The sequence below is a fragment of the Oryza sativa genome, chromosome 8, assembly GCF_034140825.1.
Source record: "Oryza sativa Japonica Group chromosome 8, ASM3414082v1".
Taxonomy (NCBI): Eukaryota; Viridiplantae; Streptophyta; class Magnoliopsida; order Poales; family Poaceae; genus Oryza; species Oryza sativa.
In genome coordinates, this window is record NC_089042.1 from 25,922,396 (window position 1) to 26,025,618 (window position 103,223).

Below are 103,223 nucleotides of genomic sequence, written 5' to 3' on the forward strand. Positions count from 1 at the left end.
TACTTGCCCATCCCTACGCGTTCAATAAAATTAAAAACTCAGAAGACCCTTTTGTACTTGACAATAAGTTTTATAAAGCGCCTCATAAGTCATAAAGGATCTTAAAACTGCAGGATGTCCTGGTTTAGAACGAATCACACTTTCCGAGTAATGAAAACTGAAGAAGCAATCTGAAAAGAACATAACCCTACAGGTCGTTTCAAAGCAGATTTCTCCTCAATTCCCATAGAAAAATTGTTGTTCCTGATCAATTGTTGTTCCTGATCTACTTGCTTAGCTTGTTCAATTAAGGATCCACCAAGCGGTATGCATGTTAATACTATAGAGGAACGCTTCGGTACTCCCTACTGGTAATATTATACTGCCAGTAGAAATAATATAAATCGTTCATTTGAAAGGACATATTAGTCATTTACTGATCTGCTTCATGAAACAATAAAACAATAGAAGGCACCGGATCCGATCGACTTCATTCCATCGAAATGAACGGTGGATCGTTCGGTTGCGATTCAGCGTTGGTACCGACGGTGGAGGCGCATTGGCCACGATTCCGGTGGGGGCATCACTTAGATAGAGATGCAAATTTACAATTCTACCCTCCACGGCCTTTTTTTCTCCTTAGATGATCGAACCCTCCAAATTTCTACTGAAAAAAGTTTATAAATCTAACGGTTCATATTGTTTTATACTGCCAGTAAGGAGCACCGAGCGAAGCTCAATACTCTATTACTTGTCACATATGTCGTGAAGAAAAAAAAAATAGAACAGAGGAAGCAGAGTATGCCTAGTATCATGTGAAGATAGATAAAACCAGTGCCATGGATGCAGTGTTCGCAAAATCGATTGGGCACCGAATATGGGATGTTTGGTTCGCTGCCGTTGGTAGCCAGCCAGGTTGTGGCGCTGCCACAGTTTTGTGGCGAAGGAAAAGCTCACCGCACTTATGGCATAAACTATCACAGAAATGACTGTAAAGTTGTGTGGCTGCCTCAACTTATGTGGAAACCAAACAATAGCCTGTTTTGCGTGGCTGCCGCATCCAAGGCGTGGCGAAGTCTGGCGGGGAACCAAACAGCCTTGTTCCCCAGCGGTTTCGCCAAAAAGGGAATAATTTTCAGAATGATTTTGTCAACCACGTCATCCTGTAATTTGAGCCGTTAAATGAGAAGGCAACACGCTAAACCTAAAAACAATCAATCAACGTTACTTGCCTATCCCTACGTGTTTAAGAAAATTGAAAAGTCAAAAGACTTTTTTGTACTTGACCAGGAGTAATGTAAGGTACCTCAAAAAGGACCTTAAAACTGTAGGTTGGCCGCGTTTAGAACGAATCAGAATTTCAAATCAATCAAAGCTGAAGGACCAATCTGAATGGAACATAAGTTACAGGTAGCCGATTTCTCCTCGATGCCCATAGAAAACTTGTTGTTCCTGATCTACTACTTGCTTAGCTTGTTCAATTAAGGATCAGTCTCTTGTCCACTTTTCTCGCCGCATTCTAGCAGAATTTCTCTTTGCTGTAAATACTTTTACTCCTTTACTCAATGAAACAGGGTATACTGTTTACGTAAAAAAAATAATTTCTCTTTGCAGTGCCATTCTATCCCAAACAAGAATCTAGCAAACAAATGATGGTCAGCATTAATTTGACAAGTTGCATATATAAACACTTATTCCATTGATGTTGATGACCAACAAACAAACAACTTGAGATCTCGTTACACAGGGATCTCATTTTATTCATACAATACATAAAGAACCGACACAACCATTTTTATTCTGAAACATGCATGCACTCACAGGTAGCTGACTTCTCCTCGATTAAAGCTGACGGACCAATCTGAATGGAACATAACTTACAGGTAGCTGACTTCTCCTCAATTCCCATAGAAAACTTATTGTTCCTGATCTACTTGCTTAGCTTGTTCAATTAAGGATCAGTCTCTTGTCTTGCAGAATTTCTTTCCTGTAAATACTTTTATCTCCTCCTTTATTCAATGAAACAGGGTATACTGTTTACTTAAAAAACAAATTCTCTTTGCAGTGCCATTCTGTCCCAAACAAAAAGTATCAAACAATTGATGGTCAACATTAATTTGACAAGTTGCATATATAAACACTTAATTATTCCATTGATGACCAACAAACAACTTGAGATCTCGTTACACAGTGATCCCATTTTATTCATACAATACGTAAAGAACCGACACAACCATTTTTATTCTGAAACATGCTTGCACTCACACCGTCACACGCACAAATCAACACATATAGTATTTAGTACCGAAATTAAGCAGGTAATTAACTGATCATTAAGCCCAGTACTTGACGGTTTTGCCGTAACCAGTCTGCTTGTCAAAGAACCTGTCCCAAAGCATAATCCCACCATAATTCTTCGCCTTCTGCACATTGGGAAGCAGATAGTAGTAGAGCTGCTTGACAAACACATTGTCATTCTTCCCCGGCAAGTTCACCGCCGCGAGACCAAGATAAACCTCGCTGTTCGGGTACCTCGCCGTCCATTTGCTCCACTGCGCCATCACGCCGGCGAGGCCCCCATGGTTGTAGGAGCACTTGGCGTCGTCGTAGAACCTGACATGGATTCGCTCGAAAAGCTTCGTGTCCAATGCCTTCGTCATCCTCATGTCCGGGAACATACACCTGACCGTCGCCGTCAGCCTCACCGGCGTCCGAGCACGGTACAATTTGTTGTATGCGTAGAGCTTGACGGCGAGCTCGTCTTAGTGGTCGGGCGATCCGTTGTCGATGAAGAAATCGATGCCGTCGACGGCGGCGTCGCCGAATGGGCGGAACACGCCGGGGCGGCGGCCGTCCATGTGCGCGTTCCAGATGTTGTCGGCGACGTCGGCGGCGGATTGGGAGGATGGGAGGGAGTAATCATTGCCGGCGCCGCCGATGGAGAGGAAGACGGAGATGTGTTTGGATTGGCAGTGCTTGTTGTCGGCGCCGATTGGGCGGAGGTCGTGGCCGGAGAGGTCGCCCCAGTAGCGGCCATGGCCGAACACGCTGTAGAAGGAGATGATGACGATGTTGTAGAGTCCCGTGTCGCAGGTCTCGCGAAGGGTGCCCTCGTTCTTGTTGCGTCCCCAGAAGACGGTGAGTTGGCCGGTCTTCTTCGCCGTCGCAACGCCGGCGAGGAAGGTGACGGCGAGGAGAAGGGACAGAATTGGGAGGAGCCGGCGTCGGATCAGCGCCATTATTAGCTCACTAATCACTATGAATAATGTATGTTCAGTTACTGGCTAGCTAGCTAGCTAAGCACGTACTTGAGAGCTTGGTTGATTGGGATTTACGTTTGGTGTGAAGATTGGAGGCAGGGGTGACGTCTTTATATATACTCCAGATCGATGGATCGATCGATGGCATGAATTAACAGAAAATTAAGATGTGTAGCTAGCTAGGCTAGTCTGTCCTTGTGTGCCGTGGATATGTTACATCCATGAGCGATGAATGGGAATTGTGTGAAACAGGGTGCAGATGGGTAGCAAGGTTAGGTAGGTGCAAGCTGTTCTTGGAAAACAGTGGAATGCTTGAGCTAGAGCGTGCACGTATGGAATGATGGAACAATTGAGCTTTCTGTTGAAACAGAGGGTACCAGCTAGCAAAACTTTAGTTGATAGTACTATCCATGGTATCAACGCCCAACAATGCATGGATATTGATCCCATTTGTTAATTAATTAAGCTCGTCGATCGTCGTTGATGCCATGGCTACCAGTGACCAGGTTAGATAGCTAACCTCGAAGAGATGGACGACAGCTAGATCACGTCTTCAGTCGCAAAGGGTAGGATTCTAGATTTCTAGGCCATTCGACCAAAAAAATGCAGGCATGTAGCTATGAGGAGGCTTCCATAAAGTACTGAAACAAAATGTGCATTGAGCAACCACTGCCTGCGGCCTGCGGGTCAATCGGATTCTATAACTGCACAAGAAGACAAATTGATGGTACATGCCATTCAGTAATAACTCGGCCCTAAAGACTCGACATTTTTGGGCTTTACTTGTAGGATCGTTCTATGGCCTTTCCTTCGGTTCAAAGTGGGCTTTGTGATGACTTCTCTTGTTGCTTCATCGGCTGACTCTTTTTGTGCTTTGTGGACAACTAGGAGGGAAGCCCGCGCACACGCGCGGGCATCTTATTGATGGTGCTTTAAGTTATTATCATATATGTGTGAACGCTTATATGTATAAGGCTTTTTTAAAAATGTTCTTTGGTTCTGTTTTAGACGTTTTATTTTTTTAAGCTGGTAAGTATGATCCAAAGCACATAATTCTAAACTAAAATTCTTGAAATTGTGTTGTCTTAAATCTCTAAGAAAGTAATATGTTCCAAAAATGAAGTTGGCCTTCATATGTTCTTTTTTAATGAGAGAATTGCTAATTTGACATTGTATTTGTTGCCACTTTGATAATGTTGACACTCGTGATGATGGGATATAGGACAAGCTGAGTTAATGATATTGGGCCACAATGTCAAATAATTGAAGCCTCAATTTCAGGGTGTGAAAGTATTGAATTTTTTTTCAGACTATATTCTTTTAAGCGCGAGATATGTGGAAAAATAGACATGTCCCGGTCATTACGTTTCCGCAGTTAAGTACATATTATATTTCAATGAAGATGCAGTGTCCAGTGGCGGTTTGCCAGAATATTTTGGTGTAGTACAACAAAACAAAAAATTTGGAGTGTCAATTTGTAAGGAGCACAATTTTAGAGTATCTGGACTGACGCAAAGCCTTCTTATTTGTGTCAAGGCTATGGATACCACATACCTAATAGTAATTGACTAAATCTCGGCAGGACCCACCACGTACCATGTCCTATACGGAAACAACCTGCGGATATAGGAGGAGTTCTGGATAAGGAAAGACAACCAGAGTTCTATATGGAAACGACAAGGACTACTCGGATTGTATCCATATTGGTTTCCCTAGTTCTACTTGGACAATGGGACATTTATGAGTATAAATACAAGACCCCCTAGGAGGAGAGGAGGGACAATCAACACACCCACCAGAGTCTACGGAACAATAGATCTAGATAGAAGATCAACATAGAAGATTAACAATAGATCTAGATAGAAGGCCAAAGAAGGGACAATCAACACACCCACCAGAGTCATCGCATACAGTGATCCATCTGTTGGCACTGGTACACTGCATGGAGCTTGAAATATTCTTTGGCCTTCTCCAGACTTTATAAAAATATGCAAATCACCGACTGATATTACTTGAGTAGTCTGGGACATATCACTTCCTGAGCAGAAAACAACACAAAACGGACATCAGGCAACAATTTGCATAGGCCATCTTCTGTCTTCATCATCCTGCGATCCTGTGTACTCCTCACCAGCCATGTCTTGAGTTGTAGACTTCATGTGCTACTTGTTTTAACAACCTGGCTCCCAGCTGCAAACTTCTTCGGCTTGCTTCCAGCTTCTGCAAAATTGACCATGCATCCACCCAATTGCAGGCCATGTGAATTAAAACAGTGGGATCATTTGGAAGTTTTTTTTCTCAAAGCAAGCTTTATTTCTACATTTCCATATAGACCATATCACAGCAGCTATCCCAACCAGAATGAGATTTTTTGTGAATTTGTCAGCATTCTTAATCCAGGAACCAAACAGTTCCTGCATGTTCAAAAAAGGATTCAAATTTAGAGCACAAGCAATTATATTCCAAATCAATCTAGCCATGGGACAAACAAAGAAAAGGTGTTGAATTGTTTCTTCCTTATCACAAAACTGACATTTATTATCACCTTTCCTCCAGCCCCTCTTGAAAAGATTGTCTTTTGTCAAAATTTTATTATTGGTAAAGAGCCAAAGAAACACTTTGATTTTCAAAGGTATTTTGAACTTCCAGATTTTTTCTATGAGGATAATTCACCTGCTTCATTTTAAGTGCATTATAGAAAGACTTCACAGTGAATTTCCCATCTTTGGACAAGGTCCACCAAAGTTTGTCTTTACAATTTTCTTTCAAATCCAACTCTTCCTAGCTGTGTGTAATTTTTCTCCAATCTCTTAGTTTGGCTCCATACAAATCCCTTCTGAATTTTATAGAACCAATGCCCTTTTTGTTCAAGTATGCAATGGTGATCTTTTTTGTCAAGGCTATGTTATAAATCTCAGGGAATTGCAAGGCCAAAAGGTCTACCACCTATCCAACTATCTTCCCAAAAAAGAGTATTTTCTCCATTTCCCACTTTTTTATATGCACGAACTAAAGAAAACATCTTTCACCTCCATAATCCCTTGCCAAAAATGTGAATTACCAGGTTTGAGTTTCAGAATTGATAGTGGTTTGTTTTTGTAATATTTATCAATAATGATCTCTTGCCACCAACCCTCTTCATTCTCTAATTTCCATATCCACTTTCCCAGCAAAGCTTTGTTCATTGCTTCTAAATCAATCACCCCAAGACCTCCTTGGTCTCTGAGTGAACAAATTAGGGGCCAATTAACTAGATGGTACTTTCTAATACTTTGATCTTCTTGCCATAGAAATCTTTTCCTGAAGTAATCCATCCTATCTTCCACCCCTTTTGGTAGTTCATAAAAAGAGAGCATGTACATAAGAACACCGCTTAAACTTGAATTAAGGAGCACCAGCCTTCCTCCAATAGATTGCAGCTTACCTTGCCAACAACCCAATTTATGCTCCATTTTGTTCTCAACCACCTTCCAATCCTTGTTTAGTATTCTTTTTTGGTCAATGGGAATACCCAAATATTTCAGAGGTAAATCACCCACATTGCAGGTGAAAATATTGCTATATACGTGTTTTTCCTTAGCTTCCCCAAAGCAAAAAAACTCACTTTTGTTAAAATTTTAAGTCCATAAAGTTGCTCAAACAGACACAAGATGTACTTCAAATTTTTTTGCATGCTCCAGATTATCATCAATAAGGAAAATTGTGTCATCTGCATATTGCAAGACAGCAATTTTGTTATCTCCACTAGTCCCCAAACCTTCAATCAGACTATTCTCCTCAGCTCTCTAAATTAACAAAGTCAAAGCTTCTGCTGCCAAATTGAAAAGCAGGGGGGAGAGGGGGTCTCCCTGCCTTAACCCTTTGTGAGTTTTGAAATAAGGATCAATTTGCTCATTCACTTTGACGGCCACATTCCCTCCCATAATCACTTTCATGCTCCAATCACACCATTGATCTGGGAATCCCTTTGCTTTCGGCATTCGATAGATAAAGACCCAGTCCACCTTATCATATGCTTTTTCGAAATCAGCTTTAAACAAGATCCCACTCTGCTTTTTTTGATGTACTGAATTCAGCACTTCATGTAATATCTCCACTCCTTCCATGATGAAACGATTTTTCAGAAAAGTTGTCTGCTATTTAGAGATAATGTATGCCATGATTGTGTTGAGTCTATTCATGAGGACTTTAGTTATTATCTTAAAGCTTACATTCAACAGACATATGGGACGAAATTTTTGTATTTGATAGGCATCTTTTGTTTTAGGAATCAAAGTAATCACTACAAAGTTCAATCTATAAATATTTATCAAACCCTTGAGAAAATCATTTATCAAGTCAATCATGTCCTGTTTGACCAAGTCCCAAAAACACATGTAAAATTCTCCTGTTAATCCATCTGGACATAGGGCTTTGTTCTTTTTTAGTTCAAAAATCATTGTTTTGAGTTCCTCTAAAGTGACAGGAGTGGTTAACTTCTTCATATCTTCCTCTGCCACCTTAGATACATTTGCCATATCAATTGAAAACCTATTTTCCTTTGAATGTCCAAAGAGATCTTTGTAAAAATTTGTAATATAAAGCAATAACTTATCTTGTCCTTCAATCACCTCTCCTTCATGCACCAAACTATGAATCTGACTCTTCCTCTTCCTCCCATTTGCCTTAGCATGGAAGAACTTAGTATTACAATTCCCTTCTAATACTTCCTTCTCTTTACTTCTTTGAATCCACCTCAGTTTCTCTTCCCTAATAACAAATTTGAGTCTCTTTTCAAGCTCCCTTCTCTCCTCTCTATCAGAACCACTCATACCCATGCTTTCTACTACTCTAATGTCAATGGCATCAATTCTTTCCAGAATGACATGCTTTTCTCTCCTATATAAGCCTTCCCAGTTTTTGTTTGTCACACCCTAAAGTTTTCCTCCCAAGCCTAAAATTTAATTTATAAATAACCCTAAGAAAATGCCGGTGCAAATCAAGAGAAAACCCTAAGAAAGTAATACAAATAATAATCGAATCTGGCATGTGGAATTTTCCTTGAGTTCTACATGTCGAAATTCACTAACAGGATTTTTAGTGGAATTTTCAGAGCCCTAGAAATAATTTTAACCAATTAAAATTGAGCAAGCAATATTTTAATTCCAGGGAAAATCCTTTTCTCCCTTTTTTTCTTTTTTTTTCTTTTTCCCCCTTTTCTTTTCGAGTGGGCCGCCGGCCCATTCTCTTTCCTCCTCTCCCCTCCGCTGGGCCGGCCGAAGGCCAAGGCCCAGCTAGGCCGGCCGCCTCCCTCCTCCCACCCGGGATGCCGACAGGTGGGCCCCACCCGCGCCGCCGCGCCCACGCCTCCGCCTCCTCCGGGCCACGTCGGTCACGCCCGCGCATGCACCGCACCTCCCGCGCCCACTCCCCTCTCTCTCCCGCCCGCGCCCGCGCCCGAGATGGCCGGGATTCGATTTTCGAATCCCGCCTCTCTCTCTCCTCTCCCACTCCCCCACGTTGGCCGGCGGAATCTCGCCCCTACCGGCCACGTCCGAGACTCCCCTCCCCTATTTAAGCTCCGCCGTCGCCCCCTCTCTCTTTTTCCCCATTTCGCCGAACTCCCTCGTGCTCCCCATCGCTCTCGCGCTGTGCACCCACCCGCCGCCGCCTTTCCCGCCGCTCCGGCCGCCGCTAGGCTCGCCGCCGCACCGCGCCGTCGCCGCCGTTGGGTTCGCAAGGTCAAGGGCCACCCCGTCCACCCCTCCTCCGTCGAGGTTCGCCGCTGGAGCGCCGTTCCCACCGTGCGACGGTGAGAGCCGCCATGTCCGCCGCCTTCGGCCATGGTTTCCGATCGCCGTGGTTCATCTCTCTCCCTCTAACCTCTCTCTTTTCCTCCCTTAGGGCATTCCGGACCTCGTCCGCCCGTCGCCGCCGTTTGCCCGTGGTCACCGTCGCCGTTCGCCGTCGTCTTCCTCCGCGCCGGCCACTCTCGGTGAGGCATCCCTCTCCCCTCTATTCCCCTCCCTCTCCTTCCTAGCCGCCGCTTAGCGCCACCGCCTTCGCGCCGCCGCCTCCGCCGCCGGTTGCTGTTGCCGGCAACGCGTGCGCGCGTGCGCGCCGTCGCCATCGCCGTGGCCGGTCGGCCGGCCTTGAGCCAAGCTGAGCCGGGTCGCCGCCGCCCGTCCGATCAGCCCCGGGGGCGATCTGGGCCGTCGGTCCCGTGGACCGGCGGTGTACCACCCGCGTGGTCCCGGTCCACGGTGGACCGCCCCCCCTCTTGAGCCGCTGCCGAGTGGGGCCCGCGTGCCGGCGCCCCTTTTCCCTCTCTCCCGAGCCGCTGACCGGTGGGCCCCGCATGTCGGCGCCGCGCCCCCCTTTGATGACGTCAGCCCTAGGAATTATTGCGCAATAAATTATTTAAGGACTTTTTGTTATAGTAATAAACACAGTGAATCTTCTAAAATTCATAGCTAATTCATCCGAGCTCCGTTTAAGCCCATTCAAGTCTCAGTAAATCAAGAAAAATGCGTAGAATCCATTAAAAATGGTTTGTTCTCTGTTTCAGTAGTCTTATAGCCTGTTTGTATTGTTTGCTTTGTATGTCGCCTAGATTCCGGTTCTTCCGACGCTCCAGTGTACTTCGAGATAGTCGCCGAGGTTCCTCCAGCTGCAGAGCAAGGCAAGTCATGCCTGTCACTTGAACATGTTGATCCTATATTGCAAATGCTCTATTGTTTTTCTTCAAATACTGCATCGTTTTATAATGTTACTATGGGATGTTTACCTATTGTCATAGCCATGCTATTGTTGTACCATGTTCCTTTGTCAGCTTGGGTTATAACATGACTAGAGATTGGACTAGGGATTGCTTAGCCATGCTTAGTTCAACTAGTACACAATGGGGAAAATCCTATTAATGTTTAGACTATTGGTTCTAATGGTATTGTTGGATTAGTGCCACCGCTTTAGTGTTGGTTAATTAAAATAAATCACATGGTGGGCTGTGGGTGCATGGTTTTGCTGGTCGCACCCATGGCAGTTAAGGACCGGTTCGCAGGATGCCCTGGAAGAACTTATCGTACTTACCACAAGCCAGCGTGGGCAACGGCTGGGCTTGTAGTGTAGCTTTTCTCTAGCTGACGCATCCAGGCAAGGGTGGGCGTGATGGAGTTTGGATGGGCCCTGCGACGGCCTATGCGGCTTCCGGATTCACCTAGGCACGAGAGGGGACTGCCCGTCGCCCACTGGGGACGGGGGTGAAACCTGAGGTGTGGTGTGCTTGGCTAGAGGGGGTTATGCGAAGAGTCCTGTCACGGCCTCTTTCCGGTATGTCGTGGTGGCATGTCGGCGCACGGAAACGTGTCGTGGGGCTATGTCTTGTGGGTACAGTTGTACATCTCTGATCAGAGTAAAACTATTCGAATAGCCATGCCCGCGGTTATGGGCGGTCAACCAGATTCACCGTAATTAGTCTCACCTAGTTTAGTCTTTTGAAATTGGATAGTATAGGTGGATGGTTGGGCCTGTCGCAACGTGGTATAGCGTTGGACAGTAGATGATTAATATTGATTAATTATTATGACCGTTTTCTTCTTTAAACTTCTGTTTATAAATGCTCGCTTTATGCAAATGAACCACTCTAGCTCTCCTTTGATAATTCCCTGCATCATACCCCTATTCCGGTATGACTTGCTGAGTACAGTGGGTAGTACTCAGTCTTGCTCTATTTTTTCCCAACCCCAGAGTACGAGTATGTGTCAGATGTAGGTTTCTCCGAGGAGTAGGCTTCGTCCGTGCCGTCGAGGATGCCTGTGGAGTGCTGTTCCCGCTGCAGATCTAGTCAAGGCTTAGCTCCTGTTGTCTTTCGTTTTTTCGCTGCATTTATGTAAGACTTTTATGATGTTTGTAAGACGTGGATCTGAATGTCAACATTGTCGTTTGTGTACCCCGGCCGGTCCTGGACGGGAATTTTAACGCACATTCTGCTTGGAATTCTATTCGGAAATTTCTGGGCGTGACAAGTTGGTATCAGAGCCGACCTTGACCGTAGGACAAGCCAAATGGAAAAACCTAAGAGCCCTCTGAATCCTTTTCATTGCATATGTTCTTTACAATTGGATTTGTTCCGGGAAAATTGGGATCTGTTCTTGTGGTTCAAGGGAAAAATCTTGGTCGCTCGTTTAAGTGAGATTTGTCAAAACAAGTCAGTCTAGGGTTTTAGTAAAATTACTTGAGTTTTATTCGTCAATCAGTTGGGATTTGATGGGTGAAATGCATTAGGTCCTAGCTCAGGAATATGTGTTGCAAGGTACTTCTGCTTTTATTGTTATTATTAGTATGTATCTAATTTCCCCATTATTGTATCGTTATGTAAGTCTGTCTTATTTATTCGCCCTCATGCAAAATGATCTATGCATAAAATCTTGCTCTTATTCGATTCTCTTATTTGAGTCCTTTATTGCTTTATTTAAATTTGGATTTGAGCATGCATTGATCCTACTCCTTTGTCTTCTCTAGATAGCCGGCCACCCACCCAACCACCACGGAGAAGGCATGATTGACTTTGTGGCAGAGTTAGCACGTATGACGCTGGTGGTGGGCTACCCCAACGCGCCAGAGTACACAACTGTTCCACCACTCAGTGGCGAGCTTCCTCACCGTGTCCGCCTAGAGGTCCATGGCTATGTGGGCACCTGCCTCGCTAACATGGTGGTTGAGGCGTCCGGAGACACAGCAGATCACGCTTGTCAGGAGGCAGCATACCTGATGATGGCCAAACTACGGGAGCGCCACAACTACATCTTCCACGACACGGCGTACCGATTTCACCCTCGTCGAGCCAGCGGTGATGATGTCAGTACTTTCCGTCCGACAGCCGGCGATAACGACACCACCTTTGGTCACATGTGTGCTGTGATGAGGGGATTGGATAGGATGCACTCGGATCTGCACAAGGCGTCCAAGGCCTTGAATGATGGGAAGCTCATGAGGATCGTCACTCTGAAGGACAAGATAGCGCGCCTGAAGAGGGAGAATGCTCAGTTAAAGGGTCTTCCCGCGCCAGGAGGAGTCCGGATCCGCACTACGCCCCGCAAGTCGACAACGACACCCGTGTGCATCCAGCTTGCGCCCAGGAACCCACCTCCATCAGCAGCTCCCGCAGCACCTCCAGTTCCGCCCACAGCTCCAGCAGTTCCTGCAGCTCCAGCACCAGCTCCAGCTCTCGTTCCCGTGTCAGCTCCTGCATCCGCTCTCTCCTTCGCGCCTGCATTAGCCGTCAGGGTCCCCGCCAGTGGCAATGGAGGTTGGTTGCCAGCTACTCCCAGTGGCAGTCGCGACCTCAGCAGCAGCAGCTCCAGTGGCTCAGAGCCGGGCAGCGGCGAGACTTATCTGCCAGGCTCTAGGAGTCGCTCAGAGGGACCTGGTGACGAGCAGGAGGACGCCTTCGACTCCACCGACCGTAGGAGCCGTTCCGAGCATTAGGCTCGTTTTCCATTAGCTTATCGACTGTCTAGCTTCTGCTTGTTAGTTTGTGTGTTTAAGTTGCTTGCTTGGGGTCAGTCGACGGTCGATATCATGTGCCTATGATATGGCTGTCTTAATAAGGATTTTGCTTGCTGTTTAAGTGTTTTAATTCAGATCAGAACAATTGCAGTTTAAATTCCTATATAATAAAGCTTAGTTCTTGAGCATCTGTTTTTCTTCTTCCCCCCCCCCCCGTCTGCTTTTCCTCCAGATGGTCTACACCAGGAATGGTAGCCGCACAACCGGCGAGGGCAGCAACGGCGAAGAGCGCGCTGATGGTGTGCATCCCAACAGTGATTCTGGCAATGGTCCGCCACCACTTCCTGAGAATCCGACGCTAGCCCAAGTGATGGCACATCAGACGCAGATGATGGCAGCCATGATGCAGCAGATGCAGCACCAGCACCAGCAGATGCACCAAAGGATGCTGCAGCACGCCGAACAGCAGCACCAGCAGTTTGGTCCCCCTCCCTCTCAGTCCAAGTTGCCAGAGTTTCTACGCGTTAGACCACCCACTTTCTCCAGCACCACCAACCCCATGGAGGCGAATGACTGGCTCCATGCCATAGAGAAGAAGCTAAATCTCCTGCAGTGCAATGATCAGGAGAAGGTCGCTTTCGCCACACACCAGCTTCAAGGTCCTGCGTCAGCTTGGTGGGACAATCACATGGCCACCCGCCCGCCAGGCACTGAAGTCACTTGGGCGGAGTTCTGTCGTAGCTTCAGGAAGGCGTAGGTGCCAGACGGGGTCGTGGCACAAAAGAAGAGGGAATTCCAGGCACTCCATCAGGGCAACAGGACAGTGACCGAGTACCTCCATGAGTTCCATCGCCTCGCGCGATATGCACCGGAGGATGTCCGCACTGACGCCGAGAAGCAGGAAAAGTTCATGGCAGGTCTGGATGACGAGCTGACCAACCAACTGATATCTGGGGACTACGCGGATTTTGAAAGGCTGGTGGACAAGGCAATCCGTCAGGAGGATCAGCAAAACAAGATGGACGGGAAGAGAAAGGCGGCACAGTTCCGGTCCAACCAAGGAAACCATCAGCGACTGCGCTTCGCTCCCGGGCAGCAGGGTGGACCTACCACCATGATCATCTGCCAGTACCGCCCGTTCAACTCTAGCAACTTCCACCAGGGCGCCAGTGGCAGTCAAAACCACCATGGAGGTCAGCCCAACCGCGGTGCAGCTCCACGCCCACCAGTGGCACCGGCACAGTCAGGCCCGTCCGCGCAAGCCAAGAAGGAGACTGGAACAAAACCAGGGTCCTGCTTCAACTGTGGCGAGCTTGGCCACTTCGCTGACAAATGCCCGAAGCCTAGGCGTGCCGGGCCAAGGATTGTCCAGGCTCGTGTCAACCACGCATCTGCGGAGGAGGCACAAGCAGCACCAGAGGTCGTACTGGGTACATTTCTTGTTAGCTCAATCCCTGCAACAGTACTTTTTGATTCCGGTGCAACGCATTCTTTCATTTCAAAGAAATTTGTGGGGATGCATGGGTTAAGGAAAGAAGAGCTTAATACACCAATGAGGGTTCATACCCTGGGAAATAGTTCAACCTCGGTCAGTTTTAGCCCTTCAGTGCTAATAGAAATCCAAAGATCACCATTTCTAGCCAACCTCATTCTTCTTGAATCCAAAGACCTAGATGTCATTCTTGGGATGGATTGGCTGACCAAGTTCAAGGGAGTCATTGATTGTGCGAATCGCACAGTCACCTTGACCAACAAGAAGGGAGAAACCGTAGTGTACAAATCACTAGTCTCACCAAAGCAACGGGTCTCCTTGAATCAGATTGAGGCGGAAATCCCAGTGGTCACCGAGGAGAAGAATCCGAGGAAATTGGAAGAGATTCCCATAGTTTGCGAGTACCCAGAAGTCTTTCCCGAAGACCTCACTACCATGCCACCCAAGCGAGAGATTGAATTCCGAATTGATTTGGCACCGGGAACCGCGCCAATTTACAAGAGACCGTACAGGATGGCGGCCAACGAACTAGCAGAGGTCAAGAAGCAGGTTGATGAGCAGCTGCAGAAAGGGTACATTCGACCAAGTACTTTACCTTAGGGTGCTCCGGTCATTTTTGTGGAGAAGAAGGATAAGACGAAGAGGAGGCGTTGATTATCGCGCACTCAACGAGGTCACAATCAAGAACAAATATCCTTTGCCGCGAATTGATGATTTGTTTGATCAACTGAAAGGAGCTAAAGTGTTTTCTAAGATAGACCTGCGATCAGGCTACCACCAGTTGAGAATTCGGGAAGAGGATATTCCAAAGACGGCCTTCACCACTCGGTACGGGCTGTATGAGTGCACGGTCATGTCTTTCGGACTTACCAACGCACCCGCATTCTTCATGAATCTGATAAACAAAGTGTTCATGGAATTTCTGGACAAGTTTGTTGTCGTTTTCATCGACGACATACTTATCTATTCAAAGTCTGAAGAAGAACATGAGCAACATCTCCGTCTGGTACTCGAGGAGTTGAAGGAGCACCAGTTATACGCCAAGTTCAGCAAGTGTGACTTTTGGTTGTCTGAAGTCAAATTTCTGGGTCACGTCATTACAGCTCAGGGCGTGGCAGTTGATCCATCGAACGTGGAGTCAGTTACCAAATGGACCCCACCTAAGACCTGTCGCAGATTCGAAGTTTTCTTGAACTTGCAGGTTATTAACGCCGATTCATCGAAAACTTCTCCAGGATCGCTCGACCCATGACTCAGTTGCTTAAGAAAGATGAGAAGTTTAAATGGACAGCTGAGTGCGATAAGAGTTTTGAGGAGCTCAAAAAGAAATTAGTATCCGCACCAGTTTTGATTCTGCCCGACCAGATGAAAGACTTCCAAGTCTACTGCGATGCATCCCGCCACGGACTTGGATGTGTCCTAATGCAAGAGGGAAGAGTGGTTGCGTATGCCTCGCGGCAGTTGTGTCCACACGAAGGGAATTATCCAACTCATGACCTAGAATTGGCAGCAGTGGTTCATGCTTTGAAGATCTGGAGGCACTATCTGATTGGCAACCGCTGTGAAGTATATACGGATCACAAGAGTCTGAAATACATCTTCACCCAACCGGACCTAAATCTCCGACAACAAAAATGGTTGGAATTAATCAAAGACTATGATATGAGCATTCACTACCACCAGGGGAAAGCCAATGTGGTGGCAGACGCATTAAGCAGGAAGAGTTACTACACTGCCCTATGCATCGAGGGCATGTGTGAGGAATTGCGGCAGGAGTTTGAGCATCTCAACGTGGCAATTGTTGAACACGGGTTCGTAGCCGTTCTGGAGGCACGGCCTACGCTCGTGGATCAAGTCAGAGCAGCTCAAGTAAATGATCCTGAAATAGCAGAGCTGAAAAAGAACATGAGAGTCGGAAAAGCCCGGGATTTCCATGAAGATGAACACGGCACAATCTGGTTGGGCCTGTCGCAACGTGGTATAGCGTTGGACAGTGGATGATTAATATTGATTAATTATTACGACCGTTTTCTTCTTTAAACTTCTGTTTATAAATACTCGCTTTATGCAAATGAACCACTCTAGCTCTCCTTTGATAATTCCCTACATCATACCCCTATTCCGGTATGACTTGCTGAGTACAGTGGGTAGTACTCAGTCTTGCTCTATTTTTTTCCAACCCCAGAGTACGAGTATGTGTCAGATGGAGGTTTCTCCGAGGAGTAGGCTTCGTCCGTGCCGTCGATGATGCCTGTGGAGTGCTGTTCCCGCTGCAGATCTAGTCAAGGCTTAGCTCCTGTTGTCTTTCGTTTTTCCGCTGCATTTATGTAAGACTTTTATGATGGTTGTAAGACGTGGATCTGAATGTCAACATTGTCGTTTGTGTACCCCGGCCGGTCCTGGACAGGAATTTTTATGCACATTCTGCTTGCAATTCTATTCGGGAATTTCTGGGCGTGACATTGTTCCACCCATTTAGTTTTTTTCCTAAGGGCTTTAAGCCTCAATTGCCATTTTTCTATACTGGTCCAAGAATAACTCTTGTTCCAGACCTCCTCCACTACTTTATTCAAGTCTTCCCTAAGGAACCAGCACTGTTCAAATTTAAAAATGGAATGACTGATTGTGTTTTCTCCAGTGGTAACTATCAGAGGGTTATGATCAGACAAGCCCATTGGCAAAGATCTAACAACAGTGAGTGGGAATTGAACCTCCCATTCATTGCTTATAAAAACTCTGTTCAATTTTTCTAGGGTTGGGCTGTCCTGGTTATTACTCCAATTAAATTGCCTTCCTCTCAAACAAAGTTCTCTTAGACTAGTTTGTTCAATAATCGCATTGAAAATGAAACTCCCTCTCAAACAAAGTTCTCTTAGACTAGCTTGTTCAATAATCGCATTGAAAATGAAACTCTATTTGTTATAACCACCAGCTTTTTTTTCACTTTATTTTCTTAAGATATTAAAATCACCTCCCATCACCAAAGGATATTTTTTGTTGATGTAAAAGATTTGCATGAGTTAAGAAACTACTATTTTCCTCTTTCTAGGTTGCTCCATAAATTACCATCAAGTCCCATTGATCATCAGGTTCACTTGGACACAGAATTTGTTTTTAGTAACTTCCAAGATATCAAATTTTTCAGTATTAATGCTAATTAGAGTATCCCTAGATTTTCCAGAAGGAGGCATCCAGTTCCAGCACAAAGATTTATGACCACTAATCCCCTCAGCATTCTAGAGGAAAAGTCTTGTTTTACTGTTTTGATACAAAATCTACATTAATTCTACATTATTTTCTCTAACAAGATCTTGTAACATTCTAACCTTTTCTATAGCACTCATTTCTCTAATATTACCTTTCATCTCTTTTTTTTTCCTATTCCCCCACTTCTTAACAACTTTAGAAGTAACCTTACAATTTCAAGGTTTCCTCTTTTTTTTTCTTTCTATTGCCAGAAATGTTCAGAGTTTTCATCAAAACATCAATATCATCTAAATCTGAGTCATTATCTTCAGAAAGGCAATGTTCAGATGAAAATCATCCTCTGATTTGTTTTCACATCTATATCTCTGTAAACTTCCTACTCTTTTAAGAAGAAATTAATTCTAGCACATGCAAGATCTTTTACCATTGGAATAATGAACAAAGGATGGAATATGATTCTGACATTTATTAATAAAAGCATATTGGGCTTAGCTTCCTCTTAATAGCCACCTCCTCTAGATTTATGTCTTCTTTTTCCTTAGCCTCTTGCTGCTTCTTTTCTTTTCTTCTTGACTCCAGTGTTTTCCTCTGCTATTACTACATCCACTTCACTTATTTACAAAATTATCTACTATCACTACACTCGTTTACAAAATCATCTTCAGACACTTTTGAATAAGAAACTCATTACTCTCCCCCAAAATCTACCTTCTCTAGAAACTCATTACTCTCCCCCAAAATCTACCTTCTCTCTGTCTTCCTTATTCGCAACAGAGTCAGCAACCTCAATATTTATATTGTGTGTCTCCTGCATCTTCAGAACCTTTTCTGAGCTTAAAACCCTCACCATGTCCTGTGACATTGTGTGTCTCCTGCATCTTCAGAACCTTTTCTGAGCTTAAAACCCTCATCATGTCCTGTGACTGAATTCCTTGCTCAACATGCATCTGCCCCTGTGTTTCCATTTTATCTTGCATATAGATATGTATATTTTCAGTTATTTTCTGCTTATTCAAAGCTTCCTAGCTGCTCCATCATGTTTCTGCCTTTTGCAATCTTATAGCCAACCACCTGTCTTGAGATATATTACTCTTATCTCAGACTTACTGCATCCATGTCACAATCCTCATTGACTGGTTGCTTGCCTTCTCTCTGATTCTGCCTTATGTTTGAAGTAACTTACTCTCCCTTACTCTAACCCTCCTCAAAACATTCATTCCTGAACCATCCTAAACATTCATTCCTGAACCATCCTTGTTCCTGAAGTTCTAGCACTTCATCCAGAGTAAAAACAGCTTCAATGATAAGTTGGATCTTCAGGAACAATCGGCAGCGGATTGCCATCCTCATCGTGATAGGTCAAGATGAATGCTGATATTGTGTAAGAGTGGATATATTTTCACAAACCTTCCGTGAGTCTTTCGGAAACCTGATTCCTGAAACACTAAGAAATGAACCTACACAATAATACATGATTCCTGAAACAATTAGGAATGAACCTACACAATAGAAATAGATGTGTTAGTCAAACTATATATTGATATCATTAGTTTTTTCATAGACAGGCGCGGATTTATATTCTTCTGGCTTAGCTAGGAAACGGCTACTTTACTCCAGTGATAACAGAAGTTACTGCTAGTAATACTGTATAGTCTTGCTAGTTTATTTTGTCAAAAACTTTGAAGTCATGTTCCTTGTATGCTTATATCCTGATTATAATAGCAGTTTTTATGTATATATTCTTAGGCACACAAAAAGTAATACATATTGAGTTGCAAACCTCTTTACTGGTCTAAGCCGTCTTCTTTACAGAAAGTACCACTCATTGGGGCCAAAGCAATATCTAATTGTTCATCACCGTAGTACCCAAAGCCAAAGTACCACTCATTGGGGCCAAAGCAATATCTAATTGTTCATCATTGTAGTACCCAAAGCCGCATCATTATTATAGCTCAAAATGCAGCGGAAGTAATGTCGCAATGGCTTAGGGCCTGTATGAAAACAGTGACTTGAACATGTTTACGACGAAACAAAAGTTAGTACAATGAAACATCATATATACTGTATAAAATGGATAGCCATGAGTAGAGTATAGAGAGTATTAATGAGCGAATAATGTAACTTCATACCTTCCACTGGGAATCAATTTATGATAACTTGCTTCGATTTTTGTTTCCTCTGAAGACTGAACAATAAAATCTAGCAGGGTTTCACCCTTAAAATGGAACCAGGAATGATCCCCTCTCTAGAATGATATCATATATCCATTCCTTTCCTGGATAAGTAGCCGGATAGAATGATCTCCTTCCACCAAACGGATGATAAAGTAACCATTGTCGGGCATGGTGGGGCAAAAACGGATGATAAATAACCATCGACGGGTGTGGTGGGGCAATTTCTACAAGTAAATGGTGCCCTCTCAACAGAGTATTGGCGCAACTCGGATACAAAATCAGTGTAAGTTGTTCTTTGTCCACGTCCGCAAGGTTGAGAGTAAACGTTATGATACCCTGTAATAAGAGATCAGAGCACAAACGAATTACATGCATGTAAGACAAAGATGATTTACAAATAATTTGATTATGTTCCACACAAGAATAACATATTTCAAGGATAATGACAGTTAGTGAGAATTAAATGTCCAATCTAGTTCATAAAACTATAAAAGAACTTGATCTTAGTTTAGATCATCCTCTAGGCTCTAGCTGCTCATGTCTCCATTTCTTCCCGATTGTAATCTTCCATGGACATTGGGAGTACTACATAACACACCCCTAATCCTCCTGGATCCCCCTAGTGTAGACTCTAGATTCTCCAATTAATGCCTATCCTTGTTCATCCGTACATGCAACATGTATGTATGCATGCCATAATTGGTTTGCACCAATGTGTTCTATAAATTCTTAGCCAGCATATGTGAACTAACTGCGCAGATGCCTAGAACAAATTAGCATATAATCGAGAAATTCAGAAACAACATTAATTTGGGGCAGGTTGCAACTAAACTAACATCGATCTCATGACTCGGCACAAAATCAGTCTCTTAATACCAGCAATCAACACATCGCAACGCAACAGTGCGAACCTAGTACTCCGATCCAGTTGCAAAGCTACTAGTAGCAATTAGCTATGTCGTCGAACGATTTCACTTCACCTCGAGGGGGTCGGCCTCGGGAGGGCCTGGCACCTCTCCGGCTGCGGCGGCCATGATGCATCTGTCCTGCAAGCGCAAGGGAGGAGAGATCGATCACGGCGCAAACAAGGTAGAGAGAGAGAGATCGCGATCGATCGAGGCGAAGAGAGAGACCACACCTGGGTGAGCGGCGGTGTCGATCGACCTCGACGACGATGGCGGCGCGGCGCGGCGCGGGGAGACAGCCTGATGCGGCGCGGGATAGGGTTAGGGCTTGTCATGTGCGTGCGTGCGGAGCGGCGAGGAATGGAGGCTGGGGGAACCATACCTCTTACCTCGCGGCGCGCGGAAGTCGGGGGAGATCGCGCGCGTGGCCGCCGGAGACGGAGGAGGAGGAGGACGTACGGCTCGCCTCCGGGGAGCTCTTCCGATCGATTCCTCGGCGGCGGAGGAGGAGATCGATCGCGAATTCGGCGATGGGAAATGCGCGTGGAAGAGGTTAGGGGGAAGGCGAGGAAGAAGCACACGGCGACGAGGAGGAGGAGGGGTTTTGAGGGGGGTTTGGTGCCCGCGCGCGCGGGACGAAGAGAGGAAGGATATATCCTTCCGTGACCCCCCTGATTTTACGTAATTACATTCCAGTCCTTCGTTTGGCACAATAGATGGTCTTTTTTGGAAGTTATATAAGTTTATTGATTGTTTTTCACTTTTTAACTCTGTTGAATTTATTAAGCTAGTGCTGGTGGTCAGTTGTATTAATCGTTCTACTGGTGCATGCATGCATAATTTATTTTACTGTTGCATGAAGTGCATATATATAACCAGAGGTTAAATCAACATGGAAATGCCTAATAAGCTTTTTTGTTAGAGAATTGTTTGCCGGGAATTTATTTGTCAGTGTTGGGACGGGCAGAACAATTTACAGTTAGCAGCAGTGTTTGCGTAAACCGTTCGGTGATTGTAAATCGCTCATAAGTTTTTTTTTTTGTGAAAACTGTTGAAAACATGTGAAATTTGATCAGTTCTGTCAAAAAATTGAAACTCACTTTGATTTAATATCTTTTCATCATTAGACCAGTTTACGAAATGGTTTGTCAAGTTGATCCAGCTCGAAGCACCAAATTTTCACAAAACCGAGCGCCTTTTTTTTTGTCAAATACTGGGAACGCTGGTTATCCGTTACTCCAACCCCAAATTTGGGCACATGATCCTTCTTTAAAAGAAGGCTTCGGGTAAGTTTGATATAGCTGTTGGGCTTAGCTAGTTAGTGGCACGTAAAGCAAGACACATTGTTAGCGTATAAATAATTACTACATGCGTCCTAAAATAAAAACATTTTTAGCTATGAATCTAGACAACTATATATGTTCAGATTCTGCTTTATTTTAGGACGGAGGTAGTAAACATTAACTATTATAATTTTGAAAATATATTTACATTTTTTTGTTATAGAAAATTTTATTTAAAAAATTTTCGCACAAAATAAACCATTTAACTGTTTTAAAAACACGTTCACGGTAAATGAAGTATTAGCTCAATACAACCATAGATGGTCAAATCTGAATTAATCCTAAAGACAAATTGAACAATCTCTTATTCAAATTCTCTCCGGGATTAGATTTTTTTTAAGAGTAACCATTGGAGTAAGATGCAATAAATGAAGCTCTGCAATTTTTGGGGTTTGTGAGTACTTCTTAGCCCTTTTTTAGAGAGATTTTCGAGCAGAACTCTATGGGCTTTGGCTTAGTTGGGCTTGGGCCGGTTTAAAGAGCAGAGAACTAGCGACAGCCTACCCAAAGCTTTTCTGTACAACGCATATATACGGATACCGTTATACACACCCCATAAGGCTAGTCCTAACCCATGACACTAGACAGTTTCCATAAACTCCACATCATCAAAAAAAAAAAAAACTAGTACTAGATACTACTCTTTCAATACAAATATCATTCTTTCACACTTAAATTTAATGCTATTTATGTCACATGATGTCTTGGATGTTGTGTAGAAACCATATCTTATGCAAGACCTGGTTTTATTTTCTTTCCTTATTGATTCACTTGTCATATCATTTTTTATCATAGGTGGCAGCTTATTTAATGCTATGGACACCATCCTAGTCATTGGGTTAGAAATGATCTAAGATAAAACTACACGAGCATTAACATAAGCTCGTAGAAGTAGGAGACCAGACTATCAGAATAATCTCCTACGAAAATGAGGTCGTGTTGTAAAATTTCAGGATCAATTTCATTGCGCACGAAATCTCATCTTAAAATTTGGTATTCCCTATGTAGGTATTTTTCGACTTGATAGAAACTTTTATGAAGGCATTTTCAACGTGTAGGCAGTTTTGTAGTAACGTGAGAAAACATAACGTAGCATTTGTAGTTTTTCGTTAGCTGTACAGCAGCACAGCAGATAGACCACACGCGGTTGCTGGACGGAAACTATATATTAGTATAGCCCCAAGTGTATCTATGTTCACGAACAAAAAACCAGATATCATGCACGCATTAACAAAGTTACAGGAAACAATAACAAATAAAATACCAACAAAACAAACGCTGAAATGCAGAGGTTTCCCCGTAAACCTCAGCAAAATGCAGATATAAAAGGCCGCTGCGACACAAGTTCATAGCAAAGATACACCGGGGGAGAAATAAGAAAACTAAAAAAGAGAAGAAAACTATGGTGGTATACAGCACTTTTCAGGGTTGCCCATGACCCAAATATATCCTTCCACCATTGCTGATTCTGCTCCAAGATCTGCACAAGCATCAGTACCCACAAATACATTAACAGAAAATTCACGTAATTAAGTGATCAGTCAAATTGCTTGGTTAAAAGAAGTTTGAAGGTTGACAATCTCAGCAAGAGAGTGTGAAGGGTCTGATTTCCATACCTGCAACCCTAAATAGCGGGTGAGTCCCAATGTATCCCACAAGTGCCTACTTATCAGCATGCCGGCGCTTGTGTCTCCTATGGCCGTGGTTACCGCCATGAGGTGGTCTCTTCGGCTTCTTACTGCTGCATGAACAGAAGGTTTTTCAAACAAGTGACAGACAACACCAGTTCATCGTTGAGGTTACATCAGTAATGGTTTGAATTAGAAATATTTCAACACTAACCAGAATGCTTCCATTAGAAGCCTGTATATAATATAGACAGGGATAGCCAGCAAAGCAGAAGCCTGCAAAGAAAATAATTTTGTTATATGGGCATATATCTACAGCTGGTTAAATTTTCCAAGGGTGCTTACCAGGAACCAAACCAACTCCTTCGTCGCAAGTGATTTGGATACCTCATGTTGGTGTAGGTAATCTAAGATGGTTGATTGCGCCTAGAAAAACCGATAAACAAATGTTGAGATTTTTCTCGCGGATGAAATACTTCTAGTATAGGAGTAAAGTGAACATCAATAAATGTCGTATATCCAAATGGTGTAAATGTAACTATATGTTGGTGCAGTAATCACAATCTAGTTTGAAATGTGACTCTGACTAACATAATAATATCTGGTGGTCAAGGGGATTAAGAACAGAGATGATAATAGAATACTGGTGGAGTACTGACATGAAACACATACTAGAATATCTAGACATTTTAATATAAGGAGATGCAGACCTGCCGATGGTATGTGGTTGCTGATTCAAGAAATGACCCATACACACGAACTGCTCTTTTAGTATACGGCTTAAGAGTAGTTCTAACTTTCTCAACATGTGGCTTTGTAACCTCAGCAACTTGATCAATGTAGGGTTTGGAGAACTTCTTGGCTTCCTATTGCAACATAGTCAAATGACCATCAATTGATCATATATACCATATACCAGTGCAGCCATCAGAGGAAGATATTCTAGATTCATGAAAGTACTAGTGCGAAGTACCTGGAAGTAGGGATCAGCAAACTCTTTAACCTTTGCAACATGAGGTTTAACAGCATCCCTTGATGCCTCATAGACCTCCACGGATTTTGATGAGACCTTTTGTACATAAGGTTCTGTGTTTTTCTTGAGGACAACCAATTTTTCCTTCACTGGAACCCATTTCTTCAATAATTTAAAGTTATATTGTTAGTTGAAGATAAATAAAAAAGTAATAAAAACATAGTCATCGTAAGCTACCATTTTAGCAGTCTCCACATGTGGCTCAGCCCATTTTTTTGCCTGTGCTGATTTTTCTGATGCCTGATGCAGGTATACATGGACGTATGTTAACAGTGGATATATTTAAGGTATGCATTTTGAAATAAAAATAAAAACTGTGTAATTAGGATGCACCTTCTGCAGAAAACTGTTGATAGCAGGTTTTCCATGTTCATTCCAGTGACCAGAGATCACCTCCTACACAGCACGACAATGACAATGATAAGGGACAGGGAATACAAATTACTAGAATGTCAGGTGCATTGTTTGCTGGTTCTGCTTTGTTACCATATAATGAGCAGAGTGCGCAGCTAACCAAGGTGGCAACCATGCTCCATGAACCTGTAAAACGAAAGGCGGTATAAAATCACGCAGCCATATTTTGTTCGCATAAACCCAAGAGGATAACATCAAAGCAACATTAGAATAAACTTCAGGATACTTTAGAATGATAGACACATATTGTAATTTGAAATGCAGCAAATGCTGGGAGACAAAGAAAAGGACTGTGCATCTACAAGGCATGTATCTCTTGGTCATGTTATGTTATCACTGATCAGCTCCACCAGCTGATCATTTAACTTGGAAGTTTAGTTTAGCCCAATAAGATCATAACTGTAATGTAGGATCATTGTCTTCACATTATTGATACTAATATGCATCAAGTTTAGATGACTGAAAGGATTATACTAGCAGCTCTACTATCGTACTATCAAGGTATCTTTACCTCTGTCAGCTGTTTTGACTTAGTTGTTGCTTCCAAATGCAGCCTCATCAGTTCCTCCTACAAACATGAAAAATCATGTATGGAATCAAATTCATCATAGAATCATCATATGTAAATGCATTAATAGTCATCAAACATATCTCACCTCGGCAACTTTCAGAGCACGTTCTGTGCTTTGAAGCTTGCGCTTTTGCTCATCATTTGTCTTTTGGAGCTAGGTAGGACCAAAAACAGAACAGAAAAAAGATAAGTCCATATGACATGTAGAATGTTATATCTGTTTAGATTTAGTTAACTTTTGAGTGTAGGATCATATCAATCAGAAGACTCTCCAGTTATTATTGATAGACTCAGCTTCTAAGAAAAGAGAACATTGTAATAAAATTTAGTGCGCAGCTGTTACATATTCATGAACAAAATGGAGAGAAATCAGCTAGTCCCTTGGAAATAGGATTGTTAACCTACTACAGAAGTGCATTTAGTTTCTTTGGGGGGTTTGACTATTTATTTTTGGGTAGGTGAGGTGGCAAGATGTGCTGCCTGCCGTTGGAGGGTCTTGTAGTAACTAAGGAACGGAGTGGGATAAGATCATAAGTTTGCTGCATAACATATTTACGTAGTTACAAAAGGCAAACAACCCTGACGAAAATAACTAATACAGACCTGAAATAGAATAGTCTAATAGTACAAAAGGCCAGAGTCATCAGTCATGTACTCACTGCGTCAATCTTTGCATTCAACTCTTGCACCCTCTTCTCTGCATCATTAGCTCTGTTCTCCAAAGTAGCTTTCTTGACACTTTGTGCTTCAACATCCTTCTTGAGCTTGTCAATCTAGAATAGAAAATATTAGAAACCACAACCTAATAAGTGGTAAATTTTAATTTATCATGAACATTCTATGTTTTGCACCTGCTTCTCAAGCTCAACAGCCCGAGCGTTGGCCTTGCCAGCCTGCTCCTCAGCAGCCACAGACCCCTTTGCCTGTAAATGGATCAGATAGTGATACAATAAATTTTAGCCCATAAAGTAATGTTTCAGAGGCAATTCCTTCAGCATATAGTACTTCATACCTGGAGGGAAGTAATCTCGCTCTGCAGAGAAGCAATCTTCTGTGACTTCTCCTCGATGAGCTTCTCCAACTTTGCTATGCTATCATCCTTAGCCTTCAGTTCCTTGGATCGTTCTGAGATTCCTGATTCTATAAGATGATCCTTGGGTTATTGGAAGAAACATTATGTGCAGCATGCATTTTGGTTAAATCAAATACTAACCCACTATGCAAAAGTTATGAAGTTTGTTTTGCTTGATTCAGAAACAGTACTACCAGTCTACCACAAAAAGATATTATTCCCAATTCGGGCACAGCTTTAACTCTAGACAGTACAAGCTTTTTAAGGCCATTTATAACCCTATTATTACACAAATTATTCCAACTAAAGCATGAAAATTCATGATAGGCTTAAAGTTGTTGTGGTATAAATAATTACAACCATTGAATGCTGAACCACGAAAAGGTAACTTTAAGCAAAGTAAAAAAGAGTAAAACGCAGTTTCAAAAAGGAAAACACAGTTTCAAACGAGTACGCAATTTTTTTTAGAAAAAAACAAAAGGATCAAAATGCTCGCAAGTGGAGTATCTATCATATCGATAAAGAAAAAGTTCAAATGAATAGCAAGTAGAGTATATATCATATGGCGGATAAAAAGAAAAAAAATGAAACAACTAGGAAAATCTCACAAACAACAAGCCACTTGATCAAATTAGGCGCTTGTCACCAAGCAATCCAACACCGCCCATCAATTGATCACGCAAATACTAAACCCCTTATAACATGGATCCCGCAAAGCTCGACAAATCTAACATCATCTCGCGATTCACGTCGAATTGGCCCCCTAAACCCCTCGCTTCGCTCATCGCGGAGCCACCAAATCCAGCGAAAGAAGATCAAATTACCCTACCTCACGAGCACCAAATCCAATCCAACCCACCCAAATCCCCCCACCGGAAACCCCAACGAGCCACCCCCACCTCCGACTCAACCCGATGAGATACACCAGCACGGCACGCCACGGCACTTACCTAGGCCGGAGATCTTATCCCTCAGCTGCTGCAGCTCCGCCCTGAGCGCCACCGCCTCCGCCTCCTCCTTGGCCCTCTCCACGATCCCCTCCTCCACCTCCACCACCGCCTCCGCCGCCTCCTCCTGCGCCGCCACTCCCGTCGCGATCACCAGCACCACCGCCGCCGCCAGCAGCAGGAGCAGCCTCGAGATCCTCCCCATCGCCGAACCCCCTCCTCCTCCTCCCAACCCCAACCCGCCGCCTCCGGTTCGCCGCCGAGCCCGCGAAGACGACGACGACGACGAAGGCGAGTAGTGGCGGAGAGTGCCCCGGTGCGCGTCGCGTCGCGTTCGTTAGGACTTAGGCGCTGCGAGGCTGCAGATTTTTTTTTCCCTTTTTCTCCTCTATTTTTCCCCTTTTTTTTCTCTTTTTAACCCGCGACGAAGACGAAGCCACGGGAGCACGTGACCTGGCACGTGGAGCGGGGGGGCGGCACACGTGGCGGGTCGCGGTTCGTGCTGCCGCGTGGGTCCACGTCACTGGCTGGGTCACTGTGAGATGGGTCCCACCGAGCCTATCCTGAAGGACAGGTGGCTGGCGGCGACGACCCGGCACGCATCGAAGGGGGAAAAGATGTTTTTCTCTCTTTTTTTTTGTTTTTGAGAAGAAAAGGAAATTGATTTCGAGTGTCCGTACAAATGTCCGTGTTCTAGAAGGCGTTGGGTGGTAGGCTTCCTAATTCTAACCATCGCTTTTATGGTTGGGTTGGGATTAAGCTTAAATAATCACCTGCAATACCTAAAAAATGAGGTACTAGTTTAATCACTGTGATTTGGATTAGGGGATTCGAAGTTGATCATGCAAAGGTTTCTCCGGTCTTTGAGGGCAATGCAAAGATCCATTTCCTTAATTTCCCATTCTGCACACCAGACTGATGTCCATATTATGTTAGGGAGTATCTGATTTCTTTTCTAATTTTAGATTTCACACTTCCCAATCTAGGAGTACTAGGCTGTGCGTTTTCTGAAAAGCAATTTTTTTTACCTTGTAGCATTAATTTATCCACTTATACCTTCAAATAACTATAAAAAAAAGAAATTCCATCAGTTCGTAAATTTCAGCTGTCTCAAACTGCACAAATACGCTGAATAATTCCCAAAGCCACTAGCTACTGATGAAGGAGTAGCTGAATCTTTGACATAACTGATGAATCTTCTCTAAACTGATGAGAAAACATAACTGCAAAAAAAAAAACGGTGGAATGACTGACAGTCTGACGGCAACCATAAATGGGATCTTGATCATCTGATGAAAATCGGACCGTGGTGGGGTTACGTTGGAATTAAAGGTGAGATCAGGGTTGTTGCAGCAGTTACTACAGTCTTACTGTTACAGAGGGGTTAGTTGGCGAGTAGCTCAATCGTCAGCCATTCTTTTCTTCTTGTGATGAAGAAATTAAGGTGAGAGTTCAATTTTCAGTGGCAGGAAAAGATTAAGCACTTTGCTTACCACTCAGTGGTTGCAATCTTTTAGACTTTGAGACGATTTATCTGATGGTGGGTTATCTATCCGTGTTCTTTGTCGACTTCTTTTTGCTGCCGGATTAATTTGACCTGTGTTTCCATGCTTTTGGGTGGAGAAAATGGACAAGAACAAACTTGGCACTTGACAGATGAGAAAAATGAGACGTTTACATGTGTACGAATGGGCGGAGGTGCGGAGAAGATGCACACGCACGGCTACAGGGTGTTTTCCGAGTGTAGTTTTTTTTTTCTTTTCTAGCCACGTGAGCTGGAAGGCAAGGAATTCCGGTGCAAATACTGCAAATCTTCATGAATCATGAATTCACCGGTAAAACAACAGCGAGAGTCTACGGCTTGCTTGGCGAGTCCGTCTTGTGGCATCACAATTGTCACACCATTAAGTGTTAACACGGCGTGAGGGAAGAAATTCTGAGAGGTACCGAAGACTATTAGTGGTTGAGCGTTTTATAGCTAGGAGGCGTTCCAGCATGGTGTTGAGAGAGAGGGAGAAGGACATATGCTGTGTTTGGAAAATTGGTTTGGGATATGATTTCCCACCTCTTAAAAGGTAAGCTTCAATATTAGCCATCCATTCATCTCACTCCATTTTATCATATCCCTCCATTCATTTCTATTTCCCATCCCACCTCTCCTAACCTATTTTCCAAACACACCCCTAGGTGTTGGAATTTACACTCTCATCCAAAGTCATTATATATCTGCTCCTGTTCACAATAATATACTCCCTCTGTCCTAAAATAAATCCAATACTAAATATGAAATACGGGTAAGAAAGAAGGGGTAAAAGATCTTATGATCCTCTTTAGGGAGCTTCTAGCCACCACAATTTCTTCCAGAATTTTCAGGTCCCTTTCAAATTCTCAACTAGATTAAGAGATTTATAAAATCCATAAAATAAACTAGAAGTGGAAACCCAACCTTTTTATATTCTAAAAAACTAGCTACCAATTATTTATTTAGAATCATTAAGCTTTCCCAAACAGATTAGGCTGTCTTTGTTGCTTGAAAGGGTTTACAAGGATGCACAATAAACTCACAATGGGCCATCATGTGCGCGTCCTAAGCACACGCTTGGTAGAGGCTGCAGGCCCAGCAAGCCGCATCCCACGTGGAGTACCCACACAATGCCCACTTTTCTGGGCCCCCAATGTAATAAACCGCGTCAGCCTCGCTGGGCCTTAACTGGGCCGGATCCACTCAAACTGGCTAGAAGAGTAGGAGTACTTAATTTCAGCCCCATACTAGCCCATTCCAAAGCGAGGACGAGTCGGTGGGCCCCACGTTCTGACCGGGAGGAGACGCCGACGCCGACGACATGGGTCCGTACGCACTCGCACGATCTCCCACGCACCTCCCCTCCAGCTTTGACCACACAGGTAAGGGTAAGGCTGAGAATACAACTTTCTCTCAGCCCACCCGTATACTCTCTCCATTACTTTTGAATGACATATTTTTAAATCTAAAAAATTTATTTTTATAGATATATTTCTATCCAACAATTTATCCTCTTAATGACTTTCTCAGTGTCAGTGACATGGGACCGGGAGTATCATGACTTAGAGACTTGAGGCAGACACGATCACCCACGTGGCCTAACCCCCTCGGGGGGGTCGGGCCCGAGGGTGATACGGCCGCCCTTCTCTTTGTCTCCCCGAGGGGTCGGACCGCTCCCGTCTCGGCCCCGAGGGCCGAGGCGCCCCGACCCCTTGTGGGTTTTGCGCCGCGTATATGGGGTAGGTGAGCATAGCGGGGCTCACCTAACCACATTTATTGCGGTTTGGACGAGCGCGTCACGCCGCATGTAACGCAGTGCAGCGCGCTCGTTTATCCGGTCTGTGACCGGTCACAGACCGATCAGATCGTGGGTTAGGTGGCGACAGGCGGTCTGACGCACGCCTCGCCCCGTCAGGATGAGAGCCTCCAAGCACTCGTCCCTAGCCGGAGCCGGCGTGTTAGCTCCTGGAGATGGCACGTTGGTCCCGGTCAGATATATACCAGGCTTCATCCTAACCATTACAAGCAAGACATTGTATGAAGAGGGACGAACATGCAGATTGATAAACTGACACGTGGTGGACAAGAATGACCGATTTGTGACCGGTCTGACACTGGTCATGTCGTCAGCAGACAGCCATGTTCCCACGTCGCGCTTGCTTCCGGCGGAAGTGGAGGTAGGTATGGGCCGTCCCATCAGAAGGTCATTCGGACGGCAACCATACAAGTCTCCGTCTGTTTATGAAAAGATAGGATAAGTCCCCACAAAAAGAGAGATGGTGCATGTGGTATCCCCTTGAGGTATAAAAGGAGGACCTTGCCCACTTAGAAGGGGATTTTTTCGGATCCAGAACGATCAGAGAGGGAGAGAGTAAGAGCTCTCTGGTTCTCCAGCTCTCTTGTAGCTTCTTCATACATAGATCCACCAAAACATAGGAGTAGGGTATTACGCTTCTCAGCGGCCCGAACCTGTATACATCGCCCGTGTCTTGTGTGTTTCCATTCTCGCGAACCTTCCACACACAGACTAGGAGCTTAGAATCTCACCCAGGGCCCCCGGCCGAACCGGCAAAGGGGGGCCTGCGCGGTCTCCCGGTGAGGAGCCCCACGCTCCGTCATCTGGCGCGCCAGGTAGGGGGTTCTGCGTGTGTTCTTCTAAGCTCTCGCACTCTTTCGTGTGCGCCAAGCTTTTCCTGTTCAGCCCAATGGCTGAACAAGCAAAGGCGCACAACCTCTCTCCGAGTGTTAGCGGTGACGACGGGGAGCCAAACCCACGCCGTCGAGCTCGTACTCCACCGCCCCCTCCACGCCAAAGTCCTAGGCGGGAGGAGGCGCTCGAGAGGGTCGAAGGATCCGCGACTTCGACATCCACGGGTGATGGGGAAGGGCGGCGAGATGGGGAGCGTCGCCTCCTCGTCTACGGCGACGACAGCATGCCCCAGGGCGCGCTCCAAGCTGCGGGCGCGCTCCTACGTCACCCGCCCATTGTCCTTGACCCGGAGTCTCCAGCCCAACGTTGGCTGGACGACGTGGCCAACTTGGTCATGACGGCACGGCAGCGCCTAGGTGCTGGTGGGCGGTCCTCCGCCACCAAGACCTCTGGCGCTGCTACCACCGGCTCCGTATCGTCAAGGCGGAGGGCGCGGCGAGTGGCGGCTGTTGCTCGCCATTCGGCCGCCACTCCTTCGTCAGCGCCTCCGACCCAGGAAGATCTGCGTGGGGGGCCGGATGCCCGCATCAGTATCGAGCGCCGGCGTAATGGCCGACGTGCTGCCCACGCAACGGAGGGCGCCTCCTCGTCCGGAGTGTCACATCAACACGGACGCGGGGATCAGCCCTCCGTGCCCCCGGTTGGTGGTGTCGGCTGTAGAGCCTTTGTGGCGAGCCTTCGGAACGTCCGTTGGCCCCCAAGGTTCCGGCCCACCATCGCCGAAAAATATGACGGGAGCGTCAACCCCGCCGAGTTTCTCCAGGTCTACACGACCGGGATCAAGGCCGCCGGGGGTGACGACAGGGTCATGGCGAATTTCTTTCCCATGGCCCTGAAGGGACAGGCACGGGGTTGGCTAATGAACTTGCCACCCGCGTCCGTCCACTCTTGGGAGGATTTGTGCCAACAGTTCACCATGAACTTTCAAGGCACATATCCGCGCCCAGGTGAAGAAGCGGACTTACATGCAGTCCAGCGAAGGGATGATGAGTCACTTCGCTCATACATTCAGCGGTTCTGTCAAGTCCGCAACACCATACCATGCATCCCTGCACACGCGGTGATCTACGCGTTCAGGGGGGGTGTGCGGCACAACCGCATGCTCGAAAAGATTGCCTCCAAAGAGCCCCAGACTACCGCGGAGCTTTTTCAGCTCGCGGACCGAGTGGCTCGTAAGGAAGAGGCATGGACCTGGAACCCCTCCGGTTCCGGTGTGGCAGCTTCGGCCGCCCCCGGATCTGCTGCTCGGACAGGGCGGCGTGACAGGAGGAGGAAGAAGAGGTCAGCCCATTCCGACGACAAGGGTCATGTCCTCGCCGTCGAGGGCGCTTCGCGGGCCACCCGAAAGGGGAGGCCTGCGAGCGACAAAAAGAAGGAGGCCGGCGCTCCCAGTAGGGAGCGCCCAACCGGCAAGTGGTGCATCATCCACAACACCTCCCTTCACGACCTCGCGGACTGCCGCGCAGTCAAAAGTTTGGCTGAGCGGACGAGGAAGTGGGAGGAGGAGAGGAGGCAGGAGCGCCGAGAGGGCAAGTCTCCGGCGGTTCCTTCCGGCAATCGGCGAAGTGAGGCCAAGCAGAAGGCCCCCGCCGAGGACATCGATGACGGCGATGATGACCTAGGTTTCCAAGAGCCTGGGGGCACCATTGCCACTGTCGATGGGGGAGCGTGTGCTCACGTTTCTCGCCGGAGCCTCAAGGCCATGAAGCGAGAGCTTCTGGCCGCGGCCCCTACTCATGAGGCGACGCGCCGGGCGTGGTGGTCGGAGGTTGCCCTCACCTTCGACCAGATCGACCACCCACCGTGCGTTGCCCGGGGAGGACAGATCGCAATGGTGGTTTCCCCCACTGTTTGCAACGTGAAGCTGGGGCGTGTCCTGATTGATGGGGGAGCAGCCCTCAACATCCTTTCCCCCGCAGTCTTTGACGCTATCAAGGCCCCGGGGATGGTGCTCCGGCCGTCCCAGCCGATTATCGGTGTGACGCCGGGTCACACTTGGCCGCTAGGTCATATCGACCTCCCGGTCACCTTCGGTGGATCCGCCAACTTCCGCATGGAGCGGGTGAACTTTGATGTGGCGGACCTCAGTCTGCCCTACAACGCGGTCCTAGGGAGGCCCGCGTTGGTGAAGTTCATGGCGGCAGTCCACTACGCCTACCTCCAGATGAAGATGCCGGGCCCCGGTGGCCCCATCTCTGTCCATGGCGACCTCAAAGTCGCGCTTGCTTGTATGGAGCAGCGCGCGGACCACCTCACCGCCGCGTCCAAGCCCGAGGGAGGCGACGAGAGGCTTGGCACCTCCGCCCCCGCCGCCCCGAGGCAGCGGATAGTCACATGCGACGAGGTCCCGGTCAAGGAGGTTGCCCTGGGCGACGGCCCGTCCAAGACCACACGGATCGGTGGTCTTCTGGACGGCAAATAGGAAGACGCGCTCGTCTCTTTCCTGCGGGCAAACGCTGACGTCTTCGCATGGAGACCGGCGGATATGCCCGGGGTCCCCAGGGAGGTGATTGAGCACCGTCTCGCCGTGCGGTCGGGCGCAAGACCGGTCCGGCAGAAAGTACGGTGGCAGGCCCCGGAACGTCAAGCCTTCATCCGCGAGGAGGTGGCGCGACTTCTGGAGGCCGGATTCATCCGCGAGGTCATCCATCCGGAGTGGCTGGCGAACCCGGTGGTCGTTCCCAAGGCGAACGGCAAGCTTCGGATGTGCATCGACTACACCGACCTTAACAAGGCATGTCCTAAGGACCCTTACCCCCTGCCTCGCATAGATCAGATTGTCGACTCCACAGCGGGGTGCGACCTTTTGTGTTTTCTAGATGCATACTCTGGTTACCATCAGATTCGCATGGCTAGGGAGGATGAGGAAAAAACTGCATTCATTACCCCCATAGGAACTTATTGTTATACGACAATGCCCTTCGGGTTAAAGAATGCAGGTCCTACTTTTCAACGTACTAACGTACTAGTCGAATTTCTTTGGGTAGCCAAATAGGACGTAATGTTGAGGCTTATGTCGATGACTTGGTTGTAAAGACGCGCAACCAAGAGACCTTACTCTCGGATCTAGCGGAAACTTTTGAGAGTCTCCGCTCCGCCCGCATAAAACTGAACCCCGATAAGTGCGTGTTCGGTGTACCTGCGGGCAAGCTTCTCGGGTTTTTGGTCTCTGCCCGAGGCATCGAGGCCAACCCCGAGAAGATACGAGCTATAGAGCGGATGCGCCCCCCCCAGCAAGCTTAGGGATGTGCAATGCGTCACCGGTTGCATGGCCGCCCTAAGTCGGTTCATATCGAGGCTGGGAGAGAAGGCGCTACCCTTATTTAAGCTCCTCAAACGCTCCGGGCCGTTTACTTGGATGGAGGAAGCTGAACGTGCCCTCACTCAGTTGAAGGCGTATCTCAGCTCTCCCCCAGTTCTGGTCGCCCCGGAGCCAAATGAACCCTTGCTACTCTACTTAGCGGCGACCCCGCAAGTGGTTAGTGCGGCGTTGGTTGTGGAGCGCGATAAGGACAATCCTCATTCCGCGCACCCCCACCCTGTGCTGGCTTGGCCCGGGAGAGAGCAGGGAGGAGAGGCCCCCGAGCCGAACGGTGGCCCAAGGCCCCCGACGACCGGAGCAGGCCCTCTGCCCGCTTGTCAGACGGTGCCAGGTGCCCCCGACCCCCAGGATGGCCCGAGGGCCACTGCGGGAAGGCCGCACCTATCGCCCTCTGACCCCGAGGCTAACCCTGTGCCGACTCGACCCGGGAGAGAGCAGGGAGAAGAGGCCCCCGAGCCGAACGGTGGCCTAAGGCCCCTGACGACCGGAGTTGGCCCTTTGCCCGCTTGTCCGACGACGCCAGGAGCCCCCGACCCCCAGGACGGCCCCGAGGCCACTGTGGGAAGGCCGCCCCTGTCGTCCTCCGACCCCGAGGTCGTCGGCACAGAAGACGAGTGCACCCCGCGAGGCCGCTTGGACAAAGAGCGCCCCAGGGATGTGGCCCCTAGCGAAGAGGATCGGCCCCACCGAAAGGTGCAGCGGCCCGTCTACTTTGTTAGTGAGGCCCTCCGGGACGCCAAGACCCGATACCCTCAGGCCCAGAAGATGCTTTACGCTATTCTGATGGCTTCGAGGAAACTGCGCCATTATTTCCAGGCGCATCGGGTCACGGTGGTTACGTCTTACCCCCTCGGCCAAATCTTGCATAATCGAGAGGGTACTGGACGGGTGGTGAAATGGGCAATCGAACTTTCTGAGTTTGATTTGCACTTTGAACCACGCCACGCTATCAAGAGCCAGGCCCTCGCCGATTTTGTGGCAGAGTGGACCCCAGCTCCCGAGCCCGTCTCAGTCCCCGAGGCCAGCTCGGGCCCCTCGCAGCTGCCTCACACCGCCCACTGGGTGATGCAGTTCGACGGCTCCCTGTCTCTTCAGGGCGCCGGTGCGGGGGTCACGTTGACCTCGCCGAGCGGAGACGTCCTCAGATATTTGGTTCGCCTTGACTTTCGGGCGACCAATAATATGGCAGAGTACGAGGGACTCCTTGCGGGACTCAGGGTGGTAGCTGGACTGGGGATCCGCCGCCTCCTGGTGTTAGGCGACTCCCAGCTGGTCGTTAACCAGGTCTACAAGGAGTACCGGTGCTCTGACCCGCAGATGGACGCTTACGTGCGCCAAGTACGGCGTATGGAGCGCCATTTTGACGGGATAGAGCTTCGGCACGTGCCCAGACGGGATAACACGGTTGCCGACGAACTCTCACGGCTCGCTTCCTCGCGAGCCCAGACCCCACCGGGCGCCTTTGAAGAAAGGCTTGCCCAGCCGTCGGCGCGACCCGACCCCTTAGGGGAGACGGACGCGCCTGACAGGCCCCCGATGCCCGTCGGAGTCCAGGCCTCGGGACCCGAGGGGAGCGCTCCCAGCTCCCTTAGATTGATTGCTTGGATCGCTGAGATACAAGCATACCTCACAGATAAGACTCTACCCGAGGACCGCGAAGGGAGTGAACGCGTCCAGCGCATCTCCAAACGCTACGTGCTGGTAGAAGGGACCCTCTATCGGCGCGCGGCTAACGGAATCCTCCTGAAGTGCATTCCTCGGGAACAAGGCGTCGAGCTTCTTGCCGATATCCATGAAGGCGAATGCGGAGCCCACTCCGCCTCGCGCACCTTGGTTGGCAAAGCCTTTCAACAAGGTTTCTATTGGCCGACAGCTCTCAATGATGCGGTCGACCTGGTCCGGCGATGCAGAGCGTGTCAATTCCACGCCAAGCAAATCCATCAGCCGGCCCAGGCCCTGCAGATCATACCACTTTCATGGCCATTTGCTGTCTGGAGGCTCGATATCCTGGGACCGTTTAGGCGGGCCCCGGGCGGGTTTGAGTATCTGTATGTCGCGATCGACAAGTTCACTAAGTGGCCCGAGGCTTATCCGGTCGTCAAGATCGATAAGCACTCCGCACTTAAATTCATTAAGGGCATCACAGCCCGGTTTGGAGTGCCTAACTGTATTATTACGGATAACGGCACCCAATTCACTAGTGAACTTTTCGGCGATTACTGCGAAGACATGGGCATCAAGCTCTGCTTCGCCTCACCTGCCCACCCCAGAAGCAACGGCCAAGTGGAGCGCGCCAATGCGGAAATCCTCAGAGGCCTTAAAACCAAGACCTTCAACATCCTCAAGAAGCACGGCGATTCGTGGATCGAGGAGTTGCCAGCGGTGCTCTGGGCGAACCGAACCACGCCAAGCCGAGCAACCGGGGAAACGCCTTTCTTCCTCGTCTACGGCGCGGAAGCGGTTCTCCCATCCGAGCTCACCCTGAGGTCCCCTCGGGCCACCATGTACTGCGAGGCTGATCAAGATCAGCTTCGCAGAGATGACCTCGACTACTTGGAAGAGCGAAGGCGGCGCGCGGCCCTCCGAGCCGCGCGCTACCAGCAGAGCCTGCGGCGCTACCATCAGCGCCACGTCCGGGCCCGATCACTCTGCGTCGACGACCTCGTCCTACGCCGCGTCCAAACGCGTGCTGGATTGAGCAAGATCTCACCAATGTGGGAGGGTCCATATCGAGTGATCGGCGTCCCCTGGCCGGGCTCCGTTCGGCTGGCCACGGGCGACGGCACAGAGCTGCCTAACCCGTGGAACATCGAACACCTTCGTCGCTTCTACCCCTAAAGGGGGATCGGGTGTCAGGTTTCGGGCTCGGGCCAACCCCGCACCCCCCTCGGGCGTGCAGGGTTGGCCGGGGGCTACCACATATGCATATTCTTATTTCTTTTATATCTGTATTTCAATAAAAGCATTTTCGATTTCCTAAAGGCTGTATCTGTGCTGTTGTTTCCTTTTGAAGGATCTTGACTTGAAATAGGTCACTCGTGTTCAATCCTGCCCTCGGGGGCTCGGGTCGGCTAAAATCGCCAAACGGGGCCCAGAACCGAGCCGTGCCCCGGGGCGTAGTGAACTCCGGGGGGGAATCGGCAAAAACCCACAATCGGGTCACCCATAACCCTCGGTCACCACGCTCCCGGCCTGGCCAGTCTCGACATGTGGATCTCCCCAGGCACTAGCCCCGACCCGAGCCATTTGAGGACTAGGACCTGGGCACGAGCCCTTGTTCAAGCCAAGACACAAAAGGACCGCGGCACAGACATCCTCGTCTCATACACACAACAAATAGAATTGACACAAAAAATTTCCTCTTTATTTGATTGCAGATTAAATTAGTCTATACAAGAAGGGGGCCCGAAGGCCTCGGAAGAAGAAAAGAAGAAACTATTTAAAGATTGGCGGGGGCCTGGGGGCTCACTCCGATGCACCCGGGTCGCCAGCCTCGTCGCCACTGTCGCCCACTCCGCCGTCATCGTCCTCCTCGTCGGAGTTGAGGGCGAACGCGAGCCGAGGGGCCGAACCCTCGAAGCTGTGGACGATATGGTCGGCGGCATCCCGGACCTGCGCGCGCGCGCCGTCCTCGGTCCCGGGAGGGAACTCGTCCAGCGCCGTCCATGGGGAGAAGTCGGGGTCCCTGGCCTGGTAACTCGCCAGTACGAGCTCCACCGCTCCTCGGGCGAGGTCCCTTGAGGATGACTTAATCGTCCCCTCGAGCTCCTCGGGGAGCCGCTGGAGAGTCCCGGCCATCTCCGAGAGGCGCTGGGCGAGGCCCCCCTGGTTGGCGGCGTACTTCGTAGTCCGCCCGCCCCAGAGGCCCGCCTGCCGGCCGGCGCGGTCTAGACGGGAGACGGCGTCCCGAAGCATGCCGGGCCCTACCTCGCCTGCCAAGCGGAGGGCCTCGACCTCCCCGGCGGACGAGTCTAGCGCGCCCTGCAGATCGGCGATGGTGTGTTCGGCAACTGCGAGGCGGACGGTTAAGTCGCTTTCGCCCGCGGCCGCCCCGCCGCTGCGCGCCCTCGCGTCCAGCCCCTTCTCCCGCGCCTCGAGCTCAGCGGCCCGCTGGTTCAGCGCGGCCCTCTCGGCGCGGGCACCTTCCAGATTACGGCGCGCCTGCTCCTCCCGCGCTGCCTCACGGAGGAACAGGCTGTCCGCCAGCCGTTGCGCCGCGGCCTCGGCCTCCTCGAGAGCTCGCTCCCGCTTGGTGAGCGCGTCCTCGCGGAGGCGGAGCGCGGACTCCTCTTCGGCGCAGGCGGCCTCATGCGCCGCCAGCGTTGCCTCCCGGATGGCAACGGCGGCCTCGCGGTCCGCCAGGTCCCTCTCCACGACGCAGGCACGCTCTTCCAGCGCCATGGCACGGGCCTCAAGGGTTTCTTCGCGCCGCCGGGATGCCACCTCGGTCTCCGCCGCCCGCCGTTCTCGGGCAGCGGCATGCGGCTGTGGCAGTCGAGATGGAACATCTCGTGCGCGCGTTAATTACGCTCGCCGACCGAAGCGCCATCACCATATCTCCAGGAAAAACGAACCGGCTTGTCCCGATTTTTAGACCGGCCCCACCTGTCACTAGGCCTTAGGAAGTGGCGTCACGCCCGACCGCTTCCCTCGAGGAGGGCGATCGCCCTAGCATAACGCCGGGGGCTACTGTCGGTGACATGGGACCGGGAGTATCATGACTTAGAGACTTGAGGCAGACACGATCACCCACGTGGCCTAACCCCCTCGGGGGGGTCGGGCCCGAGGGTGATACGGCCGCCCTTCTCTTTGTCTCCCCGAGGGGTCGGACCGCTCCCGTCTCGGCCCCGAGGGCCGAGGCGCCCCGACCCCTTGTGGGTTTTGCGCCGCGTATATGGGGTAGGTGAGCATAGCGGGGCTCACCTAACCACATTTATTGCGGTTTGGACGAGCGCGTCACGCCGCATGTAACGCAGTGCAGCGCGCTCGTTTATCCGGTCTGTGACCGGTCACAGACCGATCAGATCGTGGGTTAGGTGGCGACAGGCGGTCTGACGCACGCCTCGCCCCGTCAGGATGAGAGCCTCCAAGCACTCGTCCCTAGCCGGAGCCGGCGTGTTAGCTCCTAGAGATGGCACGTTGGTCCCGGTCAGATATATACCAGGCTTCATCCTAACCATTACAAGCAAGACATTGTATGAAAAGGGGCGAACATGCAGATTGATAAACTGACGCGTGGTGGACAAGATTGACCGATTTGTGACCGGTCTGACACTGGTCATGTCGTCAGCAGACAGCCATGTTCCCACGTCGCGCCTGCTTCCGGCGGAAGTGGAGGTAGGTATGGGCCGTCCCATCAGAAGGTCATTCGGACGGCAACCATACAAGTCTCCGTCTGTTTATGAAAAGATAGGATAAGTCCCCACAAAAAGAGAGAGATGGTGCATGTGGTATCCCCTTGAGGTATAAAAGGAGGACCTTGCCCACTTAGAAGGGGATTTTTTCGGATCCAGAACGATCAGAGAGGGAGAGAGTAAGAGCTCTCTGGTTCTCCAGCTCTTTTGTAGCTTTTTCATACATAGATCCACCAAAACACAGGAGTAGGGTATTACGCTTCTCAGCGGCCCGAACCTGTATACATCGCCCGTGTCTTGTGTGTTTCCATTCTCGCGAACCTTCCACACACAGACTAGGAGCTTAGAATCTCACCCAGGGCCCCCGGCCGAACCGGCAAAGGGGGGCCTGCGCGGTCTCCCGGTGAGGAGCCCCACGCTCCGTCACTCAGATTTAATACATGACTCTCTATTATTCCACACAAGATTGACTACATGTGTATCGAGAAATGTAAATATTAATAGATCACTTGTTTACGAGGAATGACTAGTAGCATATTTAAATGAATGATAAGTATAATTACTTATCCTTAGTCTATGTGCCAAGATGAAATATGACTATCAAAAGTAGATGGAATGAGTAATAGTTAGCTCTTTACCATTAATATAGGATCCATTTGTTTCTCTTATAGAGTTTCTTATTCTTGTGTTCAAGCCGACTGTAAGTTTACAGCCCACTTCTTCTCTCCTCCACCTCAGCGTTTAGTTGGCTTACAGTCTACTATTATACTTATACTTGCTCTAAGGTAACCCAGGCGATTACCATCCCCCGCTAATCCTAATCACACCCTTAATCCCGCGCTTAGAAAGATGGTTTAAGGGGCTGTTTGGTTCCCAGCCACACTTTACCATTACTTGCCAACAAAAGTTGCCACACCTTGTCTAAGGTGAGGTGATCAAATTGTTAGCCATAACTTACTAAGCCTAAGAGAATCTTGCCACACTTTTTTGAGCCATTGACACGTGGGATCCAATTTGTTAGAGGGGAATCTTGCCACAACTGTGGCTACAACTAAACACCTGTCAAATTTGCCTAACCTTAGACGTGGCAAACTGTGGCAAAGTGTGGCTTGCAACCAAACACACCCTAAGTTTTGCGAGGCGCGGAAGCATCGCCACCGACTCCCTAAACCTCGTGACCCCCCAAACCATCACCACCACCACCACTGCCACTGTAGCGTCATGCTGTAACGCTCGCTTAAACCCAAGCACGCAGCACACGCTCTCCATTCCATTCCCCTCCCGATTGATCTCCGCCTCGATCCCCCCCGACGCCGCCATATGGAGCTCACCGCCGCCGCGTGATGAGCTGCCCCGGTCGCGATTGCTGGGCTCCGCTGGTGATTCGTCGGTTGGATCTTGGAGGTTTTTTATCCCCATTATTCAAGCTGGTTACTCGGGTGGGTGGTTTCTTGAGGCTGGTGCGTGGTTGCATTTCACGGATTTATGAGTTCTTTTTTTTATTTTTATTTTTATTTTGTTATTAGTTTGGGGCTTGTTCTTTCGTTGTTTGCTTCACTTGGTGATTTGATTCTTGTGGTGCTTGCAGGGAAGACAAAAAGGGGAGTGAGGTTTTGGATTAAGGAAAGGGGAAGGGGATCTTCTTTAGCATCGATCGGATCCTCTCTGTTGGGATTTCGAAGCTTCTGCGCTTCCACGGATGGATTTCTTCAAGATCAAGAAGTTGGGGAAGGCCCGGAAGAGCGGCGGGGGCGGGGGAGAGGTTGTAGAATCAGAGGAGGAAACCAAGGCTGGGAACAATGCAGCTTCCGATGAGCAGAAGGGCAAGATCTTGGAGGATGATCCTGCGGCGGCAGCAGCCGGTGCGGGTATGGATGCAGATGCAGGCAATGGGGCCGTGGAAGGGCAGGAGGAGGATGATGACGATGATGATTTCATCACCAATGAGGTGAAGCGTAGGCTCAAGGAGCTGAGGAAGAACAGCTTCATGGTGCTCATCCCTGAGGAGGAGTGTGCTGAGGTGGAGGAGGATGGGGAAGAGGAGGAGGAGGAAGGGAGTAGTTCCAGGGAGTGGATGGAGTCCGACGTCGGCGACGGGTTCCCGCTATGCGGGTTCGATTCGCTCTATGAGAAGTATTGTGAGAGGATGGCGGTGTTCGATAAGATGATCACGCAGCTTCTCAAGGATCCAGGTGAAATATTTAGCCCGCGGAGTCGTTCTCGTATGGTTGATTGTACATTTTGCATGTCTTAGTTGAATGCGAAACCTAATGTATATTCATGTTAACCACTTGGTCTTAGATAACCCCTCTGTTATTGCCGTTCATTTGTTTGTGGGACATTAATTGGCCATATGATTGCACGTGCGTGCATGGTATCAATTTTAGTACATATATGATACGATAGATTATATAAATCTAAATGACTGTTGAATATCATATACTTTGCCATTCCTTATGTGATGAGTACATAACTACCATATGAGTGTCATATGCTTCATATGGAGATTCTTATGCTAATTGATGGTATCATTTTGTATGATAATAAATTGTCGTCTTCCGTAGGTAGTTCTATTCTGTTAACCAATTTCAGCATTTTACTGGCCAACAGTTCCTGAGTAATGTTTCCTTTATGCATACATCAGTGCCTATTAACTTTTTGTCGGACTTGAGGGTTCCGTCTTTTCCTTGTGTAGCAAGGCTACACTTATGCATACACATTTGCTTACCTAATCAGACAGTTTCTTTTGCCGTTCTATTCTATAAAGTCTCAACAATTTATCCTTTTTAATGATTGGTAAACAAACTTCCTAGGGTCCTTCAACATCTCAAAAAAGTCGCCTAGATCAGCATCCAAATTGGCATCAACCCTGCGCAACCTCTCTTTCAAAAGGAGGGATGACCTCCAGGAGGACTGCGAACATCTTCAGCAACAGCAGAGCGAGGATGATCCCTACCAAACACTTGAGACAGCATATGTTGGGCATGTTTCTTTAAGTTGGGAGGCTCTTCATTGTATGTATGTGCACCTGAGTCTGATACTCGCAGCTCAACCTGATAATCCCACCACCTACAGCTGTGCTGCTCAAGCATTCCAGCAGTTCCAGGTTCTATTGCAGAGATTTGTTGAGAATGAGCCATTTGAGCAAGGTTCACGGGTTGAGATATATGCACGGTCTCGGAGTTCCTTGTCGAAGTTACTTCAGGTCCCCACTTTTCAAGGTATGATTTTTAGGTTTGCAATCTTTAAACGGACATAACCCATCATTTGACAATCGAATATCTTTCCGTGAGCGGTACAATTCACCCTTAATCCTCCTGGCAGCTTATTGACTTTTTTATTTTCTAGAAAATAATTATATCATTGGGTTGAGTTTCTGTGTAGCATAGTAATTCATCGATTTTATTACCTGATGTTTCTTTTAATCAAATAATTTCTGTGCACATTAGTTTCTTTTACAAAAGCCATTACATTTGTTTGGTTGAAATTTTGTGTCTTATTGAACTTAACTTCTGATAGATTGCCCAGTGACAAAGCCAGCAAGATGTACGTACCGTTTTGGCATATGAAGTAAAAAGCTCTAGCAATTATAGGTAGGTACATTGGCATACTCTCAGAAAAAAAAAAGGATACATCAGCTGTGCACACTAATGCCTCATCTGGCAAGGCCCAAATCTTAGTTTAAATTCCTGGTCCATCTCTAGGGATGGGCTGGGATTTGGACATTGCCAAACAAGGCCTAAGACACCATGGTTTACCATTGGTAACATGTCCAGAATGACCTACTATGCAGTTCTGTAAGTACCAGTTACTACAGCTAGGACCTAAGCACATTGAAGATATCGTGCTGTAGGATGGAGATTTCTGACAATTTTTGCATCTTCTTCCTCCTACCTGTAGGTTACTCCTGTGCAACACAAAGTAATGCATACCCTTTTTTTTTGTGATTGGGTTGTCACGTGCTTGATATATTGATCTTTATTGTTGCTCGTACATCTTTCATCAGGTCAACTTAATCTATTTGCTTATCCAACTAATGACATTGTTTAGTACATGTTTTCACAATCTGTTAATCTGGTGCTGCTCTTGGGTAGGTCCTTGGTGATAAGCTATGGTACTAAGATGCATTTAAAAATCAAATGTGTTGACACTAATGTTGGAGAGTTATAAGTGTATGACTGGGGTAGATTCAGTTGAGAGCTTTCATCCTTAGATGTTTAACTCAAGATGAGTTTAGGATCTAGAACATACTATGCATTTGTCCGTACAGTCTATATCTCAGTTACTAGCTGTTGTGCCAGATGATAGTTTCTTTTTTAAATCACACTTATGTTTAGGATCTAAAACTTTCAGCTACTGATTAACAACTTGCGATTTATGGCAATGTCTCCCAGAAGTACAATCAAATTGGTAATGACTTAATATAATTATGATGGAAATGTTTAAGGGCCATTAGCCCATTATAGGAGATATATAGATCTTACATCATGTTTATCCACATCAGCATGTTTGTCGTATTAAACGACATGCAGATACTGCCCTGGACGTAGATTATTTTAACTTTTTAAGTGTGACTATCTTTGGCTTTGGCATTGAATAGCCTAGACATTGCACATGCTATAAGCCATTTTGATCTGCTGTACATTATGGCACTATTAATGGCCAGTATTGCACCACCATTGGATCTTTTTTCCTTTCAATTCTGTTTCACATTTCGTCTGCGACCAAGAAAGATATTAACAGCAGTCAGATTTATAACATCATTGAGTAATTATGTGAATATGGCAACACCTGAACACTATATGTATCCAAGAATTAAGAGCCACATGTTTCGTACTGTTGATTTCTGCAACATGTGCTCAACCTGTGACTGAAATGGTGTACACAAGCTTTAAGAGCATTCTTTGCAAATTTAAGATGTGTCAGAATGCCATGCCCATAAACTTCCTCATTTATTCCATAGGATTTTGAAAGATTTCTATCAGTCTAGACTCACAGCAGGACTTGGTACAGGTATAAATTGTATTACCTAGATGCAAGCTAATCGGTTGGTTGAACCAAATCTTGTTTAATGTGATGCTTAGTACAAAAAAATCCCTGAACTCCCCAAAAGATTTCCTTGCATCAGATTTTACTTTGGTCTACCAGCAAGGCAGTAAGTTCTGAATGCAATAAACACTGTTGTCTCTTCTGTGGGGCCATGGCTTCACTTTTGCTTTTGTTACAGGATTTTTTTTTTATGTTTTTGCATTCATTTGAGAACTGGGTTCTTTAAACACAATTTTTACACGACTCTGTTAATTAATGCCATTCTTGTTTTTAATTAATATATTTCTTTTCATTTTTGTATTCTCTATACAGTTGCAGATGGGAAATATAATGCTGAAGATCAAGTGGAACCTTCAATTTTTGCATCTGACCTCATCAAATTATTAGAGGAGTCTATCATGACTTTCCGTCTTTTCCTGAAAAAGGACAAGAAAAAGAATAGTGCCCTCATGAGTGTTCATAGTCATACTGGAAGCTCGATTCAACAAGTTCAATCCTCTCTTGATAAGGTAATATCTTATTCTTATATGTGGCTGATTGACTAACAAAACCTCGAGCTCCTTGGTAGGTTTCTTTAGTTCATATCTGCTGGGTGCTGGTTATTCAGTGTCTCACGGGGTAGTTTTATATTTGATGAAACGGGGTAGTTTTATATTCATTGTTGCTAACTTTTATTGGCTTGGTTTTCATATGATCTCTTTCTGAAATGTGCTAGTAGTATAATCACTTTTTCCTCAAATAGATCTGATGTTCGTCTCATATGAAACAAAAGCTCTGAAAGTTATTTGCATGGATATGGTATTTGTACTTGCACATGGTGGTTGAGTCTGCATGCCTTCAAGATTTCTTTACAGCATATGTTACCAAACGTGGCACGTCGAGAAATAAATGCCATATTACTAATGCAGCATCTATTCTTAGCAACGTGAGCCCAATTAGCTGATTCGATTGTTCACACGCTCTTTCAGTCTCAGATCCGTGTATATCTACAGTTTGTCTTTATACGACTCTTTGTTTCTAATGGATCCCTCCAAACCTGCAGAAGGAAGTGAAAGTGAAGGAGCTATTCAAGAAGAAGAAAGGATGGAAGAGCAAGACCTGGCCAGCCACAATGGAGGAAGTTCAGCTGCTTTTTGCCTTAATCGACATCAAGGTTGTGTCAAGGGTCCTAAGGATGGCGAAGCTCAGCAAGGAGCAGCTCCTGTGGTGTGAGGAGAAGATGAGCAAGCTGGATCTCTCCGACAACAAGCTGCGGCGCGATGGATCCCCAATCCTGTTCCCCTGTTGACCCATCGAGTGCCTGAGGCACCGCAAAATGTGGCATCTGCTACACTTTGAATACTTTATAGCTTAGCTGCTGTATGAGCTGATACCACCCTATTATATGTAAATGCCTTTAGGTTTAAATGCTCATACTAAAACGATACCTAAGAAGAGTTGCTGCTAGATCCCCATTTCTGGAGCCTGTGTTTAGCATGAGGTTTTTATGCAGCATAGCAACATATGGAAGCAAGACAAATGGTTAATCAGAAATCACCGAGTAAAATCCTACTTCTGGACATAGTTGCAAGCTGTGTCTGAACTCTGAAGCTACTGGAGCAATGAGATTGAAGCAGGTGGCTTTAAACTACTCAATCTCCACATGCAAAGGAACTTCAGTGTGTTTGATTGCAACCTGCAAACTGAAGTGAGATCTGCTCAATTTTCTGCAGTGCTTTCTCTGAATTTTTAGGTAGGTGTTGTACCTCTCCCTTATCTTTTAGCACTTGGCTTCTGCAAGGATAAACCTGCTGCTCGTGCAAGCACGCATGTAACTCTGCAGAAAAAATCATAGTGCACCATGATGCAACTTTAGAACAAGTGACATGTCTTCCTTTCCGTACACGGCGTGTGTGAAAAGGCCTGTGCCTCTTGCCATGCATAAATCTTTCCAAATGTTTTACTGAAATTCTGATAAGCTAAAAATTAACATTTTCGAAGCCTACAAATTGCATCACTTATGAGTTATGACCATTACCTTAACGATCTGCTCGATTGTCATGAAAGAGAATCGGTTTGTGAAGTCCGAGCGATTTTTTAATTGGTTTCCTTATAAAAGTTTTTTTAATTGGTTTCCTTATAAAAGTTGTAAGTTTTTACTCAATTTTTGACAAACTGATAGAGATTGGTTTTTTCTTTGAAAACGATAAGGTAAACCCTGCCTGCACTACTGATCTCCACAAATGGATCTATGAACTTATGGACCAACACTGCATTGCCGTGTGGACCCCAGAAAGTCAGTTACTCAGTTGAATAATCTAGACTGGTGAGCCCCATTTGCAAGTGAAGAGTCCGAATGTTCTGCATCAGCAGCATGCAGCATCAGGCCAAGTCCATGAGCACAGCAAATGGCTGCTGCCACTAAATTCCTGCTGCCACAGCCATCAATGGTGGGGGTCATCAATGTGTTGTGGTTGTGAGCTTGTTTGTAAGCAATGCAAGGCAAACTGGCCATTCACTGTGCCCTGCAATTTATGTGCCATAAAACTTGCACTGTTGCAAATCTCTCTCTCTCTCTCTCTCTCTCTCTTCCAGCCATGGAGGACAAATGAAATGCCAATGGGCCACATTGGCACTATCACACTGCTGCTACATCCCTGCCTATTTGGAAACTTTGATGAGGAGACTTTTCTCACATCTTGGGCTGTGTTTAGTTCAGCGCAAAGTTTGGATTTTGGTTAAAATTGAAGATGATGTGACTGAAAAGTTGTGTGTGTATGACAGGTTGATGTGATGGAAAAGGACTGAAGTTTGGATCCAAACTTTGGATCTAAACACAGCCTTGGTATTACCCAGTTTGATTGTTCTGAATAGATAATAGATAATAGATCATCTCATTTGTGATGATATTAAAGGGTACAAACGGATAAATCAACTAACTAAAAAGCTGAAAATTCATTTTAAAATATATTTTAAGCAAATTATATACGAAAAGATTCTGAAAACATCACACCCTTTATAAGCTTTGGAAGCGTGCATGCCCGTGATAATCTATAATTTCACCATGTTTAGATCCAAAGTTTTTCTTCAAACTTTCAACTTTTCCATCACATCAAAACTTTCCTACACACATAAACTTCAAACTTTTCCGTCGCATCGTTCCAATTTCAACCAAACTTCCAATTTTGGCGTGAACTAAACACACCTTTTGTAAGACGAAAAGAACCGGGCATATGGCTGCAACAACCTTGATGGGAGTTTCTTGTTGTAATGCAGAATGAGATTACCTCTGCACCTGTCATTGCCCTGCAAAGCATGTGCAGTCAGATGTGTGGAGTGAGATGTGTGTCATCTCTTTGCTGCAAAGAGTCCCTTGAAATGTACTCCTCTTGTGTATATGCAGGAGTGCCAATAAGATGCAGAGAAGTTAACTCTTGTGGCAGCAGGTCATGTGATGGAAGGCAACCACTAACCATTTTTCTTCAATGCAGACTGAAAGAGGTAGAGGCCAAGTGAGGTATTTCTTCAAGAACTCTTTCTTGCTTGCTCTACTGTTCTTCAGCCAAGTGAGGTAATTCTGGTTTTAAGATGGTGGTTTTGGTAGGTTTGTAGTCTGCTTGGAATAGATCAACAGGCAACCAAAATTGGGCTCAAGAGAGTACAGAGAAACTGCATTGGGATCTTGATTCTTGCAGCCATGAACTGCATTGCCAGAAGCATTGGACCTTCTGACAGTGAGTGAGCTGTGTGTGCACACAACCCAATCTTCAGTTATCCTATACAGTAGTAGTACAATGCAGCAGAAGGTAGAAAATAACATCAACATGAACAGATCCAATGCTGGTTTTCTACAGTCTACTCTTCCAAGTTGCAGACAAAAAAGCACACTATTATAAACCCATGCAGGATGCAAGCTCTGGTTCTCTAAAGAAAATTTTCATGTCAGCTTTTATTGCAGGCATTCGCAGTTCAATTAAGTCATCAGTTTTGATCTAGAGAGTAAACGTACATGTATAACACTGTAGCAGTATTTTGCAGTTTTGTGTTTTCATCAGGAAAAAGTGCAGTAAAAAAAGTGAGTCCAATGGATGGGAAATTGACCAGACTGAAGCTACTACAGTATGCATGTGTCTCATTGGACTGTGTTCAGTGTAGTTGCTCTCTATATAATTTCTGTCCTTTTTTCTACTTTTTTTTCATTGTGGTGGCCCACATTGTATTGATGAAAAGAGCAAGTTAAGATTCTTGGTGTGTCCTAAGAGTAGAGCATTTGGTTAAGGTTAGTCCTGTACTGTGGATCTGGGAGCTGAGGCATCAGTAAACGAAGACAAAATGGCCATGTTTGCCAATCATGTCTTCTTCTGAACCCCTGGCTGGTGAGACATTGAAAAAACAGGGCCTTGTTGTGCTTGTTTCATTTGTCTTGTTTTGATAATGTCAAATGCTAAGTACTAGTAACTTGCAAGGCTGCAAGCCTGCAACCATAGGATCTAGATTAGAGTGGCATCCTATGAGCAACTAGTCTTCCTCACTTTGTTCTCTTCCTAGCAGGAGATGGGCACAAGGATTATAAAAACTTCCAACTTGACTAATACTTATCCTATGGAAAGACCTTATTTGTCTTGTTTTAACATCTGAATTTATGTGCATTACTCCTCCTAACCACTGCTAATCTTCAGTTTCAGAATTACGTACAAAACAGTTTTGAGTACAAAACAGATTCAGAATTTATAAAGTATCACCACTTTTTGTATTTTTTTCTTCTTCTCATGCCTTTGTGATAACTAGATCGAGATCCGACGGTTTACGGTGGATATCAGTGGGGACCAATGTGTAATTAATAGAACTGTGGGGGCTTTTTTACAAAAGTAACATCTGACGTGGCACCCCTAACTTTCTAGCATTCCCACGGTGTTTAAGTAAACAAATATACGGTGGAATGGAAGAGAAGCTAAACATTGTAGTAAATATTATTCAAACTGAATTTTTACATTTTCTCATCATGCTATTTTTTAAAGTATGACCATTTTTTTTGTTTCTTTTCCGCTCACGTTTATGTGATAATACAGTGGAATGCCCGAGAAGCTAAATATAATAAATGTTATTCAACCAAGTGGAAAGGGTTCCCACAGTAAAGAAGTATAGTGTAAGGGCTGTACTGATAAAAAACAGCACCAAGCCTAGGCAGCTAAGCCAAGATAAAGGTGTGAGAAAAGGACCTCTAAAAAAATTCTGGGGCATGGACATGTGGAAGAATCTTTTCATCTCTTTTGCTTTTTTTCATCTCTGATAGAGGGGGGAGGCAGACTAACAAACTGTGCTTTATCTTTTTGAAAATTCCCATGCATGCTCATATCCATCCAATACAAGAGACCCTTTTTTCAAATTGCTTTTGCAGTGCATGCCTTCCTCTTCATGGTCATTTGGTCAACATAATCTTTCATTTTGTACAAGTGCTATGGCCTATGAACATATCTACTGAGCACCTAATATGCAGCACACCGGTGATATATGGTTCTATTTGGATAATTTCATGGGGGTGTGTTCTAACATTCTAATGGATGATGAGCTTATGTCGATTATTCGAGGTCTCAAATGAAAGAATTAAATATTAGAATGTTCAAATGGTGATTTTAAAAGGTTTTCTTAAAATTGCTGATGTACAAAGTTTTTTTTTTTTGCAAACTTTTAGAAGTTCAGGAAATGTATCCGTGATAATCCAGGATTTTTGCTAGGACATATCCTAGTAGACTACCATCCTATGCAATAGTTGTGCCGAGTTGACTCTGTTGTAAGGACTTTTGAAGCGGAAAGCATGTATGAATCTAGCTTTGTAGTATTTGAAAATAATGTTTATTGATGACTAGTATAATGGTATTTTTTTTCTGTGCAGTGGTAGCTGTTGTAATATACTAAAATCTATATCATTACATCTGAACGCACCACCGCAATGACGTGTTCTCTTGAATAAGGCTTCTCTCTTTTTTTTGTGCTTTTACATATGTTATATAGAATTTAAAATTTGAAAAGCCGAACACTCGGCATCTCCTTAAGAATTTCGTACTGTTTTTGGTCTTAGAAAACACATAAAAGCAAGATAAAATCAACAAATAATCTAGTCCTTGATAGAATACATGGATTCGGTAGAGTGACTCGACCGAAAACCCCAACCACTACCTACTAGTGCAGGCATCTGAGGAACTTTCATCAGAATTGATCAACACCTTAAAAGAAAGAAAGATGAGAGCATCTATTCTCTCTGGGCCTTTTCTGGGGATCGATGAGCTCGCATTTTTGCACAAACTTGCCTTGTGTGGTAGCCCACACCTTGTGCATGGTAGCCAGGTGCCGCATGCAGTGGCAATCCACACACACAGGATTGATTGATTGATACTAGTAGATATCATAGATAGATCTGAATTCCCATTGTTCTTTCTTTGCTAAAGATTACTCTGATCAGATTTTTTTTTCTTTTGGCGTGTAGAAAAAAAGAAAAGGTTTTGGTTTGTTTAAAAGTGTATCTTGATGCAACCGATTTGTCCAGGAAATGAGATAAGTGTGATGCGTCAAGAGCGGCATGCATGAAGCCTGAACTCAACTGACTAACCGGAAGTTTGTTCAAAAGTTTCAGAGTAAAAAAGAGAGGAAAAAAAGACGTCTTTCTCCTCTTTTGTGAACTGACAAAAATGCAGACCTTCATGTTGTGCATAATTCATTCATTTATCAAGTTGATAAAATGGTATTAATAGTGTATTATTGAATAGTACGTTCTAAGTAATGATTTTTCATTCAACGTGCTGCTATTAAAGCATGTAGAAAAAACAAATTTTAAATTATTTATTGTAGCTTTCTCTGAAGTCTGAGCTGTACGTCCAAAATCTGTTGTCACGGTCATAACTTCAGTTTCTTTTCTCTAACGTAAGTGTTGTCGTATTGGTGAATGCCATAAATTATTCAACTGATAACTCCAAAGGGCATGAATGTCTTGCAGTCATCCTTCCTAGTGGTGGTAGACTGGTAGTATTTCTCAAGAAAGCCCCTCTGATCCTTTTCCTACTCCCAATATAAAATATCTCTGAATTCCAATGTGAAATTTCTCCCACAAATCACAAATTCCATTCATCTCGGTAGAGACATAAAATGTCATAAATTGCCTGAAATTTACTGAACATTGAACAAAATGTTCAGAGAGCAATTTGTGTAAAATGGCAAGGGAAGTAAATGAGTGGGGTATTATTGTGAAATAACTACAAGTGTAGGGTCATAGCTCAACTCAGTTACTATCTGCTGGCTGCTGCTGCTGCTGCTGCTCCACTTTTCTCTCTCTTCCTTCCCAGTGATTTCTCTCCTTCTTTCAAGTCTTTTGACCGTTGTTGCATTGCATCTCTCTCTTTCTCTGCCACCACCACTCACACTCTCTCTCTTTCTCTCTCTCTCTCTCTCTCTCTCTGCACAAAGACTTCTTCCATTTCTTGTTCTTGTAGACTTGTACACACGCATACCAAAGGAGGAGAAAGGGATAGAGTAGAGTAGAGGAGGGAGGCCTGAACTTCTCTCGTCAGGTATAAGCTTATCTGAACCTCTCATCTTATTTTAATATGTGAGCTTATAGGTTTGCATTTGCATTCCTCCTGCTTTGCTTTTGTTTTCACCTTTCTCTTTGTGTTGTTTAATGCTCGCAATTGATGTGGTTGGATGAGAGGTTTTGTGGGGCCAAAGTGGAGAGAGAGTGAGAAAGATGAGGGTGTGTGGTTTCTTCTTGCGAAGCTGTTCTTGATCTTTAGCGAATTTTGTGTGCTCCCTTTTGAGTGCTTCAAGAACATGTATGTATGCCTCTTTGTCCCTGGTTCCCATGGCCTTCCTTCCCTTCTCCTCCTCTACATGGACTCGTCTGTCTCTGCCTTTGCTTCCTCCACACTTCAGAATGATGTGCTCCTGTGCTGCCCATGTCCACCTGATCTTTATGCTTGGCTTTGCCTTTTTCTCTGGTGTTGCAAGATTGGGAATTGAGCAGAGATTGCCATGTTTTCTTGGTTCTTGATGGCTTGCTCTTGTTGTGTGTCCTGTTCTTCCCCACAAGATTTCATCTTTTTTCCTCACTCTTGTTTAAGTTAGGATTGTACTCTGGTTTCTCAGGAGATTGTAGAATTGGTTTTATTCAGTACATTGCCTGTTCATATATTTGCTCCAAGATTTTGGTCATCTGTTTCATCAGGGATTCTGAATGTTTTTTTAAATTTTTTTCTGCAAGGAGAACCACGATTCTGAATATTTTAGAGTGAGAATTCGTCTGTAAGCTCACGGGTCGCGTTTGTCTACCATTTGATTTGTCCGTTGTAGCAAGATAATTTGACATTAAATTGGAGGCTTGGAGCTAAGTCCAAGACTTGTTTTTTTCTTTTGGGGGCACTATGAGACAAGAGCTGTTACTTATTATTACCCATAATCATCACCTGAGCTTTGTCTTTGGCCTGTAGTTTTTACATCACAAGATTATTATTTTTTACTTCTGCCTGATTCCTTGCTTATACAGCAGAAGAGTGTCTAGCATGGTCCATCTGTTCTGAAATTTAGAATCCTGCACTTATTTTACTGTTAAATCTTCAGAACTAAATCATTCGTTTCTTCTGTAACTTGAAGACAGTAAAGATGATTCTGTCTGTACTGTTTTACCCTGAAAAAAAGTGTGACTTTGGAAGTCCAATGCAGTACAACCCCTGGTGTGTGTTCATAGCACTAGCCTCACACACTCACACTCCATACTGTGTACTGAACTGAATTTAGTTTAGTTGTCAAGTCCGTTCACTTACTGCAAGTTGAAGGTAGTAGGGCCAAGGATTAATATTCCTCACTCTCTTGCCTTCTCAGCCCTCTTTTGGGAGAAAAAGAATGCTGGTGCTACCGAACAAATGTGTAGTGTAGCGTATTTGCAGTGGGGTATTTCACCTGCAAAGGAGCATCTTTCTGTAGCCTTGTAGCTTTCACTCCCCTTTCTTTGTAAAGATATTTCAGGTTTCCAGATAAATAGATGCATCTCATGCTCTGTTTGGTTTTCAGTAGCTTGCAGTTGTTGCCTGTGGCTTCTGAGTGGCCAGTTTTTGTGGTTGTATTCAACCAGTTTCAACATTCATGACTGCTGTTGCACTTCATTAGCTTATGCCTAAGCTCCCTTTTGCTGCATGATTTGATTGCATATAATCATTCTGCATTGTTTCTGCAGCTTCTGAACTTTGGGAAACTTGTCAGACAGCAGGGTTGATTCAGGTCATCTTCTTGCTTGGAATGTGCTCATCACCAAATGTCGATTCTTGTACAGTATTAGGTAATTTCTGCAATGTTACATGACTCAAATACCTGGTTTCTTCAAGTCAGAACTGACCTGTTACATTTTCCTTCTCCAATGTTTTTCCACATGTTGAACTCAGAAGTTCTGATCCAAGCATGACGGGTTCTTGAAAGTTGAAACTACACAAAGGCTTTGGAGACATGGGATGTGCTGCTTCCAGGTTAGAAGATGAGGAGGCTGTCAAGATGTGCCGGGACAGGAGGGACTTCATCAAGCAGGCGCTGGAGCAGCGGAACCGCTTCGCGTCGTCTCACTTTGCCTACATTGAGTCCTTGAGGCGCGTCTCGATGGCGCTCCAGTGGTTCGTTGCTGGGGATGATCACCATGAGCTCATATTTGACCCCTTCATTTCTCCCTTGAAGCAACAGAAGCCAGAGCTGCTTGGCCTCCCTTATGGTTCATATGAGAAGAGGACAATTCATGTCTCAAAGTACCTGAGGTCAGGACCAAACCCATCGGTATCAGTTGAAGAGCAACCGAGACCCGTGGAAACAATCCGTATTGAGTCACATTACCCCACAGATAACTTTGGTGGCATGGACAGGTTCTTCGCAGCGCAATCCTCGCCAATGAGGCCATCTTCTTACTACACACCACCTTATGACAGGCCAAATTATCCACCTCCATCACCCCAGGAGCCAGTGAGGAACTCTTATTACATGTCCTATGACAGGCCAAGCTATCCAGCTGCATCACCCCAGGAGCCAACAAGGACTTCTTATTACGCGTCGTATGATAGGCCAAGCTACCCACCTCCGTCGCCTCAGGAGCAGGAATCATCACAGTGGGACTTCTTCTGGAACCCATTCTCATCGCTGGACAGCTTTGCGTATCCGCGACCTCGGAGTAGCTATGACAATGTGGTCACCGACGATGAATTGGCACGATTACAGCGTGTAAGAGAGGAGGAAGGAATCCCGGAACTTGAAGAAGAAGATGATGAGTGTCAACAACATGAACAGGTGCACCAGAAAGAGGAACAAGTGGATGACGATGACAATGATGATTCTGATGATGACGACGATGATGACGATGACGATGACGATGATGGCGACGATGAATGTGATCATTCAGATGAGAGATGTATGCCTTCTAATGGGGGTGCTTGCCCTGTGAAGACTGAGGTCAATGGCAAGCAGGAAACAAAGGGCTTTGAATCCAAAGGAGTTCAGTGTGAACCGCGTAACAAAGTAGAACTTGAGATCAAGGCGCATAAGAAAGAACTGATGAGGAACAAAGTAGCAAATGCAGAAGAAACACCTGGTTTCACAGTGTATCTGAACCGCAGACCAGCAAGTCTGGCTGAAGCCATGAAGGATATTGACAGTCAGTTCTTGGGGATCTGCGATGCTGCAAAGGAAATCTCAGTGATGTTGGAGGCAAGTAGAGCTCAATACTCAACCTCAAACGATCTTTCTGGTACTAATTTTACAAACCAATACTGGAATTACTTAAAACTATTTCAGATCTAACTCACTCGACTTACTAATGAATTTAATAATGCAGCAAAGATGCTAAACCCAGTCGCATTATTGCGGTCTGCATCATCCCGGTCATCGTCTTCCCGCTTCCTTCTTGCTCCCACAAGCTCAATAGAGGACCTCTATGACAATGAGACAAACAGCTGTTACTCTGAAGAATCCTGCAGTACAATGTCTGGAAGTCATCACTCCACTCTAGATAGACTGTATACATGGGAGAAGAAATTATACAAAGAAGTAAAGGTACAATCTCCACCAGGAACTAATACCAGAAGATCAATAGAAGTGAGTAGTGGGAATCATGCTTTGTTTTTGTCACTTGTAGGCAGGCGAACGATTAAGAATTGACTATGAGAAAAGGCTGAACCATTTGAGGAACCAGGATGTGAAAGGCGACGAGCCTTCCTCCGTCGATAAGACCCGTGCAGCATTGAGAAGTTTACATACTCGGATGAAGGTGTCAATACACACAGTTCAGTCAATATCAGCGAGGATTGAAGTTCTAAGAGACGAGGAGATGCAACCTCAGCTTATGGAGTTGATCCGAGGGTACGTTTCTGTAGTTTATTGTTCAGTTTTGGTGTCCTGCATAGTGAGAGTAGAAACACAATAATGCGCATATATTAACTATTGAAATGGGATCCATAATTTGATCAACAGAGTAAATAACCAGTTACAATTGTTTCAGCTATTAGGATCTCAGATATAGGATGCGTAGGTAATGTGATCATTGTGATGAAATAGGCATGCAGAAGTAGGTATGCACAACTGGAGGTGTTCTGTTCCTGTAAATGAATGTAAAGCAATCTACTATTTACAAGAGAGAGGGGGGGGGGGGACTGCATACAGATAAACTCAACAAGAACATGTTTGCAACAAATTCTTCAGTTATGTAACACAACAAATTCTTCAGTTATGTAACACAACACAAGTTGAATTCGAAAGAGTTACTTTTTTTTTCCCATCAGCATGCTATTAAATCGTACAAACATAATTAAACAGAAACATAAACAGATGCAGCAAAAAAGGCTGACATTCTTAATCATACTGTCTTAGACGGGTACAAAAGCCATCTTTTACCATCATCACTGTGAGCAGGAATTATAGCCCTGCTCTTTTCATTGTTTTAGCTTAACCAGATTGTGTAGGATCCATCAAAAGTTTGAATTTGATCAATTCAACTCTCAGAAATGGCAAATGCAGCGACTTATAACAAAATGAAAAGAAGATATTTTCCCCCCTTGTTGCATCACTGTGATCTTGAACATTGGACATGTCTTGGCATTACGCAGGTTGTCACGGATGTGGCGCACCATGGCCGAACGCCACAAGGCTCAGAAGCGCACCATCGACGACGCCAAGCTCCTCTTCCTCCAGCGCCACCCCACGGCCGCCGCTGCCACCGCCACCGCCATCGCCCTGAGCGCCCCGGACGCCGCGACGCCGCCCCCGGCCGCCGTGGCGCTCGAGTGCGAGATCCGGGCGTGGCGCGGCGCACTCGAGACGTGGCTGTCGGCGCAGCGCGCCTACGCGCGCGCCCTCGCCGCGTGGGCGCGCCGCTGCCTCGGCATCGGCGGCGCCGGCGCCGGCGGCACCGCCGCCGCCGCGCTGCCGCTGGCGTTCGCGGTGTGCATGGAGTGGGGGCACGCGGTCGACGCGGCGTCGGAGGCGCGGGTGATGGACGGGCTGGACTTCTTCGTCGCCGGCGTCGGGTCGGTGTGCTCGGGCGTGGCCACTGGCATGGAGGGCATGGCCGGGCGCGTGCTCTGCGCCGGCATGGCCGCGGTGACCGGCGCCATGGCCGAGTTCGCCGACGCGTCGGCGGACGGCTACGACGCGCTGGTGTCGGCGGTGGCCGCCGGCGCGCCGGGACGCCGGAAAGAGGAACCGACATGTGGGCCCCAGGTGTCATAGAATGGCTCAAAAAAAATTTGCCTAAACTTGAGTTGGATTCTGCAGTTGCCTAAAAAATTGCCTAGTCTTAGTCCTGTAATGAAGAATGATTTGCATCGCTGATTTACTGTAGCTGGTGATTATTGACTTGAGGAGAAGTATTAGTTAGAGGGTTTAATTACCATGGTGATTATGTTCTTGGGTGTGATTCTTCTGTCAGTGAGAGGAAACTTCTGATATTGTTTTGTAAGTAAGTATGAGGTTAACAGGTAAAAAGGGTGTACTGGTTAATGTTTTTCCTTGAAGAGGGGAGTGAGTACTGTTTTAGTTGATTTTGTTAGGTGCTGGTCTGTTTTAGGTTGAATGAAATGTAAATTACTCATGAGCTATCTGGCAGAAACTGTAGCAGTATCAATTAGTTGATTTAATCCAGCAAGCTACTGCACTACTAATTGTTTCCTTCACCTCTTGCCAAAAGACCTACTCCCCCCTAAAAATAAAAAATAAACTCAACCAAGAAGAGGCTGTTGATTCCTCCTATTATAAAAATCTAGACGTGGGAGATATCACATTCTCGTTTAAATTGAGTTTTTTTAGATGGACAAAGTATGCTACATCATAAATCACATGTACCTAGGCTCTTTTTATTTCTTTTTCTGATTTCAGATTTGGGATGTTGGTTTGCATGTTTTCCGATATTTTGAACGGTGTGTTTTTTTAAAAAAAAAAATCTTAGAATAACTTTTTTAACTAATTAATTCATTTGCTATACCCTTAAATAGCTATTGTATCATAAAAAAAAGCTGATTATTCTCTCTGTTTCATAATGCAAGACTTTCTAACATTACCTATATATATTTAGATGTTAATGAATCTAAACACATACATATATCTAGATTCATTAACATCTAGATGAATATGAGCAATGCTAGAAACTCTTATATTGTGAAACGGAAAAAGTACTCATCAATTTTAACTATCTCAAATAATGTCATTAGTAGTGCCATCACAATACACGGTGCTATATGGATGATGTATTGATTTATTCAGCATAACCGGTGGCTTCGTTGGCTTTGTTGATTAATTTGCACCGTTTTATAATTAGACTTGCTTCAGTACTCCTCGTATATAACTTAAATTGATTGGAAGGCGTGAATTACTCCCTCCGTTTCAAAATATTTGACACCATTGACTTTTTAGCACATGTTTAACCGTTCGTCTTATTCAAAAACTTTTGTGAAATATGTAAAATTATATGCCTACATAAAAATATATTTAACAATGAATCAAAATGATAGGAAAAGAATTAATAATTACTTAATTTTTTTAATAAGACGAACGGTCAAACATGTGCTAAAAAGTCAACGGCGTTAAATATTTTGAAACGGAGCGAGTATTTACGTACTCAAATATGACAACATGTGGTAATGAAGAAACTGCCGAATGCATTTCATAACATTTAAGTGGAAACATCGTAAGATTGTCTACAGTACAGTTTGAGAACGAGTCAAGCAGTTTCCATGCAAAAGGAGTAGAGTACCTTCCCTTCACGTATCTTCCAAAACGTATACGTCTAACTACAGCAACACAAGACAAGGTCAACACAGTTTAAATAACATCATCGCTTAGGAGAGACGATTTACTAACAGAACCACGGAAACTACACAAAGAAAATGAGAACAACTACCTATTTTTTTTAAGAACACGAACAAATATCTCTATATCGAGTATAACTTTATTTGTTTGAAAAAAATCAATTTCCAATTCCTACAATAACACCAAAAAATTATTACTATTCGCCGATGAGATTGGGGCAACCGTCCATATCGTTAGGCGGTGGCTCTCAGTTTTACCTTGGTTAAAAAGCAACTGTTTTTTAAAATTGACCTGACCAATATAATTATAGTTAGATAAAGCATGTTATCCAACCTTCATGATTCCCCCAATTGTTATATATTGCAGCCCATAATGATATTATTATTTGTAACATAAATTAAAAAAGAAAACCAGTTAGCCAAACGAAATTATTAGAACCAACTGTTTATAAATATAGTTAAAGTTTTATCATTTGATATTCTTGAAAAAACAGATAAGTACAACTTAATTATACCTATTTATTTACATATTTTGATGTAAATAAAGAAAAAAAATAAGAATGTACTTATGAACTACAAATAAAAGGTGTGAAACCCCAGTACACGACACCAGCACCAGCTGTAGCGAGGGCTTCGCTCAACTCGACTTGACTCAAGCGACGCCACCACCCCTCTCCCCTCGGACGCAGCTCCTCTACCTTACGTCGGAGGGATTACGATAGATAAGTACAACTTTATTAGATATAATTTATTTACTCATTTCAATTTAAATAAACTAAAAAAAAAGAGAGAATATACTTCCGAGCTATTACTCCAGTAAAACCCCAGAAGATTAGCCTAGCAGAGAGCGTAGCACTCGCACTGCACGCCACCACACCACCGCAGCTCACCTCTCAAGTCTCAAGTCTCAAGTCGACTCGACTCGAGCGGCGCCGCCACCCCTCGCCTCTGCTCTTCTCCTCTTCTCTTTTCCTCCTCTTTCGCTTTTGCTTCTCCAAACCCTTGCCTCTCTCTCTCTCTCTCTCTCTCTTTCTCTCTCTCTCTCTCTCCTCCTCCTCCTCCGCCGGAGACCACGGGCCTCACCCTGCTGCTCCGAGCTCCCCCTCCGGCGGCGGCGAACATCCACGGTCTGGCTCTAGGCTGCTGCTCCTCCTGGGGTGGGGTGGGGTGTGGCCTCGTCGGCCGGCGAGCAGGTTCGGAGGAGATAGCCAGGAGGCGGCCGGGTGGAATCGGGCTGAAGGTATTTGTTCCTCTCTCCAAGCCCTAGCCCTTCTCCTCCGCGCCACCTCGTGAGCCGGCGCGGTGTAGATTGGAGATATAATGGATAAAAATTCCTTCTTGGATTGATTTTTATTACTGCTCCGTTTACCCCATCCGGTTTCGTCCCAATCCCCTTTCTGAGGAGCAACGACTTCGGTGCAAGTTTCCTTTTTTTTTTCTTCCTTTCTTTTTTTTTTTTGGGTTGGCTAGGGGTTCAGCTTAACCCCCTCATTCCACACGTTACGTTCGCCTGTGGCTGGTGGACTGCAACATGTAGCCTATTAGTATTATGTATAACCTTTTATTGTGCTACTAAAAATCTTCATTTTTACGATTAGCCAGTTCCACCAAATCACAAGTTTTCCTTACTGCCTCATTTGTATCCTTTTGGGAGGTCCTGAGGTTGTGTAGCTTAATGTTTTTATTTATCCACAGTTGTTTCTTTACCCTATTCAAGAAGTATAATTGGGAACTTGTTTGCTTGCACCAATCTAATATTGTTACCTAATGCATTATCGAACCTAGTAAATTCTGAATAGCCAGACTTGGAAAGTAGCAAAGTGGGGAATGGAAATTGCAAATGTATTCGATGGATGAACACTGAATATTCAGTTTCTCTTTGCAGTGTGATGGCTACAGAGAGCGCTGTCCGGTTAATTGGAGGAACGGGGTCTGGTAACTGGAGCAAGGACTTCGGTGCATTTGACTCATCACTGGGTAGTCTTTCAGGAGAAGGTCTGGGGTTTGTGGACAATAACAGTGGCGTTTATGGGGGCTGGAGGGAGTCTGTCCCAAATCGCAGTGGAAGTGCGCCGCCTAGCATGGAAGGGTCTCTTGCTGCTCTTGGTCATATGATAGGTCAGCAGAGTGGGAACTTGGAAGCCACTTTAGGGGGGAAGCTGGGAAACGTAGCGGACAGTTCCAAATCTGAGGAGCAGCTACGTGCTGATCCGGCATACTGTGACTATTATGGCTCCAAGGTCAATTTGAACCCAAGGCTTCCGCCACCACTTATGTCTAGGGAGAGCAGACGCTTCATGAACCGGGTTGGCAAAGTTAAAGAATGGAGAGTGGTTTCTCAAGATGACAGCAACAAAGGTTCCTTGTTTATTCCTCGATCTACTCTGTCAACACACAGAGAAGAGCCTGAGGACGATAGGTCACCAAGGTTGGATTCAAGTTCAGCAGAGGATGCCCAAGGTTCTGGTAAAAGTGGATCCAACTTTGATAGCCATTATACTTGTATGAATCTTGGAGATTTTGCATCGGTGAGTGCTCCTCATGATCCAAACCTCTCCTGCTCCCCTGATGTCTCACATAAAAATATTTATGTATTTTATCGTCCTATGTTTTGATTTCACAAAGTATCTTCCAAAATTGCTAATGAACCACTACCAATGTCACCCAGTCTTTCAACTTGAGTTCGAGGATGATATGACACTATTTTGGTGAGAAAATATTAAGGTTTCCCATTTTATGGGGAACTGATCACTCTAATCTTAGTGCATATCTATATACTACTTTGAATATTGGTAGTGGCCAATGTTCACTATATGAATCAAATACAATATGGATAATTTATATCAATTGTTCCTCGCTACGAGCAACTGTGTAGCTCACATACATGTACAAAATTGTACCAAGTATGATATGATGATTAGAGTGGGAATACTTTTATTTTGCCTTTTGGGCTTTATTGTAAATCCTATTGCAACACAGGGGTATTTAGCTAGTATTTGAGAACAAGAGAAAGGCGATGTGACAGTCAAACTATCAGTAGTAAAGTACAATATCCAAATTGCCAAATCACTTACATCTATATAATTATCGTAAATCTACAGTTAATTGCCTCAATCTTCTAGTTCAAAAATGATCATGAATTTCTCTGCTATTATTGTACATACCATACAAAAAGTGTTGAAGATGTTTGCAGTGTTCTATTTCTAAGCTGCCATACAGTGTTTTATATCTGCCACATGTTGCATGGGTTTGGAGTGTCCAAACCAGTTAGTGTTAAGTTGTTAACTCACAGCAAATTTTGCAGCAGGCAGCAAATAATTATGACATTTTCATCAGCTATTTTGCTTTTCTGAAAGTCACTAGCCTAACCAGCCCTACTTAAACCTTGGAATTTCCTTTGCTATTTTGCTATAGTTCAAGAGCTTGTCAAGATTCCTTATAACTGATCAAAGTTCAATTTGGCATTCCTTCTTTGCGGAGTGGAGTTCTGTAGTGTCTTTAGTTATTTACCATCTATAGTATAATAACTCTGTTATGTGTTACAGGATGCTACCAATTGTGCTAATCTGTATTAGAACATCGTTGGTGGTTGAATATTTCATGTCATGGACAACTCTACTTTTCTGTTATATCTCTAAGGTCATAATGTTTAATTAGTTAATCTATGAAACTGTAAAATAAATAAAAGGAGGTATTTTATTAAAATCCATAGTCATTCTCATATGCACCCTACCAAAGTCACTAGTGTACAATGGCATGATAAATTGTTGAGCTTGGGATTTGACCAAATCGTATTTGGTTGTTTCTTTTGATAATGAATTATTGATTTCTTTCCTGTCTTCACTTGCAAATGAAGTTTGAAGTATTGCTTTGATTTATTTTCATGCATATTATAGTTGATATTCTCATCATCTGTTTTATATCTTTTTAGGAGAGTTTTCAGCAGAAAGCCGCTTCTTTGTATGACAGTTCTACTCATCCATCAAATAGCAATACTGGTGATGGTATATCTGACCATTCTGACATTAACTCATCAACGAATTTTTCAATTGATGCTGTCAAGACATCTGGGTTGAATTCATGGACACCTGTTCCTGTGACTAACACAGTGAGAAGTACACATAGCAACAGTATTTCATCTACATCTGTTCCCAGTTCATCAAGTCCTGATAACAACCCCAGTATGCAAACTTCTCAGCAAGAGAAGCCTAGCATAGACATCAAGCATGGGAATGATGTGCCTGGCAGCGGTTCTATTCTGACTGAACTAGATACTGTGAACTCCAATATGAAGAATCTGAGGATAAGTTTGGATAGCCATGATACCATACATGTTAAGCAGCAGTGGCCGGACAATGTCTTGCAGCAGTTTGGCCCCTCACCTTTAGTCCAGGGTGATCCTATTCAAATGATTCCTCAAGGAACACATCTTCCCCATGTTCCTTTTGTTGAGAACTTGTCGCATACTCAATTAAAATTACCAACTGGTGACATGCAGCAATTTTTACCACCGCCTGGTATGACAACACCTTTTTATGCACCAAATTCTTTTGGAAGCCCTTACTATCAAAATTTGCATCCGGCTAGTGTATTGCCAACACCATTTGGAACTGCTGGATATGCTTTGAGTGGTTCAGCTTTACCACCTGTTATGACTAGCTATGCTCCCCAGGTTTCTGTTGCTACACCTGTTGACAGCCCTATTACTCCAAGCTTTAGTGGTAGACCATCTGGTTTTCCTTCACCAGGGAATCTTAGTGCAGGAGCAGAATTTGTTCAGCCATATAAAATGTATGGACAACAACTTGGGGTTACCATGCAGCCATCCGTTCCTGACCCAAACTTCTTTCAGTTCTTTCAGCATCCTTCTTTACTTTCATATGCTGGTATAAATCAATACAATACAATGGGACCAAGGGTTAGTGTTGTTGGGAATCCTGCTGATAGTTTTGATCCCCAAAAGGTATTATCCCAGCCTGCGTATCCATCTGATCAGAGGCTTCAACTTCCAAGAACTGGAATTTATAACTCTCCTGCAGCCAGAAGAGGAGGGGCCGCTCCAAATTATCAAGGCATGACACCATATGTTGGAGCACCAATGACTTACCCAACAAGCCCAGTGTTTCAGGGACAGACTTTCACTGGAGTATTTTCTCCTGGTAGGAGAAATGATTCTGTGAGATTCCAAACTCCCTCAAGAAATATGACCGCTTATTCTGGTGTTCAAGGGCAGCGAGAAAGGGAGAAATTCGATGACCCAAAGGCATGTTCCTTCCTGGAAGAACTCAAGTCTAACAGGGCTCGCAGGGTTGAACTATCTGATATTGCAGGCCATATAGTAGAATACAGGTTAGTCTCGAGGTGTTCCTTTTAGTTGTTCTGTCTTAGACATGTCTACTCATATACAACTTTTGGTCATTAATTCCTGATGTATTTTTTACCTCAGCGCTGACCAACATGGCAGCCGATTCATCCAACAGAAGTTAGAGAACTGCACTGCTGAAGAGAAGGCATCTGTGTTTTCAGAAGTTCTCCCTCATGCTTCATCATTAATGACTGATGTGTTTGGGAATTATGTGATCCAAAAGGTATGCTGCTGTAAGAGTTAATATGTCAATGCCTATTGTCTGTGGTAAAAATCATGTGTTGCATGTTGTGGTCTAGTCACTTCATCTTACATAACTATGCTTTGTGACCAATAACAACTCTGAGTTTTATCATATCTGAAGAAATGACATATAATATCTGCAGTTCTTCGAACATGGAACTCCTGAACAAAGGAGGGATCTTGCCACTAAGCTTGTTGGTCATGTTTTACCTTTGAGCCTTCAAATGTATGGATGCCGAGTAATTCAAAAGGTAATCTTTACCTTTTTCTTATTTTATCTTTCCTAAAATCAAGAATGCTTTTGAATACTTTGATGGCAACTATAAAAATATTGGACTGTGGGTATGCGGTTCTTTTTTTTATAGCAGATTTTTGGGTTTATCTGTGGAAAACTTTAAACTTAAATAACTGGTTGGACAATACCATAGAATACATGGGTTAGCGATAGATGGTTTCAGGTTGTCTATGACTGTGTGCCTTTGCTAGCTATACTTCTGATCTTGAAAGGTGTATTACTTATTGGCTATTGCCTATTGATTTGAAGTTCTGATGTAGCTTATTTAGATTTTTTTTAACATCGATTATATGCAGAGTATTAAAGGTTACTATCAACCTTACATTAACCATCTAGCTCTACTGAATGTTCCATAGGTCCTCAGCCTTTTGAACTTGAGAACTTTGAAGAGAACTAAAATATTTTAGAAATTAAGAAATGTCTTTAAGAGAGTAGAAGTACTCAGTTGTACACGAGAAACAAGTGGTACACGAGATTAGAAGTACTCGGTTGTACACGAGATACATAAGGGTATCCATGTTCTATATCTGTGTATGCAATCATTACAGTATTTTGGGGAAATTTTGCCTGGGGAATTCAAAATAAACTACTTTTGTATGCCTAGAAATAGCTATTTTATGTCCTCCTGCAAGTATTGTGTGGACCTGGCGAATGTTCATTGGCATGACATGGATGCACATACATGCAACACTGCGACGAGAATACGAGATGCAGCTTAGTACCATCTATGATCTGTTACCAGTACTATATTTACCTAACTTGTATTTTAAAACATGTAGGCTCTTGAAGTTATGGAACTTGACCAAAAAATAGAACTAGTTCGTGAGCTTGATGGAAACATTATGCGATGTGTCCGTGATCAAAATGGGAACCATGTTATACAGAAGTGCATTGAATGTGTTCCTACAGAACATATTGGCTTTGTAGTATCTGCTTTTCGGGGGCAGGTGGCCAGCCTTTCAATGCACCCATATGGTTGCCGTGTTATTCAGGTAATTTCAGAATAATATTTGAGATGTGTTCTGTGCTAGAGCTTGGTGGCCAGCTTTCTCATTAATCTTTATCCTACTTGGTAGAGAGTTTTGGAGCACTGCGGTGGTGATTCACAAGGCCAGTGCATAATAGATGAGATACTGGAGTCGGCTTGCGTCCTCGCACAAGATCAGTATGGCAACTATGTTACACAGGTAAATTTGTCTACAAGCTGATGCAATACTTGCTGCCCAAATTCCTATTTCCTTGGCAGTACCCATCACAACTGCGGAATAATACCCTGTCAATCAGTCAATCCTGCCTTGCTGAAATATGATAATTTCAAACAGTTTCTTGACTAGTAAATGATCAGACTGTGTGTAACAGACGTAGAATGCATTGCATGTTATGAAGTGTGTTGGCTCATTTGTTGGCAGTTAGCACTGAAATCTACATGCATATTTTTAGTGAATGATGCTATAATGAAGTGACTGAACTCAATTTTATGTCATCTTGTATTCTTACTTGTCAGCTCGTTGTTTTTCCTTTCTCTTTTGTAGCATGTTTTGGAAAGAGGAAGGGGACATGAAAGGACCCAAATTATCAGTAAATTGGCTGGGCAGGTTGTTACCATGAGTCAAAACAAATTCGCATCAAATGTGATAGAGAAGTGCTTTCAACATGGGGATATGACAGAGCGAGATCTTCTGATCCGGGAGATTGTGAAGCAGACTGAGGGCAATGATAACTTGCTGGTATGTTTGAGAAGTTGATACTGTAAATCAAATATTTTCATTCAGTTCTCTCCCTCCCTCTCTCAGGCACAGGGAGCAAAGCCTGAATTAGCGGGATAACCAGTATGCAGTAGCATCCCGTGTTTTTAGCATCCACGAAAAAATTAGATAAAAACCGATATACTATTCACTATATCTAATATAGCATCTCTTAGATTCCACAATATTCTTTCCTGCGGTTTTCGTACGAATTGATTTGCTAACAACCTTTTACACATTTAGGCGATGATGAAGGACCAGTATGCAAACTATGTAGTTCAGAAGATACTTGAAACATGCAACGAGCAACAGAGAGAGCTCCTGCTCAGCCGTGTGAAGGGCCATCTGCAAGCATTAAGGAAGTACACCTATGGCAAGCATATTGTGAGCCGAGTTGAGCAACTTTGTGGTGAAGGTGATCATCCTCTTCTACTTTTTACTTCTAACTGCATCCTCTCTTTGGTTTTCTTCAACCTTCAAGTGCAACATTCAAGTGACTCTATTTATGCTTTGATACTTTCAGGAGACACCGAGTCAGATTCTTGAAAAATTAGCATATTTCTTCACTGGAGGTGTATGCCTGGAGCCCTCAAGATGAACAACCTCCAGTGCTTCCAGAAGGGCTAACAAAACTCTTGTCTCCTTCAGATTGTACATAAGTGACTCTCATTAGGTGGTAGCCTAGGTGCTAGATACAGTTTAGTGGTGTGCATCAGTGTATCTATGTTAGGGGTTTGCTTATTTATAGAATCAATAATGGTACTGTAATAGTTGGGTAGCTGTTTGCAAAAGAAGATTTAGTGGCTTGTATGCGATAAATTATCGACTGCTTGGTAATGTAATCGCTTGCTTAGTGGCTTGAATCGCAGCTGTGCGCCAATTTGATGTGTCCAATCATGTGATATTGTGATGCATATATTTGCTAGATTTATAGGCAGAAGCTGTTCATCCGCTATGAAGAAAAGGTATATAATTCAAGAACGAACTGTACTTTGGGCCATATTTTATTGCCAAAGTTATCATCTTATGTCTAATCTTTTCATTTTTGTTGCACAATGGGCCATCCTAAGATTCTTAATTCTTCACTTGCCATACGTAATGTCTTTTTGGCAAAGGTACGGCATGTGTATAAATGGTGAAGTTCGCCGGCAGTTGTTATTGATGTGTTCGAGGTTGTTGTGATATGATTTGAGGTGATCCATTGTATAGCAAAAGTATTCCATTTCAATATAAGATGTTTTGACTTTGGTTAAAGTCAAACTGTTTCAAGTTTAATTAGGCTTATAGAAAAAATAGTAATATTTTTAATTCAAGATAAATTTATTATAAAAATATATTTAATTATCAATTTAATAAAAATAATTTTATAATATAAATATTACTATATTTGTCTATAAACTGGCCAAATTTAAAATAGTTTGACTTTTTTTTGCGGGGATAAAACAGTTTGACTTTGACGAAAGTCAAAACATCTTATAACCTAAAATAAAAATAAAGGGAGTAGTTCAAAGTAAAAAGGTTGAATAAAGGGTGATCTAAAATAAAAATTTAACAACAAAATATGGCATAAAGTGCATTTCACTCATAATTTAATTATCAATGGTTAGAAACTCAGTATGCTGCCTTGGCAAACTGATATCATGAAATTTAATTATCACGTTTAAATCTTGGGATTTACCTGGTTGATCATATTTGTGAATAAAATGCATTCTTATTCTTAACCATAATCCACAAAGAGAACAAATTGACGAACGTATTCTAATCCACACTTAAATGAAAACGCCATCAAAATTTAAAAGATATATTGGCGCCAAATGCGCCACTGTGGGTTCAATTAGCCCTCAAACCCCTCAAGATTGCCACTCTGCCGTCGGCTCCTCGTCCGGCCAGCGCTGCCGGCGACGCCGCCGCCGTCGCCCATTTCGTCGAACACCCGCCGCACCATCCCCTCAATGGCGTCCACCGGCAGGAACTCCCGCCGGCCGCCGCCGGAAGCCACCGCGCTGTCGTTCGCCCTGAGGAACCCGGCGTAGGCGCCGCGCACCGCCTTCGCCGCCGCCGCCTTGATCTGCTCCCGGAGGTCGCCGTCCGGTATCTTGTACTCCGCGCCGTGCCGCCGCGCCCGCTCCTCCAGCGCGTCGGCGAACGCCGCCGCCTTCTCCCTCGCCTCCTCCGGCGACGGCCACGCCTTGGCCGCGCCGGAGCTGCTGCCGCTGACGAGGCGGACGAGCGGGCCCCACGCCGCGTCCTGGTACTCCCACGCCGCCTCCTCCGCCGACGCCTTGTACCGCCGCCGCATCGTGTCGTCGCCGACGAGGCTGGCTAGCTCCGATCCCCTGGCGCGCATGTAGATGTACCAGTAGGAATTCATGGCCATGACGTGCGACGCCACCGCGTCCGGGAGCGCGCGGCGCGCCGCCTCGACGTGCCGGTGCAGCGCCTCCAGCACGTTCGACGCCGCCTCCGCGAGCGCCTCGCTGTCGCCGCCGTCGTCGTCGCCGGCGCCGGCGCGCAGCGCGGCGTCCATGGTGCCACGGTAGTCGTCGGACGCGAGGCACTTGAGGTAGTTCACGGCGTAGCGCACGATCTTGGGCACGTGCCCGGACTCGCCGGCGGCGGCGGCGGTGACGTAGTGCGTCTCGACGCGGAGGCCGAACTCGTAGAACGCGGCGGCGGCGGCGCGCGCGAGGGCGCGCTCCACCTCGCGCGCGCGCTCGCGGATGGCGAGCAGCGTGGCCGACTCGCCGGAGAAGAGCTCGTCGAGGCGGCCCCTCTCCCGGGCCACCGCGTCGAGCATGTCGAGCAGCCTGAACAGCCGCTGCGGCTCGCGCGCCGCGGCGGCGGCGACGCCGTCGGCGAAGCGGAAGAACGCGGCGGCGATGCGGGCGGCGATCTTGGCGAAGCACTCCGGCCAGACCGCCGGCGGGAGGGGCGCGAGCACGCGCGCGCAGAGCCAGCGCTCCGCCGCCAGCACGCCGGAGATGGCCACGTGGAAGTGCGGGCCCCACAGCGCCATGGCCGACTCGAGCGCCTCCCACTCCATGGCGTCGACGTCCTCCGGCGTGTACGACTTGAGGTACTCCGGGTTCAGCCGCATCATCGCCTTCGCCGCTCTCCTGTACCTCACCTGACGTCACAGCGACAGTTATTTCAGTTATTACTCGGAAAACTATTTTGATCCTTGAGGAGATGTCCCTGGCTTGTTTAAAAATTATCTAAATGGTTCTAAAAAATTCTCAAAAGAATTTGACAATATTTATATACCACACCATAGAAATTAAGTCCAAACACAACTCACACGACGTGACGACGATGAGATATAAAAAAGACAAATCTAACATATAAATAGTAAACCTTTTTTTTTAGAGAATGAGATTTAAGCTCAGAATTTTAGATGCTACTTAGCCCACTAGACTATTTACTCAGGTTATTGTAACCTCGAATAGTAACGCACTGTTCACATTTAAATTTATCCTTTTCTCTGTCTCTCAACATATAGATTGGATTTGAGCTTGATTTTTTATGAATTTATAAATATCATTATGGTCTACATTATAATTTTTTTTAGAACCTTTTGCAACTATTTATATTGGATTTTAAAGAAAAAAAAAAGTAAACAAACTAACTGCCACGGCGAGGAATGGTGACGTCAGCTAACCTTGACGTAGATATCGAGGCAGATGTCCAAGCAGTCGTTGCCGGCGAGCGTCCTTGCAATCCTCGCCGCGGCGTCCACCTCGTCATCCGTGCCCAGCTCGTACTCCTCCTCCACGTCGCTCACCTCGCCGCCGCCGCCGCCGCGGCCGGGGTGCTTGAGGCGGAGCAGGAGCGCCTCGAAGAGGTCCTGGAGGCCGAGCAGCGCCTCGTCGAGCGGGCCCTCGAAGCGCATCTCCTCCGCCTCCGCCTCGTGCACCGCGCGCAGCGCCGCCGCCGCCTCGGCCAGCCGCCGCACGCGGCCGCGCCCGGTGGCCTTGGTCCGGCCGAGGAACCCCACCGCCTCCTCCACCCGCCTCACGGCCTCGTCCCCGCGCGCCACCGCCTCCTCGACGGCGTCGCGCAGCCGGTCCACGCGGCCGACGAACGCCGCCGCGCCCCCGGCGTCGCCCGGGTCCGCCGCCGGGAGCGCCGCCGCGGCCTCCTCCGCGAGCGCCGACACGCGGCGGAGCGCCGCGAGGAGGGGCCCCGCCGGCGCCACGGCGCGGTCGATGCGCGCGCGCAGGGCGCGCGCCGCCACCGCCTGGGACTGGAGCTGGGAGGACGACGGCAAGCCGCTGTACATGTCGCCGAGGCGGTCGCCGGCGGCGTCGATGGCAGCCTCGGCCTCCACCGCGGTCGCGAGGACCGAGACGATCGCGGCGCGCGAGGCACGGAGCTGTTCGAGAACCGTGTCGCCGCCGGCGATCGCCGGAGTGGAAGCGTGGGTGCACATGGCCGGCATATGGCGACGCCTTCCTCTGTGTTAACCACTAATAGCCATGCATTATATAATTGAACACTTAATGGGTAACTAGAGCACATAATTTCTTAAGTAAACTTCATGGCAAAAAAATTTGAATTTCAATAAAATGCATTTTTTTTCTGTTTACCAAACAGAGCTTTCATTCAGTATCAACACAAACAGAGGTTGAGCTTAAACAACAACTAAACAGGTCGAACGTCTAATATATGTAAGCTTATAAACAAGAAGTTGCATGTACCTCCATTTAGTACAATAATAACAAGAGTATGCTTACGATTACTACATAGTTTCATGCAAGATTTTCTGAAGAATTATTGGAATGCATTCATCTGACAGTTAAAAATATAAGTCTGTATGTTGTAGTGTTACTCTGAGTGATCTCTGTTCATTTCCACAATACATCATGGTGCAATATCTCTGAACCGAGTGAAAGGTAACATTGGAGAACAGGACAAGCTTTTCGGTGAGAGCAAAGCACTTGAATTTTAGCTGCTGCAGAGGGCAAATGGCTATCTATCTTTGGAGACTTCACCTCCTGCTGTCTTAATTCTGAGAAACAACAGCATGCATCCGACAAGAATCACATTGTAATTTTGTTGTAATGTACGGCAATTTGCAGAAAAAGAATGGCAGATAGCATTTCTGAATCACACATTCGTACAAAGGCTACTCTGGGAATTAACCCCCTTTTCTTCATTACTTGGGGAATTTCACAGAATTTTGGGGGCAATGCATAACTCAAGCCACATGGCATGGAATGTCTGCCCCCCTTGTCAACAATTACTGGCTTAAACAATCCAGGTTGAATAAAGCCAATTAACTAATGCTTCTAATCATTGGCACAAAATGGCCTCTTAGCTAGATGACTGGCATGTGTGGGATTTCAAAGAAGAAAAAAAAAAGAAGGAAATCCCACACTGCCTCACAGCACAAGAAATTTATTCTGTAGCAATGCCTGCCATGTTGAACAATTCCAGGCATGCTAGACTGCTAGTGCTAGGTGTGCAGCTCTGGAGCCAAAAGAATGTCCTTCCATGCCTCATAGAACATCCAGGTAATGCCGGAGGTCGGCATCACCTTCAGGGAGCTTGCGGCCCATCCGCGGTAAAGTCCCTTGATGCCCTCCTCTTGGAACACCTCAGCTAAGGCCGCGATCATGTGGGGCGGGCATTTCCCTTGCAGGGTTCCAACCATAAGCCGCTTCCTCGCCACTTCCAGAGGGAAGCTTATTGTACTTGCAGTTAGACCTAGAAGATCCAACATCAAAATTGTGAAAAGAGGGGTATACTCAAATCAAATGCTAAACTTCTCGTGAATTATCCCATTTCTCAGGTTTATCAGAATTTTTGGGAATTAAATTGTTAGCTAGTGAATTTCTAATCAGCAGGTGAAGTGGCACTGAATGCTAACCTGAAAGAGCTCCAATAATGAGTAGCTCAGGACGGCTCAAGGACTTCTTTTTATGTGCACGGCAATAAGAAGTCTTGATCGTCTCATACATGAAATAGTAGCAGGTGCTATAAGGAAGCATGCCAACTAGTGTTGGGCAGAGGCCAGCATAGAGACCACCAATACCATCAGTTTGGTATATCTTGTTGAAGGCAAGGCCGATACTTGGATAAGCCTCACGGTTGACAGTCAGGCGGTCCTATGATAGAACATCAGAGTATCAGACTGATGTACATGGATAAATGGCTTGCCAGCAGAAAGATATAAAAAATAATCAGACTCAAGCTACGTAAAACTATTTTGAAGTTTGTCAGTATTTTGCACTACTTTGAACATAGAACTACAAAACCTACAGTTTAATTAAAAAGGAAATATAGCATAAAACACATCATGAATTCCAATTTTCACAGCTGGAAAAGCCAACAGATAGTTTAGACCATTAATACGCTGTAGATTATGAAGTACCTTAAGAACCTCAAGAGGATGGCACACTAAGGTGCTAACTATTCCAGCAGCCGCACCACCAACAGCAATTGGAGAGAGCAAGTGAAGTGGTAGCTCAATTTTCAAATTGCCAATTTGTATATTTGGGCACCCATCTTCCTTCCATTTCTCTTGTGCTTCTGTCATGCTCCTTTTGACACACTCAAATGTGCCAAGCTCAAGTGCTTGAGTTGGAATAATCCGAAGCATATTTATTGTATTACCTGCCCAGAGTCCTTGCCAGCCATTTTGTTCGACGATCTCCACAAAACTACCAAAAATGTGTTTTGATCCTACCCCAACAACCATTCTTGTCCTGAAATCAGACACCATGTAACATAATGCATAATTCAACAGCAGTCGATTGAAAATATTTTTTTGTAAAACACACACACACACAAAAAAAATGACCACTCCTTTTTTTTATTTTGTGACTAAGCTTAAGCTTATATGACTATGAGTACTTTGTTAGTAAATATCCGTTGTTCATAATAAAAGAAACAATCAAGCAACTACTATATTTTGATTCTAACATTTGAACTAAATGGTGCATACGACTGTTCAACAAAGCCGAGAAACATAATGGTAAAGAACTGATCTCAATTATGTTTATAAGGCATAATTCTAGAAATCTCCTCAAGTGTACCAACAAAAAATAAGCAAAGCAAAAAAGAAAAGCAGCTGGTACTCCAAGAGCCTACTTAATCACCAAGCCAACTAAACCATGTAATCAGAAAAGAAGACAATGTTACAGAAGTGAGTAAATGAATGCAGTGATGGATGTAAAGTGAATACCTGATAGTTTCTAGAGGAGCAAGAACAGCTTTAGTCATAGCACCAGCTAATGCCCCACTCACGAATTCTCCAACTTCTCTATTCCTCAGGAAATTCTGCATAAGATATAGTAATGGTTCCAATGTTAACAATTAATAACAACACCATGATTTAAAACTTACGAACAACTTTGGGTAGAATATAAATCAGTGAAAGAACTATTTCTGGAAGTGTTAACCCTGAATGCATCCAAAAAAACACCTACAAGCGTTTTGATGTGGTAGAGCTGCTATGGAGATGATTGCAACGAACTTTTCATCACCCACTGCAAAGCTATAAATTCAATATTTTCCCTTTTGAATAGGAAAGAAAGCGGAAGCTATATGTCCAATTACTGACTGCACTTGTTTGTGGATTTCTATGCTATAAACACCTAAATGGATCTGGAAGGTACCCGAGGTATTCAAGTAATTATTTTGTGTTCGGTCACTACTTCTTGCCTGTCATCTGTATCTAATCCAAACTACAGCATTAACTTTCCAGGACACATTTCCGGTTTGAAAATTTGATCAAAATTGTGAGTTCCTAAACTACAGTGTGCTGGGTTTGCCTAATTGTCAGCACGAAAGTTCCTCCACAGAGGCAACATCACTAGTAGTAGGGCAAATTTGAATTGTTATTTCACATGATCCAGTCCAAATTCGGTGTTGGAAATTGGAAGGAGAAAAATAAGGGATAACAACTAAAAGACCACTCTTTTCTACACATGGTAGATTTGAGAAGACCAAGAAAAATCTCAGGTACCAGATGACAAAATTGGTGTCTTCGTTGAAAGAAACATCTCATCCTACCAAATTCTAGAAGACTATTCTCAACCCGATGAAAACTAATTGAGTTAATCAGATAACACACAAAAAAAAGACTTGCCCTACTCACACTAAAACAGAGCTGATGATCGCTGACAGCCAGAAGTTTATTGTCCCACAATTTCCATATATATGAAATATATAAAATACTGTAAAACTGTAAAAGGGTTGTTCACCGTGAATAATGTTTTCGGACAGTTTACTCGTATTTCTATATGTGGTTGTCAAGTATTTGGCTCGACGTCTATTTCTGAAGAAATATCTGCCTACGATCAATACAAAGAATACTAGTCAGCAGTCAGCACGTGTCGTCTACTGGCACATGGCAATGGGAAATAGGACGAACGCGTTGAACTAATCCTAAATAAATAGTGCCATAATAAGTAACACTAGTTCATCACTTAACTGGATAAACAAGTAGCTAAAGCAAGCTAAACAGGGGGGCAAAAACGAGGTCACAGCTTCCTATAACCTGTACACTTCAGTACTTCACCAAAACGAGCCAACAGAAACCATTTGGAATGCGCCTAGATCAAGAAAATACTCCAATAAGCATGAAAGAAACTTTCCGACAAAAGCAGATTTTTAACAGTACATTAACTAATAAAAATTGCAACGTGTAGCTGAGCCTTTATGTCTTTATCAGAAGTACACAGATCAAGATTCAAGAGTACACCATCAACAAAATTATCCAAATAGTTAAGCAATTAAAAAGTTGAAGTACTTAGACTTGAAACTGGTACATCAAACAGTTAAAAAGAAGACTTAAAATAGAGTTGAAACGAATAATGAAAATCAGGAGCTGAAACTTCAAGAAAGAAATATACGGAGTACTTGACAGCCTGAAACTGAAGTACTCTGAACACAGAAAAGCATCAAGCCATCAACGAATTAGAACTGTTCGCTAGATAAAACAGCTACAGATCGAACATGAAAAAACCCCTCCATGAATCAGAACAAGGTGTCCCAGTTGCAAAATCCTATTCCGACATCAACAATCAAGCACAGCAAATCCAGTTTTAAACAAAACAAGCTTGCAAATTTGCCGCCCAAACAGTCTCCAAAACGTCCAATATCCCACTACCCCCAGACGCCAAGATCTGTGTCCCTCCCCTTACCCTGACGGCGGCGCCGACGTCCGGGAGCCCGACGGCCACGTCCCCGACGACCTTGGCGACATCGAAGTCGTCGTCCTTGGGCAGGCCCACGACTAACAAGTCCTCCTTGTACCCGCCGCCGGCGCCGGCGCCGCCGCCGCCAGCCACGGCGCCGACACGGACGTCCGCGAAGCCGATGCTGGCGAGCGCGAGCTTCTTGCCGCCGCCGCCGCGCGCCACCCCCTCCTCCTCCATGCCCATGGCTACTCGAGAGGAACGCAAATGCGCGAAACCGCAGGGGGCAAACCGCAAAATGGTGGTGGCTCCTCTCCTCGCCGCCGCTCGTCGCCGCTTTTGGAGGAAAGGGTGGAGAGGAGAGGAAGGAAGGAAGGAGGAGGATGCTGACGTGGCGAAGCGCAAGAATTTTTGTATAGCGGAATGGAGATCGAATTCATACTAGTACGTATTTATATACTGTATTTATCTTGTATTTTTCCCTCTTTTTCTTTCTTGAGTGAATATTGCTACGCGTGTTTGTATTGTGTGAGATTTTTGCATGTTTTTGTTGTGTTTGTTCATAGTGGGATGATTCGAAATCTCCTGTATTTTTTGGGAGTTTCTGACATCAATTTGCACGTTTGAGAAATTTGTGTGGTTGTATTTTTTTTTGTGTATTTACACCAAGGCTTCCTTCTTGAAACTTTCCTGCATTTTGGCATTTTGGCCGTTTGGAATGGTGGCCTTTTTCTTGAGAGAGACCTCGATGTCATAAAAAAAGTGTTTTTTTTCCCTTTTCTTTTTTTTTTGAAATGATTTCTCACTCACCATGATTGAGAGAGAAAAAAATAAGGGAAAAAGCGAGGGCTAAAGTACAAAAAATGGGTCCTTTTCCCGAGGCGATGACCTTTTGGGCCCACAAATTATTATTCCCCTGCAGGATCTAGCTTACACAGGTGTGTGGGCCCACCACGCGTGCTGGGCCCACCGTGATACTGGAGTGATAGGCCCATGGACCTATGTTGTATGGGCCTTACGTCAGCACGGCCCAGTTGCTGGTTTTACCTGCAGATGCGAGCAGCCGCCGGCGGCGGCGGTCGGAGAGCGAGTGGAGGGGAGGATGCTGTGCCGCCGGCGGCGCGTGGGGGCGGCGGTGCGGTGGCTGTCGCGGCTGGCGCCGCCCGCGCCGGCGGAGGCGGACCCGGTGGTGGTCCGCGTGGACGGGAGCAACGTGGCCCGCCTCGGGAAGCCCAAGCCCGGCCCGAGGCCGCGGCAGCTGCTGTCGCTGCCGCCGTTCCCGGGCGGCGGGGACGGCGACCCGCTCCCCGGGAGGAAGGCGGCGGCGCCGCGGCGGGTGACGGCGGTCAGCTGGGTGAAGCACTACCTCGCCGACGTGCCGCAGGAGGTCGTGCAGGCGCACTTCAACAAGAGGCTGGTAAAATCGCACATGGCCTTCAAACTAATTTTTGACAAACTCTTTGATGCAAAGATTGCAATCTGTTTTCTTCCTAGTTAGTGAGACATATTAGAGGAAAAGATTCATGTTGTTCTCTTGCTTGAAATGCTCTTCGGGAGTGTGGACTCTACTACTCTAGTGGCGAAATGTTGCTTGGTTAGTGCTCATGTTTAAGTTTTTCTGTGTTTCTGCCCTTGCAAGAAAATAGTATCATGATCTTAATATGTCTTATTTATGTATGATTAGTCACTTTTATTTTTCTTTAAGTTCACAATTTTCCCTCTTGCAATCTTTTCTCTCAGTTTGATGTCATATGCAGTTGGCACTATATTTAGGGATTCCTTTTTTGTGTATGAAGTGAAACTATTTGTTCCCCGTTTACCAGGTTTATTCCGAGTGCTCAGATCATGAGGTTTCAGTTGAGACTATTAAGAGCCAGAAGCATCATCTCAAGAAGGTATACAATAGAGATTTCGTTCCTAAAATCTGTTTGTATTCTATTGTTCTGCGGTTTGAATGAAGTAAATATGCTCAGCAGTTTGTTGCAGATCAAGCATAATGATGTGATGGAGCCTGGCATGAGAATTCACCTTCCTGTGTCAGTGGCAGAGGGCGAGATTAAGAAGCGGTATGAGACCATTCCAACTGCCACATTGCATCCCAATAAAGATGAGATTGAATACTTGAGAAGGCTTGTCATACACAAGGTAAATTTATGGTTGTGTGATGTATTTTCATTGGATGAGTTGTAGCCTACATAATTCATGTAGTATGTGCGGATAAATTATGTAGGTCTTCTACCTTTGTACCATTCTATACCACAACTTGGACATACAGTATTATGATATGAATTAATTAATGGCTGTTTACATATTATGGTGCTTTTAAAGTATCATAAGAGTGCTGTTCACAGTTTTATTATGTCTGTCAATTATTGAAAAATGTCAGCTTGACACAATTTGAGCACTCTGTTTAATTACGCAGCTTGGCATGATTTTAGTGTTTATTTTTTGGAGCTTACTGATTTTAATTTTCATAATTCAGAGTCATAATTGTATGCAAAATTTTGAAATTACAGGATTCTGCCATACTTGTACTTAACAAGCCCCCAAAAGTGCCCATGAAGGGAAATTTGCCAGTGCATAACAGCATGGATGTGCTTGCAGCAGCAGCTCTGTCATATGGAAATGAAGAAGGTCCAAAATTGGTGAGCTCAAGAGTCTCTTCATCATTGGTCAGCATGTATAACCATAAGCTTGCACTGAAGATTTTTCTCGATGGATTTTGCGTTTTGACCACAGGTTCATCGACTGGACAGAGAAAGTAGTGGTTTGCTGTTGTTCGGGAGAACAAAAGAAAGCTTTACTCGATTGCATTGGCTTTTCACTAGCGTCAATTTAGCAAAAACGAATTCTCAGGTAATGAGGCAAAATCAATTCATTGTGCTTGTGGTTAAGCAATTTTTTTCATCTAAACAACTTTTATTTGCTCTCTGTTGTTATTTGCATGTTAATTCCTTAAATTGTTGACAAATATTATAGGTATGGAATGCTGCCTGTGAAGCATACATGCAGAGGTATTGGGCATTGGTGATTGGGACCCCTAAAGAAAGAGAAGGGATTATTTCTGCACCTCTTTCAAAGGTGTTCCCATTTACTTAGTATTACTCTCAGTAATGAACCACCTAAGCATGTAAAAGAAAAAAGAACTGTTTCCTCTCTAAGTCTGAGTTTTTTAGCTTCCAATCTTTTTCACTTAACTTTCCACTATGCAGTAATCTTAGCACTTGTGCTACGAGTAACCATGGATTGGTCAAGTCATATGTGCCAAGTTACATGCATAATAACATATATTTTTCATAAACAGGTACTTCTTGATGATGGGAAAGCCGAGCGTGTCATTCTGGCACATCCATCTGGCATAGATGGTGCACAAGAAGCTGTAACAGCATATCGGGTGATGGGACCAACCATTCATGGGTGCTCATGGATTGAGCTACGCCCATTGACAGGCCGAAAGCATCAGGTACCCTCAACTCAATATTATGTTCTAATGTATCAAGATAATTAAGATAATATATGTTTTGATATTATTAGTGGCTTAGTGCTACTGAATGCCTGAGTTATTTCACATGTATACATATGAAATGATGTTTCTTTACTGAAAGAATCAATCTTTCCGTTTTGCTCCTCTGCAGCTCCGAGTACATTGTGCAGAAGCTCTAGGCACACCCATTGTCGGAGACTACAAGTACGGGTGGTTTGTGCACCAAAGGTGGAAGCAGAATCCCCAACCAGACTTTGAACCGTTTACTGGGGAGCCATACAAGCTGAGGCGCCCAGAAGGCTTGGAAATCCAGAAGGGCAGTGTTCTCTCTAAAGTCCCTCTGCTGCACCTGCATTGCCGGGAAATGGTCATCCCCAACATCGCGAAATTCCTGAGCAGCAATGGAGAATGGCATGAAAATGGTGCTCCATGGTCCAAGGAGAAGCCCAATCTCCTCAGGTTCATCGCACCGATGCCTGCACATATGAAAATTAGCTGGAATATCATGTCCTCATATCTGGTGTAAGAGCATCTCCATGTGCCATTGTTGGTAACATCAAGTTTCATTCCATGTAGTTTTACTGAGAAGCAGCTAGGCTTCTAGTTCATTATTTTCTAGATTCTATAGCTACATCTTCTCACAGTCTGGGTGAGAATCTGTTCTGCACTGCTTCGGGAGCCTAAGATTTTAGGATATAAGCTGCCGCTGCTAGAAGCTCAGCTCCCCCGAATAGTGCCATAGCTGTTTTTTTCAGGAATGCCAGATTGTAGCATCTGAACCATTGCAAAAGAAACAGTTGGTGTGAATATAGATCAATTTTCTAAGAGTATACATCCTACCAAAGTTTTAAATCTTTGTTTCTTTTTTGTAAGCATGATGTAATTCTGAACAATAATTACTGTACGTTGCAGCATTTTACTACTAATGAAATGCCACTGCTAGTCTGCTACTAATCTGATGAGTAATTCCATTCCAGTATCAGTAGTTCCAAAAGATTTGGTTTTTCCTGTGCTGCTTCCTCAGGTAGACGCCGAGCAACTTGTAATACGTCCACCGCCGCTCGCCGCCGGTGGCCTCGAGCAACACCTCGGAGCTCGCGTGGAATCCCCCCTTGCCGAACGCCTCGAACACGACGGCGTCCGTGGCCACGACGGGCTCGCCGGCGCCCAACCGATCGAACGCGAAGTTGAGGTTGCGGGCGAGGCGGCGCTCCAGGTAGGCGTCGACGAAGCAACCGTGCGTGACGAGGTCCGGCGCGACGCCGTCGCGGCGCATGTGGTCGGCGGTGAGGTGGAGGTCCCAGAACATGCACATCTTGGAGAAGGCGACGGCGCGGAGGTTGAAGGTGGTGAGGTCCGGCGTGAACCCGGCGGCGACCATGTCCAGGAACGCGCGCTGCAGCGACTTCATCTTGAAGTTGGCGGCGAAGGAGAGGAGGTAGAGGTTCCAGAGCAGGTTGCCGCCAGCACGGCGGCCGAGGCCGACGTCGGTGACGAACTCGCCGAGCTTGTAGTACTTGCGGTGGGAGATGTACGCGGACGCCATGGCGCGGATGGCGGCGACGGAGACGAGGAGGCGCGACGCCTTGAGCCGCCGGTACGCGGCCTCCATCTGCGGCACGGTGCCCGACGCCGCGTAGTGGCACACGAAGGCGTTGCCGGTGGCGGAGTCGACGGGGAGGCCGTGGCGGGCCATCTCCCGGACGGCGTCCTCCATGAGGGCGAGCTCCCCCGCGGCGCCGAAGCAGGTGACGGCGAGCGGGTAGAGCGCCCGCGCCGCGCCGGGGTCGCGCGCGCAGAGCTCCCGCACCACGAGGAGCGCCTCGTCGCACCGGCCGAGCCGCGCGTACGCCGGGAGGAGCCGCGGCGCCGCGGCGCGGAGGCGCGGCGCGGCGGAGCTGTGCAGGAGCTGCGCCCACATGGACCGCGCCGACGCGAAGTCGCCGGCCTCCGCGTGGGCGAGCATGAGCGCCGCCGCCGCGTCGGCGTGCGGCGGCGCGGCCCTTGGGCAGTAGGCGCCGTCTCGCCGCGGCGGCCGCGCAGCCGACGGCGAGGACGGGAAGGCGAGCCTCGCCGGCGAGTGGAGCTCGGGAAGGAGGAGGCGAGCGGAGGGAGAGGCAGGCGAGGGCAGCGGCCATGGTGGAAGCAGGAGAGAACCCATGGTGATGATGACGTCACCTCTTTTTCTTAGCTTGGCTTCTGCTTTCTGAACTGCCTCACAAAAAGGGCAGGGAGAAATGGAAGCAAGATTTTTGAGAGGAAAAAAAATTCCTGGGAATTGGCAATTCATGTTTTCAACTTTGGGTTAACTGAATCCATATTATTATCAATAATAATTTATTCATTTTCGAAACATGCTATATTAAAATTCGCAATGTTTAAGTTGTGCCATTACAATTTGGTTTAGAAGTCTTGATAAATGCATATACATCGAAGGGGCAATAGTAGTGGCACTGACATGTCCCGAATACCTGCTAAATTTTAATAGCACAGCTTGAATATCACGAAATTATAATTAGCATATTTCAAAGATGGAGAAATTATAATGGCGGATTCAATTATAATAGCGTGCCAATCCTGTCTGCAGAATCATCAAGATGGTGACAAACCCAGTGTAACAAGTTTCAGTAAAAAAAATGCAGGATTTGGATCATCCAGCAGTTCAGAATTCAGAGCTAACATCTCTTTTCTTCTGCGCTGATAATCTGATATGGCAAAAAATGGTCATCTTAGCCTCCATATTGCAACAAACTCAATCTGTTCATCACTGACGGCACAAATAATCACCAAAGATAAGCAGAGGATAGCAGCAGGAAGCTGCAAAACACAAACCTTTGGCTACATGATAAGACTAGCCCTCTTTGCCCAAGGTGAATAATCAATACTCAGATGGGCATCAGGAGAGTTACATTGATCAATCGCAAATTCACATTCCATCAAATACATCTGTTACTCTGTTAAGGCGAGAACTACTTCGACCAAATTAGAAAAGAAAATGGTCAATAGTACAACAATAATAAGAAGATAATAACACAATTCCGCGACAAGCAGTGAACCGGAAGAGGAGCACTCACTCAAATAGTACAGAAACCAGAAAATAGGAACCGAAAGAGGAAGGCCAGGCTTGCGCCGAACAAGCCGAACACTACAAATGCCTTCCTCCTCCTTAAGCACCTAGTTGTAGTACATAAGCTGTTGCGCTGATGACTGGTTCGGGTACCCGTCGTAGAGGGCCTGGGAGCCAGCAGCAAGAAGCCCTGCGGATACCTGACCTGCAAGGCCATGCTGGCCAGCAATCTGCCCAGCTGCGACCTGGCTTAAGGTAAGTTGCCTCTGATATGCTACGATATCAGCTGCCGAGAAACCTTGTGGCACACCTGCCATTGGTACGGGTTGATATGAAGGAAGTGGCGGTGGCAATGGCTTGGAGGATGTACCAGGTGGGGTAGGTTTGTTGCCCCATGAGCACTAAGAAAGAACATGGGAAATTGCATAAGTAATCATGCAAAAAATTGAAAGAACAGACGAAATAATATTTATTTGAATTGGACAATACCTTGATCGGCTTCCCACGCACTACCAATCCATTGGCCATCTGAATAGCCAATGCTGCTTCGCCATGGTTACTGTATCTCACAAACCCAAATCCTTTATCCTGTTGAACGCGAACTTCCTCAATAGCCCCAACACCTAAATTATAGAAGTGGCGGTGAAGCTCATCTCGGTTAACCTGACAAGTTAGATAAGTAAATGATCAATTTAAGGTGTCCTAAAATTCGAGATGAGAAGTAATTGCAGCACACTGAGGAAAGAGGAACGGTCTAGCACCAATTCCAGGGTAGGATATGGAATAGGAAATAATTAGAACATAGGAAGAAAGAAAACTGGGCTAGCACCAGTTAATTTCTACCTCATGTCCAAGGTTGCCAACATACACCGTAGTACAATCAGGGTTGTTCTCTGGATTCTCTTTACTTCCGGTGTCCTGACTTGCCTCCATTCCTGCAGAATAAAGTTGAAAACAATTCAGAATTAGCAGCGAGGACTATGTACGTCAGTAGCTCAAATTGCTATTGTTAAAGAGCAGCTAGATATGAGTGTATTTGCTATGGATGAAAATAATCGTAACAAATGAATGTGGTTATGCAGAAAATACAAGTTGCAGCATCTTTTCACTTCTTTTGTTACAGGAAGCACTTACAAGTTGCAGCAGCGTATGCAGAAAATACAAATATACATGGAAATCCGGTCATCTCAGATCTTTGTGTGTTAAATTTGATCTTTCTAAGGATTAACATAAAAATACAATGTGGGAGGTCCATTGTGTAATATTGAAGAACATCAGGGGGCTCAAAATGCAGTGTAAGTAAAGGTGGGATACCAGATTCAGAACAATAACCACCAGCTTCGGTCTTTTAGAGGTTGACTCAAAAGTTTATGGCCATGGTGTACCCCACATGCTATTTATTCAGCTGAATATAAATATAATAGTGCCTTTTGGTCATGAAACTAGTAAAACAACTAACCTGGATTACTAGAACTACCATTTGTTAGTACAACTGCATTATGGTTGTCAGTTTCTTGTTTCTCTTCTGCATTGTTCTTTGTTGCCCAATTACACCTTATTTGTCTGCTTCCAAGCCATTTCCCTATTAAAGCATATTAGTTTGCAAAAGTCAGGAAGTTACAACACTGGAATGCCAGTAGGTTATAAGAAAAAAAATATATTATGAGCTCTGCTTGCATGTTTACCAGTCATTTCAGTTATAGCAGTCTCAGCTTCCTGCATTGAGAAAAATATCATGAGTGATAATAGGACAAAACACTAGGTGCAACTGTAGGACTGGACATCAGTTTACAAATGAAACTTCAGGTGATAATCAAATTTATGTTCAAGCTATGATAAATCATAAATAAAAAAGCAAAAGAAAAAAAACTGACACTTGGAATTTGCATAACCTTCATACAACAGCAAAGATCACCTATGATACAGTTTGAATTTTTGGCTATGGATGAATTACATAAGGAACCCGAAGAGCTAAAATTAGATATACAACAAGTACCATAAAAAACTATTTGAATATTAAAGAATATGGAATCATAACATAAAAAGTAATCAAACCTACCAATACCAAACATGAGAACATAATATTATATCTCATCTGAAACTAACAGTAACTGGTACACAGGTGGAGAATAGTTCACTGAATTAAACTACAACAGCAATAGCTCTAAGCCTCTAACAGAACACTGGTTGCCAGGAAATAAAAGAAAGAACGCAAATAGGTTGTCACTCGTCACTGTAGTATAGCTAAAACACCAGAATAATAGGTAGAGAATAAGCTGTGGAACACACATCACCCACGGGACAAAAATTGGTAAACATCTGCGAAATGGAAAAAGGTCTGAGTTGTTCATGCCTGTTGATTACGGAAGGAGACAAAACCATAACCTCTGGAGCGTCCGGTTTTGTTATCCCACATGACTCGAGCATCACTGATCATAAATGACACAAATGAAAAACTGAAAAGCTACAGCAAAAACAAAAAAAAAAAGGTAGAAACAAAGAAAAAGCATGTAGTCCAAAACGCAACATTCTAACATGTAATATCATCAATTTTACAATGGGATAAAGTTTATATAGAAAATTGAGCCACTTGAAATCAAGTCAGAATTACAAGGCATAAGCTGCAGAATGCAGATAAAAATTATCATATAGTTTATCATGTCACAAAGAACTAAGGACTTACGAACAAGAAGGATATGCTGAGAAACAGGCATAAAGAGTTGCATCATTCACTTCAGAACTTAAATCACCAACAAAAATATGGAAATGCCCTGGAAATAGTTCAGTGGGCACAGTTAACCAAATAAGAATTAAAATTAGAAACAAATGAAAGACATGTGAGGTTTTTCTTTAATAATATCTCACCAGATGTATCCTCCCTCTGTGTACTTGCATAAGCCCAGTTCACCTTGATTGCTTGGCCACATCTGTGCAAAAAAAAGTCCATAATGAAGAAACCCTAAAAGAAACTTGAGGCTCTGAAACCTGTGCTGTTGAAGTTAATGGAACACGGGAACTTACATGTGACGACCATGAAGGGTCATTATTGCAAGAGCCGCTGACCTCCGATCATAATAGTCAACAAAACCAAAGGAAGACTGTAACGAAAAAGTGAATTCTCATCAAACAGATGAATATTAACAAAATGCAGTAGGTTCTAGTTATTGGCCCTGTTCTTTTCAGCTACTTCATTGGATTGTTACGGTGGATTATTTGCTCCAACGACTCTAAAAATATATTTTCTCAAAAAACTTTCTTCTACTGTATTGCTTAAACCACTTGCTCTAAGCTACTACCTCCATCCCAAAATATAAGGAGTTTTGGGGTTGGACATGGGTATTAAGAAAGTAGGTAAAATTCAATGTGTGATGGTTGTGATTGGTTGAGAAGAGAAGGTAGGTGAGGATTTTAAGAGGTGGAAGGTTGTGATTGGTTAAGAAGGGAATAAATTGTTATATTTTGGGACAGATGTTGGAGGCTAGAAGTTGTTATATTTTGGGATGGATGGAGTATTTCTTAAGTTTATTTCTACAAATCTTTATTTGATCCCTACAATCACGTAGATAATTCACTGACTAATCTGTTACAAACTGTGCCAAAATGTTTGATGACATTTGAACCAAAATCACACCAAGATTGTTAGAAAATTAAAACTAAAATTAGGTCGGGAATGTTGTAGTGTTAGAACGTGGCGTTTCTCAAACTTTCATCAAACCTTGGGCACAGCCTTTGGATGCATGAGCAGGATGCATAAACATACCTTCTCCTTCCGGATGAGCTTGCATCTTTCCACAAGGCCAGAACTCTGGAAAACTTCGATTAGAAGGCTCTCAGTAACATTAGGGTGCACATTCCCAACATACCTAGTTGACACAGCATCGTTAATTAGAAAAATAAACAAAACTTCAAAGTAGTTAACTAGCAACCATATATTATACAAATTTCTACCAAAGAAAAAATCAGCATCAGCCTTGATGGAAGACTGTGCATAACCTAATTATGCACGCATGCGTCACCTTGTGGAATTCCACATTGGTCATAAAACAAAATAAGTTGGCAGATAAGGGGGAAAATATTAAAAAAAAAAGGAAGTTGTATAATATATGAAGGTGAAAGCAGGAAAAGACTGAAAGCACTCACACACTGCGACATGTGGATGGATCAAACCCTGGTGGAAGATTGCCATTTGAAATAGGCTCCATCTGCAAAACATAAAATGTCAAAAGAAAAAAAAAACAAGACTGACGCGAAGCAAGCACGGCAAAACAAGATAGAAAACAAATAAGTACAATGAGGAAAGCTAAACTTGGTACCAAATAACATAAGAAGAATAGGCACCCAACATTCAAACTAAAGAGGAATCACACCAGTAGTGCAGATAAGATATACACCCACAAAGCCCATCTAGCAAAACATAGTTTCTAAGTCATCTGTTATCCATTAACATCGCCATGGTGATGTGGATTGTTAAGCCAGCCTTCCAAACCTATGTTCTTCGTGCAGCAGGTGATGTCGCACAAAACCAGGCTATTTGGTGGGTCTTATAAGATCGTGCCATTAGGAACCTTGAATAATTGGAGAGTGGAAGCACTAGCCTAAGGAGATACGGAAAGCATTTTGATTAAACAGATTTTAGTATGCACCAAGAATGTACACTGAGCCAATGAGGTAAGGGGGACAGCTTACAAAAAGTTAAACTCTCCCAGATTCATAACAAATGCAATAATTTTATACAATAATTACATTCGATGTGAATATGAATAGCATATAGGCAAGTAAACATGATATGATCACTTTCCCCAGAAATTGTAAAGGAAGTGAAAACCCAATTCTTCCAAGCCATGTTTCATCACGGCCAACTCAAAGTTTGTCTCTCTTTTTTCACCAAACTAACCTAACAATTAGCAGTTAGCACGACATTTGCCATGAATAATGACATGCACCTTTTATGCAACTAAAGACAACACATCACTTGCTCAATTCCAAATAACAAAGAAACTCTAGTTTTCAAGTGAGAGCCTCCTCTAACTACTCAATCAATCAAGATGCAACCTAAAAAAAAGGAGGAGGAATGCACAAAGCAAAACAACAATCCTCCTGGGGCTCGCGCGGCAGATCGGCGCGCATTACTGCTCCCCGACACGCGCACGCAATGGCACGAACAAACAGATCAAGAAGAGAGGGGGGGAAACGGGAGAGGGGCTGACCTGGGTCATGGCCGCCGCGGCGGCGGCGGCGAGGACGCCGGACTGGTACTGCTGCTGCTGCTGCAGCGCCTGCTGCATCAGGAGGGCCTGCTGCTGCTGCTGCTGCCTGAGCCGCTGCTGCTGCTGCTGCTGCTGCTGGTGGTTCCCGCCGGCGCCGTTCATCTCCTCCCCCTCCGACTCCGACTCCGACTCCGGCGGCGACGGCGACGCGGCGAAGACCGGATCGGGACCCCGGGAACCGAGGGTTCGCAAGGAACGATCGACAGATCGGGGGAATGGATCGAGCGGATCGAGAGATTCCGGGGCGAATTTCTTGCGGGGATCGAGCTAGATAACGGAGGAAGAGGAAGGTGAGATTTTTCTCGTTTTCTTCCTCTCTTTTTTTCTTTTCTTTTTTTTTTCGCTCGCCTCTGTTTTTTTTCTCCTCCTCGTCGAGCTCCAATGGAGGTTAGAGAGGGGGAGGGTAAGTTGGGGATTTTCCCCTGTGTAGGAGTCTAGGAGATGGCATGGACCTTACACTGACAGGTGGGCCCGGTTTTTTTCCCCTGGCTCTGAAGCCTGAATCTGCATGGTCACTTGTGGTCAGGTGGTCAGGTTAAGACTTAAGAATATGGATGTGGTATTGTGGATAGGTTTCAAAAATTTTAAAAGGAATTCGCTATAGTAGGTAATATTTGTTTTGTCCAAATATTACATATTTGGTTCATATTTATCTTAAGATTTATATACCCACGGTGGATAGGGTTTGATGTTTGGTTAGACGGATGTGACATACCTGTGGTAGATCTCAGCTCAAATTGGGCCAGAGAATGAGATTTTACGAAAGAAATTATATTGGAATTTACTTAGGGAAAGATAAATTTTTAAGTCCCATTAAAAGATGCTTGAGATGAACCATGGCTCTGGTTTTCAAACGATTCGGAAAAATTTGGTCTTTTGCTTTTCACGGGAATTAGAGCCAAATTATTACATGATTTACAGCACATTCGTTTACATTACAAAGAAAAGAGAAAGCCAACATAGTTCGAATGATAAGACGTTGTTAAAAGCAAATGCTATTGCTAAATCCCCATCCATAATTAGCAAAAGGTTGCATAATCATCATATTTAGGTAACAGCACAAGTCCGATATCATTTGTTTGTCATTTTCGCACTTTTGCAACATGGCCCAAAACCAAAGACAATGTGTGTCTCTTGTAAAGTATCTACATATAAAATTTAATAGAAAAGTTATCCGAAATCATCTCATTGCGACTTAACCATATAGCCTAGCATATTCCAGATGTCCCGGCTAATATTGTCTCTAATGATGGTGATATCTAAGGTAGGATTACAGTGTATGATTGCTTATTTTTGGGACCAACTTCATAAACATAGGTTAATAGATTGCATTAATGATTTAAAGAAGAATGTCAAATTACTTAAACATACATTTACTCACAAATACTCTATGTCTTTTTCATGTAGCTATATGTCTTTTAAGTCTAGCGGATGAACGCAACAAAAGATGTTATCATCCCATAAATGTGATGCATATGCATACATTTTTATCAGTACTAAGGGCCTGTTTAGATCCCCTGGCAAAATTTTCACCCCGTCACATCGAAATGTTTGGACACATACATGGAGTATTAAATATAAACGAAAAAATAACTAATTACACAGATTGCGTGTAAATTGCGAGACGAATCTTTTAAGCCTAATTGCTCTATGATTTGACAATATGGTACTACAGTAAATATTTGCTAATGACGGATTAATTAGGCTTAATAAATTCATCTCACAGTTTACATGCGAAATCTGTAATTTGTTTTGTTATTAGTCTACGTTTAATATTTCAAATGTGTGTCCATATATTCGATGTGACACGCCAAAACTTTACACCCATGGATCTAAACACCCCCTAAACTTTTTATATGCCATGTTATAACCTCAATACATATTTATCCAAATAATACCTTAAATATTCCTTAAAAAAATTATCCAACGTCCCAAATAACGGAACTAGGTATTTTAATGTCGAAATTTTACCATTTGGTTCAAATAACAACCTCCTTACTAGTGTCTTGCGGCATTGTCCATGTGATGAATGAGTGGTTTTTCCATAATATTAGCCAGTTTGGAGATAGGGCATCCTTTGGAATGGAAAAGCTCAACTGGTTAGGTTCATTGTGGTGGAACCTGTCCACCCGTGTTCAAGTTCTAGATTTGCTCGCATTTATGACTATTTATTCTTCAGTGATAGATGATATACTCATCGACAACAAGACACCCGTAGTGACTTCGTCAATCTCAAGATATGTCAGCCTAGTCTTCCAGAGGTTCTCAAGATATTACGGTCTTGTTTTTCGGTGATGCTCATAGCAATAGGATGTGCGTTCGTAGGGGTGTTCTCATTATATGACGACCTAGTTTTTCGGAGATGCTCGTAGCGATAGGGTGTGCGTTTATTGGGGTGAGTGTGCGAGCGTTGTGAGCGTCTACGTATGTACCGTATTTCAAAAAAAAAAAGGAATTTTCTAAGAGCAATTTTATGGGAATCAATCCAGATTATGTAAAATTCATGCCTCCCAAATAAGCTCTAAAATTTGAAGTCACACCTCTCCCGCGATTCATGGATCCATCCAATATAGTCACCAAAAAACGAAGTATAATCTTCCAATTCCAATTCCACTCTTGTCATTGTTGGTATTAACAAGAAAAGTACATGGCACCAACACGAAAATGGCGATCGAATATACCTCTACAAACTTTAAATGAACAAACAATGATTTAGATAGCTCACAACATGAAAACGGCGATCCAATATACCTCTACAAACTCTAAATGAACAGATAAATAATTCATCTGGATGGCTCACCAGGGGCCTATTTTACAACGAAACGCTAACAATCAGTGCATCCTGGTGATGATGTTCTGATCGACAGGTGAAACAATTGTTTCCATGATTCTGGGCTTACTTGCTTCACATGCTTCTCCATAACATCACAGCAGATACCAGTAAGCCATATTATGTTTTCAATACAAAATATTGACACTCAAACAATAATTGCTGCTGCTCCACACATGAACAAAAGTGAAATTACACAACAGATAACCAGAGAAGAAGAATGTACTCCTGCCCAGTATGTTTGGGACAACCAGTTTTCCTCTTGGCTGCTGATACGCCATATTTCCACCTTAAGCTTAAAGTCTTTTTAAAAAGAAGGGAAAGCAGGTCCGTTCCATATGGTGCAGATAAATAATGTAGTGAACAAGGGAACCTTAGGAAAACAACGGCACAGTGCTTACCCCATATTAACCTTGGAAAGATATATTTTGCAGGACAATGCATCGACAATACCTTTTCTTTTCTCGAAAACATCAGCAGGACTCATATGGAACATGTTAAGCGAAAGATGATCTGTAGTATATATTTTTATTTTGAAGGTATTACCACCAATGTCAAAGACCAGTAGACGTCATAATGTTTCAGAGGCATGAAAACAAAATTATTGGTTGAAGTGGTGTACAACAAAATGTACCGTGAAAAGAAATTCAATAGCTAACATAAGAAGTCTAGCATCAATTTTGTTTTTTGAGAAGAATTCAGACATTAAGGCTAAATTGATCTAGGACATGACAAGGTTTCTAGTGTCTTCATGAGACTGTTTACGTCGCATAATGTTTAAAAGGACAGAAAAATCTTCATGCACATATATACCTGTAATATGATAAATATCAAGAGGAAACCATATCGTTTTAGCTGTTATTGTTGTACTCAGATGCTCTCTTCTTTTAGATGTCAGATGTATCATTTTGCATTGCATTGACATTAACAAGATCTGTTTGGCAGAGGTGTGCTACATATATCACGACAAAATATTCATCTTGGGAAGCAAGCGATTTTGTAATGATATCTCAATTGTTGCTATTACCTGTTCAGTTAAATAAGATCTGAAATACAGCAGTAAATACTCAGGAAGAGCTGAGGAATCTGGGGTATCAAATCCAGTGGCTGGCTCAAATGGACTTCTTCATTTGAGATAAGAACAGTGAAATACTATAGCCGTCTGAATAGTATGCAAACAAATCCAAACAAAATAACTTCTGGACAGATGTTGTGGAGGCCAATTGGAGCAACAATACAGTGACTTGGAATGTCAGATTCTCGTTATGTGTTCCAAAAAATCCCCAGCTAATTTCCTCAATTTTGTCAGAACGCTTCCTGAACTATCAGCAAGGATAGTTTCAACTGGTGACACTGTGGCAACAAGGACAAAATTTTCACCATTACTGACATTTATTTCATACAACTCAGAGAAGACATGGCGAAGAACATCAATCAACCCTTTGTAGAAGGATCCATCTGCAGCAGGAGGGATAACATTCAATATGAAAGCCCCATCACGATGTAGGATCGTGCGTGAAGCAAGAAGAATGCTTTCCTTTGTCATCTCCAACGGTGGTGCACTGACTCCACATATAGCATCAGATGAATCAAGATCCACCATAATCGCACTGAAATTCATATCAGGGTCCCCTTGATGAGCAAAATCCTGGATCATTTGAATAGCATCACCAACACGGACTTGAAGGAACTCATCCTCTACCAATCCAAAATGGCTCCTTGCAACATCCAGCACAACACCATCAGCCTCTATCCCTAGTACATCACACTGAAGCCCCATTCTGATTGACATCAGAAGAGCGCCGCCACCGATACCAGCACAAAGACACCTCGGCTTGCCACCCAACCGAAAGCTCTCATCCATGGAAGGGGCGATCACCGCAAGACCAGCGGCCATTGCCTGTAGGTAAGGCTGGACCAGCTCTCCACCCACCTCAGGCTGCAATGAACCACCTCCAACCTCATCCAATGCATCTAACATCAAAGAATCACCCGGCGATAATTGCCGCACAAGGCGCACCTGCGTCTGAACAAGGAACGGCATCCGCTTGAACCGCAATCGGCGGCGCAATTCAGCCGAACGTGGCGCGCAGTCGACGGCCACATCCTCAACAACCATCTCACCAACCACAGGACCAGCGACAACCTTGACAGGAGCAAGCCGGAGGAGGTCATCATGGAAGGAGAGCAATGGCACGTCAGGGATAGCATCGCCCCCAAACGCGGCACGGGGGCATAGAGCCAGGAGGAGTGGGAGCAGCCGCGCGTGAGCAGGATCCGGGTCCGGGCGAGCGGCGGCGGCGACGACCACCACCCGAGAAGGAGACGGCGCGGAGAGCTCGGGGCCGACGAGGATGAGGCGGGAGAGGTGGCTGCACTGGGAGCGGGAGGCGAGGAGGAGGTGCAGGTGGCCGGCGCGGGTGGAGAAGATCCAGTCGCGGTGCCGCCCCGCCGGCACGAGCATCGCCGCCGTGCGCGGCGACGGGTGGGGTGAGGAGTGGTCGAGAACCGCCACGCGGAGGAACTCATGGCCGCCATGGGCGTACGGGTCGGAGGCGTGGTCGAGGAGGAGGAGAGGGTTTGGGAAGGAGAAGGCGATGAAGCGGGAGGGCTCCACGTCCTGCAAGCCCTCCAGCTCCGAGCTGACCGCCATTGCAGAGAGAGAGATCTCGAGCAACCAAGAAACCCAAGCAGGAGGAGCAATCGCGCGCGTCCAAATTTCTCGACGAGGGTTTCGTTTCTCCTCCGATTGGGGGAGTATCGCGAAGATTCTAATGGCGGGGAGAGAGGGTTGACCTGAGATTCCGTCCCGTCCAGCCGCCGCCGGCGAGGGAGTCGACGGGGCTCGCGGCGGCGCCGGCGCCGGCGGCGACGAAAAATCGCCTGGAGCTGTGAGCTGAGGGTTTCCTCTGTCACTGTGTTGTGGGACCACTAGGTCAGTGAGAAACAAATATCATATGATATATTTACCGTTCTTAAATTAGGTGTATTTGACCCCATGTTTTGAGTATTTTCTATGTTCAGTTTAAAATTATGTTCCCGTTGATGGAATTGGTACAGTATCTTCCAAAATCCATTCTTCGGAAGAAGATTGTAAGCAGTAATGCTTATTAACAACAACAAAGGAAAATTATGTAAAACTTAGTGTATGTGATCTTAGCGATTTAAAAATTAATGCTGGAAAATGAACTACGATAAAAGAAACAAACAAATCTAAAATTAAGTTTTAAACTTCAAATATTGGTTGTGGCTCATAAGATGAAGAGCAAATGATAAAGCTGTTGGTCATCTCATATAACGAATGAAGTCAGGCAGCATATGATAGAAAGAATTTAGAGAAATGACATGATGAAAAGTCCCTTAGCAATATTTGCAATAAGAATTTGGTACTAATTTATTGAAATATTTCGTATCCCCAAATGTACAACTCAACACTAGCTCCCAAAGACTGTAGAAAACTCTCATACAAATACATGATCAGCGATTCCTCATGTATAAAATGTTGTTTTTTTTTACCCATTTAGATCTGTAACAGCTTACAGATGGTGATATCTGACAATCTCCATTCTGCAGCTTATACAGCAGCAATATATACACTGTAGTATAGACATATGGACGGGCTATACAAGAGGGTAACAAGGCCATAAAAACATACAGAGAATTAGCACATCTACAAGACTGCAACAGAGACAATAGTCTGAATAATGGAGTAAACTTATAAATGGAGGCTTCTGGGCACTCCAACACAGCCTTCCTCTTGTATCCATATTTATTGAGTTTTCTTGTCGATAAATTTACTGTAAGCTCAAAGTTTCGAAGCCAAAATTATCATTGCCTACTACCATCCTTTGCACTGTCATGAGACTAACAGTCAAAAAAAAGTCGGTCTTGAGGCGACAGCAACTACAGTATGTATGTAAAGTGGGTTTTGATCAGTTTCTACATTCTAGTCGCCGGTTATCCTCCAGGGATGACCCCCATCAGAGCTGCTGCAAGCTTGGTTGGGTAGAAAGCTGTCTCCAAAGTCGCCGACTAATCTCATCTGCATTTCTTCCTGTGGAGAAAGAATCCTGATACATCGTACACATTTCACAAAGTCCCTGCACATGCAAAGCCATCGGTTCTTAGTTATCACCGTGATACAATTAGAAATAGCTATACTTTGATAGGTGAATAAGTATGATCAGTTGAAAAAAATGGAGCCTCGTTATATTTCCCAATCAGGTAAGTGGTGAGATCACTGCAGAAAATATGCTTGATTGGTTTTACGTAACACAGAGTTGCTTTTAGAGTCTCTCTACATGTTTTAACAGGTAAAGTAAATATTCAGCTGGAGTTAGAAAACATTCTATGGCATGTGAAACTAACAAGCAGGGATGTACAGATCTTTGCGTGTTAGTGAAACTAAGCTCACAAACAATAAATCCAGAATCTATATGAAGTTGCTCCAAGATCATGTTCACTCAAATCAGCTAACCCCATCCATGGGTTTATCTTCGGTAAAAAAAAAGATCCACGCCTCCAGAAAGATATTATTGTTAGTTTTGTATGTGCAGATGAAAAATAAGTTTATGGGATTTGACTTACTCCCATGGATCATCACCAACTAGTAGAACATCCTTCTCGTGATCTTCATATACTAGCTTCCAGCCAACTCTATTTTGATCACCAAGCTGCCCCTCAATACCAAACATCCGAGCAACGTCATGTTTCAGCTCATCATATCCAGAATATCGATTGATGTCAATTGATCTTCCCACCGCACCACGCTTGTGTACCTGTAGATAATTATTTTGGTCAGCACAGGTGTCCACTGCAATAATCATCAACATGTGCAATTATTTCATGAATCTTAGTTAAGAGTCATCCTAAGATTGTAACTTAACTCGAAATTTTTTTCTAAAAAAGATGGTGTAAAGTAACAAGTTGAGGCTAAGCTAGATAACAAACCTTGGTGTAGGTTCTCATCCGTTGATGTGCAGGACCTGCTGCAGACCGGGAATTTCTATTTAAGAATGGGGTATCATTGATTGCAGAATCTATAGAATTGAATGCCATATCAGCAACTCCAAATGAATGTGAAATCATTGAAGATGATAACTCTTGTTGAGAATCCTTTGATGAAATGAAGTTAGAAATGCCATTTCCTGGCAACTGATCCATGTATTTATCGGTTCCAATGTCATTCGCAAGCAGGTCTGCATTAAGTGGTAAACCCAGTTGACCATCAATATTCACCCCAAATAGAAGGTTATTTCTTGGATCTGTAACCTCAAACTCGCTATCTGGAACTGTGTCTTTTAGCAAGTGATGCTGGTGGAAGGATGAAGGTGGAAAGTTTTGTTGCAATGATCCATCAGCCTGGGAAAGGCAAACCGAAGTAGCTGAAGAGGATGTGTCCAAGTAATCCATTTGAGGATTGTTATTTATGCAGTCTTGTCCAGTAGCTGGCCTTTGTTCTGTCGTCTTGGGAATCATAACTGTTTGCTTTACATTTTGATATGGCTTTGTGTCCTGTTCGATCGTAGGACCCAACACAACAGATGATTGAGATGTCTTTCCTGCTGTAGTTAAACTTTGGTTCTTGGAGCTACTTGGGATGGATTGCAGAAGAACAGGATTGCTGTTAGTGGATGGTGATGTTGAAGTAGACGGAACATCATCTGTCTTCAATAATTGGCGTCCACCAGCTACATGCAAAGAACTAGCACCCATGGAAGTAGCGATGTCTGATTTTGAATTAGGAATGACATTCCCAGTTAAGTCTTGAACTTGGTGAGACTGAACCTTTTGCTGTGTCGGGTATTGAATAGTGTTACTGTTATGTAAACTAATAGCTTGGTTTGTTACCTGTACACACTGCTGAGGAGCTGACTGTGAATTTATCACTTGCTGCTGCAAATCCAAAAGCATCTTCTGCTGCTCTGAGATCAGAGGCTGCTGTGGCTGTAAAGCCTTGAGTAGTTGTAGTTTCATTTGATGATCTGCCACCTGCGTATTCATACTTGCATCCATGGAAACATGAACAGGTTGTATCTTTATTTGCTGATGTTCCTGTACTGACTGCTGAACCTGCTGGACAGGTTGCAACTGTTGTGTTTGCTGCTGCTGATGATGTAACTGTTGCGGTATCTGCTGGTGCTGCACATGTGGCTGTTGCTGCTGGAGAAGCTGGATTTGTTGAAGACCTCCTTGTAAGACAGTGTGACTTTGGACCGAAGGTTGCGTTTGCTGGAGTTGGGCCTGGACAACAACTTGAGGTTGCTGCAGTTGCGCCTGGAGAATGACTTGCGGTTGCTGAAGCTGAGCCTGAACAACAAGCTGAGGCTGTGGAATGTTTATGTTTGGCTGGCTGCCTTGCACTGGTTGAGTAACCACATGCTGCCTTTGTTCAGAGTTGCAATCCTGAACCACCTTCTGCGGTATTATAACACTTCCCAATTGGTTTGGTGTAGGGATAACTTTCGCTAATTGTTCTGTCTGTTGGTTTTGTTGAGGTACCAACGCAGTGTTGAACTGGATGTTGTTTTGTTGCAAGAACTGCGGGTGAAAACTGATTTGCCTTGATAAATCAGCTGCAGCCAAATTTTGTACAGGTTTTCCACTTAATGAGTTTAGTAACTCTGGTTGCACAACCGTGCCAGGAAGCGAGGAGCTGTGCTGCATGTTCATCCACTGAGCTAGATTTAGACCAGGCACTACACTGTTCTGAATATTCAGATCTTTCTTGCAAATCTCCTCACCAACCCATGGCATGGCCCTCTTGAGAAGACCGTCCATTTCAGTCTCGTCATCTACAGATGTGATTAAATTATTATAAGATAATGAAATCATAATTTTCTGTTAGAACTGATATTCAGTCGAAAACTTTGGTTACACAATAATCATAGTCTGATATGAGTACTAATCATCCATAGAGTGACCTTTTATCAGATCAGTAACTGTTTACCTGTCATCCCAGGTAGCCTTGGACGTTTTGCGGTGAATAATGGTGAGGGGTAGATGAAGAATGGAGCAATGATAGGCTCTATCTCCCAGAGGGAAACCCTGGTGCGTCTCTCAGTTGGTGCCGCTTCATCCCATGCAACCTGCATATAGTTCTACTTATTCCAGCAAAAACAAAGGAGATATAGCTTTGTAAGGAATCAGACCAAACCTGAATATTGCGCCAATGAGATGTTTTCCACCTTACTGGATCCAGATCACTTATACCAGTTATTGTACCCATGTACCTGCAAGGAAGATGTCACAAATACGATTCAGAAAAGAATCTTATAAAACATCACACATTCACAAGTGCATGAACATGAACACAGTCAACACAGAGAGCTGAATGTGACTCAATGCAGAAAAATGATGCTCCCAAAATATCCTAAGTGTGCACAACACACACCAAGGATCTTTTTAGGTCCAGTCTGTAGCAGGGTCCCTGTGGGAGTCAAGGTAGCTCGATATCCACCCCTTAGAGGGGGGTTTAGGATAAAAAATTTTCAACTAAAAGGAATTTGAAGTAATGAGAACAAGTATATGTTACACAAATAAGATAAAGTTCAGAAACTATACCTTCTTGTTCCTGACTCTTCAGTTTCAAACATCATTCTGAACCGCATGCCAAGAGATAATTGGTTACCATACACTGCCTTCTGGTATTTGGCAAAAGGAATCACAAATTCGGAAGTACTGGCCCTGAATAAACAAAAAAAAGTTCAAACAAAACTAATAACATATCATCTCTTCATACGTTAAACCTAGCCAAAGATGTTTACCTTGGGTTATAATATATTGTAAATTGGCTGTTATTCGCTGCAGCATGGGCTGCTGCAGCAAGAATTCCAATATGCATACTATCACTAGATAAGACAGATGATGAGAGGTTCGTAGGTTGCCTATTTGCTCGTCTGATCCCCAAGAGGAGCTGCTGTTTTGCATCCCTATGGTCGGAATGAAGAAAGTTTAGTACTCCCTCAAGATTGATTTGTTACAGCAACATTTTCAAGCGATAGCGAGGCAGAAAAAACAGTTTATTGGCATAATCAGTGTACCTAATAAACAAGACTGAATCACCAGCAAGTAATCTCTTTCCACTGACAAATAGGCTCCAGCCCGTAGTCAGTAAATGCCTTTTAGGCTGACCTGGTGAAGAGAAAGAGAACTCATAAACTTTGAGACATTAAAGCATGAAGTAACACCAGAGTTTCCTGAACCTTTTAGTAACCAAAGGCCAAAGCTGACATACGGCAGTTGAATACGGGTTTCGTTTACAAGAGTAAGGCCTTTACTAAGTTGCATTAGCTTTTATCATGCATCAAAGGGAACAACGGAATATTAGTATTTTTCTACTGTACCCCGGTATATATGACGAAATGTCCAAACATTATCATGCAAATCCCGGGCCTGCAGTTCCTGGGCAGGAGGCTGCATGGAGAAGTCCTAAACATAATACAGTGCGCATAAGTTAGTAGAAGAAACCAAGAAAGAATCAACACTTTGTTTTCCATAAGGTTAAAGTATGCTCACAAGACGAGGAAAAATCCTCTCAGCGGCACGGCGTGGCACAGAGAAACCTCCATGAGTGCTTGTATCACTGGCGGTCAGTGTTTTGCAAAAGAATTCTGTTTGTGGCCTGGTTTGCTTCAGCGCAAGCTCTGATGCTAGCAATGTCTCCTTGTCACACTGGGTCACCTAATAATCCCAATTCCAAAATCATGTCGGTACTGCTACATCACATAATCCAGAAGATCTAACTGAATTTGGGAAATTGCAACCTACATTGCTAACTGGCTGGAGAGTCATTCGAGCATAAACCTCATCTGTGTCAGGATCAGCCTGTCATGTTTTGTCAAGAAATGTGTCAGTACAGAAGTTCAAATTATTGGCATAATAGAGCACTAATAAAGCGTGGAGCTCTTTTTCTGTTTACTGATGCTCAAAGTGGCAGAGATTACAAGCATGGTGACACTGTGGAGGATGCATATCAGCTTTGATGGAAGATTTGGATAGCTTGGAATTTGCGCATCTGCGTCCTTTCGCATAGATGCTGCAACCTGAAATCGGGTATCCAGGAATGAGAATTGTTCTCCATGAAACCCCAAAACCACTTGCACAAAACTTGCACATTTACAAACGGTGTGCTAGTAACTCTCAAAGCTTTTGTTAACTCTCATCATAGAACTTGTGTACAGAAACACACATGTTTTCTATATCAAACTCCATGGTAAAACAGAAGCAACCAAGTAACATGAGCACTTTTCGTTTGGGTTGATTCAAATTACAGTGCCGTATAACTGAATTTGCTAAGAACTGAAAGAAGATTAACAAAAGTTGTATGTTCGTAGTTGAAAGTTGCAAAAAGATTAAAGTTATCTGCAGATAAGATTAAACAACATGTAAAGGAGCATCAGAAAAGGAAGACAGATTGGGAGGATGCCCAACTCCATGCTCCTCCAGCATTGCATCAAATGGCACCAAACCTCCATGACGCGACGACTTAATCTCACAAAGAACAAAAGCAAAGGGAAGTAAACAACACGAGCAATTAGACAGTGAATTAATTCCTCTCTGAAACCTCTTCCTTTATGACCAAAAAAATCGATTCCCAAATCTTCCTCTTATGAGAACAAGAACACCGAGAAAACCGGAATCTTTTTTTCCCTATTTCTCGAGAACAAAGGGAAAGAAACCATTTGGATATATGGCCAAGATCAAACGCTCAAGAACCAATTGACACCGGACACGGAACCAATCAACCAAACCACACAACCGCAAAGAGAGAGAGAAAAAAATTCTCCGCCGCACGCGGACATGACGCGACAACTAAGAGAAGAAAGATGAAAACGAAAAATTCACGAAAACCACAATGAAAAAACAACAAGAACCAAAGAAAGGGAGAAATCTCCCTTCATCCGAAATGGGGGAAAAAAGAAGAACAAAGCAAAGCAATCAGCAGCAGCAGCTTTGATCAAAGACGACTTCAACAACTTCACAAGTCGTCGTCGTCGGAAGCAGAGAGCTCGGCGGCGGCGGCGGCGGCGGCCGTACCTGCTCGCTGTGACCCTGGGGGAAGTAGACGATGAGGCTCCCCTGCGGCGGCAGCGAGACGAGCGGCCCCGCGCACGCGTACCACAGCTCCTGGTTCACCTTGGTCGCCCCCCTGCCCTCCCCCTCCTCCCCACCACCACCCCCTCCGCCGGAGCTCGCCATCGCCGCCGCCGTGTCTCCCGAGCTCAGTCACCGCCGCCTCAGCCTACCGCCCGCCGGAATCCATCGCCGGATGGATCGCCGCCGGCGAGGAGGAGGCGAATTTGAGGAGAGAACAGAAGAGACTCGGTAGCAGCGAAGAGAAAAAAAAAAGTAGTAGTAATATAATAGTGCAGCCGAGCTAAGCTTACTGGCCACTGTACTGTTTAAGCATCAGAGTTAATTTAATCGCAGGCTATAATTAATTAATTACTCTCGCTAATTAATCAACCAGAACACATCTGGGGAATGGGGATTTGCAGCTGCAGGCTGCATCACGTGTGGAGAGGGATTCTATACGCGAAATTCACACGCGCGAGCGTGCGGGTGCGTTCGTTGCGTGTGTGACTCCTATGAATTCTGACGAAAGTCTGAATACACTGCTCCCTCCATCACAATGATTCCGTTCTTTTCTCCAACAAAAGTTAGACGAAGATTAATATTTTTATGGCACGATTTTCAAACTGCTAAACGGTGCAATTCGTGCGAAAATTTTTATATGAAAGTTGCTCTAAAATATCATACTAATCTATTTTTCAAATTTGTAATAATTAAAACTCAATCAATCATACGTTAATACCACCTCATTTTACGTAAAAAAAACTTAATCTTCATCTTCATATTTATCTTCAGAAGAAAAAAAAGCCACCTATACAAAACTAACTTCTGACTATACGTCCAGATTCGTACTCAGAATTTGATTTTTTATGGGACAAAGAGAGCATCTCTGAATAAACATATGGGAGCAGCCATTCGTTTTGCCTTTTCTTCGTAAAGATTACTAATTAATGATGGGATTTTAATTTATTTTGTATACTATCCACCTTTTGACAACTTTGTTTCTTTTCTACTACCTCTTTTGATGTTTGATTTTGAGAAGAGAGGGAAAGGTAATTTGCAGTGTATAGCATTTGGGGCAATTTTATCTTTCTCTTTCTCTATTTCTTTTTGCCTACTTTAGTTGTGCTTCTTTTTGAACTCGGCTTTTCAGAAGTTTTGGATGCTTTTCAGAAGTTGCCAAGGGAGACTTCAGAATATTATTTGGAGTTTAACTAGGTGCATGCATGTTGGCATGTACTGTTGGTAATATAGTGCCAATTCCTTTTCTTTTTACCATAAAAAATGGATGATAATATGCTATAATATGATAATGTGGATAATATGGATGATAATGGTGTATTACTTACAATTTGGAGTTTTTTTTTATGGAACTCTTCAAGTGACCCAACCATAGTTTCTTCTTTTTTTTCTTTTTTTTAAACCACATGTGTTAGGCAAAGCTAAAGGATGAAGAGAACGCTTAACTACTGCTACTAATAGGACTCCACCTTACGTGATACTAGTTTCATAGTGTTAGGCCCAGTTGATAGTTGATTGAATTAGATGTGTATATATAGATATTATTCCTTTGGGATAAGAAAAAAAAATCAGCAATATACTCTTTTCATGCGAGTGGGGTTTATAAAAGATCAAAATAAATCGGGACACTAGAGTTAATATTATTTTGAGGAAACTTAAAACTCCATTGCTAAATTGCTTTTGGCTCTGATTGTTAGAGTTATGGCTAATAAGCTGTGAAAAAAATGAGCAAAGTAACCTTATGAGTAAAATTTTTATATGTGTAGTTATCATTGTCTATTCCAAGGAGTCTCTACTTGGCCAGCTTCCTTAGTTCGTAAGACAAGCCATCAAAACCGTGCGACTTGTGGGCCAACCCCTGTTTAGCTTAGACCAAGTCTATGGTCTCATGGGGAGGTCCATGTGTCCATCCTCTGTCTAGAAATAT

The 103,223-nt window shown here is 44.7% G+C and overlaps 11 protein-coding genes and 1 pseudogene across 21 annotated transcripts; 4 read left to right on the plus strand and 8 right to left on the minus strand.

Annotated features, from left to right (window-relative positions):
• Window positions 1-2,180: 2,180 nt before the first annotated feature.
• LOC4346055 (xylanase inhibitor protein 1-like) lies at window positions 2,181-3,317 on the minus strand (annotated as a pseudogene).
• A 19,680-nt stretch (window positions 3,318-22,997) lies between these two features.
• On the minus strand, window positions 22,998-27,900 carry LOC4346056 (spindle pole body component 110). 2 transcript variants are annotated; one of them, XM_015795609.3, is made up of 15 exons: window positions 27,515-27,900; window positions 26,505-26,632; window positions 26,344-26,415; window positions 26,152-26,265; window positions 25,578-25,646; window positions 25,433-25,489; window positions 24,994-25,047; window positions 24,841-24,903; window positions 24,685-24,747; window positions 24,448-24,609; window positions 24,185-24,340; window positions 23,820-23,900; window positions 23,689-23,750; window positions 23,463-23,584; window positions 22,998-23,326 (listed from the first exon to the last, which is right to left on the minus strand). In XM_015795609.3, exons 1-14 carry the CDS (start codon window positions 27,714-27,716, stop codon window positions 23,509-23,511), a joined length of 1,359 nt encoding a protein of 452 aa, XP_015651095.1. In that variant the 5' UTR covers window positions 27,717-27,900; the 3' UTR covers window positions 22,998-23,326; window positions 23,463-23,508. The 2 variants fall into 2 exon arrangements, with proteins under 2 accessions (XP_015651095.1, XP_015651094.1); XM_015795608.3 differs by having other exon boundaries at window positions 23,463-23,587.
• A 13,726-nt stretch (window positions 27,901-41,626) lies between these two features.
• LOC4346057 (uncharacterized) lies at window positions 41,627-46,922 on the plus strand. Of its 2 annotated transcripts, none has more exons than XM_015792909.3 (5): window positions 41,627-41,879; window positions 42,008-42,611; window positions 43,233-43,640; window positions 45,781-45,977; window positions 46,511-46,922. In XM_015792909.3, exons 2-5 carry the CDS (start codon window positions 42,119-42,121, stop codon window positions 46,754-46,756), a joined length of 1,344 nt encoding a protein of 447 aa, XP_015648395.1. In that variant the 5' UTR covers window positions 41,627-41,879; window positions 42,008-42,118; the 3' UTR covers window positions 46,757-46,922. The 2 variants fall into 2 exon arrangements, with proteins under 2 accessions (XP_015648395.1, XP_015648396.1); XM_015792910.3 differs by having other exon boundaries at window positions 41,627-41,858.
• A 6,007-nt stretch (window positions 46,923-52,929) lies between these two features.
• Window positions 52,930-58,619, plus strand: LOC4346058 (protein ROLLING AND ERECT LEAF 2-like). Of its 6 annotated transcripts, none has more exons than XM_015795197.3 (6): window positions 52,930-53,009; window positions 54,668-54,769; window positions 54,873-56,212; window positions 56,300-56,517; window positions 56,600-56,823; window positions 57,567-58,619. In XM_015795197.3, the coding sequence occupies exons 3-6, from the start codon at window positions 54,934-54,936 to the stop codon at window positions 58,186-58,188; spliced, it is 2,343 nt and encodes a 780-aa protein (XP_015650683.1). In that variant the 5' UTR covers window positions 52,930-53,009; window positions 54,668-54,769; window positions 54,873-54,933; the 3' UTR covers window positions 58,189-58,619. The 6 variants fall into 6 exon arrangements, with proteins under 6 accessions (XP_015650683.1, XP_015650686.1, XP_015650684.1 ...); XM_015795200.3 differs by having other exon boundaries at window positions 54,876-56,212; XM_015795198.3 differs by lacking the exon at window positions 52,930-53,009 and adding an exon at window positions 53,070-53,270.
• Window positions 58,620-60,611: 1,992 nt separating this feature from the next.
• On the plus strand, window positions 60,612-68,273 carry LOC4346059 (pumilio homolog 5). The gene is made up of 10 exons (XM_015794645.2): window positions 60,612-61,002; window positions 61,648-62,290; window positions 63,694-65,111; window positions 65,209-65,350; window positions 65,514-65,621; window positions 66,445-66,657; window positions 66,742-66,852; window positions 67,198-67,392; window positions 67,654-67,825; window positions 67,934-68,273. The coding sequence occupies exons 2-10, from the start codon at window positions 61,652-61,654 to the stop codon at window positions 67,954-67,956; spliced, it is 3,021 nt and encodes a 1,006-aa protein (XP_015650131.1). The 5' UTR covers window positions 60,612-61,002; window positions 61,648-61,651; the 3' UTR covers window positions 67,957-68,273.
• A 971-nt stretch (window positions 68,274-69,244) lies between these two features.
• Window positions 69,245-71,839, minus strand: LOC112939878 (exocyst complex component EXO70I). The gene is made up of 2 exons (XM_026027479.2): window positions 71,069-71,839; window positions 69,245-70,537 (listed from the first exon to the last, which is right to left on the minus strand). The coding sequence occupies exons 1-2, from the start codon at window positions 71,837-71,839 to the stop codon at window positions 69,245-69,247; spliced, it is 2,064 nt and encodes a 687-aa protein (XP_025883264.2).
• Window positions 71,840-72,542: 703 nt separating this feature from the next.
• On the minus strand, window positions 72,543-76,978 carry LOC4346061 (probable mitochondrial adenine nucleotide transporter BTL1). The gene is made up of 5 exons (NM_001422644.1): window positions 76,560-76,978; window positions 74,597-74,691; window positions 73,784-74,117; window positions 73,280-73,517; window positions 72,543-73,116 (listed from the first exon to the last, which is right to left on the minus strand). The coding sequence occupies exons 1-5, from the start codon at window positions 76,797-76,799 to the stop codon at window positions 72,866-72,868; spliced, it is 1,158 nt and encodes a 385-aa protein (NP_001409573.1). The 5' UTR covers window positions 76,800-76,978; the 3' UTR covers window positions 72,543-72,865.
• Window positions 76,979-77,585: 607 nt separating this feature from the next.
• Window positions 77,586-80,991, plus strand: LOC4346062 (RNA pseudouridine synthase 3, mitochondrial-like). 4 transcript variants are annotated; one of them, NM_001422646.1, is made up of 8 exons: window positions 77,586-77,970; window positions 78,377-78,448; window positions 78,540-78,698; window positions 79,070-79,198; window positions 79,293-79,409; window positions 79,533-79,634; window positions 79,858-80,016; window positions 80,189-80,988. In NM_001422646.1, exons 1-8 carry the CDS (start codon window positions 77,656-77,658, stop codon window positions 80,561-80,563), a joined length of 1,428 nt encoding a protein of 475 aa, NP_001409575.1. In that variant the 5' UTR covers window positions 77,586-77,655; the 3' UTR covers window positions 80,564-80,988. The 4 variants fall into 4 exon arrangements, with proteins under 4 accessions (NP_001409575.1, XP_025883175.1, XP_015650455.1 ...); XM_026027390.2 differs by having other exon boundaries at window positions 77,590-77,970; window positions 78,530-78,698; window positions 80,189-80,991; XM_015794969.3 differs by lacking the exon at window positions 77,586-77,970 and adding an exon at window positions 78,014-78,147 and having other exon boundaries at window positions 80,189-80,991.
• LOC107276689 (pentatricopeptide repeat-containing protein At3g42630) lies at window positions 80,534-82,755 on the minus strand. Its single transcript, XM_015794968.3, has one exon. It carries the CDS (start codon window positions 82,325-82,327, stop codon window positions 81,017-81,019), a length of 1,311 nt encoding a protein of 436 aa, XP_015650454.1. The 5' UTR covers window positions 82,328-82,755; the 3' UTR covers window positions 80,534-81,016.
• A 154-nt stretch (window positions 82,756-82,909) lies between these two features.
• On the minus strand, window positions 82,910-88,700 carry LOC4346063 (oligouridylate-binding protein 1B). Its single transcript, NM_001422645.1, has 12 exons — window positions 88,312-88,700; window positions 87,245-87,306; window positions 86,865-86,967; window positions 86,126-86,202; window positions 85,970-86,031; window positions 85,788-85,875; window positions 85,458-85,533; window positions 84,790-84,820; window positions 84,564-84,686; window positions 83,948-84,039; window positions 83,594-83,767; window positions 82,910-83,505 (listed from the first exon to the last, which is right to left on the minus strand). The coding sequence occupies exons 1-12, from the start codon at window positions 88,471-88,473 to the stop codon at window positions 83,212-83,214; spliced, it is 1,344 nt and encodes a 447-aa protein (NP_001409574.1). The 5' UTR covers window positions 88,474-88,700; the 3' UTR covers window positions 82,910-83,211.
• A 3,475-nt stretch (window positions 88,701-92,175) lies between these two features.
• On the minus strand, window positions 92,176-94,133 carry LOC4346064 (methyltransferase-like protein 13). Its single transcript, NM_001422647.1, has one exon. It carries the CDS (start codon window positions 93,852-93,854, stop codon window positions 92,454-92,456), a length of 1,401 nt encoding a protein of 466 aa, NP_001409576.1. The 5' UTR covers window positions 93,855-94,133; the 3' UTR covers window positions 92,176-92,453.
• Window positions 94,134-94,671: 538 nt separating this feature from the next.
• Window positions 94,672-101,570, minus strand: LOC4346065 (auxin response factor 21-like). The gene is made up of 13 exons (NM_001422648.1): window positions 101,240-101,570; window positions 100,147-100,245; window positions 99,971-100,027; window positions 99,719-99,883; window positions 99,547-99,631; window positions 99,244-99,334; window positions 98,968-99,132; window positions 98,765-98,887; window positions 98,358-98,433; window positions 98,151-98,289; window positions 96,152-97,995; window positions 95,789-95,979; window positions 94,672-95,301 (listed from the first exon to the last, which is right to left on the minus strand). The coding sequence occupies exons 1-13, from the start codon at window positions 101,399-101,401 to the stop codon at window positions 95,148-95,150; spliced, it is 3,351 nt and encodes a 1,116-aa protein (NP_001409577.1). The 5' UTR covers window positions 101,402-101,570; the 3' UTR covers window positions 94,672-95,147.
• Window positions 101,571-103,223: the final 1,653 nt, after the last annotated feature.

What these genes read in the sequence shown, in the direction of transcription:
- LOC4346063 (NM_001422645.1), bottom strand. Translation starts at nt 88,473, where the DNA reads ATGAACGGCGCCGGCGGGAACCACCAGCAGCAGCAGCAGCAGCAGCAG. An exon ending in CCATCCACATGTCGCAGTGT is followed by an intron (nt 86,968 to 87,244) that starts GTGAGTGCTTTC and finishes TGTGTCAACTAG; the next exon opens with GTATGTTGGGAATGTGCACC. An exon ending in TCAGCATATCCTTCTTGTTC is followed by an intron (nt 85,534 to 85,787) that starts GTAAGTCCTTAG and finishes ATTTATGATCAG; the next exon opens with TGATGCTCGAGTCATGTGGG.
- LOC107276689 (XM_015794968.3), bottom strand. Translation starts at nt 82,327, where the DNA reads ATGAATTGCCAATTCCCAGGAATTTTTTTTCCTCTCAAAAATCTTGCT.
- LOC4346059 (XM_015794645.2), top strand. Translation starts at nt 61,652, where the DNA reads ATGGCTACAGAGAGCGCTGTCCGGTTAATTGGAGGAACGGGGTCTGGT. An exon ending in ATGGTTGCCGTGTTATTCAG is followed by an intron (nt 66,658 to 66,741) that starts GTAATTTCAGAA and finishes CCTACTTGGTAG; the next exon opens with AGAGTTTTGGAGCACTGCGG. An exon ending in TGAGCAACTTTGTGGTGAAG is followed by an intron (nt 67,826 to 67,933) that starts GTGATCATCCTC and finishes TGATACTTTCAG; the next exon opens with GAGACACCGAGTCAGATTCT.
- LOC4346057 (XM_015792909.3), top strand. Translation starts at nt 42,119, where the DNA reads ATGGATTTCTTCAAGATCAAGAAGTTGGGGAAGGCCCGGAAGAGCGGC. An exon ending in TCAGGTCCCCACTTTTCAAG is followed by an intron (nt 43,641 to 45,780) that starts GTATGATTTTTA and finishes TTCTCTATACAG; the next exon opens with TTGCAGATGGGAAATATAAT. An exon ending in TTCAATCCTCTCTTGATAAG is followed by an intron (nt 45,978 to 46,510) that starts GTAATATCTTAT and finishes CCAAACCTGCAG; the next exon opens with AAGGAAGTGAAAGTGAAGGA.
- LOC4346065 (NM_001422648.1), bottom strand. Translation starts at nt 101,401, where the DNA reads ATGGCGAGCTCCGGCGGAGGGGGTGGTGGTGGGGAGGAGGGGGAGGGC. An exon ending in ACAATATATTATAACCCAAG is followed by an intron (nt 98,888 to 98,967) that starts GTAAACATCTTT and finishes TTGTTTATTCAG; the next exon opens with GGCCAGTACTTCCGAATTTG. An exon ending in GAAGAGTCAGGAACAAGAAG is followed by an intron (nt 98,434 to 98,764) that starts GTATAGTTTCTG and finishes TCTTCCTTGCAG; the next exon opens with GTACATGGGTACAATAACTG.
- LOC4346064 (NM_001422647.1), bottom strand. Translation starts at nt 93,854, where the DNA reads ATGGCGGTCAGCTCGGAGCTGGAGGGCTTGCAGGACGTGGAGCCCTCC.
- LOC4346062 (NM_001422646.1), top strand. Translation starts at nt 77,656, where the DNA reads ATGCTGTGCCGCCGGCGGCGCGTGGGGGCGGCGGTGCGGTGGCTGTCG. An exon ending in CGCACTTCAACAAGAGGCTG is followed by an intron (nt 77,971 to 78,376) that starts GTAAAATCGCAC and finishes CCCGTTTACCAG; the next exon opens with GTTTATTCCGAGTGCTCAGA. An exon ending in TTTCTGCACCTCTTTCAAAG is followed by an intron (nt 79,635 to 79,857) that starts GTGTTCCCATTT and finishes TTTCATAAACAG; the next exon opens with GTACTTCTTGATGATGGGAA.
- LOC112939878 (XM_026027479.2), bottom strand. Translation starts at nt 71,839, where the DNA reads ATGTGCACCCACGCTTCCACTCCGGCGATCGCCGGCGGCGACACGGTT. An exon ending in GCCTCGATATCTACGTCAAG is followed by an intron (nt 70,538 to 71,068) that starts GTTAGCTGACGT and finishes CTGTGACGTCAG; the next exon opens with GTGAGGTACAGGAGAGCGGC.
- LOC4346061 (NM_001422644.1), bottom strand. Translation starts at nt 76,799, where the DNA reads ATGGGCATGGAGGAGGAGGGGGTGGCGCGCGGCGGCGGCGGCAAGAAG. An exon ending in ACGTCGGCGCCGCCGTCAGG is followed by an intron (nt 74,692 to 76,559) that starts GTAAGGGGAGGG and finishes TATCTTATGCAG; the next exon opens with AATTTCCTGAGGAATAGAGA. An exon ending in ATCCTCTTGAGGTTCTTAAG is followed by an intron (nt 73,518 to 73,783) that starts GTACTTCATAAT and finishes GTTCTATCATAG; the next exon opens with GACCGCCTGACTGTCAACCG.
- LOC4346056 (XM_015795608.3), bottom strand. Translation starts at nt 27,716, where the DNA reads ATGGGGAGGATCTCGAGGCTGCTCCTGCTGCTGGCGGCGGCGGTGGTG. An exon ending in CTGTTGAGCTTGAGAAGCAG is followed by an intron (nt 26,266 to 26,343) that starts GTGCAAAACATA and finishes TTTCTATTCTAG; the next exon opens with ATTGACAAGCTCAAGAAGGA. An exon ending in CTTCTAATGGAAGCATTCTG is followed by an intron (nt 23,588 to 23,688) that starts GTTAGTGTTGAA and finishes CTGTTCATGCAG; the next exon opens with CAGTAAGAAGCCGAAGAGAC.
- LOC4346058 (XM_015795197.3), top strand. Translation starts at nt 54,934, where the DNA reads ATGGGATGTGCTGCTTCCAGGTTAGAAGATGAGGAGGCTGTCAAGATG. An exon ending in AACCTCAAACGATCTTTCTG is followed by an intron (nt 56,213 to 56,299) that starts GTACTAATTTTA and finishes TTAATAATGCAG; the next exon opens with CAAAGATGCTAAACCCAGTC. An exon ending in AATTATACAAAGAAGTAAAG is followed by an intron (nt 56,518 to 56,599) that starts GTACAATCTCCA and finishes TGTCACTTGTAG; the next exon opens with GCAGGCGAACGATTAAGAAT.